This window comes from Phodopus roborovskii, unplaced genomic scaffold (genome assembly GCF_943737965.1).
Source record: "Phodopus roborovskii unplaced genomic scaffold, PHOROB, whole genome shotgun sequence".
NCBI lineage: Eukaryota > Metazoa > Chordata > Mammalia > Rodentia > Cricetidae > Phodopus > Phodopus roborovskii.
Window position 1 is genome coordinate 48,834,993 of NW_026126407.1, and position 138,876 is coordinate 48,973,868.

The 138,876-nt window shown below is 45.7% G+C and overlaps 10 protein-coding genes across 32 annotated transcripts; 4 read left to right on the forward strand and 6 right to left on the reverse strand.

Moving 5' to 3' along the window:
* Nucleotides 1-3,513: 3,513 nt before the first annotated feature.
* Nucleotides 3,514-45,403, forward strand: Mapk8ip3 (mitogen-activated protein kinase 8 interacting protein 3). 19 transcript variants are annotated; one of them, XM_051181161.1, is made up of 33 exons: nt 3,518-3,977; nt 14,571-14,691; nt 17,920-17,990; nt 18,233-18,324; nt 22,062-22,085; nt 24,747-24,798; nt 28,207-28,453; nt 29,360-29,462; nt 30,015-30,133; nt 33,451-33,462; nt 34,207-34,224; nt 35,342-35,399; nt 35,732-35,884; nt 36,467-36,548; nt 37,404-37,534; nt 37,738-37,794; nt 37,887-38,057; nt 38,683-38,809; nt 39,350-39,445; nt 39,582-39,740; nt 40,306-40,471; nt 41,046-41,228; nt 41,307-41,496; nt 41,596-41,715; nt 41,812-41,892; nt 41,975-42,042; nt 42,208-42,356; nt 42,524-42,695; nt 42,931-43,044; nt 43,170-43,208; nt 43,314-43,493; nt 43,596-43,745; nt 43,819-45,403. In XM_051181161.1, the coding sequence occupies exons 1-33, from the start codon at nt 3,660-3,662 to the stop codon at nt 43,938-43,940; spliced, it is 3,945 nt and encodes a 1,314-aa protein (XP_051037118.1). In that variant the 5' UTR covers nt 3,518-3,659; the 3' UTR covers nt 43,941-45,403. The 19 variants fall into 19 exon arrangements, with proteins under 19 accessions (XP_051037098.1, XP_051037104.1, XP_051037099.1 ...); XM_051181141.1 differs by lacking the exons at nt 42,524-42,695; nt 42,931-43,044; nt 43,170-43,208; ... (1 more) ...; nt 43,596-43,745; nt 43,819-45,403 and having other exon boundaries at nt 3,514-3,977; nt 24,747-24,891; nt 41,578-41,715; nt 42,208-42,382; XM_051181147.1 differs by lacking the exons at nt 42,524-42,695; nt 42,931-43,044; nt 43,170-43,208; ... (1 more) ...; nt 43,596-43,745; nt 43,819-45,403 and having other exon boundaries at nt 3,514-3,977; nt 24,747-24,891; nt 36,467-36,521; nt 41,578-41,715; nt 42,208-42,382.
* Nucleotides 45,404-45,433: 30 nt separating this feature from the next.
* Nucleotides 45,434-46,546, reverse strand: Nme3 (NME/NM23 nucleoside diphosphate kinase 3). Of its 2 annotated transcripts, none has more exons than XM_051181162.1 (5): nt 46,394-46,546; nt 46,188-46,318; nt 45,992-46,093; nt 45,805-45,917; nt 45,434-45,734 (listed from the first exon to the last, which is right to left on the reverse strand). In XM_051181162.1, the coding sequence occupies exons 1-5, from the start codon at nt 46,437-46,439 to the stop codon at nt 45,617-45,619; spliced, it is 510 nt and encodes a 169-aa protein (XP_051037119.1). In that variant the 5' UTR covers nt 46,440-46,546; the 3' UTR covers nt 45,434-45,616. The 2 variants fall into 2 exon arrangements, with proteins under 2 accessions (XP_051037119.1, XP_051037120.1); XM_051181163.1 differs by having other exon boundaries at nt 46,188-46,282; nt 46,394-46,525.
* A 114-nt stretch (nt 46,547-46,660) lies between these two features.
* Nucleotides 46,661-47,803, reverse strand: Mrps34 (mitochondrial ribosomal protein S34). The gene is made up of 3 exons (XM_051181164.1): nt 47,438-47,803; nt 47,221-47,263; nt 46,661-47,134 (listed from the first exon to the last, which is right to left on the reverse strand). Exons 1-3 carry the CDS (start codon nt 47,756-47,758, stop codon nt 46,842-46,844), a joined length of 657 nt encoding a protein of 218 aa, XP_051037121.1. The 5' UTR covers nt 47,759-47,803; the 3' UTR covers nt 46,661-46,841.
* A 72-nt stretch (nt 47,804-47,875) lies between these two features.
* On the forward strand, nt 47,876-54,779 carry Eme2 (essential meiotic structure-specific endonuclease subunit 2). The gene is made up of 8 exons (XM_051181168.1): nt 47,876-48,110; nt 48,233-48,369; nt 48,750-48,842; nt 49,388-49,479; nt 49,650-49,743; nt 49,882-49,997; nt 50,097-50,286; nt 50,358-54,779. Exons 1-8 carry the CDS (start codon nt 47,876-47,878, stop codon nt 50,526-50,528), a joined length of 1,128 nt encoding a protein of 375 aa, XP_051037125.1. The 3' UTR covers nt 50,529-54,779.
* Nucleotides 50,916-56,739, reverse strand: Spsb3 (splA/ryanodine receptor domain and SOCS box containing 3). 3 transcript variants are annotated; one of them, XM_051181165.1, is made up of 7 exons: nt 56,643-56,739; nt 55,464-55,601; nt 52,641-52,818; nt 52,357-52,544; nt 52,177-52,279; nt 51,973-52,098; nt 50,916-51,726 (listed from the first exon to the last, which is right to left on the reverse strand). In XM_051181165.1, exons 1-7 carry the CDS (start codon nt 56,721-56,723, stop codon nt 51,383-51,385), a joined length of 1,158 nt encoding a protein of 385 aa, XP_051037122.1. In that variant the 5' UTR covers nt 56,724-56,739; the 3' UTR covers nt 50,916-51,382. The 3 variants fall into 3 exon arrangements, with proteins under 3 accessions (XP_051037122.1, XP_051037123.1, XP_051037124.1); XM_051181166.1 differs by having other exon boundaries at nt 56,312-56,685; XM_051181167.1 differs by lacking the exon at nt 56,643-56,739 and having other exon boundaries at nt 52,641-52,762.
* A 256-nt stretch (nt 56,740-56,995) lies between these two features.
* On the forward strand, nt 56,996-60,631 carry Nubp2 (NUBP iron-sulfur cluster assembly factor 2, cytosolic). The gene is made up of 7 exons (XM_051181174.1): nt 56,996-57,103; nt 57,591-57,709; nt 57,829-58,027; nt 58,853-59,007; nt 59,149-59,259; nt 59,512-59,581; nt 60,035-60,631. Exons 1-7 carry the CDS (start codon nt 57,088-57,090, stop codon nt 60,178-60,180), a joined length of 816 nt encoding a protein of 271 aa, XP_051037131.1. The 5' UTR covers nt 56,996-57,087; the 3' UTR covers nt 60,181-60,631.
* Nucleotides 60,632-61,570: 939 nt separating this feature from the next.
* Igfals (insulin like growth factor binding protein acid labile subunit) lies at nt 61,571-65,967 on the reverse strand. 2 transcript variants are annotated; one of them, XM_051181170.1, is made up of 2 exons: nt 65,885-65,967; nt 61,571-63,637 (listed from the first exon to the last, which is right to left on the reverse strand). In XM_051181170.1, exons 1-2 carry the CDS (start codon nt 65,898-65,900, stop codon nt 61,842-61,844), a joined length of 1,812 nt encoding a protein of 603 aa, XP_051037127.1. In that variant the 5' UTR covers nt 65,901-65,967; the 3' UTR covers nt 61,571-61,841. The 2 variants fall into 2 exon arrangements, with proteins under 2 accessions (XP_051037127.1, XP_051037126.1); XM_051181169.1 differs by lacking the exon at nt 65,885-65,967 and adding an exon at nt 64,839-64,952.
* Nucleotides 65,968-75,320: 9,353 nt separating this feature from the next.
* Hagh (hydroxyacylglutathione hydrolase) lies at nt 75,321-88,021 on the reverse strand. The gene is made up of 9 exons (XM_051181173.1): nt 87,822-88,021; nt 85,305-85,480; nt 84,762-84,826; nt 82,359-82,476; nt 81,351-81,459; nt 78,225-78,328; nt 77,785-77,886; nt 76,019-76,098; nt 75,321-75,583 (listed from the first exon to the last, which is right to left on the reverse strand). Exons 1-9 carry the CDS (start codon nt 87,895-87,897, stop codon nt 75,484-75,486), a joined length of 930 nt encoding a protein of 309 aa, XP_051037130.1. The 5' UTR covers nt 87,898-88,021; the 3' UTR covers nt 75,321-75,483.
* A 186-nt stretch (nt 88,022-88,207) lies between these two features.
* On the forward strand, nt 88,208-89,515 carry Fahd1 (fumarylacetoacetate hydrolase domain containing 1). Its single transcript, XM_051181175.1, has one exon. The coding sequence runs from the start codon at nt 88,404-88,406 to the stop codon at nt 89,067-89,069; it is 666 nt and encodes a 221-aa protein (XP_051037132.1). The 5' UTR covers nt 88,208-88,403; the 3' UTR covers nt 89,070-89,515.
* A 5,034-nt stretch (nt 89,516-94,549) lies between these two features.
* Meiob (meiosis specific with OB-fold) lies at nt 94,550-121,080 on the reverse strand. The gene is made up of 13 exons (XM_051181172.1): nt 121,000-121,080; nt 117,101-117,158; nt 115,376-115,507; nt 113,790-113,862; nt 110,256-110,451; nt 108,000-108,100; nt 106,668-106,720; nt 106,486-106,581; nt 103,501-103,599; nt 101,995-102,148; nt 99,709-99,892; nt 98,329-98,415; nt 94,550-94,902 (listed from the first exon to the last, which is right to left on the reverse strand). Exons 1-13 carry the CDS (start codon nt 121,066-121,068, stop codon nt 94,792-94,794), a joined length of 1,413 nt encoding a protein of 470 aa, XP_051037129.1. The 5' UTR covers nt 121,069-121,080; the 3' UTR covers nt 94,550-94,791.
* Between the last annotated feature and the right edge of the window lie 17,796 nt (nt 121,081-138,876).

Below are 138,876 nucleotides of genomic sequence, written 5' to 3' on the forward strand. Positions count from 1 at the left end.
TTTGATCAGTCTCAGTCCAGATTAGGGACTCAGTGCCCCCTTTTTGTGCTGATATATAGAGGCCTTGATATTTCCATAAACTAGTAGCCAGAGGAAGCAACATCTGGCTGCACCTAGGCACTCTCAAACCTGTCTCTTAGTTTTTTGGAGTTGAAATACAAAGGATGGCAACAATCCTACTCTGAGAAAGGTTCTTTTTGCTTCCGCTCAGCTGGTAGCCAAGATAGGTAGCCTCTGATGTACAAAGTTGGGCTTTCTTAGTGAACTTCTATAGCTCTGCAGCCAGCCATTGTTCCTTTTAAAATTTATTTTCCTGGCAAACCTCTGGCAGAAGGGCAGGAGGTCAGCTCTTAGTGTCTCATCAAATAAATAAAGTTGGAGAATTCTTTGGGGCAACCAGGTCCAGGTAAGTTGCCCACCGTAACTTCCCTCTGGTTTTGTCCACTTAAAAGCAAAACTGGTCGACTCATCTCTGCCAATGTGCAGCTGAAGAATCATCTTTCAGGTCCAAGACAGTGTACACCTGTTTCTCTGAAAGAATCAGAGGCTTCATATTTCTTAATAAGCATGAGAGGTGTATTCCCGGGTGACTGGCAGGTCACCAGGATGCCTCTCCCTCTCTCCAAGCTAGGCACTAGGCACTAGGCACTGCAATTTCCTTTGTTTCCAGGGTCATTGGGTACTATTTAATCTGGATGGGGTTAGCTGAACTGGTAGGAACTTGGTGTTATGTTCCAGTCCTGGGGAATCTTTGTTGTCAGTCTGAGAGATGTCCAACTGTATCTTTTGATTAGAGGCAAAACTTTCAGCTAGGAGATATTCCTTTGACTGAGGGTAAGACACCAAAATTTTTTTGGGTATCTGTAAATCTGACTGTGTCTCATTATCAGAGAAAGATGGTAGCTTTCTGTTTATACAATAGTTCTTTTCCCAATTAGTTCTCTGTTGTTAAACACCTTTTGAGCTACCTACAGCAACTGGCACCTTTAAATTTTATAACCTTTCCCCCCTAATATCTGGGGCCAACTTGGGTGACAAAGGAAATCTTTTTAGCAGCTGTCTTTAATCCTTTAAAAAGGACCCAGTGAAAGTTGCCTAAAGTCTCTTTGGCAAAATCCATTTTTTCCAGTCTGATGTCTGGCAGTCATTACCCCTGTCCAGACCAGGGGATGTTTTTCTGCTATTTTTCAGAGAATGGTGGATTTGGAGTTAAGTATACAGATCATTGGTTAGGAATGGGATATGAATCATGAGAGAAAAAGAAATAGAACTTTCTTTTTCCTTTGGGTTCAGGCCACAGGAACTTTTCCCCTTTCCCTGAGTGCATTCTTTAGCTGAGAGGTCCAGCCCCTCCCCACCTCCACACAGTTACTGACTCGATAAAACAAGCACGTGTTCTAGCTCTTAAGTGGGACAGACTTTTATCCCCCTCTCTATGACCTAGCAGAGCCAAAAGGATTCAAGAGGGGACACAGGTCTTAAGCTAGGGAGTTTTCATACCAGAGAAAGCTACTGGCCAATACAGGGAGACAGAACTGATGGAAACACAGATGAGAGTGGGGGGAGGAGGGAGGAAGGAGAGAGAGAGAGACAGAGCCCACCACATAGTCATGCATCTGAACAGAAGGATCCAGTGACATCTCACATAGATTCCAGACCCTGGATCAGCAGCTGTGTCTGACCTCTCGTGTCAAAACAACAATTACCTCCAGAGGTGACAGACCAGGTGACTTTCTAATTTGTTGCCTTTGGGGGTAAAAGTGTCAGATACTTCTGAAACATTAGCCAACAATTGATCCAAGGGAAACTGTAGATCTGCAACATCTCAGGTGTGTGCCCCTAGAAGTTCCCTGGTCTCTTCACTCTTCCTTGTTCTCAAGGTTTGACTTCTGGGATCTCACTGTGGCCTCCAGAAAGGTTGTATGGCTATTCACCAGAAAAGACCAATACACCAGTGACTACACCAGGTGTTCAGGATTCCAAAACAGTCCTAAACTGCTGTTTTAACCTTGGCACAGAGGCTCTGCCTTAATCTACGTGAGATTCAGAAAGGTTGAGTAGCAACTAGCTAACTAACCTCTCTTTGCTGTCATCTCCCACAAACAAAAAAAGGCACACCTCCAAATCCCTCCCTATTCCTGGTGCATCTCTCTATCTTCCAGATGCCCTCTGATACTCTGATTAATTTCTGTCAACTAGTTTCTAACTCAGCAACTTGACCTAAGGTTAATTTTATTTAATTAATGCAAATGTAAACTTGAAGTTCACAGTGTGATAGAATATTCTCCAACACCAATCCTTTCTCAGGATGAGCTTTTAAGCACACACACACACACACAATTTCCTGAGTTGATATACTTCAGTTAATGAGAACAGTTAGCCAGAAGCATAACTACAGATGCCAAAAAGCAAGGTTTAGAAACTTTCCCAGAACTATAGATTTCGATGGATTAGGTTTTTGGGTTTTTGTTTTCATTTCTGGCAGATTTACAGCCCGAATGGCACTTACATGGTGGAGTCAGTTGTACTAACTTCTGGGGTCCCTGTTACAAAACAATCTCTTCAGGTAGGTGAGTATTTGTCTAAATAGCAGTGGTGGGATTAAAGGCTTGCACCCAGGAGTGATGGTGCAAGTCTTTTATCCCAGCACTGGGGAGGCAGAGGTAGGTGGATCTCTGAGTTCAAGACCAGTCTGATCTACAGAGTGAGTTTCAGGACAGCCAGGGCAACATAGAGAACCCTGTCTTGAAGAAACAAAAACAAATTGAAAAGGCAAAAGGATTTATAGCTCCAGTGATGGTATGTGCATTTAGCCCCAGCTGAATGGCAGAAACAGATCTGTAAGAGTTTGAGGCCAGGCATAACATGTTCCAGGTTAGCCAGTTCTGCACAGTAAGACCTTGTCACCACACACACACGTGAAATTGTGAGCAATGTAAGTGTTCTGGATGTCAGCTACAGGACTCGTTAGATTGAAGTGGTTAAGAGTAAGATCTGGAGATCTGGTGGCTGAGAGGTGGCTCAGCAGTTGACAGAACTTGCTTTTACAGAGGACGTTCTCTGTTCAGTTCTGGCCATCCATATGGCTGCTTACAATGGACTGTAACTCCAGTTCAAACGCTCTCTTCTTGAAGGGGGAAACCATCTGTTAGAAAGCAGTCAGTATACCACGAGGTTCCATAGTTCAAAATCAGGCTCATGATGTCCCCAGCAAATGAAGACAAATAGATTGACTACCTTCATATTCGGGCCTCAAAGTCCTGCTACACTTAAGGACCACAGGACCCAGACGGACAGTGCAGGAACTAAGCAACCAACAGAACGTGAAACTTCCAGAAATGGCACACGACACATGTCGAAGACAACCCAGAGACACAGAATCAGCCAGATGTTCCCAGCCCCAAAGCGCTAGCTCGTCAACCACCACCGGCTTTGCGACCGGAACTTCCCATCCGCGTTTCCTCTAGCGTCCGAGCTCACGACCCAGGGCGGGGCAGGACGGGGCTCCACCCCCGCGGCCAGGCGGGACTTCCGGCAAGGGAGTGACGGGCGCGGCCTGGGCGGCGGCGCATCCTAAGGTGGCGGCTGCCTGAGGTGATAGCGGCCCGTGGACTCGGGCACAGGAACGAGCCGCGCTGGCGGCGGCGGCGGTCGCCGCGATGATGGAGATCCAGATGGACGAGGGTGGAGGTGTGGTGGTGTACCAAGACGACTACTGCTCGGGCTCGGTTATGTCGGAGCGTGTGTCGGGCCTGGCGGGCTCCATCTACCGCGAGTTCGAGCGCCTCATCCACTGCTATGATGAGGAGGTGGTCAAGGAGCTCATGCCGCTGGTGGTGAACGTGCTGGAGAACCTGGACTCGGTGCTGAGCGAGAACCAGGAGCATGAGGTGGAGTTGGAGCTCCTACGCGAGGACAACGAGCAGCTGCTCACGCAATACGAACGCGAGAAGGCTCTGCGCAAACAGGCCGAGGAGGTGCGTGGGCCCCGGCCGCCGCGGATGGGGACGGGGTGGGAAGCGTGGTGCAGCCAGCCCGGCCCAGTCGGCAGATTCTGCCGCTGCAAGTGCCGCTTTCTCTATCCAATTTGGACCCAGAGTCCAGCCTGTGCATAGTCCGGGAGACAGGGGTTCCCCATTCCTGCTCTCCTCTGACCTTGGCTGCCGCCTGCTGGCTCTGGGCTTTTATTCCTTCAGTCCTTAGAGCAAGTTGCCCTAGATGATTGCAAAGCCCAGAAATTCTACTGTTCTGGAAGTAAATGCTCTTCGGTTTATGATGGGAAGTTGCTTCTTATATGAGGTTAAGTTCCATTTCAGTGAAGTCTTAGAGATTGCTATTGAAATTAAGTCATTTTTGCTATGTTGGCATCTTAAAACTAGTGGTCCCAGGTAGGATAAAAGCTTGTTTCTATTGAATCATTCCTGCTTCTGTGTTTTGCTTTGCTTTTAACTGTTGAGATGCTGCTGTTTCAGAATCCGGATGCGCAGGCACCACTTGACTGGCTTCCTCAAGTTCTCAGCATCTAAAGATTGAGGAGGGCTCAGGGTGAACGCCAACATTTTACTGAGGAGGGAACTGGCTACAGAAAGTGCCTGTGTTAGACCAAGGTCACACACTGGCCACTGACAAAAGGACAGGCTTTTTACCTTTGGGGTCATATTGCTGCATAGTGGGGCAGTTCCCCAGAAGTCTGCAGTGTGTAGCCTGACTCTGGAGCTGTGACTTGTGCCTGATATCCCTCTCCATTGTCTTGAACTCTGGAGATTTTTGATACTTTGACAGAGATTTGGGTATTTTTTTCCCTTGCCTCTGTACTTGCATAGCCATGGTCACTGATACGGAGGAAAAGGAGAAAATGAAGGTGGACAGCTGTAAGGCTGACTTAAAACCTTGTAATTTAAAAATGGGCTCTGCCTGGAATAGGCATCTGCTCTGTGCGGTGTTAACACTGTTTCCAGGGAAGATGCCTGTGCCTTCCAGTTTAATCACAAGCTGGACTACACAGTGAGTGTACATGTGGCCTGCAGAGTGTAGTACTGCCAAGACCCAGCTCCTTAAGCTGAGCAAAGCAAGAAGTAAACAGATGCTGGGCTGGCTAGGTGGAAGCTGTTGTTAAATGCCCATAGTATGCCCTTGAAGGGACCTCTAATGAGGTTAAAACTAAAGAGCGATCAAACACTGCGAACTGTTAGCATTCTAGCTATTTTGTAGAATGAAGTGGGTGTTTATCTTCAGTTCTGTTAAAAAACAAACAACAAAAAAAACCCCACAAACTAGTGTGTACTGCTGGCCAACTTCCTTTTCTGGACAGGGACTTGTGCTCAGATGGATGTGATATCCCAGGAGTTAGGCATCACTGGATGCAGACTTGTCATGGTGCAGGAGAATGCTATTCCAGGTACTTTGCTTGTTTAGTCTTTGTCAGAAGTGGGTAGCCTGAGCTGCTGGCAGCCTTTGGAGAAGACAGAATATTCAAGGCTTTTTGTTTGTTTGTATGTTTGTTTTTCAAGACAGTTTCCCTGTGTGGCCCTTGCTGTCCTATAACTCTGTAGATCAAGGTAACCTCTAACTCACAGAGATCCACCTCCCTCTGCCTCCTGAGTGTTGGGATTAAAGACATGCACCACCACTGTCCTGTGGGCTTTTTAAAAAGTTCTTAATCAGAGAGCATCTTAGCCCTCTACATTTTACCCTGATACCAAGTGGTTTATTCTCTAGAACTCAGGACCTGGGAGGAGGGACTCAGCTGTAGAGTTTGCCATCCTGCCCTCTGGGACCACACACCTTACCAAGCTTCTCTCAGATCTTCAGTTGTAGCTGTCCTATAAAGTGAGTGGTTTGTCAGGAGTAGTGAATCAATTCCACTACAAATATCACTGTTGGCCATTGGTGTCCCAGAAAAACAATTGTGACATGATGAATTTAGCATTGAGGGCAGAGTCCCTAATATAGTTTCAGGGACTGTATTCAGCCTTGGATGGCATAGTTTGGGCCTTAGATGTTGAGTTGTTATTGATTGGTAAGATTCTAAAAGAAACTCTTTTCCCACTGGAAGAGAGAAGGACTAGAAAAGGGCAGCCAACTGTGCTAGCCTTTTTCCTTGCAATGGGCAAGCACTTAGCTCATAGGAAGAAAGGTTATGTTTGAGAGACAGTATTAGTGTTATTACTGCTTTAATCTTCTTAACCCTATAGAATGTGCTAGGAAGCATCATGTAGCTCATCTCAAGCAAATCAGGTGGGTCCTGATGGTGTGACATTTGCTGCTACACAAAGAAAGACTCCAAATGGAAGAATTTGATCCAAGACTTATTTTTCCAGTTAAACAAGAATAGTCATTCACAGAAAAACATTTATGCCGGGCGGTGATGGCGCATGCCTTTAATTCCAGTACTCGGGAGGCAGAGGCAGGTGGATCTCTGTGAGTTCGAGGCCAGCCTGGTCTACAGAGAGAGAGTTCCAGAACAAGCTACAAAGCTACACAGTTTTCCTGTCTGGAAAAACAAAAAAAAAAAAAAAACAGGAAAAAAGAAAAACATTTGTACGGGATTAAGTGGGGGTAGGGAGATACCTGAACACCAAACCTACTCAATGAATAGAACCTTTCATAAGTGAATTAATGCATTAATAAATTCACCACTGCTTGGACACCTTGTCTGTTTTTTTAAATATGTATTTTTATGTGCATTGGTGTTTTGCCTGAATGTTTGTTAGTGTGAGGGTACCAGATTCCCTGGAACTGGAGTTACAGACAATTGTGAGGTATCAAGTGGATGCTAGGAATTGAACCCAGGTTATCTGGAAGAGCGGCCAGCTATCTCTCCAGCCCCAACTTGTGGTTTCTTCAGTCATATTGAAAGCAGTTGTTTCCTAATGTACTGAAAAGCCCAAAACCCTTTGAATGCCGAGCTACACCACCTAACTCCTAATATTGTTTTTATAGATGTAGCTACTAATCTGTGGTACTCAGAACTGCCTTTCCTCTTTGCCTCTATACGTTTTTCTGAAGTCACAAGGAGGAAAACAGTTGTTTCCTACTTGTGGTGCCCAGAGCCTCTCATGTGGTAGGAAGTGTTCTCCCACCTAAGCGACACCCTTGTCTCAAACATCTCTAAAAGGTGGAAGCTATGTGCAGCCAGAGAGAACAGAAGACTAGACTGATGGCTCTGCTGTTAATTATTGTGGTATCTGCTGTGTAAGAAACCCAAGGTGACTCTGGGCCACTGTGGCAGCACAGATAACAGGGCTGAGGACCTATAATAGAGATCAGTTTTTCCAAATTCCAGATTTAGGTAATCTGCTTTTAAAACATTGTTTTGAAATAATACACAGAAAACATACAAAAAATAACAGTCTTCACCCAGAGCCCCAAATGTGAGCTTTTTTCCATGTTGCTTTTGGTTTTTTGTTTGTTTATTTGTTTGCTTCCTTCTCCATCACCCCTCTAAGGCCTCCTTCAAGACTCCTGCAGTGTACCTGCGGTCTCCTATATTTGGAGTGATTTCTCATTTTCTGCTGTTTGCAACCTTTAGACATGATGACCACTTAGGTTCATCACTTTCCAGGAGGTGTCTTGGTCTGGCTTTCATGTGACCTGGTAACCAGACCCATCCTTTTAGAAAGCAAGCAAGAGCTATTGAGGTCATGGTCATGTGTAAGATGGTACCTTGAAGGGGCATGAGACCCAGGATGATAACCTTTTTTCAAATTTAATTCCTAGTTTAAGTGAAAGGAGGTCCGTTCTTTAACCCTCCCACCTTCCCAAGTGCTGCTTCTATCACTTCAGCCTGGAAAGGTTTACAGGCCGCTTCTGCCGCTGCCCCCTCCCCCATCTATGGTGTACTGAAGAGAGCATGAACATTCCCAGCATGCACCAACTCTGAAGAAGTTAGTACCTTTTGACTCCAGAGTTATTCTCTTTTCCCAACCTGTACTCTCAAAGAGATGCTAGCCCTGTGTGATGGGAATGAAAACCAGCTTGTTTCTGTGCACATCTCTCCACACTGATGCTTCAGTTCCTAAGGCCCAAGGACTGTCTCTTTGGAGCAACCATTCTGCCATACAAACTTCCTGAGACAATGGGCCTGCCCCATTTTATACTATCCAGTTCAGTAGCTATCGGGTACAGTGGTCTTTGAAGCATTTTCACTGTGACTCATGGGACTGTGGAAGTGCTGGAAATGGAAAACAGAACCTCAAAGCATGGTAGGCAAGTTCTCTACCACTGAGCCGCACGTTCAGCCTCTGCTTTTTATTCCTTGTAACTTGTGAAACAAACATGTGGCCAGGACATGTCTGTATGAGCAGTATGGCTGAGTTGACTTCATGTAAGAGCAAGTGACCAATATTTTTTTTAAGTTAGCATCAAGCAAGAAAGGAAACTACTTAAAACATAGGTTTGTGCCAGGCGATGGCAACACCTTGAATCCCAGCACTGGGAAGACAGGCAGGTGGATTTCTGTGAGTTCGAGGCCCCCCTGGCCTACAAAGTAAGTTTCAGGACAGCAGGACTGTTACACAGAGAAACCCTATCTTGAAAAACCCAAAACAAGACAAAACAAAACAAACCATAGGTTTATATTTTTCAGTAGACGTTTTCCAGTTAGAGGGATCTATGTAAGCAGTTGTATAAGAGATCCGGTAGATGAAAATACAGTGTGGGGGCGGGAGGAGGGGTGCTAGCTGTCTAGGAAACAGCCTAGGAGGTGGTGAATTCTCACTGGACTGGGAAGAGAACTCCTGGGGAAATCCCCAGTGCCTGGAATCAGCTGTGGTATTGGACACAAGATTGACTCTTTGCTGAGCTCATCGTCCTTTAGTCTTTTGTTTTTGTGGGGTAGAGGTTAACTCCCTTATGAAGATCTCATTGACATATACTGACTGTATGTATATGCTAGGGGTCCAGTTTGATTTTCCACACTCATGTAAGATCATGAAGTCTTGCTCATTTCTCCCAGATCTTGTTCTCTGTTTTTCTCTGCCTCTTCCTTCCTTTAACTTTCATCTTGTAGGACTTTAATTAAATGGACTTATGCAGAATATAGACTTGTCTGTCTTTTCACTGAGCTTCATGATTTTGAGATTTGTTGAGGATGTTGCCTGTGACATAATGAGTACCCGTTATAGACAAGAGCTTTGGGGGATAACAAGGTAAATGCGACATGCCTCTATCCTTAAGTATGTTACTCCATTTGGCAATGTTTCTTTGACAGATGCCTGAAATCAAGATTCAAAGCTGTGCCTATTATGAAAATGTTTTGGGCACCCTTTCTCACTAAGCCTCTTAGGTCTCCAATGAATTCTAAGTGTCACTCCTTCCATTCTCTGCCTCATTTGGGGTTCCTGTCCCATTTTGTCTTAGCTAGCATTTTCTACCCAGAAAAGCACACTCTCCTGCAAACACACATTTAACCATAGCTGTCTGGCACATATTTAGAAGGCTGCCATTTTTAAGGGTGTGTGTGTGTGTGTGTGTGTGTGTGTGTGTGTGTGTGTGTGTGTGTGTGTATTGGATGGATGGATGGATGGATGGATGGATGGATGGATGAAAGAAATTTGTATGAAGGTGAGCAAGTGCATGCCACAAGTATGCATGTGGAGGTCAGAGACCATTTTTCTCACCATCTACCTTGTTAAGGAAGTGTCTCTCTTATTTTTGCTGTTGCCCTGCATATTCAGACCAGCTAGCCCAAGAACTTCTAGGAGATTGTCCTGTGTTTGTCTCACATCTCATCTAAAATGCATACCACAACATCCAGTGTATTTGTGGGTTACAGGGATCAAACTCAGGTTGTCAGGCTTTTATGACTAATGCTTTTGCCCACAGAGCCATCTCTCTGGCTTTAAAATGGTTGTTTCTTGAAACAAGGACCTGTGTCAACTGAGGCATCCCATCAAAATATGGATAAAGCTGAACCAGATTAGGAAGCTTAAACCAGCTGAAGGGACTGTAGAGACGACTCAGTAGTTAAGACCATAGACTGCTCTTGCCAAGATCCAAGTTCAGTTCCCAGAACTCATACTGGATGGGTTACAGCCACCTATAACTCTAGCTCCAGGGTATCTGATACCATTTTCTACATCTCTTGGCACCTGCACTCAGAAATGCAGGCACAGCACACTATACTAAACATTAAATAAATATTCTTTAGGAAGGAACAAATCAGCCCAAACTAGGAAAAGGACTGCAGAGGGTAAAGATTTCCTGAAAAGGGCATCTTCCCTCAACCCCCACCCCAAGGAAGATTTTCATGAAGTAAGACACTTAGATTTTAGTTTTAGCTCTATTTTTCTTACCTCCTCCCCACTCTCTTTTTGTTTTGTTTCTGTTGCTTGTTTTTTGGAGACAGGGTTTCACTAATTGGCCCTGACTGGGTTAGTATGCACTGGCTGGCCTAGCACTCATTAGGTAGACCAGGTTTGCCTTCCTCTGCCACCACACTCAGACCTCTTTCCTAGTTTTTTTGGCTTTGAACTTGCAGTAGTACTGTCTTGGCCTTCCAAAGGCTTAGATTATTGGCATGAGCTGTCACACTTTTTTTTTTTTTTTTTTTTTGTTATTGTGGTGGGTTGGTTTGTTAAATTTATTAATTTTAATGTGTCCTGATGTTTCATCTGCATGTGTGTCTGTGTAACTGCCTGTCTACCTGGTAAACAGGGAGGCCAAAAAAAGGCAAAAAATCCCCTGGGACTAGAGTTATAGATAGTTGTAAGCCGTGTTGAAATTGGGAATTGAACCCCCAGATACTCTGCAAGAGCAGCCAGTGTTCTTAACCACTGAGCTGTTTCTCTGGTCTTTGTTTTTGAGGCAGGGGCCCATGTAGCCTAGGCTAGTCTCAAGGTTATTATTTTGCTGAGGCTGGCCTTGAGCACCCCTCTCCCCTCCCCAGTTTTTGTTGGTTTTTTTTTTTTTTTTTTGAGACGGGGTTTCTCTATGTATCCCTGGCTGTCCTGGAACTTGCTCTGTGGATTAGGCTGGCCTTGAACTCAAAGATCCTTCTGCCTCTTGCTTTCTGAGTGCTGGGATTAAAGGTACTCGCCGCCACCACCACGCTATGGATTTATTCTTTTCTTTGATTATTTGTTCTAAAAATCAGTGTGCATTTAGTCAGTTGTTGTGGTGTTTCAGATGGATACTGGATGTATTTTTAACATGAATATGAGAAACACTTGTTACATTCCTGAACTATGGCCATATTACTAGCCCACACCTAATATTTGAATATAGGAATATCCCTGTTCAAGCTGGGCGGTGGTGGCATGAACCTTTAATCCCAGCACTCGGGAGGCAGAGATAGGCGGATCTCTGTGAGTTCAAGGCCAGCCTGGTCTATAGCCAGGGCTGTTACCCTGTCTCGAAAAACAAAAAACAAACAAAAATCCCTGTTCTTGAAGATAGTGTCTGTAACTCCAGCCTCCCAACTCAGGACCTGCACTGTTGTGTTTCAGACCTAGGTAGTTCTACAGTGTGGGAGATGAAAAGTTGGCCATAAAGGAACATCTAATGTTAAGAGTTTGATGTCCCAACTTGCCTTGGATAAATACTTGATAGATATAGATGCTCCTATTGGTTTCAGAAAGTAGCCAGAGGTGATGGCACAGGCTCAGAAGCCTAAGTTGCCCCAAGCTCTTTGCCTGTCTGCTTACTTAAGACAAAAGACCAATAAAGGTACATCTTTCTGTAGTATGAATAATAAAAACCCAGAGACAGATACTGGGTTCAAGTTGAAGATAGAAAAGCAAAGCAGTCAGCCAACAGCTCTTACCTCTACCAAGGCTGAAATTGAGATCCTGTCTTTCCAGTGACTGGAAACTGAATCTCACATGAGACCCTTTGCTTCTTCCTTACATACCTTTCTAGTGCTGGAATTAAAAGCATGAGCTCTGTTACTCTTATACTGATTCACTCTCATGTAACCCAGGGTGGTCTGTACTCACTGAGATCCATCTGTCTCCTGAGACCTGGGATTAAAGGCGTGTGCCACCACTGCCTAGTTTCTATAGCTAACTAGTGTGGCTGGCTTTGCATTCTGATCTCCAGTGGCTTTATTAGATCATAAACAATAGATCACCATATTTTTCTTTGAAAATTCATTCCTTTTTTCCCTCCTATCAATAATGCAGAAGAACCTGACTTTTTTTTTATTTCTCTTGGCATTCACTTCTCACACAGTAGATGAGTTCCTATGCATATTCCTAGGCTGCAGAACTGTGAGAGACAAGAGGTTCATCTTCCTAATAAAGCATGCTTGGCTTAGAAAAGCTATAACAGCCCTATGAGTCCCATTGTAAAAGATTGCATAGCCAGCACTCTGCATCCTGAGAATCCTGAATGTTAACTTAAATTGTAACCTTTTACTTTTTTGACAGGGATGTAAAGTTGACTTTTTTCAGTTTATATTGTATATGTAAAATGGGAAGAACAATTTCATTTTGTGGAATTCTTTTTTTAAAAAAAGGCTGACTAGTATCTATATGGTGATTGTATCCAGTTGATTCACAATCACTTGTTTTCATTGTTTGTATATCTGCATATACATACAAAACCCCTGCATTTTGCTGGCTATGGGGTATTCCTCCTTCAGCTTGCTTGAATTCAGTGTCCTTAATCCTGAGTAGACTTCCTTCTGGCTGCAGTCTCTTTCCTCCTCCAGCTCCTTCCTCCCTGCTCTGGGGTTTTCCACACATACTGGCTATACAGGATGAGTCATCCTTTTATCCTTCATTGGAGCCCAGTGCTCTAGAACAAAGACCTTGGACGGGCTGCAGCAGGACAGACATCAGACTGAAAGGCAGCTATAGAGTGGGTGTGGGTGGGTTATTACATGAAGCATGGCCCTGGCCAGAAACTGAGGCCTGAAGTCCAAGGTTATCTTTATATTCTTGTCCTTTGAGAAGCCTTTAAAGCCCAGCATGTACTTATGCTTCCTACAGATAGAATTTCTTGATCACATTATAGATTCCTGTTCAGTACTTAGACACACTTCCTTCCTCAGTAAGCTGTAGGAATGACACCAGGTATCCATCACAATGTCATTCACTTAGTTTGGCCCTCTTCAGAGTCAATGTCCATACCCAGGACTGCACCGTGGGTGGTGACTCCTCTTTGGGCCTAATTAGAGTGTCGTTTATTTTGCAGAGGGTTTTTTTTTTTGGTTTGGTTTGGTTTTTGGGTTTTGGGTTTTTTTTTTTTGTTTGTTTTTGTTTTTTTTGTTTTTTTTGTTTTGTTTTGTTTTGTTTTTTCCCAACTTGGTTTGATAATGATCATTTTACTCAGAAACTCAACAAGCTGAGCTTTTTTAAAGACTGATGCTTGAGGTTTTTGGTTCAGTAATGATTGATCTGGAACTAAGGGGTGATTGAAATGCAGATTAATAGGAGAGATGGCTCAGAGGTTAAGAGCATTGAGGTCCTGAGTTCAATTCCCAGCAACTACATGGTGGCTCACAACCATCTGTAATGAGATCTGGTGCCCTCTTCTAGTGTGCAGATAAACTTGCAGACAGAACACTGTAAACATCAGTGAATAAATAAATAAATTAAAACACAAACACACACACACACACAGGCTGCTCTTCCAGAAGAACCAGATTCTATTCCCAGAACCCACATGTCTGCTCACAACTGTCTGTAACTCTATTTCTGGGAGATCTGATGCCCTGGGATCCTGCTTGCATGTGGGACACATAAACTCATACAACCACCCACACTCATAAAAATCAGAGACAAATAAATAATGAAATGGAGATGAGGAAAAAAAGTTGCCTTTCCTTCATTTAGAAGTTTTGATTAGGCAGGGTGGTGGTGGTACACACCTTTACTCACAGCGCTCAGGAGGTAGAGGAGAGTGGATCTCTGAGTTTGAGGCTAGCCTGGACTACAAATCAAGTTCCAGGACTGGCTTCATAACTATTGGGAAACCCTGTCTCAAAAAAACCAAAGGGGGGGGTTAATTGTTTTGTTGTTGGGGTTTTTTTGGTTTGATCGGTTGGTTTTGTGAGACAGGGTTTCTCTATATGACCTTGGCTGTTCTGGAACTCACTCTGTAGACCTGGCTGGCCTCACTCAGAGATCTGGTTGCTTCTACCTCCTAAGCGTTGGGGTTAAAGCTATGTGCCACCACTGTCCAGCCAATGAGAAGTTGATTATTGACAGGGACAATCTATTCAATTATAGGCAAGATGGCCACATCATTTGTAGATCCTAGTGTTTAAAACTTATTGAAAATTCCTGAGCATTAACTGATCATGGACCTTCCTAACACACATGAGGCCCTGGAAAGGTATGTGAAGGCAGAATTCCCAGGCCATCAAGAATGATATTAGCTGGCCAAAGATTCCAATCACTCATTCTTGGGGGTGTTCTCCTGCTTATTGTCAGGGTTTATCTGTAATATCTCTCTACATGTGGGGAAAGGCAGCATGAAGGGGTAGGGAACCAGGATCTAGTAGAGATTCTTACTTTGGTCCCACTGGCCTCAAGGTATCTCTGGAATCTTGGGTCTTGGACTTGTGCTTTCTCGTGTGAAAGGCTGATGTCACCTTCTGACCTTTTTGTCTTTCCCATGCATAGAAATTCATTGAATTTGAAGATGCCTTGGAGCAAGAGAAGAAAGAACTCCAGATCCAGGTAGAACATTATGAGTTTCAGACACGTCAGCTGGAGCTCAAGGCAAAAAACTATGCAGACCAGAGTAAGTGACTAGCAGGGGCCTTGAATTGGAACTGCATGTGTGTTATAAGACTGATCTTGGGAGGAGTCACAAGTCATTGATTAAAGGGGATGGGTGCCTAAGGTGAGTGTTGGCCTTATTTTTATTTCACCCTGTTTCTCAACTGTTTGTTCTGTGTCAAAACACAATTGTATTTCCATAATCAGCTTCAAGTTCTTTGTGGAAATAGTTTTTGTGGAACAGCACACTTTTGCTTTATTATGTAAGTTAAGTCTAAAATAACACTCATACCCTCATCCTCCTGTGGTTCTGAGGAACAAAGCACTATGCCCTTGAGCCTTGGCTGATCTTTGTAAAACTAAAGATTACTGATAGAGACACTGTTTTATTGACAATTTCTGAGAGACCTTTAGATTTGCTTCTTGTTTGCAAATACTAGCCATCTGACTACTGCTGACCTCAAACCTTAGCACAATATTAGCCTCTAAGCCTCAGCTTCAGAGTAGGTCAGGATCAGCCTATTAATCCAGGCTTTCCCCATTCCCAAATTGAGGTTAAAGGTATTCGTAGGAAAAGTGAAAAGGTGCTTTTAAAAATTAAAATATATTAAAAAAAAAAAATACAGGCCAGGCAGTGGTGGTGCATGCCTTTAATTCTAGCACTTGGGAGGCAGAGGCAGGCAAATCTCAGTGAGTTCAAGGCCAACCTAATCTACAGAGTGAGTTCCAGGACAGCTAGGACTGTTACACAAAGAAACACTGTCTCAAAAAACCAACATGCACACACTCACAAACCAAACCTATAAAAACAATTACTTTAACTTCTAAAGCTGTACTTAAGGAGGTGGAGATTAATAGTTATTAACAGTTATTAACAGTACTGTGCTTGCAGAGGACCTATTTTGGTTCCCAGCACCCACATTAGGCAGCTCACAACTGCCTGTACTCCAGCTCCAGGAGATTCTGATGTTCGTAGCCTCCTCAGGTACCTGCACTAATATGTATAACCCTCTCACCCCACTCCTACATATACTCCCGAGTGCTGGGATTAAAGGCATGTGTCACCACACTGGGCTTCAGTATTTTTTTTGTGATTCAATATTTGAATGATTAAAACACTTTATTTGGTTACTTTGAGAGACAGCTACCTTCATTTCTTTGTACATTTAAAATATAATTGGGAGAGAGAGAGAGAGAGAGAGAGAGAGAGAGAGAGAGAGAGAGAGAGAGAGAGAGAAACTGGCTTAATAGATTGCTTTTGACCTGTTCCAGGGCTGAGACTTACAGGTTGGTTACTGTGCTAGACTAACCCTGCTGAGAATCAGAGTCTGAGGGTGAGCAGTGAGCAGGCCGCTTCTGTACATGCTAGTATTTGCAAACAGGAAGTAAACTTAAAGGCCTGTTTTGGTCATGTACAATAAACCTCATATTTACATAGGTGCTGTGACTTCCCTTTTGATTGGAGTGTTTCACATGTGAACACTTACTGGCTTTTTTCTTAGAAAGGAAAAATGCCAGCTGAGATTAGTAGGTGATGATTCTCCAGGCCAGCGTGAGGCCTGAGGGCAGAATAGAAGCTGTCAACCAGACAGTAGCTGTACAGACATCCAAGCAAGGGCCGACAAGGAGGTCCTGAGGTCTAATACTGGTTCCTTCCAGAAACACATATAGAGAGACATATATAGAAATACATATAGCGACAGAGGCTGGGGCAGAAATAGGCTGAGTTTGAACATACCTGACATGGGTAGACTTTTGTTTCTTTGGCAGCCTCTTAAGTGTGTGCTGTTTTAGTTTGTGTAGATCATGTATATGGTTCACCAATATCTATTAAGTCATATATATGTCACATGTGTTCTGTGCCAGTGTATAAGTGATATGTATGTAGGTTGGGTACTGATATCTCTAAGTCATATGTGTTCTAGGTACCAGATAAGTCTTCTTAAGTTATGGGCCTTGGATGTTGGTGTCTGTGTTGGGTGCTAGTATCCCAAGGTCACATGTGTTAGTTCTGATGTCCCTGGTCCCCATATGCACTGGGTGCTGGTATTCTTAGGCTCTGTGTGTGGTGTATACTGGTGTCCTGGGTCTTATGTGCATTGGGTGCTAGTGTCTATGGGTCTAGTGTGTTGGGTGCTAGTGTCCTTAGGTTCTGTTTGTTGTTGGATGCTGGTGTCCATGCTTTGGACTCCTTCAAGAAAAAATGGAGCCAGCTTTGTCTTGAGCTGATAACTATGGTGAGCTTCAGAAAGGGTTCCCACACTGCTACTGATTTGCAGATGCAGAATGAGCAGCATTAGCCTTCACATATATCACCTGGCAGCCCATTCTCAGGTAACAGAACACAACACGGTCTGAAATGAGATGTGGAATCATGTAATTTGTTAAGTCAGTATAGAAAAGACATCAGGAGACTGGGAGAAAGTGAGAGATAATGATGAAAGCCAGTGAAGGACCATACCACCCAGGATTCAGAATACAAGTCTCACATGTCCTGCCTTGTTTTATCCATCTTCATCACTTAGTGGGCTACAGAGACAGGTACAGAGCAAGGCACACAAGGGTAGTGGCATGCCGACTACATTAGTAAGACCCAGGGACAGGTTTCCTGGCCGGCGTTGCAAGTTAGCTTATTTGTATTTTTTAGACAGGTGCATGCCACAGCAGAGGGGACCATTGTGGATGTCACCAGTTTTTGTTAACAACCTAGAGAAAACAAGTTCATTCATCATTGATTGATGTGTGTAAGGAACACTGCTGTTCATTTTATCATACACTTCTGAGTTCTGTCAGTTTTCAACATGCCTCATATTATTCACTTGAATCTTGTGTCTCTTCATGAGCTTCTCAGCTCTTATGTTTTAAAAAAAACACTTAGTTATTCATTTGTTGTTCAGTGGCAAGGGTCTGCCACTGAATTCTCACTTCCATCTACCCTTGGCATGTGCTATAAGTTTTGCCTATGATTTAGAAACTTCTGATTATCCTGAGCAGATGCTTTTATAAGTTCTACACATGCTGGTTTCCTTTACAGTAGGATTGAGCATTCTCACATTTGGGGCATACTACATGCCACTTACATTGACCAGTCAATCATAAGCTACATCTAATACTCTGCACAATAGCACAGCAACCTTCCTGAGCATAAAGTGTTGCCATGCTATACTATGTGCCAGGGTCTAGGGTTATAGTTCAGAGGGCATGTACTGAGCTTGGACTGTGCAGCTGACACAGTGGTTGTATTTTCCAGTTTCCCGATTGGAGGAACGGGAATCAGAGATGAAGAAGGAGTACAATGCCCTACACCAGCGGCACACAGAGGTAGGTGCTAGTAGGCACCCTTATGGGATTAGAGTAGGTATTAACTGCTAAGGCTGCAATTACCAATTGCTACTGATCGTTGGTCATTTCTCCTAATGCTTTCACTGTTTGGTAGAAAGCTGTCTACTCGTGTTCCTTAGATTTTTGTTCCTTAACTGAGCTGTTTTATCCAAGCACAGTACTTCTGAACTATAGCATTGGGAGTTCAGTGGGTGACACTAACAGAGGACCCCTCTTAACAGATGATCCAGACCTACGTGGAACACATTGAAAGATCCAAGATGCAGCAAGTTGGGAGTAGCGGACAGACAGAAAGCAGCCTGCCAGGGCGGAGGTAGGTGGGTTGAGTGAGCATGGCCTGGTGGGCAGAAAGAAGGAGTGGTAGGGATACTGGGCAGGGTTGTGCATAAAGGTGGATATGGTTTCTGCTGTAACTGCAGGATTTGCCTTCTGAAGTCAGAAAAATTGTATACAGTGTATCCTTGCTCTTTATGGATTCTGATTTTGGAAATTTTCCTACTTATTAAAATATATTTGAAAACTTGGCAACCAGTTTCATAGCTATTTGCATATTGTAGGGTGTGGGGTTTGAGCCAAAGGGTGGGCTCTTGACCAAGGTTTAACTCGGTGGTGCTCTAATCCACCATCTAAACCCCTACATAGATGCCAGTAGGAAGACCTGGGAGGAAATGCACAGCATTCTCTCAGAAGTACATGGAGGCCTTGGCCTGATAATGTGGCTTTGAAGCAATGGGGGCTGTAAACAGTCACCCAACACTTTTTACTCTATTTTCTATTTATCCTGAATGTATATGTATCGTCTGGTAGAGTCAATCCAGATAAGTTGTGGGATCTAAAACTATGATCTACATAAGGTATGCACATACTCCCCTTGGGGTAGCAGCTTAGTGTTCTTCATCTGCATTCTAAAATAAGCATGTCTAGCTTTGGCCCATAGATCGAGTGAGTCCTAAGATAGCTATGAATGCAGCCCAACACATTTTTAGATGACAGCATCATATAGTAATGTCAAAAAGCTGGACACCTTTCCTCTAGAGCATACTATTATTAATCAACTTTTTTAGGAAAAGAATGATGGGTCCCTTGCTCAGCCCCTGTACTTGTGCCTTATGTAGTGTAGGATGATGTCCACAGACTCCCATCCCTACCCCAGGTCTCTGTTAGGCCCAAGTTCAGGATTTGGTGCTGGTTTTGCTCAAGCATCAGGAAGAACCCTGCTAAGTGTTCTTTACCATTTTCTCTGTCTGAGTCAGATTAGAGAGTAAGTATCAGAGGGAGGTCTCATCTAGGGCATCACCAGCTTGAGAGTTGAGTGATTAGAGATGACATTAATCAAGTGTGGGAGCAGCAGGAGCCAGAACCACACATTCACCCAAGCATCACCCTATTGCTCTGTTGTCCCAAGTTCCTGCAACTGAACCTTTTGAAGCCAAGTCTGGGCCAGAGAAAGCCTCTAGTCACTTCACAATAAGGCTGCATTTTCCTCTTGCTTGCCTATCTATGCATTATATCTCCAAATGAGAAGGTTCAGGATATAGAGCTCTGGGCTTCATCAACCACTTTCTTCTTCTGAGTGACTGGCAGAGCTGTTCTCTTCATCATGCCAGAACCTTTGACATGAAAACAACAATGTACTTATTCAGCCTTGTAGGCCTGAGGAAGGTAGGAAGGACTGGATGAGTGCTCTCTGACATGGTGCTGCTACTTCCAGCAGGATGTAGAGTCTGCAGTATTTATAGTCAGTTCTGGTCTATAGACAGGGTACAAGCAGTTTGAATAGATTCCAAGCACTAAGAATTAGTGAGACAATATGGATGAAATTTTGATGAGATATAACCCTGGCAGTTTGTTATTGCTGAAAAGTAGAAGTGGTGAACTCCATTCTGTCAGTTACTGGCCCAGGAAGACTCTTTCCTTGCAAACTGTGACACCTTAACATTGTGCCCACAGAAAATTTCCAGGTTACCAGGCTGACCTTGTAATCAGTGATCTTTAAGGGAACAAAGGTGTTATTTGAGTTTGTTGTAGGAGTTGGGAGGTTTGGTATCTTTATATAGGGCTGCAGCATTCCAGAACCTACTGGCAGGCTCTTGCTAGCATGTCCTTCAAGACAACACCTTGGAGCCAGGCAAGATGGCTCAAGCATGTAATCTGAGCACTTGGGAGGTGAGACAGAAGGAAAACCCATCTTAAAGGCCAGCTAGGAGTATGTAGTAAGTTCCTGGATAATGATTGAAAATGCAGGGGAAACATGTCCAATGTATCATAGGAAGCTGGGCAACAAAACTTAGACCCAGGATTGCAGACTGCATGTACCCAGCATCTTGTGTCACTGGTGGGTACTCCAGGCCCTGTGATTCTGCAGAGATAGATACCCTAGGATCCTGTGAGCTCAGCCAAAACCAAAGCCGGGCTGTGTTGAAAGCTATATAGGCAACAAAGCTGACCTCTGAAGACTCTGATCATCACCATGGACTAGGCTGGGTTACCTGTTTTTCCTTTGGAAAAGAGATACTACAACTTCAGGCAGGTTGTGCTTTGCTGTGGTGTATCTACTTGGTGAAGGAATGGAGGGAGACCTGTCCAGGAACTTGTTACCACAGTGTTCCGTGAGGCCCATAGTTCTGCAGTCTACATTAGCTGGGTGTCCAGAGCCTGTGCTTCTACCCCTGGTTTCTCCCTCCTACTCAGAGTTTGTCTCCATCTCCAGGCAACTAGGCTGTGAGAAGCATGCTTCCTACCTGAAAGGAGTTTGACCTGTTTTATGCGAAGTGAATCTATGAATATCCTCTGTGGCCATCTTGTATTCTCTGGGCAGCACAAAACCTTTGGTGCCAAGAATAAGAGTGACACTTATAGTGGGTGGGGTTTCATGCCTTCTAGAAACCCCAAGAAGCCTTCATGGCCTTTTCTTTTGTTTGACAAATGGGATTCTCCAGCCTGACCAGGAAGAGTATAGTATGGGCTGCCTTGCTCACTGAGTTCAAACCCTTGGGTGCTTGATCTGACCTGACCTGATTTGCCCATTGAGCTCCCTAAGACCAATGTATAAGCAGTCTTGTTGCCTTTGTCTTCAACAGCATAAGAAAATGGTGCTTGTTACCAGGTTTATGGAAACCAGGGTGGATGAGAGGGGTGCACTAATGTTCACCTTTGGGCTCTTCCCATCACCGTGGCCAGTGCTACTAAAGCTCCTCAACCATAGACTCCATTCTACCTGTCATTAGCAAGTAGTTAAAGAAACTAATCCATTCCCATGGTGTAAACTTCAGTAGGGGAACAAGGTAGTACAGGGCCCCAGGCATGGATAGCAACTATCTTGACCCAGAGTAGTGAGCTAGTTGAGATGAAGAAAAAACCCTTCCTCCATTCCCAAGTATGTGCACCATCACAGGAGAGACTGTACCTCAGCCTAGCCAAAGCTCTGCCCTTGGCCTGAGGTAGAAAGATGTTTGAGTCCTTCAGGTCAGATGTTTAAGTTGGTCCCCTCTGAGCTCAGACTCTTCAGTTCCTCACAGGGACTTTATAAAGTCTTTATTCCTCCTAAGTCTGAGCTATTGGCCACTTGTGATGCATGTGGCCTTTTCCTGCACTCCTGGCATGGTTTTCAGAATCTGTATGTATGGAATGAACTCAGTGGAATCTCAAACACTTGCTGTTCTTGAACCATTGCTGCAGATGTGGGTGGGAGCTTGTATGTCTCTGTGCTCTCATCCTGTATGCACATGTGTGCTGGGTATTTGTGATAAGCCTGGTGCTCACCCACTTGCTGCTATCTGTTCAGTAGGTCACATCCTAGGGTCTTTTGTCAAAATCACGAAGATCCATACCCCATGTGTCTATTCCTGTAGATACTATGTATAGCTGTTTGTGTAGGGGGGAATACATGATGGGGTCCAGATATCTCACCATCATCATGCATGTGCTTTCTCTATGAACACACGCATAGATATTGCTAGTCTGACCTTCATTCTCTAATGTGGTCTTCTTGTCCTGCCCTTTGTGCTGTCGCTGCTGTGTGCTGGCCATTGTGTCTGTTGCTGCTTGCAGTCCTCGCCAGTCATGGAGGAAAAGGTAAAAGCCTGCTGGTCTTTATCCACTGCAGTGCTAGCTAGGGTCACTGTGAGAATTGGGGTTGTCTGAAGGAAGAATTGCAACAGTGATTGCTTTGATTGCAATCACAGGGCTTTTTTTTTTTTTTTATGACCTTCTGTGGTTGTATATTCACAAGACTGAGGAAGTATAGTCTTGATGGATACCTTAGCATAGCCACACAGTAGTTGATAGGGCAAGAGCTTCCTGACTTAGGAGATGGTAGGCCAGGAGAAGCATCTCAAGGTGTGGATTTAATCACCTGCAGTGTATATATCATTCCATCCTTTGAGACAGGAGCCACCTCCTCTGTTCTTATCCTTCAGCATCTGGAGGAGACGGGAGGAGACGAGAGGAGACAAGCAGAACAGAAGAGGCAACATTAGTTTAAGGACTAGGAACACATTATGTTCTTCTCACACAGGATCATGAGCAATGGGGTCAGAACTAGGCCCAAGGGTCTTCCCCATGGGGAGCACAATATGGTTAGGGAGACTGGGAGCCTGCCGAAACAGGCAGAGCTAATGAGCTCCTGCTCCAGTCCCTGGCTGTGCTGCCTTCTTAGTGGTTCAGAGCCTTGGCACTTATGGGATATTGTCAGTAGAGTTAGTTGAACTAGGTAGCTTCAAGTAGACAAACTCTCCAGCTCTGTTGGGTCTCAACATCTGAATTCTTCCTACTTAATGTTAATAGGCCCAGCATGCCCTTTGTGAAAGGATTATGCAGGCCAGACATTGGAGAGTATCTTCCAGAGGCCTCAGTCCTGAGCATTCCTCTATTACCCAAACCCATAGCCCCACATGCAGCACCCAGCCTGTTTGGTCCTATCCTTTCCATGACAAGCCAACAAGACAGCAAAGTCAAGTCCCAGCAAGTACTAGGGTCTTCCTGCTATAGGAGACAGTATTTGAGTCAGGACAGACTAACTGTCCAGTCTCTACCAAGAGACCCCTACCCAGACTCATGCTTTCTCAAGTTGAACAGGAAGTTCCTGGGTGTGCTACTACCCTCAGCCATCCTACTGCCCTGGCACTCTTCATGAAGTAAGGAGAGGACGCACATTTTCAGCCTTTACCATATATGTTGCTAGCCTCTGGATATGACTCCTTGAGACCGCAGGGGAGGACACTTCCCTTCTTGTGTCTCTAGGTACAGAACACCCAATTCCAAAAGCTATAGCATGAGTAGACTAATGCTTGACCTGAATAGCTTTTGAACAGTTAGACAGACAGCCCTGGGAGTGTGGTATTGCCTAGACCTGTGTGTGGCCAAACCTGCTTGACTGGCTGCTTCTAGCCTCTGGCAGGATGGATATGGACCCTGTCCCCACTATTGTTTACTATTTATGGCTCATGGAGAACTTTGGAGGTGAGCACTGAACTTTGTTCTTCACCTTCAGTTTACCAGAGTCTTTAGCTCTGGAACTGTCTTCTGTGAACTGTGATGACTGTTTAGATCTGCACATAGAAACCATGTCCTCCATCATGGTCTTTAACAGTCATGACAGCAGTGTTCTTTGTTTTGACCATGTCCTGTTGAGGTTCTTCACAATGAGAAACCCTGTGAAGGGACTATGAGAAGATGGTTCAGTGGGAGCTCAGATCCCCAAAGCTTGCTGGTCAGCTAGGCTAACCAGTAGGTGAGTTCAGTAGAACCCTGTCTCAAAATATAAGGTGGAAGGACTAGAGAGAAGGCTCAGTGGTTAAGAGCTCTTACAGAGGACTCAGGTTCAATTCCCAGCACCCACATGGCAACTCACTACTGTCTGAAGCTTCAGGACCCAACACCTTCACATAGATATACAGGCAAAACACCAGTAAAATAAAAATAAATTTAAAAATACAAAATGGAGACCTACATACAAAAGCCCAGAGAACTGGTTGGTGAAGACAGAGTAAAAGTCTTGTTGGGGCTGGAGAGATAGCTTAGCAGTAAAGAGCACTTACTTTTTTTCCAGAGGACCTGAGGTTCAATTCCCAGCACATGCATCAGGTAGCGACAACTGCCAGTACCTTTAGCTGTAGGGGATCTGATATTCCCCTCAGAACTCAGCTGACACCTGGACTCACATGCCCGTGCCCACATACTAGACATGTACACACAGATTTTAAAATAATAAATAGTGAAAAAGCTCTTGTTGGTATTGCTTTAGAATTATTATCCCTGACACTGTTTCTATTTAAAATTTAAATAGGGTTGCTGAAGAAATAGCTGATGGGTTAAGAGCACTGACTGCTCTTCTAGAGGACCTGGGTTTGATTCCCAGTATCCACATGATAGCTCACAACCATCTGTAACTTTAGTTCCAGGAAATCTAATGCTTTCTTCTGGCGCCCATTTCATTAGGCATGCATGTGTACAGATGTACATGCAAGCAAAAGCAACCATACACATAAAATAATTTTTTTAAAATTAAGTTAGCCTAAATAAAAATGTTAGTGTATGATGGAAGAGCAAAATACATGAGTCCTAATTAAGGAGCAGTTCTCAAATGTGTGGAAGTGAGTCTTAGTGGTTGAGTATGGGATACCACTTTAAGCACTGCCACCTACCAAACAGTATCTATGTGTCAAGAAATGGACTTGGTTCTCTCATAGTTCCATCTAACCATTCACTCCTGTGCTTATCTACCTCCTACTGCAGCAGGAAGGAGCGTCCCACCTCTCTGAATGTCTTCCCTCTGGCTGACGGCATGGTACGTGCACAGATGGGGGGCAAGCTCGTGCCTGCGGGGGACCACTGGCACCTGAGTGACCTCGGCCAGCTGCAGTCCAGCTCCAGCTACCAGGTTTTGTAGTCATGGTTGTAGCAAGGGTCCCCAAACTACTGGTATCCCATGTCCTTTCAGGAGAATCTAGTCTTTGCTATTTTCCCTGAGTTAGTCCACCAACCATCCCAACATAAAACAGGGACAGAGAAACAGAACTGGGATGTCAGGAGGCATGACCTCACTCTAGCACCTGTGAGACCAGGCTAGCCTGCCTTTGTTTCTCAGGCTACCCTATAGCTAAGGAAGCCACGCCTATTAAGGCTGAACTTAGCTACATCAGAACATACCCCAAGCACATGCCTCTCTCTGACTAGATGCCTAGCCAGGCTACATGGTGCTTCTGGGGCTTTTACAGGCATTCAGAGCCTAGGGTCTGAAGCTTCTGCTAAGAGGAGGCATAAATAATAGCTTTGGCCTGGGCTCTTTTCTACTTGTCACTAGCCATTCCTCAGCCACAAGTTGAGAAGGCAGATACTATCACCTGCAGGTATGTACCCCAAACGTAGAGCTCAGAAAAGGCCAGGTTATTCATTCAGGGCCCCAGGTCATTTTCCAGTACAAGGGGTTTGTGTGCTCAGATTACCTAGAAGGTAGCTGCAGCATTACCAGGTAAGGGAGACTGTCTTCCTGGGGTGGAGGAGGTGCCCTTGGGTCTGGTGGAAAGTTCTCCACTGAGGGGATTGGGGGTCATGTACTCTTGGGTCTCTGGACTTGGTGGATGTGGGGTCCAGAACTTCTGAAATTCCCTGCTGTTGTTCTTGGCCGACTGTTCTTTCTGTGTTCAGCTTGCCTGCAGGGGCTGTTGTGTGCTGCCGCCTTTGTCAGAAAGTGACCTACTGCTTCTACAGTGGTTTTAGGCAATGAGTATTTCTTCAAGATAGGTGCTGATGCCCTCTCTCTGTGCCCTGAGAAGAAGGCAGCAAGACCCATAAGTGCTATGCTGTCCCTGGACATCTAGGCATGGCCTTGCCATTATGCCAGCTTTTCATGCTCAGTCGCTTGCTCACTCATGCTCTCTTAAACCAGACCTGTGGGAAGGCTTGCCCTTAAGCATTTGCAGAAGCTACAAGAAGGGCATGAGAGCCTATGCTGACCCAGCCTGGCTCCAGGCACCCACTCAGGCCCATGCTTTACCAGCTTTTCTTCTTACCATGTCTTTTCTGTCTCTACTATGGTGTTTCTCTCTGTTACATGTTTTAGTTTGTTGTATGTTTTATTTGATTTTTATTTTTTTTAAAGTAATTATATTAAGTTCTTTTTATTTTATGCTCCAAATTTTAAGGTTTTTCTAATTTCTTAATTTTTGTTTGTTTTTTGTTTGTTTTTTGTTTTTATATACTGTAGTGTTTTAACCAAACAGTTGTGACTACTCATGGTGAGGAATGACCGCTAAGAGTGTGGGTTCTTTGCAATACATTTGGAGGTCACTGCTCCCCGTTGATGTTTAGGAGGTTGAGAGGTTTGCCCTAGGTAAGTGGTGACCAGGGGGTGTATCCCCTGGGTAAGTGTGGCCCTGTAGGATAACAGAGTGGGGGCACTGGGGGAGGCGCAGCCCAAGGGCAAAATGCCCCCATTTTTACAATAGGCAGAAGAAATAGAAATTGAGGAAGGAGGTCTAGAAATGAGTGGAACTCATACCCTGGCTTCTTCCTGGCCTGCTTGGAGTTTCCATTTTGCCCTTTACTGGGTGGCAGCAGCAGAGGTCTACATCTGGAAGACACCTGGATGATTCTGAAGAGGGGCAGTCACAAGTCTTTTGAGAGCTACATCGTAAACCAAGCTCACCTCTTTTGGCACTCAAAAGGATGTGAAGAAGAAAAATGTTTCTCCCTTGTGATATTGGGCAGAAGCTGGATACAGATCCAGAGCTAGAACTTTGTTACAAAGCCATTTCCAAGATGACTGAACTACATGCTGATGTTAGGGCCCTCACCTCAGGACTGCTGGCTAGGGCTGAATTATGTTTGGCCATGGGCCTTCCTGTAGAACAGCATCCTTGGTCTTCACTCACTTGATGCTGGGAGCCAATAAATTCTGACAAGAGAACAGTCCTTTGCCAAGAATCCCTACGTAATTTCTTATATAGAAATAAAACAGCTTAATAGATAAAGCCCGAACTTTGACCTTTGAAGACATGACTGTATCCAGTACTGAAAGACTCTTACTAGAGCTTGGCAGTCCCAGTGAGTTGAGCAAAGGCACCCACAGAACAAGCTCTGACCCATGAGACTCGGGTGTATACTGTTTAGTCGATATCTCTATACAGAGCCACACACTTCCCTTTCCTCACTACACCCTGATGAACATCCTCACCAACAGAACCCTCTTCTAGACATGCCCTCTCTCTAGAAGACAAGACTCCAGAACCCAGTACAGTGCATACTTGAGATGTTTAATTGTCTTCTTTGGCCTTCCCAACAGAGAAGCAAAGGAATCTGAAGGCTAGCTGCTTCCTGGAATGACCAGGGCATCTAATCAGTCCCATGTCATATACATTCGTCAATATTAGTTAATAGAGGAATATTTGGAGACAGTTTTTATTGAAATTGTCTAATGTTTTGTCAAGAGCTTAAGAAAAAAATGTTTGCTTCCTGTTTCAATTGAAATGTCTTTGCACTTCAATTAAGTGCCTTTTTTCCTCCGAAGATTTGTAAGGCTAGCAGCTGGTTTCTATAAGAGCCTGAAGTTCCTCCAGAACAGTGCTCATTTTATTAAAGCAGAATTTGCATTGCTGTTCAAGCTAAACTTTGTTTCAGCTGATGTGTGAGAAAAGCACTCAGGATCTGCTTAGTGGAGGTCCTAGCCACAGAGTCAGAAACACTGTGGCCCTCTCTACCACTGTCCTCACTATGCTCAGCCAGGACAGAGCATTCATGGCCTAGAAGTGGTGATGGACAGTAGTAGTGAGGTAGTTTAGTGTAAGCACAACCTGACCACCCAGTGCCAGGTAGCAGCTTTCTTATCCCAAGGTAGAGCCTTTTGCCCCATGCTAGTCTGCCATTAGTTTCTGACCAACACACTGTGTCTTCTACCATGTTCTCTGTATACCATCACATCATCACTCATGATTGTGCTGGGCTGTCCTGTGGCAGCTGAAAATTCTGTTAATGTGAGGCCATGGCTGGTTTTGGAAAATTAGAGGCAGATATGGGGAGCATCATTGTTTAGGAGTAACTAGGCCAAAAGGAAACCCCTGCCTCTGCAGGTGGACACAGTGTTGTTTGATTGTAGCCATGTAACAGAGAAGCAGAGCTATGGGGTCTCAGCAGCCAATCTAACCATAATACCATGGCCTACTGTGATGTTCTTCCTCCTTCCTCTGTTTGGCTCTAGTGTCCAAATGATGAGATGTCTGAGTCAGGCCAGTCCTCAGCAGCTGCAACACCCAGCACCACAGGTACCAAGTCCAACACACCCACATCCTCCGTGCCCTCAGCAGCAGTCACACCACTCAATGAGAGCCTGCAGCCCCTGGGAGACTATGGCAGTGTCACAAAGAACAACAAGCGGGCCCGAGAGAAACGCAACAGCCGCAACATGGAGGTCCAGGTCACCCAGGAGATGCGGAACGTCAGCATTGGTATGTAGTCTGTCCATCCAGTGCACTGCCTGTCCAATGCACCACCAGCCATCCCATCCCTAGCGGAAGGTCACATACCTACTACTCACTGCCACCTCTGCTGCTGACACCTGGGAGGTGTTTCTTTCTCTTTGGGCATTGGTTAGAACAGATGTGATAGCTAAGGCTTCTATAGCAAGTACTGAAGGTAGGCAGTTTTAATAGCTATCCTACAAGTAGGATGACCAGGAAGGTGCAAGCAGGCCTAGTCTTTCCAGAAGTCCTTCTTCCTGGGCTTACAGAGGGCCACCTCCCGGTGTCCTCACAGTGTTTATGCTTTGATCTCCTAGGGAGTGAGGTGAGCCAGGTGGCCTTCTTTTCCCTTGATCACTTTCTTAAAGACCAGACTCCAAGCTGAGTATGGTGGCACACACCTATAATCTCAGCTCTTGAGAGGAGGCCTTCGGTACATGAGACTTTGTCTCAAAAATAAGATGAACATTAAAAAACCCAGTTTCACCAGGTGGTGGTGCACTCCCTTGATCCCAGTACTCAGGTGAGACAGGCTAGTCTCTTGAGTTCAAGGCCAGCCTGATCTACAAATTTGAGTTCTCAGATGGTCAGGGCAGCACAGAGAAACCCTGTTTGGAAAAACAAAACAAAAGACCCAGTTTCCAAATGCTGTCACACAAGGCAGGGAGCGGGATCTATCCTCACACTGCATATCTATTTGATATGTACCTTCTTCCCTAGACTCCCTATTGTATTGGCGTCTCCATCTACCTGGCCAGTATGAGACCCTTTTTTGATAGTCATGTCTATGGAAACTAGTGTGAATTCTATAGATGCAGTCCCAGGTAGCCTTTATGAATATAGCAGAAATTCCAGGCTGTCCCCTGACACCACGTTCCCTGTGTTCTGTACTAGGTATGGGCAGCAGCGATGAGTGGTCTGATGTTCAGGACATTATCGACTCCACCCCAGAGCTGGATGTGTGTCCGGAAACCCGTCTAGACCGCACAGGAAGCAGGTGTTCACTCAGCCAGACCCTGGATGAGGGATTTGGTGTGCCTTTGGGGTTGGGGATGAGAGATCAACATATTCCAGTCACATCTGTACCCACAGTACAGGGTTGTCATTGAACAGCTTCCTATCCCTGTGACAAAATAGTGAGTTCCTGGGCAGCCAGGGCTGTTACATAGAGGGACCTTGTCCTGAAGAACAAAACAAAACAGAAAAACAAAGATTGAATTTTGACTCACAGCTTCAAATGTTTCATGGCTTTATTTAGCCTTTGGACCTGTGATAACACAGTATTAATGAATAAAGCTTATGGTAAGAGAGTTGTTTACTTTGTGGAGCCTAGGAAATGGAGGAAGGGCTGAAGTGTCTTTAAATGCATACCCTCTGTCATCTCATTTCCTCGCATTGAGCCCCACTTCCTAAGATTGCACCATTTTAGTATCCAGATGTCTTTTGGAGACATTTCAGTTGCAGACCCTGACATACGCTGGAGGGTTGCTGTCAGGTGGTAGGTACTTCGTGCTGTTCCTAATTGTTCTTTCTGTGTGTATCCCAACAGCCCGACCCAGGGAATCGTAAACAAAGCTTTTGGCATCAACACTGACTCCCTGTATCATGAATTATCTACAGCGGGGTCTGAGGTCATCGGGGATGTGGATGAGGGAGCCGACCTCCTAGGTAAACACAACCTATCCACCTACACTCTTTGACATTCTGTGAACATCCCGTAAAGTCTCTAGCTTATAGTTTTAATGTATTCACAGAGTGCTACTATTGGCATTTGGTGTCCCCTGAATGTCCCTTATGGGCAGCTGTGCTAGGAGTAGGGCCCACACTCTGGGAAAGCTCTAGATCTTAGGTTACAGTTCTAGCACACACCCATAGCAGCCATTCCTGGGTGGCTCCGAGGTCACCCCTCTACGTGCTGGGGACATGGACAGGCTTCTTCCACAGGCCTCCACATCCAATTCTAAGCAGGTTAGGACCATGCTGCTGCTGCTTCTCATTACTCCACAGGGAGGCTGCCACCTCATAGTCAGGTAGTAAAGGGTGGGATTTCAGGGTATGAACTTATGTAGCTGGATTGTGGCTGCAGACAGGCTGCATGGTGATGGTTTTGTTCTGGGGAAGTAGGCATCAGGGTCTTACTCTGCCACAACAAAGACATCCTTCCCTGTGTACTGCTGTGCATCTCTTACTCTGCTGTCATTTCTGTGAGATTGTGGCCATCCTGAGTTAAGATAGCCATGAGACCCACTCTTGGTAGTATGTGTTTTAGAGTCTTTTTTTTATGTGGGAATGAGGAAGTCAGATGGGCCATAAGGTGCTTAGGCAGGACTCACTACTGTATAATCTGTGAGTTCAGTGCCAGATGACTTAATATGGTGACCAAGTTCTGGAGGAATGAGCTGGGGTCTGTCTCCTCTGCTTGGCTATCCACCCAAGAGCCCTTCTGGCTTGGGTCCACAATCACTCATATGTGATTTTAAAGATGGCATAGCTCAGAAAGCAGGAAACAATGTGTAAGCACACCTGAGCAACTTGTGTGGCTATAGACACAACTCTACTGCTGTCTGAGCATCTCACAGGCAGAAAAGGGACAGGTGCTATATTCTCACAAACATAGCCTTAAGTCACTAGATAAAGGCTGCTTTGGTCTTCAGCTGGGACAATGGTCAGCTCTCTGCCCAGGAATCCTAGCTTTCAGCTCCATATATCTCAGCAATGAAGGTAGTAAAAGGTAGCCTGGCACACACTGTATCTATCAAACTGAAGTAGTAACATGGCACTATTTTAAGAAGCTCAGTTTAAAAAAAAAAAAAAGCTGCAAATTAAACTATAACATGCCAGTTATTGTTTAAAACCTCCTACATGCATATACACAAGCCTCCAGAAATGCCAAGGAAAACACATTACAGAATGGATGTTTTAGGAGTAGGAAGTGTGAAGCCAACCTCTGCCTGCACTGTGTGCTAGGGAAGTCACACCGTGCACCATAAGGAGATTGTGTTTCCCATGTACACATAAGGAGTGCTCAGAGAAGCCATGGGTTTCCCCTGCATCACTTACAGGAATCTGAATTGTGACAAGCAGACCCAGTCTGTGTCATTCTGGTGTACAGTGGTTAGATTGATTCCTTCTGTAGCAGACTGCCCCAGGTAGTAAGCAGGCCTAGATGTCTAGAAACAGCTATCTTTGAGAAGTAGACAAACTTGTGTAAGAGGATGGAATCAGAGCTGTTTGGACTGATATGAATTCCACTCCATGTATGTAGTAATAAAATGGTTATCTCATCTAACACCATAAAACAAATTAATTATAGGTTGATCAAATATTTAAACAAAAATACAGAGCAGTATATCTGAGAAAGGATATTGGAGAATATTTCTGTAAGCTGGGCCTCTATATTAACAAAACCAACAAAGAAAATGTTCACTCCAGCCTTTAATTGCAGCACTCAGGAGGCAGAGGCAGGCTGATCTCTGTGAGTTCAAGGCCAGCCTCGTCTACAGAGCTAGTTCCAGGACAGGCTCCAAACCAATTCAGAGAAACCCTGTCTTGAAAAAAAAAAGAAGAAAAAGAAAATGTTCACTCTTGTGACTGTGATAAGTATGTTTGTGCAGTCAGTGCAGTTCAGTGGTGGGACATATGCTTAGTAGGAGCCAATTTGATCTCCAGCACTCAGAACAAACGAAAATGACAAGAAAGTGTGTGTGTGTATTTTTTACCATTGAAGCAAATCACAGGTGACATAAAAACAACTCTGCTTCAGGATTAATGAAAAATGAAAGTTAAAATTAATCAGCAGCTGCCCTGCTCCCTCTGTGGAGCTCTGCAGGAGCTGTGGAACAGCAGGTAGGTAGGCCACAAGTTCTCTGGTGATCTGTACCATTGTGTCCTGCATGGTCATGCAGGATAATGAATGCCTTTTGCATGACAGGAGAGATGGTGATGAGCAGTGATGCAAAGCACCCAAAGTGCTTAGAATCCCTGATGCCATACTACCTGCCTGGAGATGGATAGCCTGGGATGTTTGTCTAGAGAGGTGTGAGGAAAGGGATGCTCCTTCTGAACTGGTACTCTGCTTTATTTAGATTTCTGTGACAAACATTTTGTTATTTAAATCAAGTAGGTTTTCATGCTGCTTTTCTTCCCTGGAAAGTACACAAGCACAGTGAATTATTTCCTTAAACTTACTGGAGGGGGTGCGGGGGAGGGGGGCCGGGGGGGAAGGGTGAGGGTGTTTTTCTACTTCAGTCCCTTTTTTTTTTCCTACCAAAGTGGCCTGTACCTAGTGAAGTCTGTTCAAATCACTGCATGATCCCTAGCCGCCACCCACGCACGCACGCATGCATGCACGTACGTGCACACACACATACACACACACACACTCACATACGCACACACACTACCCTTTGGTTTATTTTCTTTTCACAGTAGGATAATATCTCCTTTATCCTCTTCTTGTGCCACAGTCAAGGTCATGTTCTCCCTCCCTCTACTCCTGTAGATACTGCCTGAACAGGAGACCCCTGAATCGAGGTGCAGGTGTACGTCTGTGACATGTCAGGCCTCTTTCTGTGGGCCACCAGCACAGTTTGTTCATTCTGGATGGCTTCCTTGATGTCCTTTGCTCACAATGCGCTCACGTCCTTCTCTTTATAGGCCATGATTGTTGAGGTCTGCTGGGTGCTAGCATACAACTGGATGGCTACAGATTCTGGCAGGGCTGAACAAGAACTAGGTTACTCTACGGTCCTTGGAGAGGGAGGGACGTCCATTTTGGTTTCTCCCTTTATGGTTTCTGTATCCATGGATGTATTGACCTGGACCTGCTGAAGTGTTTTGTTTTTCATCCCCATCAACATAGGAATGGCTGAATCATTATTGCTTTTTTTTTTTTTAATAAGAATGTCTGTATTTATTGGTTCTAGTTACCAATTGATCTTTGTTGCTTCCTTCCCTGTCTCTCGGCTTCACTGGATGCGGCCCAGGGGAGTTCTCAGGTGTGTATCTCTCCCGTCTGTCTCCATGTGGTCCCCTTTCCACTGTGAAGAGCAGCTGGAGCAGGGGGTGGGGCATACACGTGGGACTCTCCCCTGCCGCTGACCATCACCAAGGGCTGTGCACACTGACCTTTTATTTCTGTCTGGCTGCTCCAGGCCACTTAGCCCCTATAGCAAGCGCTTTGCTCCCAACCTGCTATTGCCCAAAATGCCCAGATGGGATTGCTCCACTGACTACTGACAGACTCTAAATATGTGACCTCCATCTTCAAACTTGAAAAGGCCTGAAGGCCTGGTGGCCATTTCTGGGGTATCTACAGAGCCATTGGGAACATAAGGCAGTACACCCCAGAAGTTAAGGGTGCCATGAGGCCCCTCCCTGTCAAGTGCAGTCCACCTGGATAGCCAGGCTAAACGGCTGTGCACAGGAAGCTCTGAAGCCCACAGACTTACATAATTGTGGTCCTTTTGTGTGTTCAATGGCAGCCAAGCCCGTGGGCACAGCTTCTCATTGTGTGGTTTCCTCTGGCTATCTATTCTGTTGCCCACAGATAAAGTTTCACAGGAGTCCCTGGCTTCATCCAGCCTCCCGCCCTCCTGTCCCTTCTGCTGCCAACTCTAACCCAACCAGAAGTGGCCCCCAACACCTCCCACCTTGCTGTCTACATAGGCTTAACGCGCTTCTTTTCTCTCCCTCCTCCCGCCCTGTTGCCCGTCTCCTGTGGGATTGGGATGCTCCCGTAGTGCGCGATGATTTTTTTGGTAAGGCCAAGGCCCTGCTTAAGTGTCTGTTTTTCCTCCTTCTGGCCTCCTCTCTCTGTCCAACATCTTCTCATGCTTCATGAGCCATTTGCTTTGTTCTTCATGGTGGGCCAATGGCAGTGAGTGGGGTTTCAGGATTTCCAGGTACCTCAGGCTTGGGGTGAGGTGCCATCTTTCCATTCTGTTTCACCTGGGGTGGGAGGTGGCCCTCCCTCCAAGCTGATCATCACCATAGGTAAACTACTGTCAGTCTCTAAGAAGAGGCTCTATAGGCTCAGGACAGACCTTTACCTGGTATTCTCTCTTAGGCTACCAGGGGAAAACACACCCTTGTTTGAAGCAAAGGAGGTCAGGTGGACGTCAGGCTGAGCAACAAACGACTAGCATGTCACTTTGCCTTTGCTGTTTCAGACAGAGTATGGGGAAGGCTAACCTGAGGATTAAGTTTGCTTCTTTGGTCATTATAGATGTATATTCAGAGAACTCACTCTATTGGCAAAAGGGTTGGTCAGTTTCCCACAAAAGGTCCAGTCCACACATCATTCCCTCTTCATGTTTCCTGATCCCATTGCTAAGGGTCAGGTCCTACCAGACCTACATGTAACCTCATGGTGGGCTGCAACTGAAGTAAGCCGTCATCCTTGGGGCAAAGGTTTTCTCTGAGTACTGTGCTGTCGTCTCTGTCCTTTGTCACAATGCCAACATTTATTCACCAGTGGGTGGCATTGAAAGGCCTTGGTTTGTTGTAAGTAAAATAGAGCTGGCGTGGGGACATGGTTAAGGGCACGGAGTGAAGTGACATCACAGGGGCTACTCCAGGGCCTGCTACAAGATTGAATTTTTGCTGGGATCTAGCTAGAAGGAATATCAAACTCATTATGAACTCAGGGAAGAGCAGGGCTTTCTAATGGCTATAGATGAGGCCAAGGATCTCTCCAGGTCTGACTGCCCCTCGTTTTGCAGCCCAACTACCTTGCAGGTTGGAATGTCAAGCCCTCTTCCCTTTCCACTTGAAGGCTCAGGGCCAGGAAAGTTGTTACTCTGGGGCAGTGGCAGATGCAGTAGAACAAGATCTACTTAGAGAGGCTCAAAAGCTCACCGTGTCCTTTCATTTCAGGAATGGGCAAAGAAGTGGGGAACCTGCTGCTGGAGAACTCACAGCTTCTAGAGACAAAGTAAGAATCTTCTGCACCAGCTGGGTCTGACCCAGGGCAGGATGGTTCCCTCTAGTGGGCACAACCCATAGAACTTCGTAGTGATTCCTTCAGAAAGCTTACTGTAAGGAGCTTTAGCAAGGAAGACTGCTACATTCAGTGCCCAGGTCAGAGTGGTGTTCCCATTGTAGACCACGATGTGCCTGCTAGGATGTCTGAAAGGTCTATGCTCCTGATATTCAAAAGGCAGACACAGGAGGAGTATGAGTTTGAAGCTAGGTTCTGTCTCAGAATAAAACAGAATCCTTGTCACAGAGTACACATGTGTGCCCTCATCTTTCTGCCCTTAAAAGAAATGCTTTGAATGTGGTGAAGAACGACCTCATTGCTAAGGTTGACCAGCTATCAGGAGAGCAGGAGGTACTGAAGGGTGAGCTGGAAGCCGCCAAACAAGCTAAAGTCAAGCTGGAAAACCGAATCAAAGAGCTTGAAGAAGAGCTGAAAAGGTGAGAACACCAGAGACTTGGGTTTCCAAGCTACCACCTCTTTATGTCCTTATTATAAAGGCAGCCTCCACTTCTAACATCTCAGAGCCTTATGCTTCCCCTAGTAGCTTTCTGTGCTCTCTGCTCAAGGTCCAGCCTCTGGGTAGGTTCCTTGTCTCCTCTCAAGTCCTCTGTGCCCTCACCAGGTAGAGTCCTACTTCATGTGCCTTTCTGGGAATGGTGGTGCCATCCTCAGCTACAACTCTCACTCTAGTCTTCATTCAGGAATGAGGGGCTTATCAGGCACTCTGGCTACTCAAGCACCCACACCTCTGCTCCACAGCCCTCTGATCAGCCAAGGTCAAATCCACATGGTCTTTGGAAATTCTGCCCCCTTGTTCTAGTCCTTTGATGGGAGGGGCAAGGTAGGGGGGGTCCTGTGGAAACTACCAGCTCTGGGCTTGCCTGCCCACCAGGATACCTTGACTCACTCACTCTTGGGCTTGGAATCACTCTCCTTTTGGTTAGAGCAGCCAAAGATCTGGGCTGTGGAGCACATTTGGCAGAGCTCTTACCCTCCCTGCTTCTTCCCATGTCCTATAGAGTCAAGTCAGAGGCAGTAATCGCACGCCGTGAGCCCAGAGAAGAGGTGGAGGATGTAAGCAGCTATCTCTGTACAGAATTGGTATATCCACTATTAACCTGTGGGCACGGGTGGGCTGGGAATGACAGTGCTTCCTAGACTTACTCATTCTTTGGGCCCTCCTAACCTCTCACCTGTGACTACTGAACCCAGTTCATGTCTTCCCACTCCATTAGTAAGACTTGATAGCATCAGACCCTCCCTAGAGTGAGGCAGGGTCACCTTTCTACCTATCCCCATTGATGTTCTCTGCAGCCCCAGCAGGTTTTTCTATTATCAAAGAGGCTGCCTGTGCAGTGCAACCAAGCTCTGAGCCTGCACCTCTTCCCACTCCCTAGAATTAGGTCTGGTCTAGCATAGTTTGCCCTCCTGTATCACAGCACCTTCAGGAGAACGGGCTGGGTCCCTTGTAACAGAGCAACACCCCACTGCCAGTTATTCATCTGCTCAGTCCTTTGGGGCATGCAATGCTCTTTTCCCCTGCTATAGAGCGTCCATCTCAGGATAGTCTAGGAGAGGCTGAGCGTATGGATTTTGGCCACTTTAATAAGAAAAAGTGGCTAGTTCAGACCTCAGCTGTCCTTATTTGCACATTGACAAAAGCAGGTCCAAGTGGGTGGGGCCATTTGCAGAGAGGACTACCTCCTATGCTTTTTGTCCCAACTCCCTGAAGTTCATGCTGCTTAAGCTCAGGGTACAACTTTGGGAGAAGAGTAGTAAACCCCATTTGGGCTGGCCTGACCTTCTCCCCATACCCTTACCATCACCACCATCACTTGTCCTCACTTAGATCTCCCTAACTGTACCCTCACCTAGGTGGTAGACATCTCAGAAGGAAGCCATATATGCTTGACTATCCTGCTGTCTCTCATTGGCATGTTCTTGTCCCCTCTGCAGGACAAAATCCCCATGGCCCAGCGCCGGCGCTTCACAAGGGTAGAGATGGCCCGAGTGCTCATGGAACGAAACCAGTACAAAGAACGGCTGATGGAGCTGCAGGAGGCTGTGCGGTGGACGGAGATGATCAGGTGTGCCCCTCTGCATCTCCTCTGATGCTTCCTGAGCCAGTTCATGGCTCTGGTTGGATCTGTGGTTCCTGAGTTGGGATTGTATAATTATAGCAGGCCATGGAGTTGGCTGCCCTCCAACACACCTCCTTTCACCTGGGGTTGGAATAGTCTGGAGGGCTGCAGAGTCAGCTGGTTCAGCTCCTCCTTACATTTCCTTACAGAGCATCTAGGGAACACCCATCTGTCCAGGAAAAGAAGAAGTCTACTATCTGGCAGTTGTGAGTATTGTTCTCTGTAGTAGGGAGGGGAAGGCTTCTATCAGCCTGCTGTTACTACATTCATGGCTCAACTATCTGTGTCTCCGTGGCAGCTTCAGCCGTCTCTTCAGCTCCTCATCCAGCCCCCCTCCAGCCAAACGGTCCTACCCATCTGTGAACATTCACTACAAGTCACCCACCGCAGCCGGCTTCAGCCAGCGTCGCAGCCATGCCATGTGCCAGATCTCAGCCGGCAGCCGACCACTGGAGTTCTTCCCTGATGAGTGGGTGTCCCCAATCCCTGCTCCTCCAGCCTCTTATGAGGAGGGTATCAGGTGTTCTAAGCCTATACTTGAAGTTTAATAATTTGCTGCCCTGCGGAACACGCACTAACTATCAAGAGCAGGAAAGATGACAGCTTCTCTTTAGGTCCACTACCCCCAGTAAAAACTAGTGCTCAGGTTCTGTGTGAATCCCTTTAGCAGAGATTGCAGTTCGTAGGGACTGAAGACTGCGGGGTCTCACAGTACCCTACCTCCTCTGTGTGGCCTAAGACACTTGGTTGTGCATCTTTTTGCCACAAGGAGCTGTAACAGGCCACCTTTGTGAATAACCACTGGTAATCTCACCTAGGTTACACTGCAGTTGCTGCCATCTGAACCCCAGTGCCCAGCAAGAGAGGCCCCAGAACAGCTGGAAATGACCTCTGAAGCCCAGGGTCACACCCCATACTAAGGGAAGTCACCCTATGTCAGATGCATACCCCCTATCCCAGAAAATGCAAGGGCAGATTCAGGCAGGCTCCGAGGCACGCCACACTACCGGGAAGATCAGTGGGACAGTGGGTGCCCCAGCCTCACACAGACTGCTCACCTTGAACACATGTAACCTGTTACTCCTCTCACCCAGTGACTGCACCTCTTCTGCTCGGCGGGAACAGAAGCGGGAGCAATATCGCCAAGTTCGTGAACATGTGCGCAATGATGATGGGAGGCTGCAGGCCTGTGGGTGGAGCCTGCCTGCCAAGTACAAGCAGGTACTTGGGGCAGAGGGTAGTATCCAGGTACAGAGAGGGTGCTGTGGGAGGGTTATCACCAAGGCCCAGCACAGTGGTAGTACAGTGCCAGGAGGGTACCCATCTCCTACCTGACATTGATGGGTTTGTAACTCTGAGAGTATTCTACTGACTGACCAGACCAGCTTCGGTGAAGAATGGGTTTATTTGACTTATACTTCCATCATCAAGGAAAACTGAAGCAGAAATCACGGAGGAACACTATTTACTGATTTGTTTTCCATTGCATCCTCAACTTGCTTTCTTATAAAACCGAGGACCACCTGCTCATAGTAGCACTTCCCACACATGCCTACCAGCCAATCTGATGGCGTCTGAGGTTCCCCTTCCCAGGTGATTCTAGTTTTTGTCAAGTTGACAAAAATCCAACCAGCACAGAAGGCCAGAAGAGCCAGACTCAATGCACTGTACACCAGAAGCCATAGGCGAAGTGATTCTAGGTTCTAAAGCCCAGTGTGTCTCCTTTGGCCTCATACCACAGTACCTCCTGCTCTGTTGCAGCTCAGCCCCAATGGAGGTCAGGAAGACAACCGTATGAAAAACGTGCCTGTCCCTGTGTATTGCCGCCCACTGGTGGAGAAGGACCCCACAATGAAGGTGAGCGCTGAGGACCTGCTCAGAGGTCCCAAAGGAGCTCTGGGCAAAGGGTAGTCTCCATTGCTAGAGCCCCCTCCCCCAAGGGGGGAGCAGCAGAGGAGCCAGTGAGCCTAGACCCCAAACCCCGTCCTTGCAGCTTTGGTGTGCTGCTGGTGTCAACCTGAGTGGGTGGAAGCCAAGTGAAGAAGACTCGAGCAATGGAGCCAAGCCCACACCAGGTAGAGACCCTCTGACTTGCGACCGGGAAGTAGAAGGCGAGCCCAAGAGCAGCCACCCATCACCTGAGAAGAAGAAGGTCAGTATGTTGGCCTACAATGTGGTTTTACCTATATAAAGTTTCTAGATAGTTCCCTGTAGGTTCTGGCTAAAAGTGACCACACCTTGGTGACAATGTTTTCCTTTTCCTCCATGAGTCTGGGAGAGGAAGCAGCTGCCTCCAGCACCCAGAATACCATTGCTGCCTCTCTGTAGTCCAGGTTGTCTTCCAGCCTGTGGAGCAATAGTACGACCTTTCTACTGCCCTTGGTCAACAGAGGTCAGCCTTGAGAGAGCAGGCACAACTTATGTCTTTCAGAGAAGTAGGTAGCAGGAGGGGCTGCTCACAAAAGAGGCCCAGGGATTTGCAGTGAAGCCCAGACAGAGCACAGTCACAGTTTGACTTATGAGCCCTGAGAATAACCTCTCCAAAGCTTTTTCTTGGAAATGAACCATCGAGATGTGGTTCTATAGGCTGTAGGGGAAGATAACTGTATCCACTGATTCCACATTCAAGACTAGATCTTGGAAGTCCCAGAGATTCTCTGATGGAATACCAAATTCAGGCACCAGCTTTAATCTTTCTCTGATGTGTTCTGAAACAGGCAAAGGAGGTCTCTGAGGCGGATGCTACCTCCAGTCGGGTATGGATACTCACCAGCACCCTGACCACCAGCAAAGTGGTGATCATTGATGCCAACCAACCAGGCACTGTTGTGGATCAATTCACAGTCTGCAATGCCCATGTCCTGTGTATATCTAGCATTCCTGGTGAGTTGGGGCTCCCACTGCCAGATGCTATCCAACAGCAGACACTTACTTGCTCTCTGTGGACTGCCCTGCAGAGCTGGTGATTGAGGCAGGTAGTTCTTCCTTTTCAGCCAGATAGGACTGGTATACTGACTAAATAGGATTAGAGACCTAGAGATGTGAACAGATAGTGTATCAAGTTATCTTTCTCCATGTGCCCAGGAGGAAGCTCTCCAGGGTACAGGTGAAGATCCTAGCATCACCCCTCAGCAGCAGCCCCATGACCTTTTAGCACGGCTCCAGGGTAGTGCTGAGGGACCTGCAGGTCTTTGTTTTGAAGCTTTACGTATTTGCTGAGATAGCCTCTACTCCTTGGAGTTCTTCATGATCTTTTGTATGATGGAGCAGACCATTATTTCTCAGTTCCTTTCTACCTATAAGCTTGACCCCAAGGCTGAGAGTGGTTGTCACTAGAGGGACTGTGTGGGGGACTAAGCTGAGAGGCAGAGCCAACCAAGCCTGCAGTTCCCATCTCCCCCTGCCTCCTGGGGTGGCTTTGTGATGTTGGACTGATGAGCTGGGAATTTTTCCCCAGCGGCCAGCGACAGTGACTATCCCCCTGGGGAGATGTTCCTAGAGAGTGATGTGAACCCTGAAGATTCAGGTGCTGATGGTGTGCTGGCTGGCATCACTCTGGTGGGGTGTGCTACCCGCTGCAATGTACCCCGTAGCAACTGCTCCTCCCGAGGAGACACTCCAGTACTGGACAAGGGACAGGGTGAGTCCCAGATGGTCTTCTCCCTATCCCCACATTTGTCTTTTCTCTGCCTTGCCAAGCTTACTTCTCTTTCCACAGGGGATGTGGCAGCTACTGCCAATGGGAAAGTAAACCCATCCCAATCCACAGAAGAAGCCACAGAAGCCACAGAGGTGCCAGACCCTGGTCCCAGTGAGCCAGAAGCAACCACAGTTCGGCCTGGGCCCCTCACAGAGCATGTCTTCACTGACCTTGCTCCTACCCCACCCTCCAGCACCCAGCCTGCCAGGTAGGTTGCATCAGTAGAAGGGATGATGGCAGAGGTCGGCAAGTAGCAAAAGTGCTTTTATAATCCACACTGTGGCTACAGCTACTATTCTTCTTTCAGTGAGAATGGGCCAGAGCCCGATGAGAGCATTGTACAGCCTCAGTTGGAGCCCAGTGGGGAGCCCTCTGCAACTACCAGTAGTGCTGCACCCACCATGTGGCTAGGAGCCCAGAATGGCTGGTAGGCAAAGCCAAAGACATAAGACATGGTATGGTGGTGGGATAGGGGGGCCCTCAATGAACCATGTAAGCTCTGCCCACCTGCCTTACTCTGCAGGCTCTACGTGCATTCAGCAGTAGCCAACTGGAAGAAGTGTCTGCACTCCATCAAGCTAAAAGACTCTGTGCTGAGCCTGGTGTATGTGGCCCCCACTAAGGGTTGGGGTCAGGGACTCAAGGGCCCAGCAACCTCAGCCTACCTCACTGACTTACCATTCCAGGCATGTCAAAGGCCGAGTGCTGGTAGCTCTTGCAGATGGGACCCTGGCTATCTTCCATCGTGGCGAGGGTAAGGCCTCATGGCCGTTGCAGAGGCAGGCCTAGGGGTTCCTGGGTTCCTGGGTCTCTGTATTTATTGGTCCACCCTGAGCCTGGCAATAGGTCCTCCACACTGATCCAGTGGGCTGAAATAGACCCTAGCCAGTCTTGAGCAGGTGTCCTGGGACCTTTCTAGATGGCCAGTGGGACCTGAGCAACTACCACCTGATGGACCTGGGCCACCCACACCACTCCATCCGTTGCATGGCTGTTGTCGACGACCGAGTCTGGTGTGGATACAAGAACAAGGTGCACGTCATCCAGCCCAAGACGATGCAGATTGAGGCAAGTGCTAGCCAGTGACCTCCAAAGTGGAGAGGGGCCTTCTGCCAGATTAGAGGTTAGGACAGGCTGTATGTTATGAAGGTGGGCCCTGCATCACATCACAGCAAGCCCAGATCCCTTACCTCTCCATTACCCACCCCTGTTGACTGACTGCCATTAACCAACAGAAGTCATTTGATGCCCATCCAAGGCGGGAAAGCCAGGTACGACAGCTGGCCTGGATCGGTGACGGAGTATGGGTCTCCATTCGCTTGGACTCCACCCTTCGACTCTACCATGCTCACACCCACCAGCACCTGCAGGATGTGGACATTGAGCCCTATGTTAGCAAGATGCTGGGTAAGCCAGGCATGGTGGGCACACGCCTATAATCCCAGCACTTGGGAGGTGGAAGTAGGCTCAGAAGTTCAAAGTCATCTTTAGCTACATAGTCAAATTTGAGGCCTTCCTGAGCTACATGACAGCTTGGCCCCAATATAAATCAAATAAAGATGCTGTATTAGGGAATGTGCCAGGCAAAGCACCTAGGGCACCCATTACTGGCTGCACTGACCTTCTTCCTGTCCCCACCTAGGTACCGGCAAGCTGGGCTTCTCCTTTGTGCGCATCACAGCCTTACTCATTGCGGGCAACCGTTTATGGGTGGGCACTGGCAACGGGGTTGTCATCTCCATCCCCCTGACTGAGAGTAAGTTCCCAACCCTAGAGGATACTATCAAGAAAGCAGCAGCTGTGCTAAAGAGTTCCCAGAGTAGGTGGGTAGGGAGCCACCTCTCTGGCCAAGCTCAGCCTTCTTTCCTCTCTCCTCCACAGCTGTGGTCCTGCATCGAGGCCAACTTTTAGGGCTCCGAGGTAAGTTCTCAGCACTTGCCCCTTGTGGTCTAGGGCATTTGCTATACCCCCAGCACACGCTGTCTCCAGCTGCCTGCTGAAAATATGGTGTCTCTGTTTTCCCAGCCAACAAGACATCTCCAACATCTGGGGAAGGGGCCCGCCCAGGGGGCATCATCCATGTGTATGGGGATGACAGCAGTGACAAGGCAGCCAGTAGCTTCATCCCCTACTGCTCCATGGCTCAGGCTCAGCTCTGCTTTCATGGGCACCGTGATGCTGTCAAATTCTTTGTCTCTGTGCCAGGTACACACGTGATCTTTAACCCAGTTTGCCCACTGTGCTACAGTAGCACAGCTGTGGCCTTTTCAGGAGGCAACAGTTCTGAGATTCCTCTGCCCATGACAGGAAATGTGCTGGCCACTCTCAATGGCAGTGTGCTAGACAGCCCATCAGAGGGCCCTGGGCCTGCTGCACCTGCTGCAGACTCTGAGGGCCAGAAGTTGAAGAATGCACTGGTGCTGAGTGGTGGTGAAGGTTATATCGACTTCCGCATTGGTAAGTAGGCACAAACTAGAGATAAGGGTCTGGTGTGGGCATGTGGGAGTCCTCATGACTGCCAATCCTCTAGGGGACGGAGAGGATGACGAAACTGATGAAGGTGCTGGGGATGTGAACCAAGTGAAGCCCATGTTGTCCAAAGCTGAGCGCAGCCACATCATTGTGTGGCAGGTGTCCTACACCCCTGAGTGAGAACCTGCCCTGCCTAATGCCAACTGTATATAGGACCCTACTTGCCTGCCCCCCCGCCTGTTCCCTGGGGCAGTCAGGTTCGTCCATCCCCTTTTAACCTCTCAACTTGCAGCTTTTGCCTGAGGTCCAGCCCCCAGCTGTTAGAGAGGGGTGAAGCAAGTTTTAGGGAGTGAGGCAGGAGCAGATGTGTTTCCCATCAGGGAGGAGAGAACCTCTGGGACATAGACACCCTCTCCAGCAGCTCCTGGCCTAGGCCCTGGCCAACACCCAGCCCAAATGAAGTCCCAGGGGCCCCTCAGGGTAAGTCAGGACCAAGAATGCTATGGGAAGCCCCATAGGTGGCCCTGGCTCCACTCCGGCCTCATCAGTCCTGCCAGGAGCAAGAGCCTCACGCTGCCGAGTCTTCCCCAAGTCTACTTGCTTTGCATGCAGCCCTGAGGAAGGGCTTCCTGATTCCCAAACCCTTGCTCTCCCCAAGGGACCCAGACCTAGCCACCATCCTCTGCCCAGAAGGAAGGCCAGGTCTGTCTAGATTCCTAGACCTCTGCCAGCCTTCTCTGGGCTTTTCCCCATCTCCAAACTTACATTCCCTTGGCCCCAGCCTGGGTCTTACCTAGGAACCTGGCATGAAAGCTCAGGGCCAGCCTCCCAGGGGCAGCTGCTTCAAAAGATGACAATTACCCAATAACCCAAGGGATCCCAAAATTGTCCAACCTCTCATGGATCAGTGTCCCCTAGGCTTTTCCTGGGCACAAGATTCATCTTGGAGGAGCAAGACCATAGTGCCCTGCCCCTCCCACTATCCCCAAGGGTAGAATTTCTCAGGCTGCCAGGGCAGGCACAGGGCTCAGGAAGAAGGGTGGCCCTGGTGTCCCCAGAGTCAGTCCTAGGATGCAGGCTCAGCCTCAGGTTAATGGAGGATGGTGTGCTCCCAGGGCCTGTCTCCTGCACAGGGCTCCAAGGAGCCCAGCTCCCGGACACGTACTAAGTGCCTAGGGTTGCCAGCTGTGGCCTGCTCCCTTGGAAAGCACCTAACAAGAGGCTGCCAGGAAGAGGCCAGAAGAGCTGAGGATTGGCCAGGATGGGCGGGCACAGTTATAAGCAGATGTGTGGAGGCAGGTGCTGTCCTGGCCCTGGTCTTACTCTTCCAGGGACGTTGATCAGAGTCACCTGGCCTTTACTGCCCTCTCCCCACCAGAGAAGCACAGATCCAGGGGTGTTGCCCCTGAGCCCATCTGGCCATGTCAAGCTGCATCAGTATGCAGCTGCAGGCTTCTCCCCACCATCCTGCCACCTCTCCACTGTGATGTATGTCCCTTGTCTGTTCCCACGGGAGTGTGAAGTGACTGGGGTTAGCTGGGTGGGTGCAGCTGGAGGAAGGGGCCAGTGCAACTCTCCTCAGGCTTTGGCCTTGCAAGTGAACTCACATATCTGCTCTGTATGTAATAAATGTCTTAACACTACTTTTTTTGTCTCGAAACTACACCAGTGCCCAAGGGTTTTCTGCAGTTTATTATGAAAAGAAATACAGGGAGGGATGTGGGAATATCAGTCCTGGGCAGGTTGGGCTGGGTGGACCTGTGCCTGCACCCACAGCGCTATCACCGCTGCTGAGCCCTGTGAGGATTGCAGAAGACCAACAACCTCCAGGTTGGTAATGCTGACTTCCGTGCCATCTACTCATATATCCAATGCCCTGCGCTGTCCTCCCAGCACAGAAGCTCATCCTCACGAAACCAAAGTGCAATCTCTCTGTGAGCACTTTCCACCGAGTCACTGCCATGAATCACATTCCTGTGCAGGGAAAGGCTAGTGAGCAGAAGAGGGAGGGTGAGGGGCGGCCAGGGAGTTTGGTAGTACTTACTTGCCAACCTCCACGCAGAAATCCCCACGGATGGTGCCAGGCATAGCGTCCCCTGGGTCAGTGGCCCCTATCAGGGCCCGTGAAACACGTACGACGTCCAGCCCTTGCCACACCTGCCGGGACTACTGTCAGCGCGATAAGGGCTCCCAAGGCTTCGCCCTCCCCTTGCAGGTCATCAGAAACTCACCATGGCCACTACCGGACCAGAGCTCATGTATTTAACTAATCGGCTGTAGAAGGGTCTCTCGTGCAGCTCGGCATAGTGCTCCCGCAGCAGCTCTTCGGAGGCCTAGGGGGAGAGGCAGATTATCAACGCGAGGGCCCTGACCCTAGACCCGCCTGATCCTCTTCCTGGGCCCACCAGCTCCTTTGTATGCCCATACCTTCACTAGCTTTAGTGCCACTAGCTTGAAGCCCTTCCTCTCAAAGCGACGCACGATCTCACCCACCAGCCGTCGCTGCACGCCGTCGGGCTTCACTGCCAAGAACGTGCGCTCATTCACGCCGCTGTAGGCTGCGGGAGAACTAGCTTCAGGCATGCCCCACCGCATTACCCCCCAGCCCGGCCCCAGCCCGACCTGGTGCTCACCTGCGGGAAAGAGGTTGGCAAAGATGGTTAGCACCAGGCAGATCATGGCGGCGGATGGGGCGGACCAGGAGGCGAGGGGGCGTGGCCTCCCTTAAAGGACCTCGGAGCGGGGCCTCCGCAGTCCCAGCACATTTGAGCCCAGAACACAGCTATGGCACCCAAGACTTGTCAGAGTGTACTGGAGTACCAGGAGCCCTGCTCCTCCGCATCCCCAGCTCCCCCCCACCCCCCGTCTTGAGGTGCCCAGTAATGAAACCACAACACAGCCCACTTCGTGCGTTTATTTCCAGACGGAGGTATGAGCAAAAGGCCACCTGAAAATGACAACCTGTCACCTGCAGGTGTGTCAGGGCTGTAGGGTCTAACTCTCCTGCAAAGGGGAGGTTTGACACAGTCTAAGACACTTATCCATCAAATGATACACATGGCCTCTCTGCCGTCCTGGCAGTTAGACTGGGGTGCCCTTGGCCTTCCCTTTGGTCTCCTGTTTTGCAGGATAGTCCCAAGGATGTACCCGAGTTCTCTCTAGGTTCAGGAGTGGCTCCTGGACGCTGGTATCCCCGTTTTTCTGTCGTTCAGCGATGATCATGGCCCGCAGCAGAGGTGGGTAGGGGACAGCGTTCAATCCGTCCTCTGGTTTTTCAGTGAACGCGGTGAAGGCCTCCTCTTCGTGCTTGGGTACCAACCGCCAGTCGTGGTACATGACGTGCTCAATTTCCCGAGCCGTGTCCTCAGTCTTCCCTGGGAAAAGAAGATAAGCCAACTGTCTGCTAGCTGGATAATCTGCGAACTATCATCACCGACTCCAAACCAGCACCTAGCCTTACCTTTGAAGGTCAGGATGCCCCAGGCCCTCCCGTGGTCCAAGTTCTGCAGAACAAGAGGGGGTATTGTCAACATAGCGATCCTGCCACTAAGTTACGTGGGTAAGGGAGACATAAAAGCCCAAATAGTTCAGGGTGGGTAGAACCAGGTGATGTAGTCCAGGGTGGGCAAGATGAAGAAACTGTAGACAAGAAGGGGCAGCACAGTGAGAAAGCGCACCTGTGCTGTGTAGTCGGGTCTCACACGCGTGAGGCGCCAGTAGCACGGCTCGTCGTGCTGCCACAGCCAGGACTTGCGGGTGACCAGACGGTCCAAGCCGAACACTGGGAGGCGGGCGAGCAGCTGAAAGAGGCGGCTCTCACGGCGCACGTCGGCCCAGGCGCGCACCGGCAGCCGGCGACCCGAGTGTGGCCGGGTCAGAGTCTCGTAGTCTAGGGCGTAGAGTTGTGAGTCTCGCGGCTGGTTCCGCTGCTCGCGCAAGGCGCGCACGCGGCGGGCCAGCTCCGCGATCAGCCGGGGTCTCACTTTCTTCCGCGCCATGCCTGCGTCCTTACACCACCGGAAACCTGCGCTTCTGGAGCTCTCCCGATCCGGAAGTGGCCAGTGTCCCGAACAAAAACATCCGGGTACATCCGGAAGCTGTAGGAAAGGGGAGCTATGGAAGAGGTAGCACCCAGGAGAGTCACGAGCCCGTGTAGCGCCCGAGGCCGGGGTCGGGGTCGGGGTCAGCGGCGACCTCATACCTGGGAGATCTCTGACTCAGATGGCGAAGGTGCCGCCCCTAGGGAGGTTGGTACGCACGTCTCGAGTACAGTAAGAGAGCACAGGGCTGCGGCCAAAGCGTTACGGGCGGATCAGGTCCTGAGTCGTCTGGCAGTGTGCGTGGATCCAGGTGCGGGGCCGGGGGCGGAGAGGTTGGGACCTTGGGGCTGGCCATACATCAGGGTGGCGTCGTCACCCACAAGCCCTCACGGGAGAGGGTGGAATAACCGAACTGTCGCCTGCCGGGCCCAGCTGTCCTGGAAGATGCAGGCTCCGACATCCTGATGGAGGCGCTGGGCACGCTAGGGTGTGAATGCCGCATTGAGCCGCTGCGCCGGTCCCGCAGCCTGCAGTGGAGCGTTGTAAGGCCCGACCCAGCCCCTAGCAGTGTGAGTGTCTCCCTATCACCAGCCCAGTGCCAGTCTTATTTCAGGGTTCACTTTTGCCTCTGGCTGGCGAAGTAGTTGCATTCATCTTTCATGCCTCATACAGCAGTAACTTAAAAGCTGGAGGATACTCAAGTCGCATTTCTTAACACAAGAAACCTGAATTCAGCCGCTGCCAGAATCTCCTGGTGGCAATGAGAATGTGGTCGGGGTTCCTGCTGTTCATGGAGTTGGGCTAGTTTTGTACTCTGGGACTTCTCAGGAGCAGTCCTGAACTTCACTGTGTGGCGAGTTGGAGTTATTAAAAGTGTTTGGTGGCTGGGCAACGGATTGGGAAGGGGGCTTGGGCCCACACAGGTGGCCAGCTGTAATGTCCCCTACAGGTGCCTCTGGAGGCATGGGCTGAGAATGAACAGGAACAGTTGCTGCTGCTAGAACCCCAGGAGTTTCTTCAGAGTGCTATGCAGCTGACCCAGGTACTTGGGGAAAGACCTATTACTTGTCTTGTAGGGCTGGTTCCCAGTCTGGGATGGGATGGGATGGTGCTACCATAGGAGGGTAATACGAAGAAACCTGCTGAGTGCTCTAGACACAAGAGCATTGAAGGTCCTTTGGGGGAACTAAGAATGATGATCTGGGCTGCAAACTGGCTGGGGGGTGGAGGAGGAACCTAGAATACTGGCCTAACTGATCAATTTGCCTGAAGCGCAATTCTGCTAAACTCTTTGTGGGTCCTGGTGTCCAAGGGCCAACATTTGTCAAGCACTTGCTGGGTGGCCAGCCAATGGCCACCTGGGTGTGGATGTGGACCAGAGGAAAGGGGTCTGGCTCACTTCTGCACCAAAACCTGGAGTGTGCCTGTGTACTCCTGGGCCTTAAGGAAGCAGAGGCATTCCCCAGAGAACAGACAGGACCTATGAGCAGCATCCAGTTCCTCTTTCCTCTGGAAACCAGCCATACTATGGGCCTATAGCCATAGCCCTCCTGTAAACAAGTATGTGGCTGTTCTTGTTGCTTTCAGATCACAGGCCCACCTTGCTCCATGCCCTGGCTTTCCCCCGACAGTCCCACCCGCCCCCACCTGGCTGTCATTGGACTGGATGCATACCTGTGGTACCACTCTCCCTAAACCAGTAGGGTTGGCTTGGATGGGATTCCAGAAAAAAAAAGAAAAAAAAATGGGATTGCCTCTAGAGGCTGCTGTGTCACAGCTGGCCCCACTTGCCCTGGGTGGGCCCTGCAAAGGCAAGAGAATTGTGAGCCCAAAGGTCCCCTCTGTTCAGGTCTCACCAACCCAGTTCTCAGAAGACATGGCAGCTAAAGAAGTCAAAGGACAGCCATGCCAAGGTGGCCGTCAGCTGGCCTGAGGTGGAAGAGGTAAGGGCTGCCGCTGAGTTGAGTTAGATGGCTGGCCTTGGTCTCTGCACTTGGGCTGCTGTCTTCGGCCTGGTTTCTAGCATAATTGGGTTGGCATTCCTCAGGACATTCAGCCGAACCCACTCTTATATACCACAGGCCTTGGTGCTGCTTCAACTCCACGAAAACCTGGATGTGCTGCTGGTGGCCTCATGGCAGGAGTTAAGTCAGTATGTGTGTGCCTTCACCAAGGCCCTCTCTCAGCGCCCCTCTAAGTATGTACCCTGAGGGACTGAGTGGGGGTGGGGACAGGGCTGGATGGCTGTACAGATGAAGGGTCCTCAAAGTGTCTGTCTGGGTTTCCCTCATTTCAGGCAGTACCGAGACTCCCTGGCCTTTTCCTTCTGCACAGCAGGACACTGGGCCTCAGGTCAGCGAGTGACCAAAGATGGCTCTGGGCTCCGAGGAGTGTGGCGGCGGCAAGTCAGACAGTTCAATCGGGTCAGCTCAGCTGTGGCTGATGCTGTTGTCGCTGCCTTCCCCTCCCCCCGCCTTCTGCAACAGGTGAATCCCCCAAGTCCCCCTACCAGGACTAGAACCTACAGCCCACTTACTCACACCTGTGCCCACTCTAGGCTCTACTGGACTGCAGCACTGAGCAGGAACGCCTGAGTCTCCTAGCTGACCTCCCTGTGAAGGTCCACAGAGGCAGGCAACCCCGCAGAGTGGGACCTGACATCTCACGCCGCATCTGTGTCTTCTTGACCACCACCAACCCTGACCTCCTGCTAGACCTGAGCTCTTGACCACACCTGTGACACCCTGGGGCTGCCTCCTGCCCATCAACAGAAAAAGACACACCTGTCCAAGAGACTGACAGTCACTGAGAGGCAGGCGAGGTTTGGGCTCATCCACCATACTTTTTCCAGTCTGAGGGGTTCTCTGGTCAATTTAAAGCATCATGGGAGGTGAGGGGATAAGGGAAGCTACGGTGAACAGAAGAATCTGGAGGTTAGTAGGCAGCAAGAGCCTTGGAGTGACTGGGGCTTCAGTGAGCCTTTAGCCTGAACTGATTGCCAGAAGCCTGGTGGCAGGGCTGAGTGCCCATGTGGGCACTTCCCACTCCCACTGTTTTCTGGACAGTTAGGGTGAAGCTGCAGGACAGACAGACACAGTGGAAGGTAAACCATAGGCACAGGCAACTCAGGCCCTACTGAGGACTCTTTTAATGTTATAGCCTATGGGAATGAGACAAAACCCTTCGCAGGGCCCACTGATAACTCTGTAATGGGCAAGAGCTGACAACATGCAGCTGCAAGTCAGGAAAACCTCAAAGCCCTGTGGGTTGGAATAGCGCATGTCCTCTTCCCTGGGCCAAGTGTATCACTGAGTCAGCGAGCATCCCAGGCTTGTAATCTAGGTCCAGAAGTGTTTGGGCTGCTGTTCCCAGGACACACAGCAATTCAGAGCACAAACAGGAGTGCTGCTTGCCTACCAGTACATGCGGTAGAATGGCCTCCACACTCCATGGCCAACAAAGACTGTCCTGGCTTAAGGGAGATGGGGGCAAGCCTAGACAGACCTCAGTCCTCCCTCTGCCACTGTCGCTACCGCTGCCCTGGAAGGCACAGGAGAAGGCAGTTGGTTCCAGCTGCAGCAGTCAGCTTCTTCTGCAGCGCTTCCTCTGACAGGGCCTGGTCTCAGGGCTCGCCGCACCAGTTGTGGCTGTGCCAGAAGGGGGCCCAGGCGACTTTCGGCGGTTGCAGTTCATGCTCAGGACCCAGCCCAGCTTGTTATGCAGCACTTGCTTGAGGCCAGGGGGCAAGGGCAGGCCCTCAAGGGTGTCCCCTGAGTTTGGCCTCAACTGGCGCAGGCGATAGCAGCACAGGTATTGCAGGGAGGTGGAGCTTGCACAGGAGCGGATGACTTTCATGCTGCTCTTGGCAGCTGTGGAGCACACCATCGGGTAGAACCTTCTGTTTTGCAGCCGAGTGGCAGCTACTCCTAGAAGGAAAACTCAGCCTGAAGTGCCATGTAGATCAGATGCCAGGGAGCTCCTCCCATAATGCACCAAGGTGAAGACCTCTTGCTACTCTGAAGAGAAGACAGCTCTAGCCTGCTAACCCCAGCTTGGCTTCAGCCCTGTCCACCCCTGAGAACGTCAGATGACAGACTGCCTGACCCCACCCTAGAGGCTCCCTCTCCGGTCTCCAAGGTCAGGCTGAGACCTGGTCATGAAGACACCCTCACCAATGCACTTCCTGTTCTTGAAGAATGTCAGTGTCCCGTGCCAGGCGTCCAAGTGTACGCCGATAATAGAGCCCTGGCCGAAGCGTGAAGAGAAGCTTGTCTTGTCACCTTTGTGATGGAGGAGCCCTGGGAGCAGTAGATGGGTAAGCCTGGGAGAGGTCTGTAGCAACTGCCAGCACTACCTACAACCCAGGCAATACCCACCAGTGTAGGAGAGGCCCCAGCTGTCTTCGTCCCTGCCAAGCAGGCTGCAGAATGTGTGGTGGTACTTGTCCAGGTCTACATCTGATGTCCCAATGCCCACCATCTGTAAACATTGGGGCTGGGCTAGTTAGGGGCCTATGGCAGGGCCCACGGCAGCTACCCTCTTGCCTAGCCATTTACCATGTCAGTGCCATACACAGGAGAGGTCATCTTGATTTCCCAGAAATGTTGGCCATCCCCTAGCTCCTTAGTGCCCCGAATGGCTGCCGTGCCACAGCTGTACTCCATGTGAAAGCTGACCTTACGGTTATCACAGCTCAGCAAGGTGGCCGAGGACTTGTTCAGATCATCCCAGACCCAATCAAAATCTGTGAGACAGGGTGCAAACAAGGCAGAGCTGGAGCAAAGCAGTACCTGCCCAGTGGCCCCCTACCCCACCCCTGGGGAGGTGACAGGACACTCACCCTCATCCTCCTCACCACAACGGCAGTCCTTGCCACGGTGTGTTGTGTGTAGACTGTTGCAGAAGGTAGCCTCATTCTGGCCCTCACAGTCACAGAAGGACTCTCCTGTCACAGGCACAGCACTGGGGATGGATGGTGGCAGGGAAGAGTACTCAGGGTCAGAGTCTGAGTCGCTGTGCTGGGAGGGAAGGGGCAGATTGCTCTATTTATGGCAGCTTCCCCATAGCCAGGCTACCTGATCCCTTCTCATATCCACCGGAGAAGAACCCAGACACCTCATGGGGTTCTCCAGTGCCCAGCATAAGCAACCTCAGTGCTAAAACTGACTTCTATGCCTGAAAGAGTACAGTGACCTGGGGAGGTGGCCTGAGGGTGACCACTGCTCCCTCAGCTTCTTAATGGAACTCTGAAACTCAATATACAGCTTTTAGCCCCATTTTGGCATAGCTAGAAACCCACATGAGATGGGGCTCTCCAACACCTCCCTCTAGGTAGCTCAAGGTCTCCTAAGCCACGGAGCTGGTGCTGTCAGTAAGGTCTAACATCCAGCTCTTCATAGCCCTAAGACCTAAGCCTTAGGATGTGTGTTCCCACCCCATACAAGGTCACTGAAGGCAAAAGGAACACACTTAATGAGTCCTAATGGACTAGTGTGGCTGCTTCAAGCCCCAGCTGCAGCAAACTCCTCCAAAGGTGCAGTCCTTGGGGCTTGAGTTCAGTCCTCAGAGCCTGGTGGAGGTGTAAACAAAGCTAGGCTGGTCAAGTTCCAGCTATTGACACTATTCCTCTTCAGCTGCTCTGCAGACCCTTGGGTCCCTGTTTTGGTGCTTTAGGCTAGCTGGCTTGGCAGCCCTGGAAGCTTTGGCCTCTGCCTTCTTGAGCTGTCTGGCCCTGCCATGCCCCACACAGGCCATGACCCTTCTATAACCTGAGCAGACGGCCACGTCAGTTCTACCATCCACTCAAGAGTTACATCTGTCTGGCCACATGGCCAGCCCTGTTATGGGTACCAGGTGAGCACTGCATTCCCTAGATGGGAGCACTCAGCCAACAAGAGCTTGGACCAGATCTTTCACCCCATATTACTTCCAAAATGCAGGGTCTCCACTATCTTGTCCTCTGCTTGCAATGTCACCAGCTCCTCGAGGAAGGTGCCAAATCACATGCCACATCCCAAGAACAATCATGGTGGTTGGACAGTACCACCAGCAAGGAGAAAGTGGCCAGCAACAGACAGCTGAGGGGAGACTAGAAACTGACCTCCAACTGCAAGCTGTGGAGTAGTAACTCCACAAGGAGCCAGACAAAGGATATTTAGTCAACCAACGTGAACTTAAGCTCCTTGGAAGCCAACCAGAACAGCTATCTTGCCTAAAGGAAAGGCTTATACCCCAGATAGAGCAGACCTTGTACACACTGACAGAGACAGGATCACCTAAAGCCAAGGCACTGAAGCAAGAGTCAGGGTGAGTAGCTACCAAGGACAGGAGGGAGGATATTGTTCAACCCAACAAAGGGCCCAGGGACACCAGGAACTAACTGGCACCTGACAAATGGCACTGCAAACTCATCACTTGACAGGCGTGTGTGTCGCTGCTTCCATCCCTCAGTGATGACTGTGACACAGGAAGAGGCACATAGGCTGCTCCAGGGTACATTGTCATTGGGTCTAGCTGAAAATTTGGGCTGACCTCTCAAGTTCTGAAGCCCCCAAGGGTCTTGGACACTGCTGACCAAGTCAGTAATCTATGGCTTCCAAGTTTTCCTCACAAGCTGGTGAGGGACTCTGTGCTGCAGGGAGCCGTGACATCAGTGTACAGGCAATAAAGGGCAGAGCCAGAATACCAATCCAGTATAGCAAGACAAATCAGGAGCCACCCCCAGGAGCCTGGTCAGGTGCATCAAGCTGGTATGTGCCCTGTGCCTTGCATTCCTGGGCCTCCCTGTGCCCAGAGTCTGCCACAAAAGAGATCTTAGAAATCTGAACTTCAAGAACTATAGATTTAAAAAAAAAAAAAAAATGTTGATGACCTGAGTTTGATCGCAAGGGTATCAAATGGTAGGCGAGAACTGACCCACATACTCATCAGAGCACACATGTGCCCACACAATAAATAAACTGCCTTAACTCCAAGGCCAGCCTGTGGTACAGTGTGAGACTGTTTCTAAAAGTAAAGAAGCTGGGCATGGTGGCGCACACCTTTGATCCCAGCACTTGGGAAACAGATGCAGGTAGATCTCTCAGTTCAAGGCTAGCTTGGCCTAGATCCAGGAAAGCTAGGGTTACACAGAGACCCTGTCTCAAAAAGGGAAAAAGACATCATAGATCCTTTTATACACAACATATGAGGTGAATATTTATACACATGAATATAAAGTGACTATCCAGAGTCATCAAGAAGGCTCAGCATGTGTATGCTTGCTATTGTACATCAAAGACAACCTAAGTTTGATCCCTAGATCCCAAATAAAGATAGAAGGAGAGAACTCCACAAAGGGGAAAGAAAAGTGTCTTCTGGCATCTACACATTAACTGGCACACTATAAACAAAAATATCCAGAAGATGCGAACCAAGTTTGCAGGAACGATTCTGGAAATTGGCAGTGCTGATGAACAGGCTTCCATTGCACACTGACCAGCACTGTCCAGGACTTACATTCCCTGGACAAGGAATTGTGTTTTGAATCTCTGTCACACTCAGGCTACATGATCTTTACCAGGCCAAAGAGCCCTCCTTCCAGGAGGCAGTCCAGTCGCCTACCTCAGTCTTTTTCACTCCCCATCCATACACTGCTCATTCCCACCTTGCTACTGGGACCTACCTGCCCATCAGAGTCATAGCCCCAGTTAGTGGTTCCTGCCAAAGCCACAGCTCGGGCATCTGTGTCTCGGCGGGCTGCACTCAGAACAAAGTGCCATGCCCTGCTACTCCGTGGACGCCGGGCCATAGTGGAGAGGACCTGGAAAAAAATAATAGTTGTAAGCCTTAAAGACACGTAATGTGTCATAATACTCAAACAAAGTCCATACCCAAACCATACAACTCTGCCCCCTGGCATTTCTGGGCAACCTAGCAAGCTAAGCCATAGACCCACGAAAGGATGGGGACTCCAGGGCCTTAGACAGTAAACCTAGGCTCCAGGAACTCCCACAAGCTCATACCTGGCTCCAGTATCTGAGCACCTCAATCAAGCCCAGGGCGATGGTGTGAAACGCAACCCAGACACCCATAACTCTGGAGACGCCCCAGCCCATCTCTGCATTCCGTTCAGGAGCTGCTGCCCCTCAGACATATGACACTTAACTTGCTCCTCCTCCTCTGCTGTCCACTTTGGCAAATGGCATCCCCAACATCCAGTTCCTCATGCCAGAAACACAGCTGTCATGCACTCCTGACATCCCTTCTTCCAACACACCTGAAGTGGTTCCTCCTTGTCGCTAGAGACCCACTGCTCGCTGCACCACACAACTCCCTCTTACCCATCCCGCTCCACGCACTACAAACCCAATTCAGTCTTTGACACAACCCTAAACTCTACTCGGGCCTTGACGTCATTCTTGGGACAAAATGCAAGGCTACAGGAGAGCTGGACCTCCTCTCCCAAGTGGACGTCTGGGTCTAATAGTCAGCTCTGTTCTCATCCCCTGCGGACCCACTGCACTACCCTACCCACAAAGAGGCCGAGCGCGGCCGCGCCCAGCACTCCGCAGCAGTGGGGCTGGGTGAGCGCCGTGCAGGAGGAGCACACAGTAGGAACCCAATGAATGAACCAGAGACGTCCCGGGACGCGGACCCGCTCGGCCTCCGCGGAGCCAGAGGTTGCTTCCCTCGCCAGAGGCTCGCGGATCTCGTTACGGCGATGTTGCTGGCGCCTGGCTCCGAGGTCTCCGCCCAGAAACCCGGGCGCCACCACCGGGGAACAAAGAGATGCCGGTTTGACCGCCTGCAAGGTCAGCGCGCCGCCCGCCGGGCCTGGCCGGGCTGGGCAGGCGCGGCTCACCTGCGGCCAACGCGCTCCGCCGGCGCTGACCCACTTTCCGTTCCGGCCGCGACGCAAACAATCCCCGCCCCCGCGCCGCATTGGCCGGGCAGCCGAAGGCGGGCTCTCCCGGCTGCTCGCGGGGGCGGGTCTCGAGAGACAGAACTGCTGTCCAAAGGCTTGTACGATCTGTCAATCCTGACCCAAAATTCCTACTGGTCCTCGCTAGAGTTGTCAAAAAAGATTCTCGCATCACCATTGGGCAAACATGCGGAAGTATGTCTGTGTCCGTGGCGTCATTATCAGTTGCCAAGATTGGGGCCTAAGAGGTGACCTGATTGGCTGAAGGATGCGTGACTAGGCCGCTCAAAGTGAGTCAGGGGCGGACTCTTGTTGCTATTGGTTCAAAGCTCGGAGAGTTAGGAGAGGAAGCGTAAGGGAGCCACGAAGATCAGCTAGTGGCGGGATGGAGGCGGTGGCTGGTGAGCATGCGGGGTCGGGGAAGTGTGAAGGCGGACCGAGTAGAGCGGCTTACCCGTGACCTGCACTCAGAGTAGCCGGAGACACCGATGCATGTCATGTCCCCTTGTTAACTGAGCCAGCCGAGTGACGCGCTTGCACTTGTCGACGGTTAAGGCTGCTCTAGGTCTTCAGCATTACTCTTCCCAGAAAGTTGGAAGCCCTCTGTGGACTCTGATGTGAAGTCTATGCATTCGTGCACAGGTGCCGCTTAGCTGTGCTAAACTGTACCATTAGTTTCCCCTGTGTCTGTTGAAATGAGTTGGCGGTTTGAGGATTTATCATAAATGAGCATTCATACACGGTGTCACATGTGCATGTGCCTTCAGTTGCCCCATGTCAGACAGAAGTGAGACCGAGATAGGTCTGGAACTTCTAGAAGACCTTCTACCTGGGTGCCTTTGTGCCTTTGTCGCTTTTCCGGACACCCCAACCCTTGTCTCTCACCAGAGCCCGGGAACCTGGCCGGCGTTCGAAATATCATCCTTGTCCTCTCTGGAAAGGGTGGCGTTGGGAAAAGTACCATCTCCACAGAGTTGGCCCTGGCACTGCGCCACCAAGGCAAAAAGGTGAGCGGCCCCCCGTATCCCCCCTCCACCCCAGGGTTGAAACCTGCTGCACTTATCATTTCTAGCTACCAGCAACTTGGAAGGCTTCTTTCCACCCCTCAGCATCCGCCTTCTTTCAGGTGGGAATCCTAGATGTAGACCTGTGTGGTCCCAGCATCCCACACATGCTCCGTGCACAAGGCAAGGCAGTGCACCAGTGTGACCAGGGCTGGGTGCCTGTCTTTGTGGATCAGGAGAAGACCATCTCCCTCATGTCTGTGGGCTTCCTGCTGGAAAACCCAGATGAGGCAGTGGTGTGGAGAGGTCCCAAGAAACATGGTAAGGACTCAGTGAGGGGGAGCCCCCCAGTTGACTCTTTAATGCCTCTTTATTGTGGCTACTTTCCCTTCTATCATGGCTGCTGCCTTTGGGTAAAGTCAAAATCCAGCCCTGGCCTCTTGGTATTGGAGACTTTGTCCCATTGGAATGCTTCCACTGCTCATGTGTGCCTACCCAGCAGAATATGCACACCCCTATGACCCAGAGAAGCCCCTCACACACTATGACAACAGTATCAGCCTCTGGATGGAGTGACAAGAGTTTGTTGTGAAACCATTAGCCACTCCAAGTTCATCTCAGTTAGAAAGGAGGTCTACTGAGAGCCTTGTCCTGACTCAGTGCTCGGCTCTGAGGCCCCACAGTGTGTAATGGACCAACTGCTGAGCTTCAAGGAGGCGATGCTAAGCCATCCTGATGCAGTGAGGCTACCTGGGAAGAATAGCACACTTAGAGTGCATGCCTTGCTGCTCCTGGGTGTGCTGGCCAGGGTCATGCCAGACCATTTTCTCTGGCCTTGAGGACACAGACCTTAGATTGGAGGTTCCATCCTCCCCTGGGGCCTTCATGGGGGTCAGCTACAGCCCTGCCCTGTAGGGTGGAGTATGTCGAGACAGCTTGGTGCTGGCAGGTGGTACAGCTGCCCAGGAACTCTGCCTCCCCAGTTAACCTCGCAGATCAAGAACCATTGCTATCATATATGGCAGTTAGTCCCATTGTCCCCTGGGAGCTGCCCAGTAGCACCTGGTAGATCCTGGGGCTGGACAAGATGGGCCTCCCCTGCCTAACCCTTTATCAGATTACTGCTGGTCTCTGGGGTCTTTACAGCACTGATAAAGCAGTTTGTGTCCGACGTGGCCTGGGGGGAGCTGGACTACCTGGTTGTGGACACACCACCAGGGACCTCTGATGAGCACATGGCCACTGTGGAAGCCCTGCGTCCCTATAGGCCCCTGGGAGCCCTTGTGATCACCACACCACAGGTATCACTGGCATCTCCTCTCTCCTTACCTGGGGTGTGTGTGTGTCTGTCTGTCCATCTGTCTGTGAGTCTGTTCTGGTTGGGTTGGGCTGTAGTGGGCCATGTTTTCTGCTGGTTACTTGGTTCTTTCTCTGATCTACAGGCAGTGTCTGTTGGGGATGTGAGGCGGGAGCTGACTTTCTGTAGGAAGACTGGGCTGCAGATCATAGGGGTCATAGAGAACATGAGCGGCTTTGCCTGCCCACACTGCGCTGTGAGTCTTGGAAGATTGGTGGGCTATTTCAGGGTCTGAGGGAGTACAGGAAAGGGCAAGAAGTCAGAGAATTTGGGTAAGTAGGTCCCTGTCCATCAGTTCAGGTAAGTGACTTCCCGGCTAAAGAGAACACTGTTACTACCTGGGTGCGCTCTCTGCACCAGCTGGAGCTCTCACCCTGGCCATGAGTCTCAGCGTGGTGAGTGGCTCTGCAAACTGGACCCTCACAGCCCCCCCCCCCTTGTTTCCTAGGAGTGCACCAATGTCTTCTCCAGGGGTGGTGGAGAGGAGCTGGCCCAGCTGACTGGAGTCCCCTTTTTAGGTGAGTGTCAAGAGCAAGCCAGCTGGGCCCCCAACTCCATCTACCAGGCTTCTGAGTGGGACTGACAGAAGTGTTGGGCCTTGCTTCAGTATAAGTGTCCAATCTGAGGTTTACGTGGGCTGCCCACCACCCAGCTACATTTTGGGAGTGCGTGTTTCAAGGATACCAGGCTTCTGCCACTTGTCCCACATTGTTTAAGTGGGAGGTCACGCCTCACCTGCTGCAGTCTTTTGCTAGGTCTCCTCTTAGTTTTATTTGTCCATCATAGAGGGGTTTGTGGGTGTGCATATGCCACAGTGTGTATGGGGAGGTCAGGTGACAGTTTCTGGAGGTCACTCATCACCTTCTACCAGGTAGGTTCTGGACATTGAACTCAGATTATCCGGCTTAGCAGCAAGCACCTTTACCCACTGAGCCATCTTGTCAACCCTTCCATGGCTTTTGTTGTTGCAGGCTCTGTTCCCCTAGACCCCCAGCTTACCAGGAGCCTGGAGGAGGGCCGTGACTTCATCCAGGAGTTTCCCAAGAGCACCGCATATTCTGCACTCACTTCCATAGCCCAGAAAGTTCTGCATAGGATGCCTGCTCTGCTCTCCTGACAGTCAGCCTCCTGATGCTGGGTGCTGTTAACAGCCTGTAGGAATTCTGGGAGCAGAGGTCCTCAGGACTGTTGTAGGAGCTGCAGTTGCTGGCTGGAGCAATGGCTGCTCTGTGATTACCTCCATGCAGAGATCATCCTGCCAGCCCAGTGACATTTCCCACTAGTCTGTAGCTGAGAGGATGGCTTGGGCCCTAGTTTCTTGAGATAGTTGCAGCCTTAACCTCCAGCCTATGGGCTTTGTCTGGCCCTAGTCCCTTCTGCCCCAGATCCACAGGCTACTCAGACAGCCACACCATACATGAGCTGTCCAGTACTTTCTCATCCTGTCTGACCCTGAGTGCCCACAAGGGCTGTGCTTTGGAGCCTTCTGTGATACTGTGTGGTCTACAGGCACATCTGGTAACTAACAGGAATCTGCCATTAAACATATCACCCCTCCTTGTGAAGAACCCAGCGTCCAGATCCCTCTGTCCTCAGTGAGATGGCTTTTGCTACACTGTAAGACTGTAATAAGCAATATTATTAAAGATATTAAGGGGAGGGGACTGAAGACATGGTGAGGATATCTGTCTTGTCTTGGGGGATGGGTGTTGGCATATTATGTTTTCAGAAACTTATTACTGAGGGCCTGGGGCAGCTGGAAGCCATAGGGTGCGCGTTCAAGTGTGAGCTGAGTCACAGTCCTGCTTCCTGGAAAGGACAGGAAAGAGAGCTCTGGAAAGCAGACAGTGACCTGTTATATCTTCCTGGGGCAAAGCTGAGGTCTCTGGGAGAGACTGGGGGCCTGGAGAGCCTTATAGGGGGCAGTTCCTGCAGTCAGAGGGGAAGGTGCTGCTCTCAACTCCTACCTGCCCCCACCCCCAGCATCACTGGTTTTGTTTGGTTGGTTGGTTTTTCAAGATGGTTTCTCTGTATTGCTTTGGAGCCTGTCCTGGAACTAGCTCTGAGGACCAGGCTGGCCTCGAACTCACGGAGAGCTGCCTGCCTCTGCCTCCTGAGTGCTGGGATTCAAGGTGTGTGCCACCACCTGGCCAGCTGTTATTGTCCAACAGTGGGGCAGTGGGACCTTCAAGCCTGTGCTCAGACTACCTGAGATCTGGACAGCTGTGAGAACCCCACCTGGTCCCAGGGTCTTGCTCTGAGGGAGGATGCAGTGTCAGGGTTTGGGGAGATTTAAGTGCCTGCAGATCCTTACGTTAGAGGAGAGGATCCTAAGAAGCCCAAGAGGACATGTGCATAGCAGGATGAAGTGGTACATGTTCCCAACACCAGCAAGGCACAAACTGGGCTCAGGCAGAACTAGGACAGGATAGAAGGGTTGGGGACAAAGGACAGTAAGACCACAAGTTCACCTTTCCCAAGTTCACACTCAAGGTCACAAGCCATGCTTAGTGCTTGCTTTAATTGTTGCCAGCAGGGACTGCTGAGGAGCCTTCCCCTCCTGGTTGAGGCGCACCTGGCCTGCGCCCACCCTTTCTGAGTTTAGGTCACATAGCTGCCAGTACTGCCCTGATTCCAGGAAGTGAGCAAGCAGCCCAGGACCTGTCCCCTAGAGAGATGGGCAGGTGTCCTTCCTTCCGCTGCTAGCTTCAGTAACAGTGAGACACTGTCCTGACCACAGGATAGCATGAGGCCAAACCAGGCCAGTAGTAGCCAGGGTCAGCAGTGCACAAAATGTGTTTCACTGATGTCTCGTAGGTCGAGGCCTGAGACATTGGCAGGGCCAGCACAGCTGATGTTGTTGTAGGTGTACACTGGCTGGCAGTCATCCCCCTCACAGACAGCCTGAACAAAGCGGGGGACAATGCTGGGGTTCTGCAGGGCAAAGTCACGAAGTGCCTTGAGGGGACAGCGGCAGTCCCAGGGGTTGGCATCAAGCCACAGGCGTTCCAGGCCAGGTTGTGGCAAAAAGGTCTGCAAAGAGTTATTCCTGAGGCTGAGGTAGCGTAGCCGCCCCAGTGGTGAAAGAAGGCCTTCAGACAGCGCCTCCAGGCGGTTGTGTGAGATGTCCAGCCAGAAGGCCCGCTGCAGGGGGCTCAGGACATCCTCAGACAGTGCCGACAGCCGGTTATGTGAGAGAAGAAGGTACTCCAGCTGGCCAAGGCCCTGGAAAAGCCGGCGGGGCAAATGTGTGAGCTGGTTGGCAGTAAGATCAAGCTCCAGGAGCTCAGAGAGCCCTGCCAGGCTCTGTTCTTCAATGATGGAGATGCTGTTGTCCCTGAGGAAGAGCCTGCGCAGCCCTGAGAGACCAGCGAAAGTATGCAGGCGGATGCGGCCCACGCAGCTGTGCTCCAAGTGCAGGCTGTGCAGCTTGCTCAGACCCTGGAACACCCGCTCTGGGAGGCTCCTCAGACAGTTACCGGAGAGATTCATAACAGCCACATTGAAGAGGCCAAAGAAGGCACCTATCTTAACCTCCTGGATCTGATTGTCATTGAGTGTCAGCACCTCCAGCTGCCCCAGGCCCTCAAATGTCTTCTCACCTAGCTGCTGGATGCGATTGTGGCCAAGCTGCAGTTCCTCCAGGAAGTGTAGGTCTTTGAAAGTACGCGGCCGCAAACTGGTGATGGCATTGTGTGCCAGACGCAGGACATGCAGACCCAGCAGGCCTGGGAAGGTGTCCTCCAAGAGACCGGCCACACGGTTATGGGACAGGTCCAGCCAACGCAGTGCCTTCATGCCCAGGAAGGCACCGGGGGCCACAGCTGTGACAAAGTTGCGGTCCAGGTACAGCTTCTGCAGCCTGGGCAGGTGTATGAAGACATTGGCTTTGACACTGCGCAGTGCGTTCCTGCTCAGGTCCAGCTCTCGCAGCTCACCCAAGCCACAAAAGAGCGAAGGCTGCAGGTAAGCCAGTTTGTTGCCAGCTAGCACCAGCTCACGGAGATTACCCAGTCCCTGGAACACCATGTCAGGCAGTACCACTAGGCTGTTCCAACCGAGGTTGAGGTCCCAAAGGTGACCAAGGCCCTGGAATAGGCCCTCTTCCAGCCGGCCCAGGAGGTTATTGCCCAGGCTGAGTGAGGCCAGGCTGGGTGTGTGCGTGAATAAGCCAGCAGCTAGGCTCCGGAGCAGGTTCCGCTCCAGGTGCAAGTGGTAAAGGTTCTGCAGGCCCAGCAGTGCCTGTGGCTCCAGGCTGTTTAGCCAGCTGCCCTGCAGGTTGAGAAAGTCCAGACTGGACAGGTTTTGGAAAGCCGCTGAGGGAATAGAGGAGAGGTTATTGCCATCAAGCCACAGGGCCCTGGTGCTGATTGGGATGCCATCGGGCAGCCGTGTGAGGTTCCTTGAACTGCAAAAGACGCTGAGCTCATCTGTATAGTCATCGTAGCTGCAGGAACAGATGACAGGGCACGGGGGGCCCTCAGCATCTCCTGATGCTCCAGGATCTGTCCCCTGCAGGTCACAGGGGCCCAGTGCCACCCAGAAAGCCAGAAGCACCACTAGGGCTGGGCCTCCTGTAAGGAGAAGGGCTTGGCAAGGAGGTGCCCAGAGGACTATAGCCCAGGATGTGAGCCAACCCCTGGGCTTCCCTAGTCCCCAGCCACTGTAAGAGAAGGGTGTTGTTTGTACACCAAGACCTGTGGTTATCCCACTTTGAGACCAAGCAGACAATGGTAGACAGTTAGATCCTATCCTTTGAAGCAACTTCACTTTTCTAGCTCATGGAACCAGCAAGTAGTGGTCCCCATCTCACTGCAAGGACACTGAGGGCTTGGCTCTTCCATTTCACCCTGGCTTCACAGGCAACCTGGGCCCTGGCCACTAGGCCATGTGGCAGTGTGTGTCCTCTGGGGTATACACAACAGTCAGGCTGAGAAACAAAACCGAGCTGCTGGCCAAGACCTGGCTGTTCCAGAATATTCTGGAATAGACCCGGGTATTCATTTGTGGTCCTCAGCGCCTGGACAGCAAGTGGGCACTCCTGATCTGTTAGGGCCCCAGCTGGAGGGAGTACACCGGTGCTATTTGCTCCCCAGTATGTGCAGGCTTTACCACCTGCCGGCAGAAGAATGGGGTCTAGAAAACCCCAACTGTCCACTCAACCAGACATCAACTCATTCGGACCTGGCCAGCACCTCGATTCTAAATCTGCCTCAGGTATGCTGAGAGCTCCAGCTCAGGTTGGACAGGACAGTACTATGTTCCGTGCAACTATGCAGTATACATCTGGCATAGCTGCATAATGGTTGTTTTGGAGTGAGAGTTGGTGGGGCAGACCCAGGCATCACGGTAGCGCACCAAAGGCAGGCAAGGAATAAGACACCGGCTTCCTACTCACCCAGGCCCAGGCCCGCAAGAACAGTAGCTAGAAGGATTGCAGGCTGCGGCTAACACTGTCCCACCAAACTGTGTGGTAGGATCGTGGGGAACACTGAGCCCTCATTTTTCTGAACCTTGTCATACCCAGGGGTTAGGTACTTGTTCCTGCCTGTCCTGCCTTCATTTGACCCCCCACCTCCACCCCCACCCCTCCCCAGTACCACCACCAAGGGAAAGTGTAACAGACCCTCTGGTGTCAGTTAGTAGTATCCAAGACGCAGTCAAGAATCCCCACCAACCCACCCTGAGTTAAGCCCACTGAAGCTTTTCCCAGTGGGCTCCGGGTCGAAGGCCAGATACCCTCAGAGCAAGTGGCAGGGGACATGGATTCCTCACCTGTCCTCTGGGTCATTGTGCCTTGTACAGAACTGGCTGCAGGCAGGCAGTGAGCGAGGGCAGGGTATGTGCAGGCTGCTGCCCTGTGGATTTCCTCACTGCCAGCGCTGGCAGCCTTAAGCTGGCCCTGCCCCACACTCGTCTCCTTTAACCCTCTCATGCTGGGTAGCCAGCCTCCACAGCAGGGCTTCTTGGTGCAAATGGTCCAGGGGAGAAAGTCTCCCTCGGGAGAGGTGGGGCCCTGAAGGCTGCCCCTGTAGGTGTTGAAGGTAGGGGCTTCTTGGAGTAGCCTTACAGGACTTGGTGCTCAAAGTACAGAGCCCTCTCTCCAAGTAGGTTCAGTGAAGGTGAGGCTGCTCTAGGGGAGCCCTCAGATCCTTAGGAATCCCCCACTCACCCCCATACTGAGCAGATAGCTGTGTCAGGGTAAGCAGATGCTGCCTGTTTCTTATAGCTCTGCCTATGTTTCTAGCATGCTGTCTGAGCTGGGGTTTCTTTTTTGTTTGTTTGTTTTTTGTTTTGTTTTAGGGGGGACAGCTGGCTGTCCTAGAACTCACTCACTCTGTAGACCAGACTGGCCTTGAACTCACACAGATCCGCCTGCCTCTGCCTCCGGAGTGATGGGAGTAAAGGTGTGCGCCACCACAGCCTGGTTTGAGCTGGGGTTTCTTAACAGCCTGAGTGGGCCCTATCATTTGTGCTTCCTAGCCCAGGGTTTGCCCAGCCTCAGCTCTCCTATGACCCCTAGGTCAGCTGATGTCTGGCCACTGCCCCTCCCCCAGGGCCTCTTCTAGGAACACCTGGCCGGGCCGCCAGCTACCTCGTGTTTGCTTTCCCCTGCACAACCCTCCTAGGAAAGTCTGCCAGAGAGACAGTGGGGTGCCCAGGACTTAAGAGCCAGGCCAGCCAGCTTCCACAGGCTTCATGCTGCCCTCAGTAACAAGGAGGCTCTAACTACCTGCTACTTCCTAGCAGGGGTAAACATGCTGCCTGGGAGAGGTTAGGTAAGGGGTGGCTCGTGGGGTGCTCAGCCTGGCTCCACTCACCCTGCCGGAGCCACATCTCAGCTTCTTCCTCCAGGGCCTGGCAGCTGTGACCTTTGCCCTGCCTGGGGTGGTGGGAATGCACACGGGAGGGGCCAGTGCCTGGGCTTCAGGAAGGGCAGCTTTTCTGGGGGGTGGTTGAGGGACATTAGGACCTATGTCTAAGCAGACAGAGGAAGTGGACAGGTCTGGAAGGGTCAGGGGGCTGTGGTTTCCACTATGCCGCTCCATCTCCAGGGCATTTTCCAGGTTATTCCTCAGCTTCTTTTCTGAGAAATTATAGATCGGCAAGGGGTAAGGCTCCGCCCAGAGCCACAGAACAGTTTACACAGTAAAAGTGCGGCCTCAGCAAGGCTGTGGGGCCAGTGGCCAGCCTTAGTCTCTGCTGGGAAAAGGGGCCAGGCAGCAGTGCCTGTGAGTCCCTGCTTTACTCTGGGCTAGAATCTTCCCATCCACTCCAAGCACCACTTTGTGTGGTATGGAAGCCTTAGCAGGCTTTTGACAGCTTGGTTAGACTCAATCAGCCTCCTGAGCCCTGCCCTCACACATCACAGTAACTCGCTAACAGCTCCCTACTCTCCAACAGCTGGGCGCAAGGAACTGCACCACCTCGACCAGCTAATCTTTCATCATTTTTTATGTAGTTTTATTTATCAGATTAGAATTTTGACTCCTATTTGCATTTGTACCTAAACATGTTCCCTTTAGGCACCTCAGAGTCACTTTTATTGTTGTCCACTTACATTGCTGCCCACAGCTCACCTTCTATCATTCTCTTGCTCTGTCTGGAAAATGACAGCCTTAGTATCAGAATTAGACCCTAATCCCTGCTCCTCCTGAGTCCTCAGAGCCAGGACTTCCCATTGTCTCTGGTGCAGCTGCCATCTCAACAGGCTTTGCCATACATTCTGATGTCTGGGTAGCAGGGGTGAAGCTCCCAAATGAGTAACCAGCCTGATTTCTCCATATTCCTCATCCAGTCTGTTACCTTCATCAATAGGGTTCTAGTCAGTCATGAAGGGTAGCCAAGAGTATTGGCAACGGCCTGTAATGCTTGCAAGGAGGGGAGATCTGTCCTAGAACTCACTATGCAGAGAGAAATCTGCCTGCTTCTGCCTCCCAAGTACTGGTCTATGGGATCTTAATAGCCAATAACCCACAAAGAGGGACCCCATCCCTGGTATTGGGGTTTCTGTTTTCTAGCAAGTAGTGTCTAGTAGGGATATTGTGCCCTTGCCATAGGGCAGCAATACTAAACTGCTTTTTGATTTATGTATATTTATGTCTGCATGTATGTCTGCACCAGTGAGCATGCCTGGAGCCCTGGAAGGCCTGAAGATGGCATCTCCTAGAAGAGCTGCAGTGAAGAGATAGTTTTGGAGTGCTGTGTGGATGCTGAGAACCCAACCTCAAGGCGAAGCTAGTGCTCCAGAGCAGAGCTATCCGGTCATACTCTTCACATACATTTATGTTTTAGGAGTCTTCTATGGCAATAGGTCTCCAGGTGGCTTTTTCAAGAGGCCTTTAGTGTTAGTCATCCCTCCCTGTAACCCTTCTCTACCTGCCCCACCCACCCCGATTTATCCATAAATTCCTGTCCCATCATTCTCCCCAAGTCCTGTGTACCTACAAAGCCCTTTAGTAGCTTCTGGACATCTGAGAATATTCCAGATGCAACACAAATCTGAAGTTTCAAAGCTAACATCCACAAACAAGAGAAAACATGTGACATGTGTCTTTCTGAATTTGGGTACCTCACTCAGAATGATTTTTTGGTTTTGGGTTGTGGCCTATAGCTAGCAGTTAAAGGTAATAATGTTTCTAATTCCATCCATTTGCCTGTGAATTTCTTAATTTTAGTTTTGTTTCATTTTTTGAGACAGGGTGTCTCTGTGTTAACAGCCCTAGATTCCCTGGAATTCTATTTGTAAGCCAGGCTGGTTTCAAACTTAGAGATTTCCCCCTGCCTCTGCCTCCAGCGTGCTGGGATTAAAGGTATGTGCTACTACCACCCAGCTTGCTGAACAGTTTTCTTTTATAATTTAACGTTATGTGCATTCATGTGAAGGTGTCAGATCCCCTGAAACTGGAATTACAGTTGTGAGCTGCCATGTGGGTGCTGGGAATTGAGGCCAGGTCCTCTGGAAAAGCAACCAGTGCTCTTAACAAGCCATCTCTCCAGTCCCAGCCGAACAATTTTTACTTTCTTAGTCATTTGTATTTCATATTTTGAGAACTGTTTGGTTTTACACCCCATTTTATAATAGGGTTGCTTGTTTTCTCGATGTTTAGGGTTTTGTTTTTAGTTCTTTGTATATTCCAGATATTAACTCTCTGTCAGATGTATATCTGATTAAGATCTTTTTCTATTCTATAGTGTGTCTCTTTACACAAATGATGGTGTCTTTTATTTTTTCTGAGACAGGGTTTCTCTGTACAGTCCTGTCTGACCTGGAACTTGCTTTGTAGATCAGCCTGGCCTCAGACTCACAAAGTTCCTCCTGATTCTGCCTCCCAAGTGCTGGGATTAAAGGTGTGTGCCAACACCACCCAGCATGACTATGTCTTTTGTGTACAGAAACTTCTTAAATTTCACGTGGTCTCATTTGTCTGTTGTTGATTTTAATGCCCATGCTACCAGGACCCTGTTGGAAAAACCCTTTCCTGCCTGGGAGTCGAAGTGTATTCCCTTATTCAGGGAATTGGTCTTGTGTTGAGGTCCTTGGTCCATTTAGAGTTGAATTTTGTACAAGATAAGAGGTAAGAATTAAGTTTCATGTAATTATCCAAGTTGACCATCACTATTTGTTGATGATGCTATCTTTTTTCAAGTGTGTATTTTTGGCCTCTGTTTAAAAAAAAAAAAATCTGGGCTGGGCATGAGATGCCTATGAGAGCCATCATTAGCCATCATCACATTGACACTCTCTCCTCCAGTCATGTTTGCCTCTATCCTAGGTCTCTGGGTCACCCAGCCTGTGGGTCCCAGTGCTCCAGGCAGTGTCGTTGGGGAGGGGGATGACTTTTGACATGGGTTATTGGTTGGCCACTCCCCCAATCTCTAGGCACAGACCCACAGCCAAACATTAGGCAGAGCTCATTGAATCCTGTAGTGGTCAAGGACACAAGAAAACCCACAGAATCAACTAACCTGGGTCCATAGGTGCTCAAGAGACTGAACAAACAGCCAGGGACTCCATGTCTGTTACAGTTGTGTAGCTTGGTCCTCTTGTACGACTCTTGTAACTTGTGTAGCTTGGTCCTCTTGTAACAGTGGGAACCAGGGCTGTCTCAACTCTTTTACTGGCTTTTGGGATCCTACTCCTCATACTGGGTCATCTTGCCCAGCCTTAATACATGGGAAGTACTTAGTCTTACTGTAACTTGATCTGCCATGTTTTGTTGATACTCATGGAAGAGTGGATTTGGGGGTAGGAACAGAGCAAGTGTCAGGGGAGGGTCTGGGAGAAGAGGAGGGAGGGGAAACTTCAACCAGATTGTAAAATAAATAAATTTATTAAAAAAAAAAAACAGGTGAGGTTCCAAAGAGCCAGCTCATGCATCAGGGACAGGTCCTGGTACCACTGCTAGGGACCCCACAAAAGACCAAGCTACACAATTGTCACCCAGATACAGAGGGCCTAGGTTGGTCTCATGCAGACTCCCTAGCTGCCTATCTAGAGTCCATGAGCTCCCACAAGCTCAGGTCAACTACCTTTGCAGGTTTCCCCCTCACAAGCCTGATCCCCCACCCCCTGCTCATATATTATCCCTCCATCCTCTCAACTGGACTCAATTCCCACAGGAGGCCTTACCCCATCTAAGTGGAGGCAGAGAAGGAGCGGTTGTGGGTGGCGGGGGAGGGAGGAGAGGGAAGAGGGAGGGGGAACTTGTTGCTATATAAAAAAGATGAAAACAATCAGGTGAGGTGTGTGGACTTACATCTTAGTCTTCAGATCCTATTGATCAGTATGTCTGTTTTTAGTGCAGTATCATGCTGTTGTTGTTATTGTCCTGTAATATAACCTAAAATGGGTTAGTATTTTCGCTTTGTGTGATGTGTGTATGCATACAGGTGGAGGTAAGAGGTCAACATCAAGTATCTTTGTCAGTCACTTTATCGACATTTTTGAGGCAAGGACTCTGAGCCTGTAACTCACTGACTGGCTCACCAGAAAGCCGAGAGATGGGTGCATCTCCACCACGGGATTACAGTACTGGTGCCACAGCTTTTATGTGGGCGAGGGGTCTTCATGAAGACCCATGTTCTCAAGCACTTTACTGGTTGGGCCATCAACCCCTTTTCATGTTTTATTGGCCATTTCATCACTTGAGAAAAGGTAGTCTCCTTGCCCTTTTTGTTTTAATACTTATTTTTATGAGTGTTTGCCTGCATGCACATGCAGACCTGGTGCCTGGAAGCCAGAAGAGGGCATTGGCCCCCCAGGAACTGGAAGCAGAGGCAGTTGTGAGGCACGATGTGGGTGATGGAAACTGAACAGCGACACCTCTCCAGCTTCTGAGTTGTGTTGTTTTCTAAGCCTTCATTATGAACTTGAGACTAGATGTCACATATTGTATTACCAGATGTAAGGTTTGTAAGTTTTCTGTCTGTAACGTGTGTATTTTTTAGAATGTCTTTTTATTACAAATTTCTGACTTAATAATCAATTTATTTCTCTTCTGACTCAAGACTTAGATGTGTGTTGCATCTAAGAACCCTGCCTAACCCTAACCCTGTATTTCCTATGACTCCTCCCTCTAAATGTTAAGTCTAAAGCCCCTTGGTTCTCTGCTGCTGTTTGGTTCAATTAACTTATGCTGTTATATGAGTTCATTGATGTTTGTCCTGCACAAGTCCGAGCTGGCCAGCCCATCTGTCGAGAAGACTGTTAACGGTTGACTCTTGATCCTGCTTCACAACCGTGTGCCAGTCTTGTCCTTGCTCCACTTTGTCACCGTCGCAGCTTTGTTTCAGGTAGTCTGAGGTCCCAAAGCCCTGTTCTCTGTCAAAGTTGTTTCGGCTCATCTGGCTTCTTTGAATCACCGTATAATTTTAGAACTTGCATGTTGCTTTCTCAAACGCATGCTAGGATCTTGCTGGGTTGCACTTTTTAAATGTGGAGATCAGTTTGTAGAGAGTCAATACCTGTCTCTTGGTGAGCATGGCCATCTGCCCATTGGTGTAGCTCATTCATTTCTCTTAGAAACATTTTGCCATTTTCCATGTATAACCCTTACATTTCAATAAAATGGTTTTTATTAGTTTTGATGCTGAGAATGGAACTGTTTTTATTTCACCTTTGGCTTGCTACTAAGTAGCAATACAAAGAATCTATTCTTATCTTACAGCCCAAGGACTCTGCCTAGCTCATTAATTCCAGTGTGGATTAATTCCAGTATTCCTTGATATTTACTGTGTAGCACTGTGTCTTTAATTTACCTTCTCCTGACATACCTTTTATGATTTAGTGCAGTGCCCCATGAAGTGGCCTGCCCCTATAGAGGAAGAATTAAGTCATGTGCCATTAACTGTGATCTGGCTGTGTGATTATCACAAATTCTAAGATGCAGTGTAATGTTTCCCAGAGATGCCCATGTCCTGATCCCTGGAATCCAAGACCATTATGTAACAAGAGGGAATTGACCTTACTGAGATCCCAAGTAAACACAGGCTCCTGGATCTGGAAGGAGATATGGGAAGCCAAGGCAGGAGGACTCAGCCACTGTCTCCAGTTTTGCAGGGAGATAAGGACTGTGAGTTGAGGACACAGGCATTCTAAGAAGCTAGACAGATCAAGGACACATTTCTAGAGCCTTCAAGAGTACAGCCTAATGACACTTGATGAGTCATGTCAACTTCCAATCTCCAAACTGTCAAGATGGCACACACTTTTGTAGTTTGGTATCGGTATCGCTAGGTCTGTACATCTCTCATGGGTATTCTTTCAGGCCAAGAAAGCTCCAGACAGTGTTCGTAGAGAGATTTTGTGAATTAATGTGGGGCTTTGCCAAACACCCTTTTGAGATGATCCCAAAGGCCTTGTTCTCTATTCCCATGGCCTATTACACCGGCTAATGTTTAACCTTAGATTTCCTGTAGTCAGTCAGTCCGCATGCTCATGGTATATAGTATTGCTGAACTTGGCAATAGTTGGCAATAGGGTTGGCAATAGTAAAGATTTTTTTTTAAATGTGTGATATCTTTCTTGGGCTTTGGTATCAGAGAAACATTGGCTTAGGAACTGAGTTGGGAGCATGCCCTGTGTTAGAACACATCAGTGAGGCCATGTGGCCTCTGCTCTGTGAGATGTCAATTTGTTATAAGGTGTTCACAAGCCACTTCCAGGGACTCTCCCTCTCAGGCTGAAGCAAGTCTCAGCTAGAGAGAGACCCAGTGTTACTGAAACAAACAAAAATCCACCTATATACATATGTCTGGCTATGTTGCCTAAGATGGCCTCACTTTGCAGCCTGTCAAGTTGTCAGGCACTTATCACCCCAGCTAATTCTTCTGCCAGTTGAGGTAACTTGTGTCTGTCTAGGCATCTGTCCATTTCATTTTACTTTTCTCCTAGTTCCCCTTCATAAACCTTGGTAACTTCCATAGGAGCAAGAGTAATTTCCTCCTTCATGATTTTTGTAATTTTTATCTTTACTTTTAAGCAGGTCACACTCTGTAGCTCAGCCTGTCCTTCAATTCGCTCTGTACCCCAGGCTGGCCTCAAACCCAAACAATGCTCCTGCAGCAGCTTTAAATGATGGGAATTGCAGGCAAAGCCATCAAGTTGACTTTGATGTCTGAGTCACTTGGGATGGACAGGGACATTGCATGTCCTCAGTAAGTGTTGTCTCCAGCTTTTCCTGAGCCTTTGGGTTTCATTTGTTTTCTTATTTAAGGTAAAACCCTGCATTTTTGAGACCATTTATCTTCTCAAACAGGTGTTTAAAGCTATAAACTTGCTAGAACTAAGGAATAGAGCTGAAGGATAACACTTGCCTGGTATGTTTGAGGCCCCAGGTTTATAATCCCAGCACTGCACCACAGCCACACATACACATACATACATAATACATACATACATCCCCCCCCAGCACTGTATTTGTCACTTTATTATACTTCCCAATTTCACTTCTTGACTCATTATGTAGAAATATTTCCTGAGATTCTCTAATTGTACTTGGTTAGAGAACACACTATATACTTTAGCCTTTATGAGCTGGCGTATGGTCCGAGACATGATCCCAGAGGTTCAGTTGAACACCACCAACATCTCCAGTTACTGTGGATGAGTGAAAGTCTTTGGGGACTGGGCCCTGCTTTCTACCCATTTACTGCAGTCCTTAGGGAACTTCAGGAAACCAATGACTGGGTGACAAATGACAGGGCTGCAGAGCTTAAGCAGTGAAGGGTTCATTGAACTTCAGTGCTGGGGAGCATAGCCAGTATCAGCAGCTGTCAGGGGGACTACAGATCAGACAGAAGTGCTCCGCTGCCTCTGGTGCTCACACTGAGGAATGGGACACTAGAACACAAAGAGCCAGCCATTTCTGAGCTCTAGGTCAGGTGCTAGTGCTGCACCCCACCCCAGCCTGCTGCTGCCCATCCATTTCTTTATTCCTTTTTGTTTTTCCAGACAGGCTTTCTCTGTGTGGCTTTGGAGTCTGCCCTGGAACTTGCTCTGTAGACCAGGCTGGCTTCAAACTCAGAGATCCGCCTCTGGAGTGCTGGGATTAAAGGTGTGTGCTACCACCGCCCAGCCCAATTCTTTATTCTTGCCCTGGCCTTTATTACCCCTGAAGACACACATCCACAGTGGTAGATAGGTCAGGAGAGGCCTCCCTTCTGGATAGACAACAATTAGAAGTTCAGATCATGAGGGGTAGGGACACAGAACACTGAGTCTAACTGTAGTGACTATGGTGAGAATGGAGCCAGGACCCTAATGCAATTTAAATGGCTACTCGTGTGACTTCCATCTCAGTTAAAAGGAATTTTCTTCTGTTTAGTTTTGAGATGGAGTCTCTTTAAAAAGGCCAGGCTGGCCCTGAGCTCAGAGAAACATCTGGTTCTATCTCCTCAGTACCTACCACCACTCAGCTTACATATACTTTTTCTTGGTTTTGTTTTTGTTTTCCAAGACAGGGTTTCTGTGTAGCCCTAGCGTCCCTGGAACTCAGGACCACTGTCATGCACCACCACCACCCAGATAAATATGAATTCTTGTTCCTCTCACCCTAGTCTCTTCTACCTCCCTCCCACATGCCCCTTTCCCACACTTTTACCCTGGCCAGCACACCTGGAAGGTCGTGGTGAGCACATGCTGCAGGTTTCCTGTCTTTCTGAAGCACTGCTCTACCACACTCTTCCTTGTCCCCACCTGCTAAGATCTCAGTGTCTGTTACCCCTCAAGTCACCAGAGTGCATGGCTGGAGTGGGCAGGGACTGACAGTAGCTGGACATGCAAACCGTCTTATGTAGGACTTGATGGTTCAGAGGGGGCATGCCAAAAGTGCCCTGGGTAGCCACATGGCGCTAGCGGTGCAGAACATTCAAATACAGGAGAGCAGCAGCGTGGCCGCACACGGTCTGGAGAAGACATTTGGGCTCTGAGATCTCCACACACTGAGGCTCACAGGGGGATACTGAATTTATTTGGAGGCTGGTGGACACCACAGTGCCTATTAGAGCTATGGCAGGATTGGCCAGACACACATGGTTTGACACTTATCACATGCACCACTCGTTAGGAACAATCTGCAAGTTCCATTCCATGCCACCTCTGGGGGAGAAAGCATAGGCAGGACTAATGGCTCCAGCTACATCGTTTCTAAGAGGGACTGTGTGACAGTCATGCAGTTTAGACCACCTATATCCTGACCCCCACAGCAGGCTAAAGTTTGAGGCAGCTGCAAGGAAACAAAGGTAGGGTGAAGCTACAGCCTGGGGCTAGGCCAGCAATGCAGACAGCAGAACAGGATGCACATGCCTGAGGGATGCTGACCTCACTCAGCACAGATCAAAGCAACGATCCATACTGGCAGGGCTAACCAGCCCCTGGGGGGGGTTTAGACCAGGCACTCCAGTCTCAAATTCTTCCTGTCTTAAGGTCCTCAGTGTCACTGGGCATTTGTGTCTTCTGACTCCATCCTACCCACTCAGACTTAAACTATTTACCTGCAATGTGACCTGAGGACCCAGAGTCTGAGGACTGGATGGGCCACAGAGGCTAGTGGAAGAGGGAGGAAAAGCCAAGGAGGGTGCCAGCCACCCTTCTAAACTGGAGAGTCAGGAAGCCAAGGTGGGAAACCCAGCCTCAGACCCTCCCAGAGCTAGCACCACTCTACAAGCTAGCTGCACACTGGACGTCATGTGACCACAGGCACTAAGGCTATATACATCTAAAGCCAGAGATAATGCACACTCCATAAACAGGGGTTGTGGGAATAAATACTTTTAACCTTTTTCTCTTATAAATATGCATTAGAACATTTGATTACATAAGCTAAGGGCTCTGGATTAACTTAAAATAAAAGCAGGCTAGATCCTGCATGAGCAGCCAGACAGTCACTTAAAAGTCCCCATCCCATCTGTGTGTGCCTCAGTCCCGTGGCACCTTGAACTGGTCCTTCTCCCTGCGGATTGCCCTCATGGTAGTCACAGGGTCCGTCTCCCCAGCATGCTGCTGCACAGTCTTCTCCCTGGATAGGTAAGATATAAGAATAGGCTGTAGGCAGAGCCTAGGACAGTCTCATGCAGAAAAACAGCTAAGGCTGCCAAAGAGGCCCTACCAGCAATATGCAAATGGAAGCCACCAGCTCCATGCTGCCCACCCAGCCTGGAGTCCCAGAGCTTCAAGGATCCTTAAAGAGGCTCTCCAAAAGGCCCCCCCCCATGGGTCACAGGTCCCCCACATCCTTGCTAAGATGTCAAGAAAAGCATATCCTCGCATTTATGGGACAAAGGCTGCCTCTTCGATATACTCAATAAAGTTGAGGTATGAAGGTCAGGCCCATCCACTTCAGGATGAGTTAGCCCTGGCTCATCTCTTTGCTGGAGTGAACTCAGACATGATCATAATGCCTGGGCTACCAAGGGAGGTAAGGCCAAGAGAGGGCCCGCCGCAACCATCTTACTTCACTCTCATGAAGGGGTTATAGGTGAACTCCTCCGCCAGGGTGGATGGCACCGTGGGCTCCCCGATGGCATACTTCTCCTATAAAAAATGCCACTGTCAAATAGGGACTAATGGGTCCTACCTTTCAAACTTTAGTGAGCTTTAAACTCAAGTCTGTTCTAGGAGGCAGAGCATGAGAACAGACATGTGGGTGTCTGGCTTCTGTGACCAAAGCTGAGCTCATGGGAGGAATTAGCAGTCATTTCCAACTATATCCCTGAGAGTAAACTACTGCCACCAGTATGTCACTCTTGACTATGCTGTCACTGAAGGGAAGGGCAAGTCCTGCCTTCATTACTGTGAGCTTTATGTTTCACACAACAAAAACAACACAAAGACTGATCAAGGCCCTAACCAGCACGAGGAGCAGTGAGTGATTTGGGCTCTCAGCACAGGGTGTGGAGGGTTCACTCCCCTGCTAAGAGCTCCCACAAAGTGCCTGTAGAAAGGCCAAGCAGTAGAGTTCCAGAGGGCACTGGCCACCACCTTGCATGGGTAGCCTTACTCCTAAGTACCACAGACCACAGCAGAGACAGTGTTAACACAGCTGAGTGAAAGGTGAATTTATAAGATAAGCAGTCTCTACACAGTTCAGGGATAGAGCAGGGTCAGAGCTGGAAGAGGAGCTACAGACACCCACATGAACCTTCCCTCACCACCAGGACTAGTAGCACTGACGGTTGGTTAGCATGCAAAGCATCAGTAACTACAGGAGTTGAAGGGGAACATAAAACAGCAGGATCAAATTTTGAAAACCAGTTTAAGAATTACACATACATTTGGCTATTCAATCCAGCAATTCCACTTTTAAACATATAGCCGAGAGTAGAAAAGAAAAAGCATGAACAAGATGTACGCAAGCACTCACAGCGCTGTTATTCATAATCCTAAAAGCCAGGGAAGCACACTGAGGGCTCAACCACAGATAGTGATGAACTCCTGTAGTGAACCATGCATGTAATACAGGACATACAAATGAAACCAGCAGGGCTGGGCCTCAAAATGAGGCTGAGCAAGAGCAGGGGAGAACTGAGGAAGATGAGATGGTTCTGTCATGAAGCCTTTGGATAAGGGCAACTGATAGTGTCAGAAAGCAGGACAACCGCCAATGGCAAAGTGCTAAAGGAGCCGGAGTGCCTTGGGGGAGGGGTGCTGGAGAGAAGGCTCAGCAGTGCCGCTCTTGGGCAGGACCTAGGTTCAGTTCCCAGCACCCACATGGGACCTGTCACCCCAGTTCCAGGGTACTAATGCCCTCCTTTGGCCTCCATGCGCACTGGGCAGGCACGTGATACACACAAGCACATGCAGGTAAAACACTCATATGCGAAAAATCAAAATAAACCTTTTGAAAAAGTGCCCTGCAGAGAAGAGCAGCAGTGTTCTCTAGCTTGAATACGGCAGGGATTATGTGGATGTATATTGTCAAAGTTCATCTAACTACAGGTTTCATTCAAGACATTCTCATGCATGTAAATCACCCTTAAAGTTCAGTTTGTCTGGCACTGAAGGCTCTGGGTTTGACCCCCAGAGGAAATAAGATGTCGTATCTACAACCTACACTGGGCCCTGCTGTCAGATGGGCTTTACTGCAGTGGCCAGCATCCAGCTGCTGACACTCTGCTTCCACCTGCTCGGCAGATAGTGATGTGCCTGCATCCAGGCCCTTGGAAAGTCACTGCTCCACCTTGGGCCCCTCGGACATGCTCCAGGATTGGGTCCACTCACCTTGGCCCAGGCCAGTTTCTCCTGAATGGCAGCATTGTCGGGTTCCACATGTCGTGCAAACTTAAGGTTGTTTATGGTGTATTCATGGCCACAGTAGACTTTCTGGAGAAAGAGCCAACACATGAGCGCTGACTGATTAATTCACCCTTGTGAACCCTGAGGGTTCAGGACCATGTCGTGTCTCAGTCTGATGTGACAACCCCATACAATATGTGCAACTAGAGGGTTCTACAGGGCCACACATGGATTAAGTACTAATAAAAACTGTTAGGTGATGGCTTTGCCTACTTCTCCCTCAGCTCAGAGGGGAGGCCAGCAAGGATCTCCCACACAGACAGCTGTGAAAGCAGGGACAGTTTCCTGAGCGCAAACGGTGGGTCCAGCCTACAACATATGTGTTTCCTGGAGCATGTGGGGCCTTCGGGAAGGGCACTGCCTACCGTGTCTGGAGGAAGCCGGCCCAAGACTTCAAGCAGTGCCTTGTACATCTCGTCTGCAGTTCCTTCATAGAACTTCCCACAGCCAGCGACAAACAATGTGTCACCTGAAAAACACAATGGCACTCTTTCAGGGCTAGCTCATACCCTGTCCTCCTGAACCTGGTACTAAGCCCCCAAACTTATGAACAGGCACTAGAACACAACCCAAAGCCACCCATCACCAGAACCACCAGAACATCTTCACCCAACACAGCACAGAGCCATCCACAGCTCTCCATCCTGCCAGCCTCCAGTCTCAACCTTGGCCATTAACTTACTGTGTGGGCCTGAAACCCAAGGCCCCTGGACCCACTATCTACCCTAGTGCCACCATAGGTGAAATATCACAAATCCAGTCCACTTCCCCTTTCCCAGCAGCCCTCCTGTGTCCTCTCCTAGATCCTCGGATGTCCCCTTTATCCTGGCATCCATGTTTCTGACACTCTTTTCCTTTGTTGCTAGGAATACCTGAGGTGGCTCCTCCCTGATCCCCAGACTAGCATTGCTTTTGGCCTCAACCCAGCATCAATGTGACAACCAGGCTGCTTCTGTTCCCTACACATCCTGGATTTTCCACTGTGGCCAGCCCATGTTAGTGGGCCCTGGTAGTGCTTTTTACACCCTGGGTATCCACAGGGATTCCAAAACTGAAGTCCTAAACTCACCCCTCATAAATACTTTCTGCCCGGTCTGTCCCCAGCACGCAACCTGCTGTCTCTCTGTGCCCAGTCTGCCTATCTCAGCCTAAACAGGCCTTATCCCATACTACATCTGCGCAAGATGCCTGGCCCTCCCACCACACCCTTCTCTCAGCTACAACTGCCTCCCCTCCCTACTCCTCCTACCCCCTCAGCTCAGCGGGAAGGGCAGCTGACTCTAATTTCCTGAGCTACTAACAGTACAGTTTTCATTACTGGCCCTCATTGCTGATGCCAGGCACCTTTACCTTGCCGCAGAGCATACCATGCAGTTATAAAACTGAAGAAACTTCACACACATGCCAAGTGCTGCCTACCAGCAGTCACAGAAAGTGCAGGACATCATGAAGCCGACATCCTGCAGCATCCTCCACGATACACAGGACCTTCGCCTCCCAAGGCAGTCATGAGAGAGCCAGCCTCAGGCCCAGCGGGGGCTCAGGCAGTGGTAGTAAAGCACCTGCCTAACACACACAGGCCTTGACTTCCACCCACAGCACTGTCAATAGGACTGGGCTGAGCAGACTGGTTAGTTGGTAAACGCTTGCCTTACAAGCATCAGGACCTGAGCCCAATCGCCAGAACTCATGCAAAAACCCAAGCACCCTACTTGGCAAAGTTCTAGACTGAGAAGAACAGACTGTATTGCCCTGGTCTGCTTTCCTGTTGGTGTGAAAACCACAACCAACTTAGAGAAGAAAGGTTTTCCTTCATCATATTACTTCCATGAAGGGAATCAGGCCAGAGCCTAAAGCAGGAGCTGAAGCAGAGATTATGGGGAGGCGCTGCTCACAGGCTTGCTCAGCTTGCTTTCTTAAAGCACCCAGGATACACCCACCCAGGGGTAGCACTGCCCACGGAAGACTGGCCCTCCCACAATTATTAATCAAGAAAATGCCCTACAGACTTGCTAGTCGGATGAAGGTGTTTTCTCAATTAAGGTTTTCTCTTCCCAGAAGAGAATTTGTGTCAAGTTGACAAAAACCCAGCACAGGTGTACCTGGTCCATGACATGCAACACCCCATCTCTCTCCCCACCCCATCCAAGGCTGTCAGGTCCTGGTGTGGCTTCCCCACTATCAGCACATGGCAACCTGAAAAGCAGGCACGGCCATCTGCTCTCACAGACACTGGCATGGACTTCTGCATGGCACAGAGCCATGAAAACAGGGGAGGCCACAGCAGTTCCATATTCAGAAAAGCCTTGCCAAAGCCACCAAACCCCAGTGAGAACACACAGCAGAGATGTCCCATTTCAGGTTACAGCTGGAGCAGGTGGCGCCTCCGCTCTCAACTCAGAGAGTGAGGGTGAGCCCAATGTCTGAGCATGAACCACAAAATGCCATGAGGAAGACAAGGAATTCAGGTCAGGTGTGCTGGTTCCTGCCTGTAATTCCCCACACTCAGAAGGCTAAGGCAGGAGGATTGCTACAAGTTCTAGGCCAGCCTGGGCAACAGGGATCCTGTCTGATAACAAGACAAAAACCCTGGCATTCTGTAACATGTGTTTAAAAACAAGCTGGAGTTCCTGGGCAATTTTATGTTTATAGAGCAGAGATCCATGTCTCCACCCTCAGTATTTCCCCAGGATTTCTCCCATCTGAAAGCACTGCTATGACCTCATTAGGACATGCTGGCATGTCCTCCAGCCAGACCCTGTGCCCCTACCGCAGCCACCACCCCAGCCCATACCATTTGAGCACCGTTGTCACAAGGTGCTCTGCTTCACAGGCGCCCAACCCCAGCACCTGCTCCATCTTGTTTTTGCTTCACAAGGGGAAAGTCCTCTGAGTTCTGGACAAACCTACTTGTACCAATTGTGAACGGCATGTTGTCCCAGGGGCTGGCTCAGCCTCAGTGTGTGAACCACCCACTTCAAAGTCAGGTTTCTAGCTCTACAGGGTCACAGGGTGCGTGTCACCCAAGCCAGGGCTGAGGTTCTGCCTTGTGCTGGCCTAACCCAGATCACAGGGCTCTCTGCAAGGTTGCTGGAAGGATACTTGGAATCCCTGGGGCCTTCCTCAGCTAGCCCCCTCTCCAACCCATGCCCATTTGTTGGCTGCTAAAGGGTAAGGGCTGTGGATGCAGGGTGGTGAACACTGCAAATGGAGGATGTCCCCCTCAAACACTTGAGGTAGCAACCAGGAACACAGGAGCATCCCAGACTCAACTCACAGAGCACCTCTGCACTCTAGTTTGAACAATTCCCAGGCTCCATCCTGGGGGCTGTGGCTTCCTTATGTGAGATGTAGGCCTGGAGAAGGTGCAGCCCTGCTAAAGACTGGAAGGAAACACCTTGCTTCTCTCAGAGGAGTTCTTTCTTCCTCACACAGCCAATGCCAAAGAGAGGCTTCATACAGACACCCCACCCCTGGCCTCCCGGACTCACCTGTAAACACAGCAGAGGGCTCTGAGCTACCAGGCTTGCTTACAAAGTAACAGATGTGTCCCGAAGTATGGCAGGGTGTTGACAGACATTTGACACTGAGAGACCCCACCTGAAATAGAGGTGGCATGACATCACAAGTGACAGCACTATGATCCTCCCCTTTCTGACCATAAATACATGTATTACAGGATCCACCTGCATTCTAGACACCTGCAGAGCATACCAAGACTTGAAGTGGACTTCCAGACATTGACAGGCAAAGGATCTCTGCTAAGGTGCGGTGGCCCAGTGCAGATGCTTCAGATGTGTTTGTTCAAGGATAAAACCAAAAGAGGCTTATTTTGCTTTTGCCTCCAGAACTGAGCCAAATCTAAACCAGGCATTTTCCCATAAAAGACACTTATTTCTGACCACCTCCCCACTCTTCACTTCAAGTGTTCAAACCTAAAGCTGACCCAGCAATGCAGACACTCCACAGATAGAGTCAAACAAGGCTTACACTCTTTCCACATCTGCACAAGTTGCTCACATTCTGACCAATTTTCCCAAATACTGCAGTTGCACGTCCTAACAAAGGTGGATATCTCCATACACTATCACACACATCGGAGAGATCAGAAGGCTTCCAGAGACCCTATTTAATTCTTCTCCAGCTGAGTCAGGCCCACTCTTCCTCCACACTCTGATGTTGATTTTCTCACTATGTTCTTTTTTTTTTTTTTTTTTTTTTTTTTTTTTGCTTTTTGAGACAGGGTTTCTCTGAAACTCACCCTGTAGACCAGGATGGCCTCGAACTCAGAGATCCGCCTGCCTTTGCCTCCCAAGTGCTGGAATTAAAGGTATGTGCCACTACAACCAAACTTCATTATCTTAAAGAGAGGACTGTTCAAGCAATGCTGACAGGCCCAGGGAGCCCCTTGCCTGATCAGCCCCTTTCCCAAATGATGCCTGAGGACCTAGCACCCTGGCAGGGCTTCCCTAGAGCTCTCACCATGGCTCACTATGTACCTGCAGTGTGGAAAGGTGTGTGACTTTGTGAGTCAAGGCCCCAATGCGGTCATCACCTCCATAAACCTTCAGCCCAGGTTCCAGCTTCACCAGCTTCTCATTCCCACCAGCATGGTCCCTAGAAGTCAAACAGGAGGCCTGGGTAACCTGATGAGATGGAAGGGGCTACTTGCTTGCCTTTAACCCCTGACCAAATGGAATTTTCATTTTGCCTATATATTCTTCAGTAGGAACAGGCAACCAGGAACCTCTTTTTACCTGCCATTTGACAACACTGAAAACAACTTTCTCAGGTGTCCAGCATGCCCCTAAACAGAGAAAGCAGATCACATACAGCTAGAGAGTCCCAGGCATGGTTCCTCAACTTGGGGCAAAGGACATTACCTGGATTCCCACTTGTACAGAGGTCCCACTCTTAACCATACCTCCTGAGGTGAGGGTTTGGGCACCAAGGTAGGGTGTGATTTTTAAAGTTCCTGCAGGTAATTCTGACATGCATCCCAATTTGGGCCAAAACTATTGGGCCATTCCGGGAACTTCTAGAACTACAATACTGCCCATCTGAGGGAGATCTGCACACAGAGCACAGGACAGCCAGGGTGGTGGTCCCTCCTAGAACCAGGGATTCCCACAGTCCCCCAGGGACCCATTTCCCCTTTAAAAAAGGAGCAGCAGAGGGCAGGCCATGGTACAGGCACAGATAGGAGTATCCCCACACTGTGGGTCACCCTCAGCTCCAAGATAGGGATGGGAAACACCTGTCCCATCAGTCCCTTGGCAAACAATCCATGGAACAGCATGGCTCTAAGATAACGGGAGAGGGGAGGGGGGAGGACAAGAGACCCGGATCTCTGCTTCACTGCCTCCAGGACAGGGAGCACACACAGGCTGGGTAGGCACCATCACCTCATCACCTACCTTTTAAAATATCACTACCAATAAGCAATAACACAATGTATTCGTTCTGTGAGCCACAGGCCAAACCCAGGGATTGACAATGACATGAACACAAGAAGGTGCTAGAAAAAGCCAGAATCCTCCACATTTTCAGGAAAGGGCATCTGAAGTAGTTGTTACTGAAGTGGAAGAGAAAACACAAAGTGTGGAAAGTGTTTGATGGCTATGAGGCAGACAACACCAGATCCCCAAAGGTGGAAATGTCAGTGGCTAGGAGCCCAGGGGAAAAGCCTCAAAAAATATGGTGCCATAATGTGTACCACAGGCCAAGACCAAAGTTCAACTCCCTGTCCCAGGTGCTGAAGTCTCACTTTGTGAAGCCACAAAGACAAGAGTGACCAACAGGCATGGCCCTAGCTTTGCTTACATCAGCAGAGTCAGTGAGAGTTCCCAGCTCTAACATACCCAGGAGAGGGTCCAAAAAAAAAAAGCTCTGGCTTCCTTTATGGAGGCATTTAGAAAAAAAAAAAAGTAAGAGCCTAACACACATTTCCTCTAGCTTTGAAGAGTCTGAAGAGTCTTAAAAGATTCAAAAGATCCAAAAAGCAAGTTCTAGGTCAGCCAGAGACCCTGGCTCAAAACCAAAAAACAAAAGAATAATAAAGGTCAAGATTGAGGCTTTGGGCAAAACTATCCTAAAGCCTCAAATTCAAGGGCAGCCTTTGTCACAGAGTGAAATTCCATCTCAAAACACCAAAACCAACCATACAACAAAAGGCAATAGACACTTCTGGAAACATAGTGCCTCCCCAGAAAGTCAGGGTCTCATAGTCTTAAGCTCACTATATTGACCAGATGAACACTAAACTCAGAGCTTCTCCTGCCTTATCTCCCCACTTTATTGTGTGTGTGTTTGTTTGTTTAAGAAAATACTGATGCCTATCTACTCAGGTTTTTTTTTTTTGTTGTTTTTGTTGGTGGTGGTTTTCTGTTTGTTTGTTTGTTTGTTGGAGACAGGGTTTCTCTGTGTAGTTTTGGAGCCTGTAGAACAGGCTGGCCTCAAACTCCCAGAGATCCACCTGCCTCTGCCTCTCAAGTACTGGGATTAAAAGTGTATGCCGCCGCCTCCGCTGAGGCCTACCTAATCTTTTTTCTCTGACATGAATGAATGTCAACATCACTTTTTCTGAGCCTACGATATGTGAAGGCAGCCACCAGGGGTCCTCCTGTGACCAGAGAAGCCTAACTTTAAAGGGACAGCAATGGACACTTGTGCGGATTTATCCCTCTGTTCCTCTTCACATGTCAAATACTTTACTTAGAAGTTGCTGCATCAGTGGAACCCAAAGGTCAACAGCCTAAGAGGAAGAAAGCCAAGAGCCTTGGTGTGTTCTTAGCATCCTTCCTTGCTCAAGGGTCTGCCTCTTCTATGTATAGTGACTTCCCGGGTAAATGACAGGTTCCACCCACAGGTCCCACAGGTCCATCCACAGCCTGAGCACTTACCAGTGATGGTGAGTAGTGAGCACTGTGGTCAGCTTTACATGGTGCTTTTTCACGGTTTCTATAACCTACAGGCATGGGGGAGGCAGAATAAAGGCTCAGTCACACTCTGGTCTTTGTTCACCTGACTGTGTAGTGGGTGCCCAGCCCTCTTCCCACCCTTGATGACTGACCACTCTTCAGACAACAGACAGAAGCTTTTTTTCTCTCTCCATCAATTTAACTGTTCCATCCCACCCATCATCTCCCTGAGCCCGGCCAGCTCTGACTGAGCAAGAACTTGGGAGATGAGTAGGGTCTCAGGATTCACACATGTCCAGGCACAGAGGTTTAAAAGTGTATCAGGCTTGCCAGAGAGGCCTGTGAATTCTCCTACCCTTCTCACTGCCCCATTTACCAGTGGCTAGGCACAACTTCATTTTGAATGCACTAATTTCCACTTCCCTTCCACACAGCCATAAGACCCTGTGGCTGTAACTCAGGTGGACAAAGCCAGGGTGCTGGGTGACAAAGCACAGGGAGCCAAGAAGAGCCACACATACACACCTTCTGGGGTTGCACTGGGTCCACAATGGCAGCCTCCTTGGTGTCCTCATCAATGACCAGGTACATGTAGTTGTCAGTCAGGGCAGGCAGTAGCTCAACCTTCATCATGTCTTGCTCCACAGTCAGACTTTTCCTGAAATCTGTGTGATACAACAAGATTCCCAGCAGGGCCTGACCTAAATAAACACATAGGAGGAACCTCAGTGTTCTGCAAGGACACCTTACCCCTTGTACCCAGTGGTTTGACCCCTGGCTTTTTCAAGCTCCTTTGAGAGAATATCCTATTCCACTACAGTGGAAAGTAGAGACTAAGTCAGCCCATCTCACATTTATTATTATTATTATTATTATTTGGCAGAGGAGCTTTTCAGGTTTTTGGAGGGGTTTGTTTGGTTGCTTGCATTTTTTAAAAAATAGATCTCCCTCTATATGTCTGTCTAGTCCAAAACTCACTATGTAGTCCAGACTGGCCTTAAATTCAACAATTCTGCCGGGCTTGGGTAGCACATGCCATTAATCCCTGCATTCAGAAAGCAGAGGCAAGCAGTTCTCTGTGAGTTTAAGACCAGCCTGTCTACAGAATGAGTTCCAGGGCAGGCTCTAAAGCAATACAGAGAAACAACCCTGTCTCAAAAAACAAAAACAAACCAGCAATCCTGTCTCAGCCTCTTTTTTTGCAGTGGAAGAGACTCATACATGTAGGGGCTCACACATGCAAGGCAAGTGAGCCACACTCAAGCTAGACTGGGAATCTTGATATTTTTTTTCAAGAGTTCTTACAGGCTTTGCTACCTGCCTGTGGTGTGACTCAATCCTAAGGAAGGCAGAATGAAGCACCACAGCATGGCTGCTCACCCTCCAGTTACGGCCTCTGCACTAACAAAGGTTCAATTCTCTGAACTTACAACTCTTCTCAGGCCTCTATCCAGATGAGAAAACAGTATTTTATACTAAATGGGCAGCACAACAGAAAATACACATAGGATCAACTCCTGATATTAAGAAACTGGTTGTCTGAGACTCAAGCATGAAGGACAGGTCAATTATTCAAGCAAGGACTGGGGTGCACCAAGGAGGTATCAAGGGTCCAAGGGACAAAGGTATATTCTGCTGTACCCAGCCAAAATATTTTCAGCAGCAATGTCTCATTCAACCTGAAGACACATGGGGCTACCAAAAAAGGTCTCTGTCTTGGCTTTAAAGAGGGGAAAGCCACAAAAAAAGAAGACAGTGGCATTCTGACTCTCTCTCCGGAATACAAAAAACAACAGCTTTGATCCTGTGATAGATAATACTTTCAACTTTAATAACCATTGCCAGCAAAACTAAGCAAATGGTACTGTTTGTTTCGTAGTGCCTCGGGTGTCCCAGTATTTTAAAAGTGCTAGAGAAGGAAGTGTTCTGTTGCTGCATTAAACCCTGGTTCCCCATTTCTCCTTTTTGGCACAACAGCTGGGCATTTTCCAGACCCTTCTCTTCATATTCAGCAAAATAAACATTTCTGTAGGATCAGGTCTCTGTAATATTTGAACTCCGTAAGTCCCGGCACTGTCCAAGCCCATGGAGGGCAGAAGGGTGAAAACAGGAGAGTATGACCCCATTTATATATTTCCTGGCAGAACACTGCATGGCTAAATAACATATTACTGTTAATGCTCAGCCCCAAAAGAGCCTGATGGTAACCTAGAGAAGATGTGATAACTCCTAAAGAAGGAATTCACATACTGAGGGCACCTCCAGAAACCTTTATCCTAGCTACACCTAGTCTGACACTGCCCAGAAGATGCTCCCAGCTCCTTAGTTCGCAAGTAGGGACATTTTGCTTGAGTCAAGGTCACAGACCTGCAACCTTTTGTTCAAGACCAAAACCACAGACACATTTTATTTTGCTCATAACATTCTTTAAAACTCAAGACTTTCAGAGAGTTGCCTCTTCTCACCGGGCGGGCTTTTGCGGCACCAAATGCTGAACTGCGGACTGCTAATAAGTGGCGCTACCCAGCAGTAACTGTACCCTCGCCTAGTTTTTAAACAGCCTTCAGCAGCGACACTAAGATGTATTCCTTAACTGGAGAGATATGTGCTTCTGGGGTTCTCAGCGAACAGGCTTCTTAGTAAAGATGGACCACGCACTTTGAATCACGATTGCTTCCAAGTTCCCGGCGAACTGGACTCAGGCCGACCAGCTCCGGGACGCTGGCAACCCACTGTCGCCACATCAGCTGGATGCCAAGAGGAAAAGCACCTGGCTTAGAAACTGAGGTCGCGACCCTAGAAACGGAGTCCGACTCCGGCCGGGTGGGAGCAGATGCCCGCCCTTTACCCCAGGCCACGGACCCTGACAGCGCCGCTCGCCTATGCCAGCCACCTACTCCTCGGCTCTCAACACGCCCGGCCCCACTTCTTGCCCGCCCGACGGCGCTCAGCACCTGCGACTGGAGACAGCTCGAGCTCGCCCAACCGACGTCCGGCCTGCCGGCACCGGGCAGCGCCGCGTCAGCGCCCAGACACACTTACCCAGATCGCGGCGCGCGCAGGCGACTCCCAGCGCTGACAGGCTCCACAGACACCGAGGCCCGCGACCCAGCACCATGACCCACCGGGTGCAGAGCCGGGTGGCAGAGTTCGCAACTCCAGCGTCGAGGGCATCAACACTGGCGTTGGCGACTGTAACCAATCAGTGCCCTCCTCGCACTAGTCGCAACCAACCAGCTCCTGGTCTTTAACCAAACGCCGCGCCCTCAAGCCAACAGTGCCCGCCCATAAAGCTCACAGCCAACCAGTGTCTGTCTCGCGCCACCGTGCCGCCCCCAGCCAATCAGCAGCTCCTGCCCATAATGTTCCGTACCCTCCCCTGGAAGCCTTGGCCCGGATACCGAATCTGGAAGTAGGCGTAGGCGGTGAAGGGAGGCAGAGCGTACTCCTCCTCGTCTCTTCCGGGCCGTTGTCCACGCGCAGAGACCTTTAGCTGACCTCAGCGTCCAGCTACCGCGCAAGAACGAGCGGGCTGCTTCGGCCCGAACAACGTCCTGAGGCAGCGTGTCCCCACGAGGCCACCGTAGTCCGGGAAGTCTACGTCACGTGACTTAAGGTTGTACCATGGCTTCTCCCAAGCCACTGTCTCGCTTCTGGGAGTGGGGCAAGAATATCGTGTGCGTCGGGAGGAACTACGCAGACCACGTCAAAGAGATGCGCAGCGCGGTGCTAAGCGAGCCGGTGCTTTTCTTGAAGCCGTCCACCGCGTACGCGCCCGAGGGCTCACCGGTGTTAATGCCCGCTTATTGCCGAAACCTGCACCACGAGGTAGAGTTGGGAGTGCTCTTGGGCAAGCGTGGTCAAGCCATCCCTGAGGCCGCCGCCATGGACTACGTGGCCGGCTACGCCCTGTGCCTGGACATGACTGCCAGAGATGTGCAGGAAGAGTGCAAGAAGAAGGGGCTGCCCTGGACTCTGGCCAAGAGCTTCACGGCCTCCTGCCCTGTCAGCGCCTTCGTGCCCAAGGAGAAGATCCCTGACCCTCATGCCCTAAGACTGTGGCTCAAGGTCAACGGTGAGCTCAGGCAGGAGGGCAAAACTTCCTCTATGATTTTTACCATCCCCTACATCATCAGCTACATTTCCAAGATAATGACCTTGGAAGAGGGAGACCTTATCTTGACTGGGACGCCAAAAGGAGTTGGGCCAGTTAAAGAAAATGATGAGATCGAGGCTGGAATAGACGGGGTGGTTAGTATGAAGTTCAAGGTGGAAAGGTCAGAAAACTGAGTGTTTAACTAAATGATAATCTTAATGAAAGTCTAAAAAGTTTGTCATTAGAAAAGAACTAGACTAGAAATGGAAATAAGAATAACCAAGGTAAAGGATATGTAATGCTTTCCAAGAGGAGATGTACTAAACTCGGAGAAGTTATAGTTTTCTTCCCTAAAACTGAACTGCATAAGACTTTTCTGTAAATCATTTTGAAGCCCCATAGCTCTGGACTTAAATAACTGCAAAGGAAAGTAATTCATTAATAATATTAACCTTTAAGAAAGCTTTTCACACAGAGCACTCCAGTCGTTCTTACTAGGGAAAGAACCAATCGAGCAATTGGTGAAGTCCTGCCCTGTTTATTTTGGGTATATTATATATATTGGGCTGTGGCTTCTGAGTTTGGGAGATAATTTTGAAATTGTTTACCAAATAAACACCTTTTCTTGTGTGATGTAAAAGTGTACTGTTTTTCTAAGTCATTTTTCCCCCTGGGGCTTCAGACTTTGGCCTTTGGCTCCTAAGCACTATCTTTAACTTATTAACCAAGGGAACCCTTCCTCCACCCTAGGAGAGCCACTGGCCAGAAATGCTGCAATTGCTCTTTCCTGCACCCTTCCTGATAAAAAGTCTATCAGGATACACAGCACTTTCAGGACCCAGTCTTCTGCAATTAGGCCATGCTTCTGTGAGGATACAGTCTGCTGGCCCCTTTCAGGAGACCTGCTACATCTCTAGTAATTTATCAGTACTCTAGGCATTATGCCAACCATAGTTCATTCCATGTTCCTGTGCATTTTGTGTTTTTTTTTTTTTTTTTTTTTTTTTTTTAAGCAAAGCTGTGAAGTTGGTATTGTTATCCCCGCCATCCTGATGACAGTGTAGACTTAGAAGCTAGGGCCAAGTTGTAAAGAAATTGTCACAAGCTCAGAACCTGAAGTTTTGACCACATCATAAGTAGTGTCATATAAGTAGGTATATAAGAGAATTTAAACACTTAGGAATTCTGTGGGTCCAATTATGATTTATTATGAAGTCTCGTAATGATATTTGTTTAATAAATACCGTGATTTGTTTGTTTTTCAAGACAAGGTTTCTCTGTGTAGCTTTGTAGACCAGGCTGGCCTGGAATTCACAGATACCTGCCTGCCTCTGTCTCCAGAGTGCTGGTATTAAAGGCGTGTGCCACAACTAGTTGGCCCATGTTTTTTTTTTTTTTTTAATGGAGTCTCATCATAGCTCAGGATGACCCGAAACTCATGTTCCGTCTGACCTAAGTTTTCCATTATTTTGTCTGTTATTAGTTTATCTAACTACTTACAAGTCAATGTTTTTTTTTTTTTTAATACAGATGAGTTAGGAATTTTAGATAAGAAAAAAGGAACAAAGCACGTTAAGGTTCATCTACCCAGAGGCATTTATACATTTGGTATAAATTCTTCCAAATCTGTAAATGTAAATGGATATTATTTTAAGTAGAATTTGCTTCCATATAACTCCCCCCCCAACACACACACACACACACACACCAAGATGGGGTTTATATGTATAACATTCCTGGCTGTTCTGGAATTCGATTTGTAGACTAGGCTAGCCTAGAACTCACAGATCTGTCTACTTCTGCCTCCCAACTGCTGAGAGGCACCGTTGCCCCTTTTTTATTTTTTTTTAAACAGGGTCTCACCATGTAGCTTAGTCTCCCCTGTACATCATGATCACCACCGTACAATTTTCCAACCTGGTTTTTACACTGGCAGTGGTGACTTCCATATCAGTCAGCACCCTTCTGCAATATGATTTTCATCCATTATGAAAGAATCTAGGTCAGTCCCCTGGTTTTAGGGTTTTTTTTTGGTTTTGTTTTGTTTTTTTGAGACAAGGTTTCTCTGTGGTTTTGGAGGCTGTCCTGGAACTAGCTCTTTTAGACACCAGGCTGGTCTTGAACTCACAGAGATCTGCCTGCCTCTGCCTCCTGAGTGCTGGGATTAAAGGCTGTCACCACCACCACCCAGCTCAGTCCCCTGGTTTTAGACATTAGGATTTTCTGGTGGAATCAGAAAATTGTTAATTCCTGATTCCCATGGCTGGATTCCCAAATTCAAACAGCGAGCTCAAAGGTTATACCCGCCCATATTGAAAATGTACTGTCTAGCAAGTACAAGGTTCAGCTGAGAAACATCTGCCAAGTTGACAGACCAATGAAGCAAGCTGTAGGCACAAGCTAGTGCCAAGAATGTACAGTGCCCATGGGGTCAGTGTCCACCAAACAAGGAATGAGCTTTGTGACAAACATCTGACGTCATCGTTACAGATGTAGCACACAAAGTCCTTGGACACAAGAATCAAAAACTGGATCCAGTTCCCACAAATCCTTACTGCTAAAAATCACAGTAACCCTCACACCCAGAAGATACATCTCTCTTAACTTATTTTAAATAAATAACCTATAAAAAAGTTGAAGGATTCATCCAAAAAAGTCAAATTACCCTTCAGTAGACTCAACAATTGTAATTTTCAAATATGGAGAGATGGTTGAGAGGTTAAGAGGACTGTCTGCTCTTGCAGAGGCCCAAGTCTGATTCCCCAGCATCCACATGGCAGCTGACAACTTTCTGTAACTCCAGTCCAAGAGAATTAGATACCCTGTGATCTCCTTGGGCACTACATTCATTGTGCACAGACACACAGGCAGGCAAAATACCCATACACATAAAACAAAAATTTAAAACACAAAAATTGTTGGCCAGTCATAGTGGTTCATGCCTTTAATCCCAGCACTTGGGACCACTATGTGGTCTACATAGTATATTTCAGGACAGCCAAGAATATATAGACTGTCTCAAAAAGAAAAAAATTGTTATTTGCTAATCACACATAGAAAAAGTTCATAATATTACTCTATGCAGAATATGTTTTGACATCTGTTAGTGATTTTTTTTTTTTTTAAATGTATTGAATCACACACCTTTAATTCCAGCACTCAGAGTCAGAGGCAGGTAAATTTCTGTGAGTTCAAGGTCAGCCTGGTCTACATAGGGAGTTCCAGGCTATCCAGAGCTACATAGTGAGACCCTATCTCAAAAAGTAATAAAAATTTCATTGGGTATCTATAAAAAGTGAGCATTAGTCCAGGTCCAGTTTCACAGACCCTGAAATTCCTGTTAATTCATGAGCCTAAGACAGGAGGATAGCAAGTTCAAGATTTAAGCTACAGAGTGAGCATACAACTAGCCTGTGAAATTTAGTGACACTATGTCTCAAAATGCAAAGTTGAAAAAGAAAAAACAGTGGAAATGGAGAGAGAGGACTGCTCAGAATTCAGTTAGTGATGAAGTGCTTGCTTAGTATTCATGAGATCATGGGTTCGAGCCCAGCATCATATAAACAGAATACTTAGCACTCAGGAGGATCAGGAATTCGGCTACATACTGAATTCAAGGCCAGATCAACATGAGACCCTGAGGGCTGTGTGTGTGTGTGTGTGTGTGTGTGTATGTATACATCTGTGATAAAGTACTTGCCTATCACTATCATGTATAAAACTCTAGGCTCCATCTTCAGTATTAGAGGGGGGGAAGTATCATACATTCACTTAATGTCTTATGAGCATTTTCTCAGGCTAGTGAACACAGGTATGCATATTCATCTAATTACTTTTAATTAGTGTATCTTCTTCAATCACATGTCCCAGAAGCAGAGTATAAGATGGGGATTGCTGTCCAGGTAAGTTTTTGAAGGGGTGCTCTCAGGAGCATGGTGAAAAAACTAGAAAGTGCAGAGAACAACACATATAAAACAGGTAGGAGAGAACTGGAATGAAACTCAGTGGTCAGATGACTCCAATTGGAGAGAACACTAACGTAGTCGCAGGGTCATGGTGCACTCTGCCTCCTTCAGGACCTCATCAGGCATCACTATTCCTCACAGAAGCTAGGAGACCTCTGCACACTTGGAATTAATGGGAGCCAGGTGTGGGCCAACATGCCCCACAGTTTAGTTTCTAATGTGTTAGACACATTAGAATGTCTATATTATGTGGTGGAAACCAGTGGTGAGAGAGCCAGCATAGCTGAAGACATTGGCACAGGAACCAAGCTGGTACTTACAGACCTACCCTGGTACAGAAGCTAGACCTTTGACATGTTAGAGTGGGTTCCCATGAGGGCCACCATTTTGGTTTGGGTCAAAAATGTTTGGTTTTCCCCTATTGGACTTCTGGGAAGTGATTGGATCAAGAGAGCCTGTCATCATCAATGATTAGTCCATTGCTGGGCTGTTGAGGTGTATGTGAAACTGAGGACACAGCCAGGCATGGTGATGCACCTTTCTAATCCTAGCACCTGGGAGGTAGAGATAGTAGCATCAAGAAATCTTCAGCAGATAGTAAGTTCAACACTATCCCTGTAATCTCAGTACTTAGGAGCCTGAACAAAAGGACTTAAGTCCAAGGCCAGCCAGCCACACAAGAAAATCCTGTTGAGGAATACAGAGAGAGGAACTAGGAGGTAAGACCCAGCAGAAGGAAGAGATTCTTGGGGCATGCTCTTGGGAACCTATCCTCTCTCTCCTTTCCAGTCTCTATGAGGAGAGCAGCTTTGCTCCATATGCCACCAGTCATAATATTTAGCCTCAAGCAAAAGCACTGGGTGAAGGGATAATGTCTAATATCATGAGCCACAGTGAATTCTCCTTTAAGTGTATTTCTGAAACTACTATAGCAACAGAAAGCTAACTAACAAGCCCACAGCCAATATCAGATATGAATCCTGCTATAGAACTCTCACTTCTCTTTCCCCAGATAGACTGCTCCAGCTCTTCATCCCTCCTTCCTTGTCATCCTGATAACTTGCTCATAACATGATCCATATCTCCCTCCTCGAGGAGGAGAAAGCACTGTATCAATTCCAACTTGCTTGTGTAAATCAAGTCCTTCACTACCTCATTTATTAGGCAAACCACCAAGACCGCATATAAACCACTGGATAAGGCATGTGCACTTCCAACACCAGCTTCATAATAGAGCTCAATGTACTCACTTTTCAGTCTGTGTGCAGGACAGTGGGTCAGATTTGACGTTTGCCAAACTAGGGTAAGTCTTACTGAAGGGCTGCTTCCTGAAACAAGTGGCTCAGATCCGTGTGGGGCTGAACACTGTGCCCTGTGTTGTTTCAGAGAAGAGTAGGATGAAAAGCAGCTGCCACCCTTTTGTCTTGAGAAAATTCCCTCTTCAAAGTTCCTGGGACTCAGACATCACTCCTGTAGCTCTTGAAGTTGTCTCCTCCCCAATGATTCATAAGTGCCAAGCTTACATCAGCAAGCCTTCGCATGCACCAGGTAGCTCCAGAGTGTCATCATGAAAGGCAGGGCCAGCTCCTGCACGGTTTTGCCATCTCTCCTTTCACTGCATTCTGTCAAGTGATAGGTGCTACCACACTACAGGGAAGACAATTTGAAAGGTTCCATCTGGAGACAAAGAAACCATTCACACCCATGAGGAAGATCAAGCATATTTATTACTGTACATAAGCAAATATTCTCCAGTGTGAGAAAAGACAGGGCCAACCTATTAGAAATGGTCTTCCAAGTAGCTGAGGCAACTCCACAAGTAAACAGTAACAACCTAGGGAATAGTTTCACTATAGTTAGGCAAAATGTAATTTTACACATAATTCTCAAACATTCCATTTTAAACAGTTAAACTCCTATACGTTTCCATATTTTGGAACAAAACATGGTTTTAAGTGTGTCCTTGTCCAGCCAGGTTTCTGCTTGCTTCAGTGGGATCTGCAAGCTTACAGGAGAGTATGCTAACTTTTAGTCCACCCTTTGCTCTGTGTGATAAAATCAACTGAGGAGAAAATGAGACAGAATGTTAGATTTAAATACTGTCTTATAAACAGAGTTGAAAACCAATGACCACAAAGGAAGATTTCCAAGTCTTTGTTGTTGTTTGGTTTTGTGCTTTTCTGAAACAGGGTCTTGCTCTGTAGCTCCAGTTGGCTTCAAACTCATGATCCTTCTACTTTGGAGTCATTATTACTGGAATTACAAGTGTGCACTGCCAGGCCCAGCTTGAAATCATTTTAAGTAGCAACCTTTTTTTGTTTTTGTTTTTCGTTGTTGTTGTTGTTGTTTTGTTTTGAAATAGGGTTTCTTTGTGTAACAGTCCTTGCTGTCCTGAAACTCCCTCTGTAGACCAGACTGGCCTCAAACTCACAGCACTCCACCTACCTGCTTCTGCCTCCCCAGTACTAGGATTAAAGGCATGTGCTACTACCACCTGGTTAAGCACCACCATCATTAATTTAAATACTAAATATTTAAATATTAAATATTTTATTTTATAGGCAGAGTTTTGTTTTGTATTTAAGACAGAGTCTCATAGCCCAGAATGATATCCAACTTCCTATACTATTGAGAATGATCTGGATCTTCTGGTATTTCTGCCTCTACTACCCAGATACTAAGATTACCTAGCTACCGTACTGGATCAAACATGTCAAATAATAATTCTCACATTTTTGCTTGTTTGCAATAGGGTTTTGTGATTTGCTATTGTATGTGCTGGTCTCTAATTCCTGGCCTCAAGCAATTCTCCTGTCTTACCTTCCAAGTAGATACAGGCTTAATTAAACCACTGCACCTGGTGCACAGGCTCTGGTCTTTATTGTATATTTTCATATACTGTAATCATGTTATATCTGCCCAAGGTTTTTCATGAGTCCAATTTAAATGTTGCTTAGGATATAGGCTGACTGGTAGAGACTTGACTATAGGGTTCCATCACTAGTACACACACACACAAAAGTTCATGTTTGTAATCCAAATACTTGGAATACTGAAGCAGGAGAATAGCCTTAAGTTTAAATCCAGTCAATAGTGAGGTCTAAGCCCAGAGAGAAACCCTATCTCAAAAGAAATTTAAAAAATGCATTTTTCACATGTATGGGTGTTTTGCCTACATGCAAGTCTGTATATCACTTGCATGTTTGGTGCACTCAGAGGCCAGAAGAGGGTATTGGAGTTCCTGTAACTGGAGTTAGAGACAGTTGGTGAGCTTCATGTGGGTGCTGGGAAGGAATTCAGCTCCTCTGGAAGAGCAGCCAGTCCTCTTACAACTTAGCTATATCTTCAGCACTAACCTCCCCTCCCCACCCCCAATGCAATGTTTTTATTTTGTTTTTCAAGACAAGGTTTCTCCAGCTGTTTACCCAGCTGTCTTAGAACTCATTCTGTAGACCAGGCTGGCCTTGAACTCACAGAGGTCCTCCTCCCTTTGCCTCCCAAGTGCTAAGATTAAAGGCATGTGCCACCACTACCCAGCTCCAAATACAATCTTTTAAACCTATGTTTTGGAAAGATCCAGTATCCTTTTACTTGAGGACAATTTGTTGTACATGAATAAAGTCTGGAAAACTTTATGTTTCCATGAATTTAAAGTGATCAAATAGAGCTAGACTCAGTGGTTAAAAGCCCTTAATGCTCTTGCATAAAACCCTAGTTGACTAACCAGCTCCCATGTGGTAGCTTACAACCATCTATAATTGCAGGTCCATAGGATCAGATGCCCTTTTCTGGTTTCCATAAGCACTGCAGACACATGCTACATAGAGAGACATGTAGGCAGAACACCATATACATAAAATAAGAATAAATGATTTAAAGTGATCAAACTCATTAGCAAGGTCATGTGTGCTCCTACGATGATAGAACAGAACATTTTGTGGGTCCATAGGAATATGGGAAGATGCAGCATATGACTAACTTTTCTCCTGGGCCTGGGACCCATGGTTACTACCTGAAGCCCAGTTTTAGAGATATTGGTGAGGTTATTGCTGACTCCATGTCTACAATCTATTCAGGTTAACCTTGAGGCTACTAGAAAGAGACCACTTGGAAATAGTACAGCCCTCTTTGAGGCTGCAGTGGAGTAGAAACAGCATTCACAAGGACCACAGAAAGGGGTCATCAGAGGTATATCAAAGTGCTGACATTTCTACTCTCATTCTCTATCATTTTGCAAAGGTTGTACAGTATGAGAGGACATCATTGCTCTGACCACTAATGGCATGTGTGCTCATGAGCATGTTTGTACATGTCCTCAATATAAAGTTCAAATAGAATAAATATCAGCAAATACAAACTGGAGCTCAGTAACTGAAAACTACAACAGAAAACACTAAAAAGCATAGCAGGAAGGAAGTAACACTGGCTATTGTCCCCTCACTAGGGAATATCTCAAGAGTTAGTACTGGCCCTCCACAGTTACAGGATCACAAAGCTATACAGGCTGAGTAAAGTGAACTCACATTTGGGGATTGTACAGGCTGAGGAGAGGTGAAACTGGATTTCACACCACATCTGTATCAGCCCAGACACAAGACATTGAACTGCTACTCTACAACCCTCTCACTCATCAAACAGCAGTGCCACATAGGCAGGCAGGCAGGACTGAGGACAGCCCAGTCTTACAGTGATGTCTGTTGTTTTGTCTTGAAGTTATCATTTAAAAGACATTTTCTTCATTGGCCTATTTACCTATTTAGTGTTATTGGTTTATTCTATGACTATTTCCATTGTTTCCATGACAGACAAACCTTCTGCACATCTGGAATTGAGAATTCGGGTTTTTTTTCCCCTTTGTTTAAAAAGAATCCTATTTTACTTATCAATCCCCCTCTTCCCTCTCCATCCCATCCTCCAATGCTCTCCACAACCCCCCACAACCCACCCCCTCATCCACTCCCCAAGGATAATGAGGCCTTCCATGGGGGATCATCAAAGTGTATCACATCATTTTGGGGAGGGCCTAGACCCTCCTCCATGTATCTGGGCTGAAATAGTATCCCTCCGTAGGGAATGGGCTCCCAAAGACCATTTGTGCACTAGGGATAAATACTGGTTCCAATGTTAGAGGTTCCATAGACTGCCTAGGCCTCCTAACCGGCATCCACATTCAGAGGGCTTGATTTGGTCCAATGTTGGGTTCCCCAGCCTTAGGACTGGGATCCCCTTGCTCTCACTAGGGCAGGTCAGCTGTTTCTGTAGGTTTCCACAGCACAGCACAGTCTTGACTCCTTTGCTCATCTCTCCTCCCTCTTTACAACTGAACTTGAGAATTGTTAATGGCAATTAACTCCTGTGCTGGGCACTGCTTAGTGGTGGAGGGCTTGCTTAGCATAAGAAAGGGTTTTACCCTCAGCTCTTGAAAAAAAAAATCTTCCATAAAGACTGCTTGAATTTATAAAATAACACTACTTTAAAATACACTCACTTTTAAATAAATTTTGCTTCTTTCCAAAAGAAACTGCCACTTCAGTTTTGTTTTTTGTTCACTTGTCATTGCAAGAAACTCATTTATCTGGTTAAAAGAAAAAAGATCAAGTAAGTGTTTCTGAAATAGACATAAATAACTCATTTGACAACACTGAAACACGAGTGCTCACTAGAAATGGAATTTTACAGCATCACAGCTCAGTTCCTTTGATAGCGAAGATAAAGCATGAAAAACTATCATTAAAGCTAGTCAAGAGTTCAACAGGGAAAATTCCTCCAGATAAATTGGCTCAGAATTCTGAACCAAAGTTTAATGATAAGTTTTATGGTCTGTTTTTGTTTTGTTTTTCTTTTTCTTATTTTTTGTTTGTTTGTTTGTTTTGGATAGGATCTCACATAGCCCAGGCTATCCTACAGACTCACAGTGTACTTCACGGATGGCCTTGAATTCATGATCCCCTTCCCTCTACATCACAAATACTAGGATTACAGATATGTGCCGCTATGCTCAGCTGTGACCAGGTTTTAACAAATATGTACCAGTCTCCATGTCTCTGCTGCTGTTCTGTAGCTGCAGAACTGTGACAAAATGTGCACTAGCTATTTGACTGGAGAGGAGAGATATGGCCAATACAGATGCCTGGAACAGCCAATGCATGCCTAATCAATATCCCCAATATGCTTTACCCATTATAATTGACTATATAAAGTGTCACATTTAAGCTGGGTGGTGGTGGCACATGCCTTTAATCTCAGCAGTGGGAACAGAGGCAGGCAGATCTCTGTGTGTTCAAGGTCAGCCTGGATTACAGAGTGAGTTCCAGGACAGCCAGGGCTACACAGAGAAAAAAAAAAAGACCAGTCTGAGCTACACAGCAGGACACTGTCCTAAAATGTCATATTTAGTCCTCTGTTTTGCTGAAGGCCTGTCATTACTCATAATAGTCAAAATTAATTGAAATTTTAATAGATTGTATGTTCATTAAAATTACATTGTTTAGGGCTGGAGAGATGGGTCAGTGATTAAAAGCACTCATAGAGAACCCGGGATCAGTTCCCAGCACCCATATGGCAGCTCATAACAATCTTTAATTTCAATTCCAGAAGGTCAGATGCCTTTTTCTGGACTCTATAGACACTAGGCAGGCATGTAATGCACAAATATACATTCAGGCAAACCCAATACACACAAAATACATTTAAAAAGAAAAAAATCTAACTATGAAAAAAATTCTAAATATGGATGTTTAAACCAAGATGGCTTTCCCCCAAGATTTCTATTGACTATTTCTACCAAATGTTCAATCTATAGCTTTAAAGAAGAATATTCAAGAATATTAGAAATATTTGTATATTTTTCTTCCTTTCTGCTATTTACCGTGCAGCCCAAAGTTTCCTCAGCAATACTTCCTGTGAGACTGCAGGAGTGGAGTGTCCCAGTGTGGTCAGTGAGATCAACCAGCACATCAAAACTGAGAAAAAATGACTTAAGTCTGGAAGAATCTTTGTTGCAAATTGTACAAGTGTTGGAGGCTTCATTTACAATATAACCACAGCTATAGCTGAAAAGAAACAAAAGTTATTCAAAAGATAATGATCCTCAGTGACAAATTTGCTCTAGCATTATTATCTCTTTAATATTCTAATAACATTATAAAATATTCTAAAACCCCAGAGGTTAGTATCTTTACTATGAAACTATATACACAAACCTGTTCTGTGCCAAAACTATATATAGAACATCCATACACAAAGACCATGTGTAAATCTGTGGACTTGGATGAGATAGATGATCAGACTGATGAATTCACTGTCCTGATGGAAGAAAGGCTTTATATCTTGCAAAATATAACTTCTAGGGTACATTGGACAAAGATTAAGAAAGGTTTCTCTGTTCTTTTGTTTTAGTTAAGAGTTATTTTCTGTTTTTAAAACAGGCTCTCATGTAGCACTAACTGGCTTTGAATTCATGATCTTCCTGCCTCTACTTCCCAAGTACTAGGATTACAAAAAGATACCATAACACCAGGCTCTATCTCTATATTTTTAAATATTTATTGATTTTATATCCTACCCACAGTTTCCCCTCCCTTCTATCCTCCCAGTCCTTCCCCCATACCCACCTCTAGTCCTACTCCCAATATTCTCTCCCTCTGTTTCTGTTCAGAAAAGGGCAGGTCTCCTATGAATATCAGCAAAACACCAGCATTGTACAGACTCAGACCCCTGAATATGGGTCTCAGTTAGAAGGCCTGGGCAGTCTAAGGGACCGCTGACAGTGGAACCAGGATGTATCCCTGGTGCATGAAAGGACTTTAGGAACACAATCCCCATGGAGGGATACTCCCTTAGCCTAGAGACAGGAGGGAGGACCTAGAACCTACTCCAAATGACTTGAGGGATTTTGATGATCCCTCCTGGAAGGCATCACCCTTCCTGTGGAGTGGGTGGGAATGGGACTGGAGGGAGGTCAGAGGGCATGGGAGGGAAGGAGAGGGAACTGGGATCAATATGTAAAATAAAAAAAATAATAAGTATATATATATAAAAAAAAGAAATTGAAAAAGTTTCAAACAATATTATCTTTTATGATGCAGAAATATGATCTATTTTACTTTAAAAACTAGGGTGGATTTTTTTCTTTCTTTTTTGTGGTGGTGGAAATTGAACCCAGGGCCATGCTCATGCTAGTCAAGCACTAATACACATAGCTCTATCCTAGGCCTAAGTCAGTTATTATCATCATTGTCTATGTCTTAGTTAGAGTTTCTATTGATGTAACAAAACACCATAACCAAATAGCAAGTTGGCAAGTGAGGGATTTATTTGGCTTTACACTTGTTCATTGTAATCCCTCATTGAAGGAAGCTAGAACAGGAACAGGGCAGGAACCTGGAGGCTGGAACTGATAACAAGCCATGGATGAGTGCAGCTTACTGGCTTGCTCCCTACTTTCTTTCTTACACAGCCTAGTTTCTTTCTTTCTTCCTTCCTTTCTTTCTTTCTTTCTTTCTTTCTTTTCTTTTTTTTTTTTTGTGTGTATGTGTGTTTTCCCTTAAAGACAGGGTTTTTCTGGTATAGCCCTGGCTATACTGGAACTCACTCTGTAGACCAGGCTAGCCTCGAACTCTCTGAGATCCACCTACCTCTGCTTCCCAAGTGCTGAAATTAAAGGTGTGTGCCACCATTGCCTGGCATCAGCCTATTTTCTTATAGACTCCAGGACCACCAGCCCAGCAATGGCATCACCCATAATGGGATGCTCCCTTACCCATTAAGCACTAATGCCTGAGACAGATCTCTGTGAGTTTGAGGCCAGCCTGGTCTACAGAGTGAGATTCAGAACAGCCAGAACTATATAGTGAGACCCTGCCTGAGAGAGATAGATGAGAGAGACAGAGAGAGAGAGAGAGATTTTATGGCAACATTTCCTCAATTGAGGCTCCTTCCTTTCAGATAACTCTAGCTTGTATCAAGTTGACATAAAACTAGCCAACACAGACTATATTTTGTTATGAAAACCTTTAATTATGGTACATTTATATGAAAACTTTCACACAACCACTGTTAAGGCAGAGAATACCTTTAACAATTATAGAGTTTAACTTTGTTAACAATAGCTATTTTTATAAACAATAATTTGTTAAAAATAATGTTTACTTACCATCTATTTCTAACTACTTTGGTAGTTTCATCATCAATGTTCAATGTAGAAATGTAAGCATAGAGGATGCCATAGAAAGGATCAGCTCTTCCTTCATTTCTCAAAGCTTTTACTTTTAGCTGTTCCACTGTATAGACGTCAACTATTGTGTTTACTAAAAATAAAAACAAGTATTACAGTTCTATATATGTTCTCAGAACAAAGGCTTGTGTCCCAATAGAAAGGCAATAAAATTCAAGGAAGACATTTAAGTAGCTAAGATAACAAAACAACACTCTATTAGCTATATTAAATGTGATTAAGTAGTGGGTATCATCACAAAATAAGAAAAAGAATGAGAAATTAAGTCTTCATTGAATAAAGATTTCTAATTATCAAATGATAGCATTAAAAAGGTAAGAGAGAGGCTATGCCATCCATCAGAACTCTAGATCTGTGTCTAGTTCAATCAATCATCATTATTAGAGAGGCTTCCTCCAGAAGCTGATAGGAGCAGATGCAGAGACCCACACAAAAACAATAGGCAGAGCTCTGGGAACCCTGCAGAAGAGAGGAAACTAGGATAGGAGCCAGAGGGGTAGAGGAGATTAGGAGACCACAGTCCACAGAATTAACTAAGCAGTCCTCATGGAGCTCATGGAGACTAAAGCCTGCATGGGTTTGTGCTCAGTTCTCCGCATACATGCTGTGTTGTTAACTTGGGGTGTTTGTGGGATTCAAAGTCTGGGAATGAGGTGTGTGTGACTCTTTTGCCTTTTCTTGGGACCCTTTTTCTCCTACTGGCTTGCTTTGTCCAGCCTTTATATATGAGTGTTTGTGCATAGTCTTATTGTAGCTTGTTATGCCATGTTCAGTTGGTATCACTGGGAAACCTAATCTTTTCTGAAAGGAAACAGGAGCAGTGGACCTGGGGGTGAGGAAAGGTGGGAGTAGGGAAGAGTGGAAGGAAGAGAGGCTGCTGTTGGGATGTATTGCATGAGAAAAGAGTAAATTAAAAAGAAAAAAACTAAAAAGCTAAGAAGAGTAGAACATGGAGACTTATCCAGAAAATCTGGATTCCATATATGCATAAATGTATACCTATACCTATATGGGTTGAACTCAGGGTCTTATGAATACAATACTTTCTGCCAAATTCTGAGAGCATTGCCCTTGCCCGAGGCAAGAGTCATTAACTCTCTCAGATTGGCATATATATAGTGGACTCACACTTTTAATCCCAGCACTAGGGAGCCAGAATAAGGCAGATATCAGCCTGGTATACATTGTAAGTTACAGGCCACTCAGGGCTACATAGTGAGACCCTGTCTCAGAAAAAAAAATATAACAAAAGAAATCAAACAAGGGGCTGGAGAGATGGCTCAGCCATTAAAGGCTCACAACCAAAAAGAAAAGAAAAGAAAGAAATCAAACAAGAATCTAAGAATATAATGCAACAAAACATTTGCTTAGGATGCATGAAGACCAACAATGAAAAATAATCTCTCTCATCTTAAGGTCACTTACAGTTTATGGACTCTTTCAAATAACTCTCAATTTCATCAGCCACATTTGCTTCTTTATTTTCCCTTACATAATTCATCAGGATATTGGCTTCTGGTGTATCTTAAATTGAAAATGAATAATAAGGGAAAGGCCAAATAATTATCTTTTAAATTACTACAAAGCATTTAAAATTATCTTAATTGTAAAACATGATACCACATAATATCATAATCCAACAGAATTATCATTAACACTGTAAGGTAAAGTGAATCAACATGAAAAGATGTTGCAGCTGTTGCTAGTGAAAAGGGCAGCTTTATAAAAATGTGGTATAAGACTCTTTCTTGTTTTGTTTTTTGAGACAGGGTTTCTCTGTGCAGCCCTGGCTGTCCTGGAACTTGCTCTGCAGACCAGACTGGCTTCAAACTCATAGAGATCCTCCTGCCTCTGCCTCTCAAAGGTGTGTACCACCACCACCCTGACACTTTTAAACTGAAAAACATGAATATATATAAAATTATCTAGAGGAATAGATGTGGCAGAAATTATTATTTCTAAGTGATACGATTATAGATTATTTGTATGTTCCTTTTTCATTGTTCATTATTTTATTCCTTTCCTTGATTAAAAAAGTAATTTTAGGGTCCCAATAGATGACTCGGTGTTAAGAGCTCTTGCTACTCTTGCAGAGCCCAGATTTGGTTCCTGGAACCCACATGATGTTTCACACCAGCTGTAACTCCAGTCCCAGGGGATCCAATGCCATTTTCTGGCATCTGAGAGCAACAGATACACATGTGGTATACATATATACATGCAGGCAAAGCACTCACACACATAAAATAATAATAAATCTTAAAAATTGTATTAATTTGTTGCTATCACTAATGGTGTGTATGTGTGTATGTGTCTGTCTGTCTGTCTGTCTGTCTGTCTGTGACATGATGGGGGTAGACATGCCACTACTTTCTTGTAGAAGTAAGAGGACAACTTTCTTGAGTTGATCCTCTCCTACTTATACACAAAGAATGAACTCAGGTTACCAGACATGACCAGCAAGATTTTCTTTTCTCTTTTTCATTTACTTTTAAAAATTGTATTTGTTATCCAGGTGGTAGTTTAACCTCCCCATAAATGTTTTGTTTGTTTGGGTAGCTCAGGCTGAACCAAACTCAGAATCTTCATGTGTCAGACTCACAAGTATTGGGATTCTAGGCACGCAAGGCAATGGTTAGCTTATTTTTGTTGGTTATGGTGGTTTTGTGTTTCATTTTTTGCTTTTTGTTTTCAAGACAGGGTCTCACTGTGTAGCTCTAGCTGTCCTGGAACCAACTTTGTAGACCAAGCTGGCTTCAAACTTACAGAGAGCTGCCGGTCTCTGCCTCTCAAGTGCTGGAATTAAAGATGTGAACCACCAAGCCTGGCTCCATGGCTAGCTTTACAAATGTTTTTAATGTTTTAATTTTAAAGCTTTGTTCCTCAAATTAGAAATAGGTTTTATCAGGAGTAGTTAGGTGGCATGCCATTAGGCAATACAATCACTTTGAAAAGATCTTCACAGGATTCTAATGCTCATGAATCCCAGGCCTCCAACACAACTCTTCAGTTGCAGAATCCCACTTGAACATGCTGTTAGTGCCTGCTCCTCTAATTTCTTGGGCAGATGTAGGAGTTTTTTTCCTCCTGCTCCCATTACATATGTCCTATCACTATTCTTTCTCAAACTGAGGGTGGATTCCTCATGAACAGGGTTGCGCTTTTTCATTGTGTATTCCAGTATCTAACATCATGACTATCCTTACACCCATGTGTCTCTTGTCTTGTTCCACTGTCTCCTGTCTTGTTCTAAAAAAGATTGAAGTTATCTAAATAGTTGGTACATAAAAAGCATTCTATGAGGATTTTTAAATTAATGGGTGGATGAATGAATGAATGTTTGTGAAGTCCTAATAAGAACTGCTGGACATTGAAGGAAAGCAATTGCTAAGAGGGCTGCAGCAACCAAATCAATGGACACCTTAAAGAGCATGGCTCAGACTGTCCATAGGGAAAGCAAAATTACTTCCCATTCTAATGAATACTCTCAAGGCAGGAAAATCATATGGAAAAATGCAATATGTTATCCGTGATACACATCTAAGCCCCCTACCTTTACAAGGTAGATAGGTGTGGCCCAGGAAATTAAAATATGTCTGATTTAAAATAACAGGCCAAGTTTAAACACCTTCATAAATATTCTACTAAATTCATGTCCTGGACAAAATAAGTTGAAGAACTTTGTTGTACAACATACTGTCTATAGCTAATAATACCACATAATAGAATAGTATGCTACATTTATTTTTTTTTTAAAAGAAAGGTTTCTTTTGCACACCTTCAATCCCAGCAATTGGGAGACAGAGACAGACAGGTCTTTGTGAGTTTTAGGCCATTGAGTGCTACACAGTAAGACCCTGTCTCAAAATAAAAATATGATTTTTAATTACATGTCCACAGAGGTAGAAGAGGGTGTCATATCCCCGGGAGTTGCAGGTGGTTGTGAGCTGCCTGATGTGGGTCCTGGAAACCAAACACACAGCACATTCTCCTTGCTGTTGATCCTCAAGCTGCATTCCTAAAGAGCACTAAGAATGTATTTTGTGTTTTTAACATAAAAAGGTGAATATTGTGTCATAATTTGGATATAAAATGGCTCCAAATCTTCATTTGGTGCAGGTTTAGTCCCAGGCTGGTAACATTATCAAGAGGTGATTAGTTCCTAAGAGCCCTGACCTCACCAATACATTCATCTGAATTCATAGCTAAATGGCTATTAGGATGTGGGGCCTGGTTAGAGGAAATCATTAGGGATATGTCTTTCCACTTACATCAACACTCCTCAGCTACCATTAAGAAAGAAGCTTTTTAAAAAGTGTAGATTGCAGATTGATTACTAAATACATTGTACAAATACTGGCATAAGTTCACAATCACTTTCAAAAGAATGAAAAACAAAAAGCGTTTTACCTGGATTAGTTGTAATAATGGTTTTTGAGATTACTGTTGCTGCCATGCAGTTCTGAAATTTGTTAAAATTTATTCTTACATCAGAGGCAAATATTACTGTTTGGGGAGAAGCCATTTTTAAAGTTAACATATGAGGGATGAAAATGATAAATATTTTCAAAACAATCATAAAATTTTAAGACCTGTTTCTCGTGGCATCCAGCTCTGTGCAAGTAGAATGGATTCATTATCCCAACTGCATTTGTTTAAAAAGAAGTGAAACAAAGTAAATAAATTTTGAAAATCTGTCTGTGACATATTTACACCTCCCCTCAAAAGAACCCCCAAGACAGAGAAAATGAAAACTGCATCAGTGACTGGGTTAGGAATTTCTAGGTAACCAAAGGATGTTAAGACTTGGTACTTTAAATTTTCTTATTTATTGCTACTATGTGTATTTGTGTACATACATGCACTGGAATATGTGCACTCAAGCCACAACATACGCACTGAAGTGAGAGGACAGCTTCATGGAGTCAGTTTTCTCCTTCTACTTTTATGTAAGTTCTGGGGATCAAACTCGGGTTGCCAGGTTTGCTTGGAAAGTGTCTTTACTGGCCAAGCCATCACCAAGACCCAAGATATCACACTTAACACCTATGTGAGTTGTTTTTCAGCATGTATTAATCTCTAATATCTACTCCATAAGTCCTTTATTTGTCCAGCACATGGTTACTTACAACTGAATGATTCAAGGCCTAAAATCTTCACAGTCAAGCATTTGTTTTGTTTTGCTTTGTTTTTTTTTTTTTTTTTTTTTTTTTTTTTTTTAAGAAAGGGTTTCTTGTGTAGCTCTGTAGACCAGGCTGGCCTCGAACTCATAGAGATCTACCTGCCTCTGCCTCCTGAGTGCTGGGATTAAAGGCATGTGCCACCACTGTCTGGCCAAAGTCAAGCCTTCTCACCTACAATTGTGCACACGGATACATAGCTCAGAGGACTTAAGGTAATGCCACTTGCAGGCAGAGACATCAGGAGTCATAATCTTCAGGAATTTAGAGTATAGCCTATTATTCAGGGTACCAACAAATCTCAAAATGTTCCTCATCAGTGAACCCCAATAAAACACTGTTTGTTATGGAGCAGAATAATAAAAGTTGTCACAGTGAAGTACCTCTAAGTGATCCTATGGCATCTAAGGTTGCTTACAGAAAAAACTCAGCCTTCAAGAAAGAAGTTTCTAACTGGGCGTTGATGGCACACACCTTTAATCCCAGAGCTCAGGAGGCAGAGGCAGGTGAATCTCTGTGAGTTGGAGGCCAGCCTGGTCTACAGAGCTAGTTCCAGGGCAGGCTCCAAAGCAATACAGAGAAACCCTATCTTGAAAGCACCCCCCCCCAAAAACTTTATATTTTCAAATGTTGCTTAACTTTTATAATTATAACACCTCTTGATACAACTTTTTTTAATGAAAGTTTTCTGTCTTTAGTAATAAGAGCAGGATGTCATAGTAAATGACAGATTTGGGAGATTACCATGTCATTGTGAAAGAAGGCTCTGTTTCATCAAAGAGTTTAACTTCACACCTCTGCCCTTTTCTTCGGTCTGAAGTTGTAAAGTATTTTGGCTCTCCAACCTTTGAAATTGAAGGAAATTATTATTCCTCTCTTACAGATGTGAAGGTACTTAAATATAATCAAATAGTTTCATTTTGACCATGAAATTCTAAATATTAACAAGAAAAGAATCACTAATAAATATGTGATTATCTGAATGTACTTTATGCCTAAACTAGGTGAACTTAGCTGAACTTGTAAGTTTGGACACTTTGAAGAGAGAATGCAGACATATGTGCTCAAAGGGGAGACAAAAATTATTTGTCAGGATACTAGGGCAGACAGGTGTGGTATCAGATAACTATCACTCCAGAACTTGGAAGGCTGAGCCAGAATTGCAGCTGAATTCAAGGCTAGCCTGAGTTACATCAAAATCCTGACTCTAATGCATAAAGCTGGGTGTGATGGCACTTGAGAGGGAGAAGCAAATGAAGATCTCTTGAATTCAAGGCCAGCCTGGTCTGCATAGCAAGTTCCAGGACATCCAGGGCTACACAAAGATAACCTATGTCAAAAAAACCTAAGTAAATAAGTAAATAAATATGCCAGGGCAAATGCTCCAGGGCAGACCTGCTTGTGATATAAATGTGGAAAGATGCCTCTTCCCATGGCTTAGTACAGTGCCTGGCAAGAAGCTGCTGTGAAGGCATGTACTCCAACTCCCTAGACCTCAGTTTCCTGAATATTGATGCCTCCTTTGTCTTCTTCTTGGGGTTAAGGTCATGAGGACCACGTGAGTGAATACACTATGACTTAATGTCCAGTTCTACTCACAATGCAAGGAAAGTATTAAAGAAGTAGAGGTAGACTTAGAGGATCTTGAACACAACAAGCAGCTGGGTGTTGTGGCACACACCTTTAGTCACAGCACTCAGGAGGCAGAGGCAGGAGAATCTCTGTAACTTCAAGTCCAGCCTAGTCTACATAATGAGTTCTAGAACTATCATAATGACACCCTTGGGGAGAGAGAGAGAGAGAGAGAGAGAGAGAGAGAGAGAGAGAGAGAGAGAGAGAGAGAGAGAATCTCTGGTGGCTTTAAGGGAAAACCACAAGAATAGTTACTTGACCCTCTTCTAAGCTATTATCGCCACTGCACTTATGGGTTAGACTAAGCACTGTGGGAAATATCTGGAGAAAAATGCAAAGGCTTGGTGAAACAGGATCTACAAGAGAAAGTCGGAAGAAACAAAGGCCAAAGGATAAGGGAGGTTGGCCATAACAAAGGGAGTAGGTAAAATACTGTCTTTGGGGTTGAGAAGTCAAACGGGGAGATAAAAGGCATAAAAGAAGTGATATGACATACAAAAGAGAGTGCTATGCTCATGGCGGTGAGAGGAGCTGTCTCTAGGTCTAATATGCAAATGATAACTTTTTTAGAGGACTTCAAGGAAACAACTAAGGGTTGGTTGAAATAGCCTAGAGAGTGATTCTGCCTAAATTTCAAGATTTCATGTAGTATCAGATTCTCTATCCTAAGATTTTTCTGCATGTGCTATGTTTTGTGAAGATTTACTTTTGGGGGAGTAGGAGTTGGGGATGCATGGAGCCACACTCCCAGCCCTTCAAAGCATAATTCTGAGGTCCACCTTTAAATTTTTTGCAATGCCTTTGTCTGTTAAACTACTAAAAATAGGAGCTTGTCACAGTTACTGAGACAGATGTTGATGTAACAAAAGCTGTACTATATTCCTGACTTCTATGGGCACTGTTCTCTGCTTCTCACCAGCACCTTGCCACAGCAGCTCCCACTGCAGTCTAGTAGGTCTTCTCCCACCCTACTCCATCTCTGAGTCAGCTGAGAGCACACACATGACTTGGTTAAAGAACATTATGCTGTTCACATTAATAATCTAATCCTTTCTATTTATGTCTTTGATTAACCCATATAACAAAGCTTTCATAAACCTAATACATCACTCATAAATACAATAGTGCATCCTGAAATTAGCAATGAAGTATAATTTTATTTTGTTAGTGATTCACAGATAAATGCTAATTTCCTTATAACAAGAAATGTTTATTTTCTTTATATTCAACTTACTACAAACATAAAGAGAAAAGTAAATCTTCACAAAACATAGCATTCTAAACACAAGTCTGGTGACATAGTTCCCTGAAAAATTAAAATTGCAAGGGGCTTTGCGAGAGCTTTAATTGACTGATTTTCTGACTTACCGATCTCACAGCTGCAAGAACGTTAATAATCTTCCCATCAAGACTATTTCCATTTGCAACAATGTCAGCCAATGAGTAATAATCTCGAGATTCTTTAACAGGCAAGTGTATCAAAGAAAGTAACTTGGTATCCACTTCATAAGGGGAACAAACTTTTACCATTGAGTGATTCTCACTGAGCAATAGTTTCCAGTTGCTAAATGAGGAAAACACAACAAGTCGTCACATTGTTGTTAATTAAAAAAATACTTTGGCTCACATTAAATTATATAACTAGGTATGGTAGCCCACATTTGTAATCTCAGCATTTGGGAAGCAGGTCTAATTTGAAGAAGGACTAACACATGTTCAAGGCCACCAAGGTATATATAGGGAATTCCAGGCCAGCCTAATTATAAAATCAAACCCTTAAAAAAAATCGCAGTTACTTTTTGTTGGAATTTAGACTGTATAAAGAAAGGTATGATTTTACTATTAAATCATATCTGTGAGATTTTTATTTTATGTGTATGAATATCTTGCCTAAATCTATGCCTGTGCACTATGTGCATGTAGTGTCTGTTGAGTCTAGAAGAGAGGGTCTGTCCCTTGGGACTGGAATTACAGATGGTATGAGCTGCCATGTGGGTGCTAGGAATTGAACTTGGAGCCTCAGTAAGAACTGAGACATCTCTCCAGCCCATATATTTTTACTCTTAAAAGCATCTAATAATGCTATAAAATATTTTCCCTATAATGCATTTTATATCAGTCTTTAAGTATTTCTTCAGTAAAATAATGTTCTTTTAATTAAGAACATATATTAAGAATTCACTTGTTTTTCTGTGAGTTCCAATTATGCTAGTTGTAGGACCTTATCCAAGACTTAAAGCTGCAATTTTCTTTTCTGTTAAACAGTATATAAAAATACTCTAAAGCTAGGCAGTGGTGGCACATGCCTTTAATTCCAGCACAAGGGAGGAAGAGGCAGGCCGATCTTTGTGAGTTCAAGGCCAGCCTGGGTTACAGAGTGAGTTCTAGGACAGCTACTGTGGTTACACAGAGAAACCCTGTCTGGAAAAACAAAAACAAAAAATAATAAAAATTCAAAACCTCTAAAATTTGAGATTATAAAAGCCTGAGGTCTCATTCTTTGATTTATTCATTTTATGTGTGCATTTTTTCCCTGCATGTATTTCTGTGTACCACTTGTGTGCCTTGTACCAGTAAAATTCAGAACAGGGAATCAGATCCTTTGGAACTGGAGTTATATGGCTATGAACCCCAGTGGGGGTTCTGGGAACTGAACTCAGATCTTCTGAAAGAGCAACTAGTGCCCTTAACCATTGAGGGGAGCCATCTCTCTAGTCCCATATCAAGCCCTTGACTTTTGCATTGTTAACACCATGATCTAACCAATTGAGCTAACTGGGCAGCCATCATTATTTGTTTATGGCTCTGATTGCTTTACCTAAGTACCTGAGATCAAGAACTCCATTTTGCGTACTCCTGTAGTGAGTATGTGAAATAGATTCAGATTCTCACAGTGCACTGGAGCTAAGGTTCCCATTTCCCCAACCTCAGTCCTTTCACAAGTCTTGACAAACCCTCCTCCACAGAGCTCTAGTTCAATCGTTCCTTCCTACTTTGCCTTAGTTATTCACAGCATCACTTCTCATTGTCCTTTGACCCGACTCATCTCCTCTATGACTCACCTCCACATTACAGTGAAGCTGTTCTTCCTAAACAACAGAACAAGATACCTTTTCCCAGATAAAAGACTCTGTTTCTATTCATCCCTGAGAAGGGGATTTCCTCTAAGAAGTACCTCTGCTTTTCCCTTTCCCCACCCACTCTGTGTTCCACCTATGCATAGGTATTAGCTATGAAACTGCTATTTTAGGAGAAAATTTGTTGAATGTTGGCAGTTTCCTGTTGCTCAACCTAAAAGTTAATTATTCTGGATATTCTGGAAAATGCCAAGAGGTTTTGAATTTGTTGGGTCCCTCCCACCTCCCCCGTCTTACCTCCCATACCTATTTACTAATCTAGGCATGGGGAGAATAGTATACAAAATACACTTACTCTCATGAAAATCATATATGTGAGCAGGGATGATAAGAACGATTAATCAAACCATCTCAGAATGTTATCTGATTACAATGCTAAGAGTGGGAAGAAAGTCTTGGTGAGTTACTGAAAGGGCTTCTACAGATGAGAGGGTTAAATGAGGTGACATTTCAGCTGAGACACTGATAACTGAAGAAGCTAATATTCATGTGGACAGGAGAATGCTCTATGCAGAGGAACAAGAAAGCTGAACTCCTCTTAGTGCAGTGAGTCCAGGTGTTCATGAAAAGGAAAATTCTCAGGGGCTGTAGGAGACAAGCATGAGTGGAGGTCAGAAGTGGAGGTGTTCATGCCACAGCCTGCCACACTCAGCTAGAACCATTTATAAAGCAGCATGGAGTTAACTGGCACAGTCACCTTAGGAATGAGGTTTCCTTTCTAACTTCCTAACCCAATCTGGGAGAGTTGATGAGGGATGGACTGTAGGTGATGGGTAATTCAGGGTACAAACATCTGGCCTTCCATGTAGGGTCCTGCTCCAAGGGGACAGGCATAGTTATGAGCTTTTTCCTGAGTTCTAGCTGCAGCTCCTCCTCAACCCCGTCCTTGCAGTGTTCTCCTGAGAGCCCTCCCTCAACAGGCTTCTTGTAAAGACTCTTGCTCTCAAGTTCTCCTTCCAGGAGATAAAGGGCTTGTGAATAGAACGACAGCCTGATATGATATGATATTATATATATATATATATATATTCCATTATTTATCATATCTTGTTTAGAGATTTTTAAAAGATTTATATTTATTTGTATGTATGTGCTTTTGTCTGTGGGAGTATATTTATGTGTTTGTGGTATCCATAGAGGCCAGAAGGGGGCATCAGCTTCCCCAAATCTAGAAATACAAGCTGTTTGTGAGCTGCCTGATGTAAATGCAAGGTCCTCTGCAAGGGCAGCAAGTACCCTTAACTGCTGATCCATCTCTCCAGCCCCTCTAACTGTTTAGTTTTATTGAAACTGGAGTCTTGTTTTTACAAATCTAAGCATGACACTCTATATCTGAAAAGTCTGCACTCATAGACCCACACAATCACGTATCAAATATTTCAGAAAAATATACTTAATTAATATGAATAAAAATACATTATAACTACACACATAGCACTTATAGTACATTAGGTGTTAATAGGTAGAGATGATTTCAGATATAAAGGAGGACGTGTTTAAGATGTGTGCAAGGGATTTGTGCACCGTGGGTTATGGTAGCCTCAAGATTTTGATCCTCCACAAATATCAATATAAAATTAGCTTTGGGGTTGTAAAAACTATAAATTATGTCATTTATCTTAAAGATAAATATTCTAAGAGAAAGTTCAACCCACTTTTCAAATTGATATAGGGAAACTTCTGAAGTTTTCTGCTTTTCTAAAAAATTATTAATATTATCATTCTAACACAAAGATTGCTGCTCTCTGGGCTGGACAGATATTACCTAGGAGTTGCAGGGCTGAACTTTTCTTCTCTTTCTGTCTCCTTTCTTTGGATCAGAGGATTTTCAATGATCACTAAGACAGAGGGTAAAGTATAGTAACATCACAAAATCATCAGAAAATTAATCAGAGCTAAGTGTGCACAACAATGACCCTCACAACATCGGGATCCATCCTCCATAGGCATCTTCTTGTGTCACTGTGAGAAAGGGACCCTTGGAATTTGGAATGTCATTAATTTGGCCCCAAATAACATTTCCAAGGCTTTGTGTTTTAAGTCCCAACAGATGGCTCATACTAATATTACTTTATTGATTTTCTTGCATCCAACATTTGATTTGATTACAACATTCCCTTCAATAAAACAAATATTTACTTGACCTTTACATTTAACCACAAACAATCCTTTAATTTATTTATTATCACAACCATTAACCCTAACACTTTAATATGGAAATTCCTCTCTCTACACAGAGGTGTTCCGGCATTCATTCAATGACTATTTATACCTGTACTAGGCCTACGAAATTTTCAAAGTTTTCTATCCTCGTAGTGCACATGTTTGACAACAATATTTAACTCAGCAGAGACTATCCATATCCCTGGAACACACATGGGCCAATGGTTAAGTACATAGAGTTGAGCACTGCTTAATTGGCATGTGTAATGTGTGTTTGGTACTGCAGCACTGGAAAAAAATGGTTTGACTACTATATCACTCTTCCCTGTTCTTTTTCTGTCAAAAAGGAGAACTGGAACACATGCTTTCTTATTTCTTGTCTAGGCTGTAATTGTCATCTATCAAGTGGTGAAGTTTATACTTATACTAGTCCCCCATCCATAGCATTCACAAAAAAAAAAAAAAAAAAAAAAAAAAAAAGAAGAATAGCCTGTTTTTTCATGGGTGAGACCCAACAAGATCTTGTTCTCAAAGCCACAGTAAAAATAACTATTGGCCCCAGGATATATCTATAGAAAAATATGTGGTTAAAACAGTAATTATGAGGTTGAGGCAAATTAGAACATGAAATAAACAAAAGATGGTAAAATATCTAGTAAAAGTACCATTTACCATGTACCAGGACACGTTCAGAAAGCATGCCGTGCTAACACTGGATTTTCCTAATAAGGATCAGAATAACTGTATTTTACTTTTCTGTGACTCCACTCAGCCACAAACTTACCGAAAGAATAATACTGTAAGTAGAATATTTTTTAACGTGCTGCTGAGCATGGTAGCATAGGCCTTATGATTTTAGCACTTGGGTGGCTGAGACATAAGACCTGCCATTTGTTCAAAATAAGTTGCCTAAGGAGTTTCATTCTGTCTCTGTCTCCCCTTCCTCTCTCTTTCTCTCCCTCTCCTCCCCTCTCCCACCATTTCCTGCTGGTCTTTTGAGACTGGGTCTCACTGTGTAACAGGGTTAGCTTAAACCTTGCTATGTAGATTAGGCTGGCCTCAAACTCATAGAGAGCCACCTGCCTCTGTCTCCCAAGTGCTGGGTTTTAAGATATGTACCACCATGCACAGAAAAATTTTCTCTAAAAAACCAAACAAACAAACAAACAAAAAAGAACACTTACTTACCACACTCGCCAACCTTAAAGTTCTCAGACAGTGGCCTGATATAATCTTCACTGCCCCAAGAGGATACATTCACAAAATGGTTTGGTGAATCACGAAGGGTGAAACTGAAAGTGTATCTTTCTGATCCAATATCTGAGGAAAAACCAATGCTTTTATGTTTCAGATAAACATGTCCTTGAACAAATGATCACTTAACAAAATAATGATGATGATAAAAAATTAAACACATGGTAGAAAATGTTATTTCCTATGTATACTACCTGTTTTATGTAGTTTTGGTTTTGTTTGTGAGACAGGGTAGAGCAGGCTGGTCTTGGACTTTTGGTGATCTTCTTGACTACATAATCATCCCCTAATGTACTTTCTTTGCTACACTATGCTTTCATGCATTTCCAAGTACAGTGTAATAAGCAGCCATGGTAGCTAGATCTCACTATGGCTCTTTTTTATCCCCATTCCTGTGTATTCAAAAGAAAGTAACATGCAGACCTGAACAGTTCAGGTGGTAGCTTAGATTTCATGTTTTTCAACTATTACATTCACAAAAACCTAATTATTTCATAGGTGAAGCCCAACAAGATTGGGGAAAGCTTTAACCAAAGTCATAATTCATACCTGAATAGTTGTTTCAAAACAACTTGTGTGCAACTAAAGCATCACTAAAGATCAGCAAGTACATTTTTTCCAGAATGGGATTTTTCTCAGGTGCTTTTGGTAATTTAAAAAGTAATATTAAAGGGATTAGAAAGATGACTCAGCAGTTAAGGGCTCAGTTCTCAACACCCACATCAAGCAGCTCACAACCACCTGTAATTCTGTCTCCAGGGGATCCAATACCCTGGGTTTAATTCCCAGACTCACAACCATCTGTAACTGTAACACCAGTTCAAGACACCCTCTTTTGACTTTAGGGAGGCACTAGGACATACAGACAAAAATAAAAATACTCAAGCTTATAAAATAAATATTCAAAAACAAAATAAAACCTAAATTTGCCACTGCTTTCCAAGTACTGGGATTACATTCTCCATCAAGACCAATTTTTTTGTTGCTCCTTTTGTTGTTATTCCATGTGGCCATTGTCCTCTCAGCCTTGTCCCTTCTGCCATCCTCTACCCAATGTGTAGATGACCCACAGGTCCACTGTACCCATTCTCATTAGAAGCATCTGAATTAACCACACATAGTGGTGCACTCCTTTAATCCCAGCCCTTGGAAGGCAGAGGCAGGTGGATCTCTGAGTTAGAGGCCAGCCTGGTCTACAGAGTAAGTTCCAGGACAGTCAGAGCCGCATATATGAGACCCTGTCTCAGAAAAAGAAAATTAAAAAAGGAATCATTTAACTCCTGTATCTTCTGAATTCCTTGTTCCTGGGTGAATGTAGGAAAGATCTTAGATCACTTAGTGACAAAGGCCAGTAAATCTAGTTCCAAGTTCATATAGAGACTGGTATTATAAAACCTCAAATTAATAAATTTATAAATTTAACTATTCCACTAAAGCCTTTAAAAATATAGAGGGAGAATAGCACATTAAATCATTGAAAATAATATATCTTCATATATATAGACAGCCTTGAATTGAGCATGATCATACATGTAGAAGGTCAGGTCATCGCCCTTAAGGCATTAAAGACACTAGAAAATGTAATCAGTTAAATGTACTTTGTTGCAGTCATAAGCCACACTTAATGAAAAACTAAGAAAGAGTTAAATAGAACTCAGCTTTTTCTGTCTGGAAAGCCTTTGACATCTGTTTTCCCAATAACTATACCGATTATTTTCTGAAAAACAAAAGAGTATAGAAGACCAATATTAAACACAGATGTAGATGGTAAATTTAATTTCATGGACTTGTTATATTTTACTAGCTCTAACAAACATTTTTGACTAGGAAATATTTAAATGCATTTATTCCAGACAAACATCTAACAATCTTCATAAATATTCAGTTCTCCAAGGAACAGTACAAAATAATGAGACAGTTAACTGCTATTACAAATATAATCATTTACTTAATATGGTTCTACTTTATTTTCAGTCACTAGAGGGAGCTATCAATCCTTACTGAATTCATCCAAAACACATGTATAATGATGCAATTTGATTTGCCATAGTCTTCAAAGTTTCCTTTGTTTTGTATAGGGCTTTCTAACATAAAACTGCTTAGCTGTTTCTTCTTCTTCTTCTTCTTCTTCTTCTTCTTCTTCTTCTTCTTCTTCTTCTTCTTCTTCTTCTTCTTCTTCTTCTGATTTTCCTTTTTTGTCATTGTTTGTTTTTTGTGTTTTTTGTTTGTTTGTTTGTTTTGCCTTTTGAGACAGGGTTTCTCTGTTGCTTTTTGGAGGCTGTCTGGGAACTAGATCGTGTAGATCAGGCTGGTCTTAAACTCACAGAGATCCTTCTGACTCTGCCGCCCGAGTGCTGGGATTAAAGGCGTGTATCACCACTGCCTGGCTGCTTAGCTTCTGGCTCCAAATATTTTGGACAATAATAAAGACTGTAACAAACTTAGATATTGCCACTAACAAACTTAAATCTTAAAATTCTAGGCCTTAAATCTTGGGGATACTACTATATCCTCAAAAATTTTAATGTTCCAGGATGGCCAAGACTACACAAAGGAATGCTCTCTCAAAAAAAAAAAAAAAAAAAAAAAAAAAAAGTTTTAATGTTCTCTTCAGTGAATGCCAAAGAAAAATTAAATATTAAAAACTATGCTTTAAACCAGGAGGTGGCGTTGCACACATTTAATCCCAGCAATCCTGAGACAGAGGCAGGCAGATCTGTGAGTTCAAGGCCAGCCTGGTCTACATAGCTAGTTCCAGGACAGCTAGGGCTACACAGAGAAACCTTCTGGAACCCTGGGCCCCCCCCCAAAAAAATATGCTTTCAGAAAGAAAAGTATCCTAGAAAAACAAACAAGAAATAAAAGTATCTTTCTGAACAAATTAAGCTTTAGTGGGTAGTAGTGGCACACACCTTTAATCCCAGCACTGGGGAGGCAGAGGCAGGCGGATCTCTATCAGTTCTAGGGTAGCCTGTCTCCAGAATGAGTTTCAGGACTGCCAGAGCTACACAAAAGAAACCCTGTTTCCAAAAACACCCCCTAAAAACTTAAATTTTAATGAAGAATCCTAGCAATTGTTTTCAACTTTGCAATAATTTGTGACATTTAAAATAAAGTCAGGGGCCGAAGAGCACATGCTGTTCTTGAAGTAAACATGGGTTCCATTCCTAGCACCCCCATGGAAGCTAAAAACTGTAATGCCAGTTCCAGAGGACCATAGGCACTGAATGCATTCAGTACACAGACATATATTCTGGCAAAAACACCCATACACACAAAATAAAAATAAGTCAAATACACTCAAACCTTAAGATTATCACATTCCAGCTGAACTGTTGGTCATCTTAATCAATTTATACACACTGATATTATTTCTTAAATTCTATATACATACATATCTTACTGAATTTTCTTGGAGAAACATACTAATAGAAAACATGAATAAAACTTTCTAATTGGGGCTGGAGAGTTGGATCAGTGTGTAAGATCATTGGCTGTGTAAGATCATATCCACATGATGTTTTACAATCATCTGTATATAACTCCAGTTCTAATATATTCAATGTCCTCTTCTTGAATCTTCAGGCACCATGTGGCCCACATTCAGCAAAATATCCATACACATAAAAACAATAAAAATTTTTTATAACTTTCTAACTAAAAAGATAATTAGCAAATACTTTGTTTCAAGGAAAACTATAACAATAAAATTTTTTACATCAATAAACTTTGCATTGTAAAGTATTAATGTTACACTTAAGTATATTAATTTTAAGAAATCTGATTTGCAAAAGCCAAGTAAACAGCATACTGCTTGGAAGTCAGACCTAATGGCTCACATATGTAATCCCAGCATTCACAGAGGCAGAGGCAGGAAGAACAATGGAAAGTTTTTTTTTTTTTTAAAGATTTATTTATTTATTGTGTATACAGTATTTTGTATGCATGTATGTATGCATTCCAGCAGAGGGCACCAGACCTCATTACAGATGGTTGTGAGCCACCATGTGGTTGCTGGGAATTGAACTCAGGACCTCTGAAAGAACAGTCATTGCTCTTAACCTCTGAGCCATCTCTCCAGCCCTGGAAAGTTTTTTTTTAAGGCTAACCTAGTGGTCTACACACACACACACACACACACACACACACACACACACACACACACACACACACACACACACACCCCTGCTCAGGGACAGAGAATATGGTAACTTTGTAATTATTTTATAATAAGTGCTTCATTTTTATCAACCCAAATTTTGTTTAAATAAGCCTCAGTATTCAAGGAATCTTTACTCTAAAATTCCACATCAAAATTCATAAAAACAGCTGGGTGTGGTGGTGAATGTCTTTAGTTCCAGCATTCTGGAAGCAGAAGCAGACAGATCTCTATAAGGCTAGTATGATGTACATACTGAATTCCAGGCTAGCTAGGAATACCTGCTGAAATCCTATCTCCAAAAAAAGGTGTTTACAAGTACTTAAAACATAAATTTTGATAATTTTCTTAGAGAATTGCTACTTTTAAATGAAAATAGTTTAATTTTATAATAAGTTTGAATATTAATTTTGTTATTTTATTAGTTACTAAAATAATACAAGACTTTATTGCTTATTTTCTTTTTATGGTGAAAAAGTGTATATTTGGAATTAACCAGCTGGACTCAGTTTAGATTATCCCAGTTTTGTTGGTAACATCCAGAGCATCATAATTGGGAGCGAACTGAACATATGCCTTCTTCTCTTCATCAGGCCTTATGAGAGTGTTGACTTTGGCCACATCAATGCATCAATGTCATAGAGTTTCTTCACAGCCTGTTTGATCTGGTGCCTGTTGGCCTTGACGTCCATAATGAACACTAGCCTGTTGTTGTCTTCTATCTTCTTCATGGCTGAGTCAGTGGTCAGGGGGAATTTGATGATGGTATAGTGGTCAAACTTGTTTCTCCAGGGCACACTCTTCCAAGGGTGTTTGGGCTGCCTCCGGAGCCGCAGGGTCTTGGGCTGCCAGAAGGTGGGTGACATGTGGATCTTCTTTTTGTGGCTGTGGACATCTTTCAGCACTGCCTTCTTGGCTTTCATGGAGCTTCCTTCTTCACTTTTGGCGCCATCTTGATATTTATTATTTATTTTCATTATATATATATATATATATATATGCACATATGCATAGAGAACATATGAAGGTCAGAGGCCAACTGTAGGAGTCAATTCTCTCCTTCCACCTTGTGTGTTCTGGAAATCAAACTCAAGTACTCAAGCTTAACATAAGCACATTTGCCCAGCCATCATTTTGAATAATTGGTAGTCATATCTATAATCCTATATCTACTATTCTATAGATAAAAGAAAATTAATTGGCATTTAGCTGACATAAATACAAAGCATACCAGTATTTAATTTCTAACAATTCTACTAACTCAGTGAGAATCTATGTACTTGTCAATTTTACAAACATGTGTCCAGTGAATCAGTAATGGTGATATAATGTAATGCTGCCACATAAAGTTTCATGAGCAACTACTTGAATATTAGTATAATATTTTGTGGAAACCTACCAGATTAGCCATATTTGGGTGCAGATCTGAAAGGGCAGTGAAGTTCTTCAATACAAAGGAGTTTGCCATGCTTTAAATCTGTTTTAGAAAATATAATTTGCATGTATACATTAAATACCAAAAATAAATTGTTAAAGAGGTGATGGTGGTACCCACCTTTAATCCCAGCGCTAAAGTGGCAGAGGCAAGTAGATCTCTGAGAGTTTGAGGCCAGCTGATCTACAGAGTGGGTTCCAGAACAGCCAGGCAGGGCTACACAGAGGAACCCTGTCTTGAAAAACAAAAAACAAAAAATTAAAAATCCAAACTTAAAATTAGCTAAGGAAGCACTAGATATTATCCCCTGGCAAATTTTTATAATGGTGAAATGTAACAAACTCAGATTTCACCTTTAGAAAATAGATCCAAAAGCTGGTGAAACAACTCACTGGATAAAAGCCCTGCACAAGGTTCACATCTGCAATCCCAACAATCTTATGGCAAGATGACAACCTTCAGGAAAACCACCTAGAAGCTTCCAGACTGCCCTTGAGTACTTAGCTAGGCAGCAACAAGAGAAATCCTACCTCAACAAGGTAGGAAAGAACTCTGATGGGAGATTCTGTAAATATGTTTCTCCTATTGGTTAATGAATAAAGCACTGTTGGCCAATAGGAAAGCAAGAAAGGAGGGACTAGGAGACAAGGAGGTTTCAGGGAGAGGGAGGAGGAGATTCAAAATGTAGGGTCGAAAGAGTAGAACTCCAGACCCTCTCTTTGGTAAGATAAGACCATGTGGAAATACTTAGATTGATAGAAATGGGTTAGTATTTATGACAGAGCTAGCCAACAAGAAATGCTAGGAACAGGCCAATAGCATTATATCTAAAACAGCGTCTCTGTGTGTTATTTGGGGCTGGCACGGCTGTGGGGCTAGGCTGGTAGAAAACTACTGGTAACAGAACTCACTCCCAAAATTTGTGTCTGACCTTCTCATATGCACCACACACACACACACACACACACACACACACACACACAGCATGATGATGATAATGAATACAACGACAGGACCATTGAATGGCTCATCTGGTAGAGGGGCTTGCTCCTGATAACCTGAGTTCTATCCTCAGGACCCCATATGGTAGAAGGAGCCCATTTAGTGGAAGGAGAAAACCAATTACAGTGGATTATCCTCTGACTTCAACATTTGTGCTATGAAGACCACACCCCTACCTCACTACATAAAATAAACATTTAAATGTCATTTTAAAAATTGTTTTGGAAAGAGGATTTCTCTGTAGCTTTGGAGCCTGTCCTGAAACTCACTCTGTAAACCAGCTTGGCCTGGAACTCACAGAGATCAACCTACCTCTGTCTCCCAAGTGCTAGGATTAAAAGAGTACACTACCACCACCTACCTAATGTCATTTTAAATTTTTAAAAAGAAAAGAAAACATGTACAAGCTCTATATGGTGGCTCATATCTTTAACCCCACCACTTGGAAGCCTAGAATAGGAGGATTACCATGAATTTAAGACAAACTGTGCTACACAGTGAAGTCTAGGCCAGCCTGTGAAAGACAGACTGAGTACTTGTCTCAAAAACAAACAAAGCAACAACAAACAGCTAGGCCTGGGGACTGGAAAGTTGATGAATCAGCAGTTAAGAGCACTTGCTGCTCAAGCAGAGGTCCTGGCTTACAAACATCTATTACTCCAGGTCTAGAGGATATGATTCCCTCTTCTGATCTTGACAGGCACCACAAATGCACTATGCATGCATGCATACACACACACACACACACACACACACGTAAAACAAAAAAATAAAAAAAATTAAGGAGGGGGTAGTTAGGCTGCTCTTCCAATAAGTTTGGTTCCATCATCCACATGTTCACTAACAACCATCTACAATTTCAGTCCCAGACGGTCAGGTGCCTTCTAGCCTCTACAGGCACTGCACACAGGTGATGCACAGACACACAAGTAGGCAAAACACTCATACACATAAAATAAAAATAAATCTTTAATATAATAAAAGAAAGCTGGGCATGGTGGCACACACTTGTAAAGTAGAAACAGGATGATCAGGAGCTCAGGAACATCCTCTATCTGATACATAGCAACTTCCAGGCTAGCCTGAGTGATATGAGATTCTATCTCAAAAAATAATGTGGAGGCACATGCCTTTAATATCAACACTGGGGGGAATGAGAAGCAAGTGGATCTTTGTCATTTTGAGGCTATCCTGATCTACATATTGAGCTGTAGGACAGCCAAGACTACATAGTGAGAACTCATCTCAAAAATAATAAGAGGACCCTATTCAAATTCAAAGCATCCTTTTAGAATTTTGAATGACATAGCTAAAGCTAGGTAAGATGGTATATTCCTATAGTTCAGCTACTTTCTAAACTTTCTAAGCTCCTTTCTAAGACAGGAGGTTTCCTTAAGCTAAAGAAACCAAGAGCTCAAGAACAGCCTGACAGACATGCCAAAGACCTTGTCCAAGGTTTTTTAGCTTAAGGGAGCCTCATGACTCCTAAGTAGCTAGATGGCAGTTAAGAGCACTTGTTGCTCTTTCAGCATGACACACCCACATAGCAACTTACAATCATCTAGAATTCTAATCGCAGGGGATCCAACGCCCTCTTCTGACTTCCATAAACACCAAGCACACAATTGATGCACAGACATACAAGCAGGCAAAACACTCCAAACACTGTGTGTGTGTGTGTGTGTGTGTGTGTGTGTGTGTGTGTGTGTGTGTGTATTAAGTGTAGTATATTTTAAGTGCATTTTTTGTAAGTGTCCTAGTGTAGTGTTTTGAATAAGAATGGCTCCCATAGGCTCACATATTTGAATGTTTGGCTCACAATTGGTGGACTATTTAGGAAGGATGAGGAGATGTGGCCTTGTTGGGAGGAGGTGTGTCACTGGTAGTGGGCTTTGAGGTTTCAAAAGCTCACACTAGGCACAGTTTCAGTCTCTTTCTGTCTCATCAATTCCTTTTCTCTCTCCTCCAACTTGTGGGTCAGATATAAGCTCTCAGATACTGCTCCAGTACCATACCCGCCTACCTGCTGCCGTGATTCCTACCATGATGAAAATAGACTAACCCTGTGAGCAAGCTCCCCATTTAAATACTTTTTAAAGAAGTTTCCTTGGTCATAATATCTCTTCACAGCAATAGAACAATAATTAAGACATCTAGCTAGGTTTCAATTTATCACTCACTAAAACTGCAAAATTTAGCAATTTATAGTGCCATGTAAACTTAGACATTCAGATGAATGGTGAGTCCATGGCTCATCTGAAGATTTAAATATTTATTAACATCAAACATTCCTTAAAAAGAAAAGTACAAGCTAGAGAGTTGGCTCACAGTTAAGAGCACTTGTTCATCTTGCAGATGACCTGGATTTGATTTCCAGCACCCACATGGTAGCTTACAACTGACTATAACTCCATTTCCAGGTGATTCAGTGTCCTCTTATTACTTCAGTGGTTATCAGGAACACACATATACATCCAGTAAAACATTCCTATACATAAAAGAATAAAACAAACCTAAAATTTTTTTATTTAAAAAAAAACAGAAAAACACTAAACACCTCAATTCTAACATTTAGTCACACTTTTGAGGAAAGTCCTTTTTTTTTCTTTTTCTTTTTTTTTTTTTTTTTCTTTTTTCTTTTTTTGGACAGGGTTTCTCTGTGAAACAGTCCTGGCTGTTCTGGAACTCTATACACCATGCTGGCCTTGAACTCACAGAGTTCTCTGCCTCCCAAGTGCTGGGATTAAAGGTGTATGCCACCACTGCCTGGAGAGGAAAGTAATTTTAAATACATTTCTAAGTGCAGCTAGATGCTAAGTTTGAGAGGACTGAGGTGGCATCACATATATTTTTATGTGTATCTCTTTATCCATTATTTTGAGCCAAGGACTTCATTGCTCTGGCTAACCTCAAACTCCCAAGTATAAGTGATCCTCCCACCTCAGCCTCATGTGTCCAATGACTACAAATGTGTACCATCTTCCTTGAGTGTCTCTCAGTGCTAACCACTACACAGAAAACACCAATAAATAAGAAATAAATGAATGGCTGCTTGTACCTCCTATCATCATTACAAAAGGGTTTACGGGTTTGTGTGTGTGTGTGTGTGTGTGTGTGTGTGTTTGTAGTGCATGCATGTGTGTGATGTGCTTACAGGTACACATGCCAGCACACACCCTTGCAGAGCCATGGGTTTACCAGAGTGTCTTCCTCAATTACTCTCCACCTTTTGTGAGACGGGGTCTCTCACTAAATCTGGAGCTCACTGAAGACCAGATTACCTGGCCAGCAAGCCCCTGAGATCCTCTTGTCTCCACCTGCCAGTGCTGGAATGCTAGGTGTGTGATCCAGCCTCCCTTTATACCTGAGTGCTAGGATCTGAACTCAGGAGCTCATGCTTTTACAGCAAGCTCTTTACCCACTGAGCCTTCTCCCCAGCCCAAAGTTTTTTTTAATTTTAGTAAAAATTGGAAAATGCAACCAAGCTAATTAACTTGATTTCACTTTTTTGTTTTGACTTGATATGATTTCACTTTAAAAAGCAGAGGCTATGTGGTGGCTTAATTGAGAAATGTCTCCCATGGATTTATGTGTTCAACACTTGATCCCTAGTGTGGAGCCTTGCTGGAGGAAATAAAACACTGGGGGTGGAATTTTATAACCTCACCCTACTTCCTATTCTCTCATTATCTTCCTACCTACCTATCTATCCATCCACCTATCTACCTATTTATCTATCTATATCTTTTCCTCCCTCTCTTCTTTCCCCTCCCCTCCTTTCCCTCTCCCTATTTTTCTGCTTCCTGTGTGTAGATGTTGGACATGTTCCTGCTCCTCCTACTGCTACCATGCATTCCTCACTTTGTTTATCTCTTTGTAACCATAAGCCAAAATAAACTCTTTATTCTTTAAATTGCATTTTGACATGATATTATATTACAGCAACAGAATAGCAATCATACAGAATCTTTTGTTTTGTTTTTGGATTTTTGAGACAGGGTTTCTTTGGAGCCTGTCCTGGAACTTGTTCTGTAGACCTCCAACTCACAAAGATCCACCTGCTTCTGCCTTCCAAGTGCTGTGATTAAATGTGTGGGCCACCAACGCCCGGCTTATACAGAATCTTTAACTCTAGGACTGTCCTCATGCCCAGGCTTCATTCAGTACCAGGAAGTATTCCTGATACCTGTAAGGATTTTGTATTTCAGGGAGCTTGTAGACTTAGTAAAAAAAAAAAATGATTGTGTATTCCAGCACCACTATTTTGTGGTCATGTATTATTACTTTAATTTCCTCATCATTAAAATGTATTCTCTATCTTGCAGTAAAAATTTAAAACTATGCACAGTATGCCTGGATATTCACAGGCTCTCAAGAAATGATATCAGTTCTTTTTAATAATATCCAGTGTAGCAGGGGGTTTTGTTTGTTTGTTTTTTTGTTTTTTTGTTTTTTTTTTTTTGCACCCCAGGTCTTCCAGTCCCAGAAGAAACAATTGGAGATTAAATTTCTTATCTTCTTGACTGGCCTTATGTAATTTATAATGCAATTTTACTTTCTTACATTCTTGCCAAACACATTCATTCATCCATTCAGCAGTTATTACTTTTTTCAGACTGAGTTGTATACATGCTGTGATGCACACATGAAAGTCAGAGAACAACTTATAGGAGCTGGTTCTCTCCTATCATGTAGGTCCCTAGAATTGAACTTAGGTCATCAGGCTTGACTGCAAGTATTTTTACCTTCTGGGGCATCTCACTGATCCCCTCAAAAAAGTCATTAGAGAATCCATCAAAAGCATGGTAGCACACATATAATCCTAGCACTCAGGTTCAGGCAGAAGAATCAAGATTTCGAGACTAACCTAAGCTACATAAGGAGACCGTGCACATACATACCTCCCCCAAAAGGAGCCCTGGGGCTAAAAAAAATGGCTCAGTAGTCAAGAACACTGGCTGCTCTTGCAGAGGATCTGAGTTCAGCTCCCAACTACAAGGCAGTTCATAGCCAATTGTAATTCTAGCTTTGAAAGCTCTAATGCCTTTTTCTGACATTACAGGCACTGGACACACACATGATGTGAAGGAAAAACATACATATACATAAAAATAAATCTTTTTTACAAATGAATCCAGAGAATTCAGAGAAGACAAAATATTTAGTGAGTGGATTGTGTATAAACACCCACATGTGGGCTGGAGAGACTGCTCATAGGTTAAGAGCACTGGATGCTCTTCCAGAGGACCTGGGTTCAACTTCTATTACCCACATGGTGGCTCACAACTGTCTATAATAATAAGATCTGGTGCCCTCTTCATACATAATAAGTAAATCCTAAAACAATAACAAACACCCACATGCAAGCTGGGCCATGGTGGCACATGCCTTTAATATCAGCACTCAAGAGGCAGAGGCATAAAGACCTCTCTGAGTTCAAGGCTTTCTATCTCTCTCTCTCTCTCTCTCTCTCTCTCTCTCTCTCTCTCTGTGTGTGTGTGTGTGTGTGTGTGTGTGTGTGTGTGTCTTTGTTCCTCTTTCCTCTCTCCTGCTGTTCTTGTCTCCAGAGGCCTGTCTCCCCACTCTCCTTTCCCCTTTTTATGATCCCTTTTCCTAATTTAAAAACAAAACAAAACTCTGATTGAACCCTGTCACATGTTGTCTTTCTCTCCCATGCTGCTTTTCTTAAATTACAACAATGACCTGGCCAAAACCCTTTATGCCCATCTTTCTTTCCTCCAGAGAAAAGCTGTATTGCTTGGCCCTTTTACTCTTGTTTGAAAAAAAGATGATTCTGTTACCCTAATTAAAATGAAACACAGCAAGCTGCTTGTTCTGAGGTGGTGTACATTGACAGGTCATTTGAAAATGGAAGTTGCCTCTTAAGTTCAATCATTTTCTAATTTTGAGGCTATAGTCAAATTTTGAGAACTGGACCTTAAATGAATTGTGAGCAGAGGAGTAGAGTGGAAATGAGGAAGAATTTATGATGCCAGTGAACCCAAATATGTTTGTGTGTACATGCAAGAATATGTCTGTTTATGTCCACATGGGCTACTTGTTCTTTTCAGGGTCATGACTGTTCACCAGGCTGAAAGCTAGGTACCACACTGATGCCCTGGAGCTCCCTCAGAATTTCCCACCAGAAAATCCATTCCCCTGAACTTTCTCATTGCTAGCATTTATTTTCCTTTACCGATGATAATAATGACATAATGACATGCACATTTGATCTCAATACTTGGGAAGTAGAAGCAGGAGAACCCACACACCAAGTTCTGGCCATATATCCTAGGCTGGCTTTGAATTTGTTTTAAAAATGTATTACTTTATTGGGGGATAGGTGTGCATGTAGAGGTCAGAGGACAACTGGAGGGAGTCAGTTCTCTCTATCTACCATGTGGGTCTGAGAGATTGAACTCAGTCCATCAGGCATCAAATCAAGCATCTTTATCCACTAAGTCATCTCATTACCCCCATCTACCCAACCCCAACAACCTCAAATTTCATATCTACTCCATCGGCTCTAGAATGCTGGAATTGCAGGTATGTGACACTATGTCCAACTTTTTTTTTCTTTTAATGTGCATGGCTGTTTTGCTTACACATATGTCTATTTAACGCTTGTGTGCCTGGTGCCAGAGAAGACCAGAAAGTTATGTCAGATCTCCTGGAACTAGTGTTACAGATGTTTGTGAGCCACCTTGTGGGTGCTGGGAATCAAATTTAGGCCATCTGGAAGAACAGCCAGTACTTTTTTTTTTTTTTTTTTTTTTTTTTTTTGATTTTTTTTTGATTTTTTGAGATAGCATTTCTCTGTAGCTTTAGAAACTATCCTGGAACTAGCTCTTGTAGACCAGGCAGGCCTCTAACTCTCTAACTCACAGATATCTGCCTGCCTCTGCTTTCTGAGTGCTGGGATTAAAGGCATGTACCACCAATGCCCGGCCATGATATAAGTTTTAAAAAAGATTATTATGTCATGTAGAGAAGACACAGATGGATGCAGAATATTGGGCACAATGGACTAGAGAGATGGTTCAGTGGTTAAGAGCACTGGCTGCTTAACCAGCTAGGCAGTGGTGGCACTCGCCTTTAGTCCCAGCACTTGGGAGGCAGAGGCAGGCAGATCTCTGTGAGTTTGAGGCCAGCCTGGTCTACAGAGTAAGTTCCACGACAGGATCCAAAGCAATACAGAGAAACCCTGTCTCGGGGGAAAAAAAAAAAAACTTAGACCATATGCAGGGTGTTGGTGGTGCACGCCTTTAGTCCCAGCACTTGGAGGCAGAGGCAGCTGTATCTCTGTGAGCTTGAGACCAGCCTGGTCTTCAACAAAGAAACCCTGTCTCGGGGGGGGGGGCATAGATCATGTCACTTCTACACTTTATAAACCTCTCCTAGAGTATTGAGAATAAAATCCAAACTCCTTGTCATATCCTTTATTGTGTCCTTACAGCCCTTACTCCTCCAGACTAGAGAAGGTGTGGGGTCCTTCCCAGTCACGACCTTCCAACCTTGCCAAGGCAGGCAGGCTCCTCTACATTAGTCTCAAATAGAGGCTTTCCCACTATCCCTCCTCTGCTCTGTCCCATTATAAGGCTGTCTCTTAAGATCAGAGCTGTACCTTGTCTCTTCCTCTCTTGTAACCACAAGTAACTAGGTACTTCAGGGTCTCACAGATAGTTGCTGCTAAGTATTTGTAGACTGAATTAAATCAAGTCCTAAAAAAAAATCAGTTTGTAATTTGAGGATAATAGTGTTACAGTTAACTTTTTGAATAAATAAGAATTCTAGTTGATACCCAATACTATAGTATTAGTCATAGTTTTTAAGTTATAGAAACAAATGTGCTTCATAGCTTGGTATTCTAGGCAAAGGAAGTTTCCAGAGAACTTGGAGATGATTTTCCTATGGTTTCTAATTTATTCTAAAGATTGATGCTGAGTGAGGTCATTGTAAGGAAGTTTTCTCCATGAGGCTATTTCTATACAGAGTATATTTGCAATCTCTAGCCATAAACCACAAATTTTATAACAATATTTTATGACCAGGATGTGTTTCCTTTCTTCCAAACATTCTTAAGTTGTTGGCCATCTGGCCACTACACCAGAAAATTTCTCAATGTGGAGACAGAAGAAAGTGTTAGTAATCTCCTAAAGTAGTTTCAAAATTTCTAGTACTTTTTTGAAAAATTAAAAATTTTGGAGTTCTAGAGAGATGGTTCAGCAGGTAAGAGCACTGACCTCTCTTCTAGAGGACCACAGTTCAATTCCCAGCACCCACATGGCAACTCACAACTGTCTGTAACTCAAGTTCCAGGGGACCTGACACCCTCACACAGACATATACACAAGCAAAAACGCCAATGCACATAAAATAAAAATAAATTGTGTTTTAAATTTTTAAAAAAATATTAAAAATTTTAAATGTAAAAATGTGGTGGGTAAGATGTCTCAATGAATAAGGAAGGGCTCTTGCTACCAATACTGGCAACCTAAGCTTGAGCACCAGAAATCAAATGATGTAAGGAGGGAATGAGCACCCAAAACTTGTTCCTTGACTTACACACATCCATAATGGCACCCCCATGTCCACACCCACACAATAAATACATTCTATATTCTTATTAGTATTTGTGTGTGTGTGTGGTATATGGGCACATGTGTGTACTGGTATGTACAGGAAGGCCAGAGGAAGAAGGCCATCTTTCTTTGCCTTGTTTCTTTTTTGTTGTTGCTGCTGTTTTTTGTTTGTTTGTTTGTTTTTTGGAGACAGGGTTTTGGGGAGGTTTTTTTGTTTGTTCGTTTGGTTGGTTTGGTTTGTTTTTTGTTTTTGGGTTTTTTGTTTGTTTGTTTGTTTTTGGAGACAGGGATTCTCTGTATTGCTTTGGAGCCTGTCCTGGAACTAACTCTGTAGACCAGGCAGGCTGGCCTCAAACTCATAGAGATCTTCCTGCCTCTGCCTCCCGAGTACTGGGATTAAAGGTGTGTCCCACCACCACTTGACCAGCCTTACTTCTTTAAACAGAGTCTCTCACTGAAATTGAAGCCAGGCTAGCTTATGGCCAATAAGCCCTGGTGATCTTTATTTCCAATCCCCAGAAGTGCAGCTGTGCTCCACTTTTATGTGGGTACTGGGAACCAAACTCATCTGCATCCTTTTGCAGTAAGCACTCATTCATTGAGCCATCCTTCCAGCCCCATTCAATATTTTAACATGTATTTTGATTATTCCAACTGTATGTCATTCTGGAAAAGGTAATATCCTGGATATATATAAAAGATCAGTGATAACCAGAGGGTGATACAGGTAAGAGTAAGGGAAAACAAATGGAACATGGGATTTCTAGGTCAGGGAAAGTGGTTTGTTGTTTTACTCCTAATATACACACACATACACACACACACACATACACACACACATATATATAACACATTACATACATAATACATACATACATATGTTTTACTCATAATACATACTCTATACTTATATAGCATTTTCTCCAGGACCCAAATGACATGCATACTTGTTTTTGCATATATTCTGTCCCTATCCCTTGAGAACCTGACAGGCTCTTTCCCCACTTAAAACATGTCTCCCAGCATATATGGTGGCTTATACCTGCAATTTCGGCATTTAGGAAGTAGAGGCAGGGAAATCAAGAGTTCAAGGCCAACCTGAGATACACAGTGAATTTTGAAATCAGCCTGGGCTCTGTGAGAAGGAAGGCAAGGAGCAAAGATTTGGAAGAAAGGAAGGAAGGAGCCCGACAATTTAGAGAGGATAAAAAGGAAGGAGAAAGGGAGAAAGAGAGAAAGAAATGGAAGGGGGTCAGAGAGAGAAAGCGTGCACATCTTCCTTCATTTGCTCCACAGCTTGGAGCTATGGTGGCTTGTAATCCAAAACACAGGAGTCAGAGGCAGGAAAATCACAAGCTCAAGACCAGCCTGGGCTACATGTTGTCTCAAAACCAGACAACAACAGAAAGTACAAAAGCCTGTGTGTCTCTGAGATTAATTCTTGACCTGGGACCTGACAGGGTGAGGGCCTGGGGAGAAGGCACCTCCTCCACATACATGTTGAGGCACCTGACTGGATGGAACCTGACAGTATGGGCCTGACCTCAAGGGACCAGGTGACTTGGGACACGGACATCCTCAGACCCTGACAGTGCGGGGTGGGACCTGCCTGGGAGGGAACTGGCAGGACAGAACCTGACTAGAGGAGAACGGACAGGGAGGGAGCAACCCGGCGGGGAAGAAGAGGCGTGAATGAATGAGTCCTGACTGGCAGGCACCTGACAGGCCAAGGCCTGCGCGCTCGCTGTGAACCTTCGGGACCCCGCGGGTTTCCTCTCAAACTGGAGCGAGGTCCCGCGCGCCGGACGGACACCACAGCAGGCCGCGGCTCACCGGAAACTCCCGGGCTGGCTAGCTGCTTCCCTCGGTTGCGCCTGGCGCCGACCACGCGCTGCGACTTCCACACAGCTGGCGGGGCTGACCACCTGCAGTCCGCGACCGTTAGACAAGGCCCCGCCCCTCGCCGCGCTGGCCCCGCCCCGCCGCGCTGGCCCCGCCCCGCCGCGCTGGCCCCGCCCCTGGTCTCCCCACTAGAACTCTAGTCAGGCGAGTGGCGCTGTCACTTCCTGGGACTGGAGAACTCTTGGGCTTGGGTGGCAAAGGGCATGGCCTTGGGCGCTAGGGTCACTTGAAGACAGGAGCAGCTCCCAAGCACAGATGAAAGTGGATAGGGAAGTCGCTACGGAAGCTAACGAGGCATTTGCCTCGTTCTCTGACTGGGATCTGGACTGGTATCCCAGGCTGTTCCAACTGAGCAATCTTCCTAAATGTCTTATAACTGTAGATGCCTCTGTGGAGGCACTAAATTACCTGAAGTGAAATTTAAAGCAGAGAGTGAACCGAAGGACGACACAGATGTAAAACCCGAAAGGGTTGTGGAAGAGGAGACAGCCAGATACTATTTTTAAGGGAGTTTCCTTGGAGGTACCACGTACCACAAACATGGGAGGGTGTGCATATAGTATGTAAAATACTTAGTAATATTTGAAAATCACAGTATTACATAAAATAGATAACACTATGGGGGGTATCAAGACAAGACAGCCCTGGCTGTACTGGAACTCACTCTGTATACCAGGTTGGCCTCAAATTCGGAGAAACCACCTGCCTCTGCCTCCTAAGGGAAAGGATTAAAGGTGTGCCTTACTGCACCTGGTTTAAAATACATGATAATTTTATGTTCATCTCACAAGCAGTATATTATCTTACTCCAATGCCTTATATATGTATATATACATATGTATTAAACCATTATGTGCTCAAAAGTAGATTTAAGAGAAGCTAATCAATGATTTTATTACCTCTTCTGACTTCTGCAGACACCAGGCAATCACATGGTACATATACATACATGTAGACAAAACATTTGTACACACACACACAAAAAAAAAAAAAAAAAACACAAAAACACCATTACAGGCAGGTTTTACATCATCGTCAAAATATAGTTTCTGGTTTTCTTCATTTAAAAAATTCACAAATGATAATGGAAAGCAGAGTGAAGTACTTCTTGCCACTCCACATTTTAACAGAATAAAAAACTTTAAGAAGTGTTAATTTCCTGAGGCCAGTGAGATGACTCAGTGGGTAAAGGCATTGCTGTGCAAGCATGCCAGCCTACATTCATTTGCTGAACCCCACATGGTAGAAGGCCCGAGCTGGCTCACAAGTTGTCCTCTGACTTCCCCTGCTGTGTGTAGTTCCCTAATATATACACTCATATATGAAAACTAAATAAATGTGAAAATGTGTTTCCATACTCTTTTCCAGGCTCTCTATTATTTATTTATTGTTTTGTCTGTGAAACAGGATCTCCTGTAGCCCAGGCTAGCCTCAAACTCACAATGTAACCTGGAATGTATGTTGAACTTCTGACCTTCCTCTTCCACCTTCCAAGTGCTGGGATGGTCTGTGTGTACCAATTTCAATCTCTCTCTCTCTCTCTCTCTCTCTCTCTCTCTCTCTCTCTCTCTCTCTCTGTGTGTGTGTGTGTGTGTGTGTGTGTGTGCAAGTGTGCCAAGTCAGAAGACAACTTTCAGGAATCACTTCTCTACTTTTCTACCATGTGGGTGCCAGGGATGGAACTTAGATCATCAGGCTTGGTGACAAGCACCTTTCCCTGCTGAGCCATTTTGCCAGCCCAAGTCTTTGTCTTTTGTTGTTGTTGCTTTGTTTGTTGTTTTTGTTTTTCAAGACAAGGTTTCTCTGTGTAATAGTCCTGGCTGTCCTAAAACTCACCATGTAGACCAGATTTGCCTTGAACTCGCAGAGGTCTGACTGCCTCTGCCTCCCAAGTGCTGGATTAAAGGTGTATACCATAACCGCCTGACTTCAAGTCTTTGTCTTTAAAAGGACATGAAATCTTGATCTGTGCCAAAGGATAAACTGACATTTTAAGACAATTTCAAATAAAAATATAAATTTTTATACATTTTAAGGAGTCTCTATGAGGGAATAGTATTTCAAATTTTTGCTTGTATTTTGGGGGTATTTAAGCAAATTAACTTTTGCTGAAAGCCACATGAAATTAAACCAGCAGAATCAGTTTCACCAAGATACAACAGGTTTTTCATAAGATATGATGTTTCAAAATACAAACCCAGGGACTGAGAGAGGGGACTTAAAGGATTGGGTCAAAAGTCAAAGACACTGCCTACACCAACAGGAAGAAAAGATGGGTAGATGTCAGTGCAAGAATACATTCAACACCTAAAGAGAAATATGGCAACATCAGAAGAAACCTTAAAAATAACTTTATAAAGATGATAGAGGCTCTTTAAAAGGAAATAAAGAATTCCCCTAAAGAAATGGAGGAAAAGACAAACAAAACATTGGAAGAAATCAATAAATCCCTTAAAGAAAGCCCAGAAAATCAAGAAAAAGCAATCAAACAAGTCCAAGACTTGAAAATTGAAATGGAGTCAATAAAGAAAACAAAAACCGAGGGAATTCTGGAAAGGGGAAATCTGAGTAAATGAACGGGAACTACAGATGCAAGCATAACCAACAGAATGGAAGGGAGAATCTCAGGCATTGGAGATACAATAGAGAAAATAGATTCATTGGTCAAAGAAAACATTAAAGCCAACAAAGTTGTAACACAAAACATCCAGGAAATCTGGGAAACCATGAAAAGAACAAACCTAAGAATAATAGGAATAGAAGAAGAATACCAGCTCAAAGGCACAGAAAATATAATCAACAAAATCATAGAAGAAAAATTTCCCAACTGAAAAAAGGAAATGTCTATGATGATACAAGAAGCTACAGAACATCAAATAGATTGAACCAAAAAATAAGTCATCCTGCCATATAATAATCAAAACACAAAATATACAGAATAAAGAAAGAATATTAAGAGCCGCAAAGGAAAAGGAGTCAAGTAATCTATAAAAGTAGACCCATCAGAACAACAACTAACTTCTCAGTGGAAATTCTCAAAGCCAGAAATCCTGGACAAACATTATGTGGACACTAATAAACCATGGATACCCACCCAGACTACTATACCCAGCAAAAATTTCAATCACCATAGATGGAGAAAACAAGATATTCCATGACAAAAACCAAATTTAAATAATACATATCCACAAACCCAGCCCTACAGAAAGCCCTAGAAAAACAAAAACAAAACAAAAAAAAAAACAAAACAACAACAAAAAAAAAAAAAGACAAAAAACAAAAAACACTCCAATCCAAGGAGGGTAGAGGTACCCAGGAAAGTACAGACAATAGATAATCCCACACCAGAAAATCCTAAAAAAAAAAAAAAAAAAAAAAAAAAAAAAAAAAAAGAAAGAAAAAAAGGAAACACTCTCACCACCACCACCAAAAAATAACAGAACTCAACAATCATTGGTTATTGATATCCCTTAATATCAATGGACTCAACAGCTATAAAAAGACACAGGCTAACAGAATAGATATGAAAAAATGGTCCATCCTTCTGCTGAATACAAGAAACCCACCTCAACTTCAAAGACAGATATTACCTCAGAGTAAAGGATTTGGAAAAGACTTTCCAATCAAATGGACATAAGAAGCAAGCTGGTGTAGCTACCCTAATATCTAACAAAATAGACTTCAAACTAAAGGTAATTAAAAGAGATGAGGGGCTGGAGAGATGGCTCAGTGGTTAAGAGCACTAGCTCCATTTACATAGAACCTGGGTTCAATTCCCAGCACCCACATGGCAGCTCATAACTGCCTGTGATCCCAGTTTTAGGGGATCCAATAACTTTACACATACATGCAGTCAAAAAATGAATGCACATGAAATAAAGATTTTAAAAAAAGATGATAAAGGACATTTCATATTCATTACAGGAAAAATTCAAGAAGAAGTTTCAATCCTGAACATATATACCCCAAATACAAGGACAGCCACTTTCATAAAAGAAACATTACTAAAGCTTAAATTGCAAATCAAATCCCACACACTAATAGTGGGGGACTTCAATACCCCCACCCTCACCAGTGGACAGGTCTGCCAGACAGAAAATTAATAAATTAGGGATCTAACATGTAATGAATCAAATGAGCTTAACAGACATCTATAGAACTTTCCATCCTGTAGTGAGATATTCACCTTGTCTGTGCACCTGTGGCATAGACCACGCCCATTGGGGGTGGAGACAGGGCCAGATGTTACCTGGGGGAACTAAGTCTGAGGAGGGCTCTCTTACTTGCAGCATGGGGACAGGAGTACATCCGGAGGCATCCTTGGGACCAGGAACCTGCTGGTGTTCATCTGTCTATGTTGTAAATTATTTCTCCTTGAATAAACATCTATTCGGCCTATTTGTTTCTCCTGATCCTTATTAAACATCAATACCACCCAAACACAAAAAAGCACACCTTCTTTTCAGTACCCCATGGACCTTCTCTAAAACAGAGCAAGTATCCACAGATACAAAAAAATTTGAAATAACCCCCTGTATCTTATTGGATTACCATGGCTTAAAGTTAGACTTCAACAACACAAATTCTAGAAACCTACAAACTCATAGCAACTGAATAAATTCAAGAACTTATAAAAAAAATGACCAAGTAGGCTTCATCCCAGAGACACAGGATTGGTTCAACATGTGGAAGTCTGTCAGTGTAATCCACCTTATAAACAAACTGATCATATCATTTGATGCTGAATAAGCCTTCGACAAAATCCAACACTCCTTCATGATAAAGGTCTTTAAGATATCAGGGGGAAAGGGGGATATATCTAAACATAAGAAAAGCAATATCCAGCAAGACAACAGCCAACATCAAATTAAACGGACAGATACTCAAAGCAATTCCACTAAAATCAAGAACAAGACAAGGTTGTCCAGTCTCCCCATATCTATTCAATATAGTATTTGAAGTTCCAGCTAGAACAATGAGATAAGAAAATGAGATCAAGGGGAAGAAGAAAGGAAAGAAGAAGCCAAACCTATCACTATTTGAAGCTATGATAGTATACATAAGTGACATGAAAAACTCTACCCAAGAACTCCTAAAGCTGATAAACACCTTCAGTAATGTGGCAGGATACACGATTAACTAAAAAAAAAAACAAAAAAAACAAAAAAAAAAATCAGTAGCCCTCCTATATACAAATGATAAACTGCCTGAGAAAAAAATCAGAGAAGCATCACCCTTTACAATAGCCACAAATATAAACAAATATAAATCTAACCAAACAAGTAAAAGATCTGTAACTTTAAGTTCCTAAAGATAGAAACTGAAGAGGATATCAGAAAGTGGAAAGATCTCCCATGTTCTTGGATAGATAGGATTAACAGAGTAAAAACCATCCTGAGTGAGGTAACCCAGACTCAGAAAGACAAACATGGTATGTATTCATTCATAAGTAGATATTGTATATAAAGCAAAGGGTAACTAGACTACAATCCGCAGCTCCAGAGAAGCCAGGTAACCAGGAGGGCCCTCAGAGGGACACATAGATCACCCTGACAAGGGAAATTAGATCAGATCTATAGGGTAGCCTGGGACTAAGGGATGGTAAGGGGGAAGGGAGGAGGATGAGAACAGGGGAGAATGAAATGCCCGAAGCGGGGAGGGATGCAGTGGAAGAGCAATGAAATAGGTACCTTAATAGAGAGCCACCATAGGCTTAAGGAGAAACCTGATGCTAGGATTAACTCCCAAGACATAAGGAGGACCCCAACTAAGCCTCCTAGCAATAGTGGAGAGGATTCCCAAACTGGTGACCCCTGTAATCAGATTGGTGAATACCCCAACTATCATCATAGAGCCCTCATCCAGTAATTGATTGTAAGGAGTACGGGAAATGTTTTAATATTAGTACTCCATTGACATGAGACACTGAGACACTGTTGCTCCTGACAGCACCGTGCACTTTCCCGAAAATATGTTGGACACTGTTGTTGCTCCTGCTGGAGTTCAATCTCGCCTCGGCTAATGGCCTGTTGGGCATAGAATTGCCCCCACCTTGACCACTGATTTGGACATGCAGTCCTATGTGCTTGCAGGAGACAAATATAGAAGACTGCTTGACCTTGCCAAGTCAGGGTAAGACAGCCATTCTATTTCCCTGCTGTTGTTGTGGTCTGTCAAGTTCTCTTGGCCTTAGCCAAATCTGGGTGTACCAACGTCGCTGTGAGACCTAGGGTGACTGTTCAGGTGGCTTGCTCTTTCTGTCCTTGCTGCACCTTTTGGAAGTTGTCCATCCGCATTTCCTGTCTACTCTAGTATTGTTATTTTCCTTCTCAGGTCTTGATGAGGTTGAAGATTA

Bases quoted from the DNA above. Each gene is read 5' to 3' on its own strand.
- Meiob (XM_051181172.1), bottom strand. From the start codon at position 121,068: ATGGCAAACTCCTTTGTATTGAAGAACTTCACTGCCCTTTCAGATCTG. The intron at 113,863-115,375 runs GTAAGTAAGTGT...CCTCTGTCTTAG, and splicing joins CTTTAAGGTTGGCGAGTGTG to TGATCATTGAAAATCCTCTG. The intron at 102,149-103,500 runs GTAAGTGACCTT...TTTTATTTTTAG, and splicing joins TTTGAAAGAGTCCATAAACT to TAAACACAATAGTTGACGTC.
- Eme2 (XM_051181168.1), top strand. From the start codon at position 47,876: ATGGAAGAGGTAGCACCCAGGAGAGTCACGAGCCCGTGTAGCGCCCGA. The intron at 48,111-48,232 runs GTGCGGGGCCGG...TGCCGGGCCCAG, and splicing joins GGCAGTGTGCGTGGATCCAG to CTGTCCTGGAAGATGCAGGC. The intron at 49,744-49,881 runs GTAAGGGCTGCC...TATATACCACAG, and splicing joins GCTGGCCTGAGGTGGAAGAG to GCCTTGGTGCTGCTTCAACT.
- Fahd1 (XM_051181175.1), top strand. From the start codon at position 88,404: ATGGCTTCTCCCAAGCCACTGTCTCGCTTCTGGGAGTGGGGCAAGAAT.
- Spsb3 (XM_051181165.1), bottom strand. From the start codon at position 56,723: ATGCGGCGCGGGGGCGGGGATTGTTTGCGTCGCGGCCGGAACGGAAAG. The intron at 52,819-55,463 runs GTAGGTCCCAGT...CTTCCCTCCCAG, and splicing joins GCTATGACTCTGATGGGCAG to CACAGCGACTCAGACTCTGA. The intron at 52,545-52,640 runs GTGAGTGTCCTG...CCTGTCTCACAG, and splicing joins TTGTGGTGAGGAGGATGAGG to ATTTTGATTGGGTCTGGGAT.
- Mrps34 (XM_051181164.1), bottom strand. From the start codon at position 47,758: ATGGCGCGGAAGAAAGTGAGACCCCGGCTGATCGCGGAGCTGGCCCGC. The intron at 47,264-47,437 runs GTGCGCTTTCTC...CTTGTTCTGCAG, and splicing joins GACCCGACTACACAGCACAG to AACTTGGACCACGGGAGGGC. The intron at 47,135-47,220 runs GTAAGGCTAGGT...TTCTTTTCCCAG, and splicing joins GGGCATCCTGACCTTCAAAG to GGAAGACTGAGGACACGGCT.
- Mapk8ip3 (XM_051181161.1), top strand. From the start codon at position 3,660: ATGATGGAGATCCAGATGGACGAGGGTGGAGGTGTGGTGGTGTACCAA. The intron at 3,978-14,570 runs GTGCGTGGGCCC...TCCCATGCATAG, and splicing joins TGCGCAAACAGGCCGAGGAG to AAATTCATTGAATTTGAAGA. The intron at 35,885-36,466 runs GTGAGAACACCA...CATGTCCTATAG, and splicing joins CTTGAAGAAGAGCTGAAAAG to AGTCAAGTCAGAGGCAGTAA.
- Nme3 (XM_051181162.1), bottom strand. From the start codon at position 46,439: ATGATCTGCCTGGTGCTAACCATCTTTGCCAACCTCTTTCCCGCAG. The intron at 46,319-46,393 runs GTGAGCACCAGG...GTTCTCCCGCAG, and splicing joins TGCCAACCTCTTTCCCGCAG to CCTACAGCGGCGTGAATGAG. The intron at 46,094-46,187 runs GTATGGGCATAC...CTCTCCCCCTAG, and splicing joins TGGCACTAAAGCTAGTGAAG to GCCTCCGAAGAGCTGCTGCG.
- Nubp2 (XM_051181174.1), top strand. The intron at 57,710-57,828 runs GTGAGCGGCCCC...GCCTTCTTTCAG, and splicing joins TGCGCCACCAAGGCAAAAAG to GTGGGAATCCTAGATGTAGA. The intron at 58,028-58,852 runs GTAAGGACTCAG...GGGTCTTTACAG, and splicing joins GAGAGGTCCCAAGAAACATG to CACTGATAAAGCAGTTTGTG.
- Hagh (XM_051181173.1), bottom strand. From the start codon at position 87,897: ATGGTGCTGGGTCGCGGGCCTCGGTGTCTGTGGAGCCTGTCAGCGCTG. The intron at 82,477-84,761 runs GTAAGTGCTCAG...TTTGACTTCTAG, and splicing joins CTCACTACTCACCATCACTG to GGACCATGCTGGTGGGAATG. The intron at 81,460-82,358 runs GTACATAGTGAG...CCTCTATTTCAG, and splicing joins CACACCTTTCCACACTGCAG to GTGGGGTCTCTCAGTGTCAA.